Source organism: Rhinolophus ferrumequinum, chromosome 12 (genome assembly GCF_004115265.2).
Source record: "Rhinolophus ferrumequinum isolate MPI-CBG mRhiFer1 chromosome 12, mRhiFer1_v1.p, whole genome shotgun sequence".
NCBI classification, from domain to species: domain Eukaryota; kingdom Metazoa; phylum Chordata; class Mammalia; order Chiroptera; family Rhinolophidae; genus Rhinolophus; species Rhinolophus ferrumequinum.
In genome coordinates, this window is record NC_046295.1 from 77,331,358 (window position 1) to 77,448,190 (window position 116,833).

General features: G+C 47.3%; 3 protein-coding genes across 19 annotated transcripts; 2 read left to right on the forward strand and 1 right to left on the reverse strand.

The window, feature by feature from the left end:
• The first annotated feature begins 1,806 nt into the window (after nucleotides 1–1,806).
• GLE1 (GLE1 RNA export mediator) lies at nucleotides 1,807–24,220 on the forward strand. Its single transcript, XM_033123657.1, has 16 exons — nucleotides 1,807–1,985; nucleotides 5,234–5,455; nucleotides 8,210–8,320; nucleotides 10,162–10,310; nucleotides 10,519–10,579; nucleotides 10,836–11,090; nucleotides 14,411–14,642; nucleotides 15,124–15,236; nucleotides 15,398–15,467; nucleotides 17,995–18,137; nucleotides 18,237–18,427; nucleotides 18,940–19,069; nucleotides 19,965–20,069; nucleotides 21,222–21,304; nucleotides 22,219–22,282; nucleotides 22,990–24,220. The coding sequence occupies exons 1-16, from the start codon at nucleotides 1,887–1,889 to the stop codon at nucleotides 23,056–23,058; spliced, it is 2,097 nt and encodes a 698-aa protein (XP_032979548.1). The 5' UTR covers nucleotides 1,807–1,886; the 3' UTR covers nucleotides 23,059–24,220.
• Nucleotides 24,221–30,381: 6,161 nt separating this feature from the next.
• Nucleotides 30,382–89,360, forward strand: SPTAN1 (spectrin alpha, non-erythrocytic 1). Of its 15 annotated transcripts, none has more exons than XM_033122788.1 (58): nucleotides 30,382–30,540; nucleotides 41,571–41,810; nucleotides 43,446–43,571; nucleotides 47,540–47,680; nucleotides 48,035–48,181; nucleotides 49,459–49,592; nucleotides 49,761–49,905; nucleotides 49,984–50,138; nucleotides 50,759–50,894; nucleotides 51,318–51,419; nucleotides 52,222–52,359; nucleotides 52,934–53,044; nucleotides 53,623–53,700; nucleotides 53,838–53,993; nucleotides 54,182–54,386; nucleotides 54,940–55,121; nucleotides 55,461–55,704; nucleotides 55,890–56,012; nucleotides 56,474–56,691; nucleotides 57,518–57,610; nucleotides 57,952–58,086; nucleotides 59,209–59,357; nucleotides 60,436–60,495; nucleotides 61,633–61,831; nucleotides 62,884–62,988; nucleotides 63,521–63,544; nucleotides 64,057–64,092; nucleotides 65,997–66,044; nucleotides 66,785–66,876; nucleotides 67,189–67,333; nucleotides 67,441–67,622; nucleotides 69,030–69,129; nucleotides 69,293–69,490; nucleotides 69,592–69,738; nucleotides 70,445–70,548; nucleotides 70,652–70,814; nucleotides 71,200–71,214; nucleotides 72,849–72,980; nucleotides 73,224–73,361; nucleotides 74,328–74,432; nucleotides 76,455–76,663; nucleotides 77,476–77,596; nucleotides 77,775–77,896; nucleotides 78,225–78,357; nucleotides 79,972–80,070; nucleotides 81,815–81,974; nucleotides 82,626–82,702; nucleotides 83,099–83,308; nucleotides 83,701–83,997; nucleotides 84,414–84,526; nucleotides 84,926–84,943; nucleotides 86,008–86,070; nucleotides 87,296–87,350; nucleotides 87,779–87,975; nucleotides 88,054–88,107; nucleotides 88,191–88,337; nucleotides 88,417–88,564; nucleotides 88,866–89,357. In XM_033122788.1, exons 2-58 carry the CDS (start codon nucleotides 41,574–41,576, stop codon nucleotides 88,989–88,991), a joined length of 7,497 nt encoding a protein of 2,498 aa, XP_032978679.1. In that variant the 5' UTR covers nucleotides 30,382–30,540; nucleotides 41,571–41,573; the 3' UTR covers nucleotides 88,992–89,357. The 15 variants fall into 15 exon arrangements, with proteins under 15 accessions (XP_032978679.1, XP_032978684.1, XP_032978685.1 ...); XM_033122789.1 differs by having other exon boundaries at nucleotides 30,451–30,649; nucleotides 88,866–89,360; XM_033122784.1 differs by lacking the exon at nucleotides 30,382–30,540 and adding an exon at nucleotides 33,148–33,195 and having other exon boundaries at nucleotides 88,866–89,360.
• Nucleotides 89,361–89,442: 82 nt separating this feature from the next.
• Nucleotides 89,443–104,986, reverse strand: DYNC2I2 (dynein 2 intermediate chain 2). Of its 3 annotated transcripts, none has more exons than XM_033122800.1 (9): nucleotides 104,629–104,982; nucleotides 95,521–95,769; nucleotides 92,779–92,888; nucleotides 92,123–92,280; nucleotides 91,450–91,559; nucleotides 90,841–91,008; nucleotides 90,396–90,628; nucleotides 89,905–90,062; nucleotides 89,443–89,777 (listed from the first exon to the last, which is right to left on the reverse strand). In XM_033122800.1, exons 1-9 carry the CDS (start codon nucleotides 104,941–104,943, stop codon nucleotides 89,467–89,469), a joined length of 1,812 nt encoding a protein of 603 aa, XP_032978691.1. In that variant the 5' UTR covers nucleotides 104,944–104,982; the 3' UTR covers nucleotides 89,443–89,466. The 3 variants fall into 3 exon arrangements, with proteins under 3 accessions (XP_032978691.1, XP_032978693.1, XP_032978694.1); XM_033122802.1 differs by having other exon boundaries at nucleotides 89,443–89,705; nucleotides 104,629–104,976; XM_033122803.1 differs by lacking the exon at nucleotides 95,521–95,769 and having other exon boundaries at nucleotides 104,629–104,986.
• Between the last annotated feature and the right edge of the window lie 11,847 nt (nucleotides 104,987–116,833).

Here is a 116,833-nt window from a genome sequence, read left to right on the forward strand (position 1 = left end):
TTTTCATCAAACTAATGAAAACCTCAGTGCAGGGCACTGTATTTATAATGCTGGTGTGGGAAACACCTCTCTTAAAGTCCACTGCTGGAACTCTCCCAACAACGTTCTGTTTTTCTTTGTCCAGAGAGCTTGTAAGAGATCCAAACAATGAAAAACGTTTATATTGTTTTAAACTCCAGAGAGAAGCCTTCTTACCTCAAATTGATCCCATGAAATGGGCAAAAGAAGGGTAAAAAGTTAAAGGGTCCTAATTTAAAGCTGACTCCTGGGTGAAGGTGAATTATACGAGGTCTGATGATTAAGTTTGCAAACTCATCCTAGAAAAGTGCCACATACCTCACTGCTGAATATCACTATGGTCACCTTCGAAGTACTCCCCTTGGGAAGCTATGCACCAACGCCAGCACTAGTCCACCCTTCAATGCAATTTTGGAACTCTTTTTCTGGAATGGCCATCAGAGCTGTCGTATTACCCACGATGTCCTGAATGTCATCAAAATGTCTTCCTTTCAGTATTTCCTTTATCTTCGGGTAAAGAAAGAAGTCATTGGGGGCCAGAGCAGGTGAGTAGGGAGGGTGTTCCAATACAGTTATTTGTTTACTGGCTAAAAACTCCCTCACAGACAGTGCCGTGTGAGCTGGTGCGTTGTCGTGATGCAAGAGCCATGAATCGGTGAAAAGTTCAGGTCATCTAACTTTTTCACGTAGCCTTTTCAGCACTTCCGAAGGGTAAACTTGGTTAAATGTTTGTCCAGTTGGTACCAATTCACAATGAATAATCCCTCTGATGTCAAAAAAGGCTAGCAACATCATTGCAGTAAGTTCACAAACTTAATTGTCAGCCTTTGTATTTATTTTTCTTGAGATATAATTCACATATCATAAAATTCACCGTTTAAAAGTGTATAATACAGTGGGTTTTAGTATATTCACAAAGTTGTGCAATCATCACCATTATCTAATCTTAGAACATTTTCATCACCCGCCCCCCCAAAGAAAACCATATTCATTAGTTGCCACTCCCCATTCCCCTCGCCTGGGCCCCTGGCAACCACTGTTAAAATCTCCATGTCTCCGGATTTGTCACTCTAGACATTTCACATAAATGAAATTATACAACGTGTAACCTCTTGTGACTGACTGACTTCTTTCACTTACATAACGTTTTCAAGGTTCATCCCTGTCGTAGTATGTATTTGTACTTCATTTTTATGACACACTGTACTTTATTTACCCATTCATCAGCTGGACATTTGGTTTCTACTTTTTGGCTATTGTGAGTAACGATGCCATGAACATTCAACATGTTTTGTGCGGACACGTATTTCTTTTACATAGATACCGTGTTTCCCCGAAAATAAGACCTAGCCAGTCCATCAGTTCTAATGCATCTATCTTTTGGAGGAAACATTAATATGTCTCAGCTAAGACAGGGTCTTATATTAATTTTTGCTCCAAAAGACTCATTAGAGCTGCTGGTCTGGCTAGGTCTTATTTTCAGGGAAACAGGGTACCTAGGCGAATTGCTGGGTCAAACGGCAAGCCGAACCTTTCTGCCGAACTGCCAGACTGTTTTGCACAGCAGCTGCCCCACCAGCAGGGTGGGGGTGGTTGCAGTTTCTTAACACCTTCATCAGTATTACATATGTGACTTTGTGCAATCAGTAGGTTCCAGCTTTCACGAGCTTTAGCAAATGCCCGCGGCAGCAGGCACACCCGCGGTCAGGCGCAGCGCCGGAAGTGGGGCGTGCAGCCGTTGGGCGGTGTTACTCCGCGCCGCTGCATCCGCGCCCCGGAAGCGGAAGCGAGTAGCCGTTTCCAGGTGGCTGATTCGAGGACTTGTTTTGTCACAAGCTGCTGCTCTAGAAACTACTGCAGGTCCGACCATGCCGTCGGAGGGTCGCTGCTGGGAGACCCTGGAGGCGCTGCGCAATTCCGATAAAGGTCGCCTCTGCTACCACCGCGACTGGCTGCTGCGGGGCGAGGTGAGCAGTGGACTCGGAGGGCGCTGTGGCCTTTTCCGTCCCTGCCTCGGGAACCCGTGCGCTCTTTCTAACTACCCGCATTTGTTTCTTGACTCCCGTGTGTGCATCACTCTGTCTTAGGGTGTCTGCCCTCTCCGCCGATTCTAGCCATTGGGGGACCTCCCCTTATTTCACAGGTGCCCTTTCTGAAGGTTTCATTTCTACCCACAGTCGGAGTTGGGTGCTTCCGCCTATGTTGTCAAAGCAAACCTGGCTGCTCAGGGTCAGTTAATGGACTCTGCGTCTCTTGTGCTAGAAGATCCAGATTTAGCAGTAAACAATATGACCTAACCTATTGTTGCCAGTGAAAAGACCAAATTTTTAGATGACATTGGGCGGACCTGGAAAGTTTACTGGGGGCGTGGTCACTGTCCCTGGATTTGCAAAGCCCTGTGTCGGACCGTTGGGGCGGATATAGAGACGGTTAAAGGCTAAGCTCATGTGCCCGAGTTGCTGGTAATCTAGCTAACGTCCTGTCTCGTCAGACTTTTATGTGAAACAGTTCTAAAGCATTTCCCTGTCTTTTATGTCTTTGACAATTTTAAAGAATACATACCTTACCTTCCGTAGGATGAGTCCCAGCATGGGTTTGTGTGGTGTATACTCAGGTTATGCATTCTCGGCAGGAACATCAGAAATGGTGCTGTGTTGGCAGTAACTCACATCGGGAAGCACAGAGGTGCTTCCTCTCACTCCAACACCACGCTAACCTTGATCACCTGGTCACATTGGGATCTGTTGTATATCTCCATTTAAAATTCATCATTTCCCCCTTCTTACCTAATTCGTATTTTGTGGGGAGGTATTCCAAGATTACACTAATATATATCCTTTTTCTCGTCAGAAGTCCACCCTTAGCATTCATTGATGTTTCTGCCTGAATCAGTCACCTGTGTGATGTCGCCAAATGGTGGTGGGGTTTTTTGTTTTTTTTTAAATCCATCATTCCTTCTACATTTGTTAATTGGCATTCTACCATAAGGGAGAGCTTTCTTTTTCTCCCGTTTCATTAATTATTTATATCAGTACAGATTCATGGGTTCTTACTTTATTTAATGAGTTGTAATCCGTTATTTGGAACCTTGTGCATGTGTATTTTCAATTTGTGGGAAGTGTATCTTCAGGATAAACTTGCTGGGTCAAAAGGTAAACGAAGATGTAGTTTTGTTATATATTGCCAAATTCCCAGCCCCCAATGGTGTATCAATTTGCCTTCCAATCAGCAGTGCGGGATTGTCCCCTTTGGCCCACAGCCTTGTCAACAGAATGTATTCTTTTTTTTTTTTTTCATTGGGGAAGGGGAACAGGACTTTATTGGGGAACAGTGTGTACTTCCAGGACTTTTTCCAAGTCAAGTTGTCCTTTCAATCTTAGTTGTGGAGGGTGCAGCTCAGGCTCCAGGTCCAGTTGCCCTTGTTGGTTGGAGAGGGCGCTGCCCACCATCCCTTGTGGGAGTCGAGGAATCTAACTGACATCCTTGTGGTTGAGAGTCCACTGGCCCATGTGGGAATCGAACCCGCAGCCTTTGGTGTTAGGAGCACGGAGCTCCCACCGCCTGAGCCACCGGGCCGGCCCCCAACAGAATGTTTTCTTATACTTTTAATTTTTGCTTATCTGATAGGTATACATAAGGTCTCAGTGTAGTTTTAGGATGCTTTTCACTTTTGATTGAGATTGAACGTCTTTTCATATATTTAAGAGCTAACTTTTTATCTTTATTTGTGAATTACCTGTTTATGTCGTTTGTCCCTTTTTCTGTTGGGGTTTTGGTAGAGTTTTTAACCTCCTATATTTTCTTTTATATATTAGGGATAATAGTAGACCTTTATCTGTGATATGTGTTGCATATGTTTTTTTCTTGTTTGTCAGTTGAATTTTTTTCTCCGTTTATGGTGTTTTTTATATCATGGTTTTTATTTGTTACATTTGAAACCTTGCCCCCAGAATTTATTTTGGTGTATGACTGTGTAATAAGGTGTTGTCTCAACATTATTTCTAATATGTCTTTAAAATGAGCCTCATTACTGTATAAAGTGTGCATATAGCATTTTGCTTCTGTGTCCAGATTGTTCTCCATGGGTTGAATATCTGTTATTGTACGTAGGACGTGTACCTAGGACCTAGATAGGATTTCGTGACCACAGCACTGGTGACATTTTGGGTTAGGTTGGATAATCTTTGTTGTGGGGTGGGGGCTGCTGTTGCTGTCCTGTGCATGGTAGGAAGTTTAGAAGCATCTCTGGCCTCTACCCACTAGGTGCCAGTTGCACCCTCCTAGTTATCTCCAGACTGCCAAATGTCCACTGGGTGGTAAAATTGGCCTTGCTTGAGAACCACTGATCTAGATAAAATAATAGTTTCTAATTTTTGATTATGTGCCAGGTACTGTTCTAAGTCCTTTATTACTCATTTAACACCCCTCCCCCCAATCTTTTGAGGTAGATCCTTTATTCCAGTTTAGAAGTGATGACGCTGAGGCACAGAGAGCTTAGGTAACTTGCCCAAAGTTATACAGATGAGTGAAATGCAGACATGGAATTCAAACCAAGAAAGGCTGGGTGTAAGTTCAGTGCTCTGAATCACTAGTATACTGTGTTCTCCATAAACATGTGAATTTAAACATTTACTACAGAAAATTAGGCCGAGGAGAAGTATGTCACTCATTATTACCCAAGTATAACTTCTTGTATATTTCCTTCATGTTTTTTGGTATAACAGCATTTGTTTTTATTTTATGTAATTGTAGGTATACTGTGTTTATACTCTTGTTTTTTGCACTTAAAATTGAATTTTAAGTATGTTACTGCATAAGAGTCACAATCGTATTTTTTAATGACTAATATTCTACTGTATATACTCTGTTTTACTTCAAAATTCTTCTTGTGTTCCTTTTCTGTTTCAACGGTTTAGATTGCTTTTGCAGATGCTTTAATGACCATCTTTGTGCATTGTTCCTTTTTCTGTAGTTAGGATTATTTAGTCTGATACTCTAAAAGTGTAATAGTCAGGGTCATTATCAAGAAACTACTGTACTTTCTCTTCATCTCTGATTGTTAATCCAATTACTTTGGGTCTTTGTAATGTATGTGTGTATATATGTATGTATGCATGCCTTCTTAGATTTTCAGTAAGGCATATAGTGGGTTATCTTTGATTGCTTAGATCAGTTGACATGCCCGCTGAGCTTAACCAACTCTTCTTCTCTCTAGGATGTTTTAGAAGAATGTACGTCTATTCCCAAACTATCTTCTTACTCCGGATGGGTGGTAGACCATGTCCTACCCCATACACAAGAGAACCCACCTCCCTCTGAGACTTCATCCTCCTCCAGATCTGCTTCAGCCCTAGACCAACCTTCATTTGTGCCCCCATCTCCCGTCGGAAGCATTGCCTTCTCACCAGCTTCCCCAGCAACACCAGATGGAACCAAGGTAAGGCTTTTAATCACCTGAAGACAAAAGACAGTGGTGGCCGCAAAGTTGAATAGTTTAACATTGTCACAGGACAGTGACCTTACCCTGGGGAAAATAATGATTGCTGCTTGTTGTAGCTGTTTGTAGGGACAGTGCTAACTATATCACTTTATAAAGACTGACAGAGAGTAATTCCCCTCCATTTTTAGTACCAAGAATAGTAATTAATGTCATGAGCAATTGGGTTGTTTTTTTCTCATGAACCTTGCTTCTGCTGTTAAAATTTACATACCTTACTTATCATTGGTTCTGTATGAGTTTTCATCATATTTTGGCTCTGTTTTGTCCCTGCCTTTAATAGTTTGTGTATACACGGTAGTCCCTCCTTATCCAAGATTTTACTTTCCGCATTTTCAGTTACCTGTGGTCAACTGCAGTCTGAAAATATTAAATGGAAAATTCTATTTTAGTACATGTGCTGCCGAAGCGAGCACAATGGAAAATTCTAGAAATAAACAATTCATACGTTTTAAATTGCACACTCTTTTGAGTAGTGTGATGAACTCTCACATAGTTCCACTCTGTCCCAACCAGGATGTGAATCATCCCTCTGTCCGGCGTATGTATGCTGCACACACTACCTACCGTGCCCGTTAGTCACTTAGCAGCCAACTCAGTTATCAGATCGACTGTCGCAGTATCGCAGCGCTTGTGTTCAAATGACCCTTATTTTACTTAATAGTGGCCCCAAAGTGCAACAGTAGTGATGTTGGCAATTTGGAGATGCCACGGAGAAGCTGGAAAGTGCTTCCTCTAAGTCAAAAGATGAAAGTTCTCGACTTAATAAGGAAATTGAAACAATTGTATGCTGATATTGCTGAGATCTGTGGTAAGAATGAATCTTCTCTGCATGAAATTCTGAAGATGGAAAAAGCACTTTGTGCTAGTTTTGTACTTCAAACTGCAAAAGTTACGGCCATAGTGCTTAATAAGTGTTTGGGTACAATGAAAAAGACATTCAATTTGTGGGTGGAAAACACAAAGAGAAAATGCGTTTTGATTGATGGCGTCCAGAAAGCATTGAGTCTATATCAAGACAACGGATACAAAGCCAGGGATCCCCTGAAATGAGTGACACCAAGTTATTTACTTCAAGTGAAGGATGGGTACACAGATGCAGGAATAGAGTTGGACTGAAAAATGTAAAAATTACTGGAGAGAGAGAGAGAGACCACATTTACATAACTTTTATTACAGTATATTGTTATAGTTGTTCGATTTTATTATTAGTTATTGCTAAGCTCTTACTGTTTCTAATTTATAAATTAAACTTTATCATACATGTGTATGTATAGGAAAAAACATAATCTATGTGGGGTTTGGTACTATCACGGTTTCAGGCATCCACTGAGGGTCTTGGAATGTATCCCCTTGGATAAGGGGGACGACTGTATACAGAGACAAGTTCTCTTTTCTTTTTTAAACAAAGATGGTAGACTATACTGTTGGGTACCTTGTTTGTTTTCATTTGTTTTGTTTTTGTTTTTTTCACTTTACAATATACCAGACATTTCTCCTAAGACAATATACAGAAGACAAATAAGCACATGAAAATATGTTCAACATCATTAGCCATTAGGGAAGTGCAAATTAAAACCAGAATGAGATAGTACTACACAAGTATCAGAATGGTTAAAATAAAAAGTAGTGACACCAAATGCTGGCAATGATGGGGAGAATCTGGATCTCCTATACATTTGGGGTGGGAAGGAGGATTGTACATACAGCCACTTGGGAACATAGCTTGGCAGTGTCTTAAAAACTAAATATGCACTTAACCAGATGACCTAGCAATTACATTCTTGGGCATTTTTCCTCCAAAAATCAAAACTTACCTTCACATAAGAAGCATCTGTACACCAGTGTTCACAGCAGCTTTATTTATAATATCCCCAAACTGGAAACAATTAAATGTCTTTCAGCAGATGGATGGTTAAACTGTGGTACAGTTTAGCTCATGTTGATTAGTGCCTGTAACCAGGAAGACGAGGTGTGCATTTGGAATCAGTTAGATCTAGACCCTCTGTATATCTCTGCTTGACATTATTTCTGACGTGAGCCAGTGACCTGGACACAGGGCTTTGCTTCTCCATCTCTCAATTCTGCCTGCTGCTTCTTGGTTTCATTTTTCAGATACACTCTATATGGCAGGATGGCCGTTGGTAGCCGTAGACACGTATCTTCTTAGGTTAGCATCCCCAAAAGAAGAGAAGGCCTTCCCAGATAGCCCCATCAGAGAAATCCAAAGGTGGACTATGGCCTAGCGTGTCTCCTAAGCCTCATTGCTGAAGTCGATACTGGCTACAGGGACTAGAGGACTTCGATTGCCAGCTGGTCACATTCTTACCCCTCAGGCAAGGAGGGAGGAAGAATTGGGGCTGTGGGTTGGGGTTGCTCCATCCAAACCAACCTAGCACAAGTGGACCCTTATGAGAAGAAAGGGGGAGAAGTTTGCTGGGTAGATCAAAACAAACAAGAAAGCCGAAAAGAAAAAAAAGAAAAGCAATGCCCCAAATGCAACAAACTTCAGTTTATTAAGGAAAACAATTAGAACAAGGTCGATATCATGAAAAGCATATTTGGTCTAACCTAATTTGTTTTGTGGTTGTTGTTAGATGTTGTTCCTAAGTAGGGATGTGTTCTTTGTCTAAAAGGGATAACACCAACTGTACCTTCTTAAAAGCTCAATTTTGCCATCTTCTGTCTGTGCAGGACAGACCTGAGTCCCAGCATGCAGAGCCTATGGTACTTCAGTCCTCCAGGGGGATCAAAGTGGAAGGCTGCATCCGAATGTATGAGCTGGTGCACAGAATGAAAGGAACAGTAAGTGACCCATGAAGCACGGCAAGCTTGACCCTCGGGAGCCATATTTAAGTGCAGTTCCTCAGGGTTTATGAATGCCCGCTGTATACTCATCGTTGTGTCTCACCGGCTATGAGCTCCCGATTCTTCTGGGGCGATAATATCGTGTAGCAGTCAAGGGAAAACTCTCTGAAGTCAAATCTGGTTTCAAATCCACGCTCTTCCATTTTTCATGTGCTTTGGGAAAATTACTTAGGCTTTCCTGGTTTCCATTTGCTTCTCCAAAATTTGAAGATGATCTGAGGTTGTTAGATAAGGTTATACTGAGAAGATGGACCTTAACAGCCTCTTGGGAAAAGAACAGCACTATTTTAATTAATTTATTTGACTTTATTATTTTTTTATTAGGAAAGCAATGCATGATTTTATAAAATTTTTGAAAAAGTACATGAGTTTATAAAGTAAAAGTCTTCTGGCATCTATCCTCATTCATTTATTTACTGAGCCAATAAATATTTATTGAGCGTTTATGTGCTAGATTCTCTTCTAGGTCTAGATAAAACAGTGGACAGAGTAGACACAAATCCATGTCCTCATAGAACTTACTTGATGGTGGGGAGACACCAAAGTAAACAAGAGAAATAAATAAAATATAGTTAGAAGACTGTTATAATCTGAGTGGAAGATAGGAACACTCATTAAAGCATTTACCTTGGCACTGAAGAAAAAAAAGGTGATGGTTGCTTAGACGAGGGTGGTAGCAGTGGAGGTGGAGAGAGAGAAAGAGAGAGAGAGGGAGAGAGAGACCGACCGACCATCTCCTCGGCTTTCCCCAGCTCCGCTCTGTCAATCACCACTCCTCCGTGGACTACCTTCCAGAAGAAGTATGTAGAAAGTTTTCCCGTGCACATGATATCCCTCATGTGCTCTCTGTTATTGAATGTTTTTTTTTCCTTCCCAGCTCTTATTTAAACAGAGTCTCAGGGGAGATGATATATATGCTTGTGTTAAATTTGTCTTCTTGCACTGGAAGCTTTAAAATAACATTTAAAATATAATAACATAATGTCTTAACAAAACATTTTGACATATCTCCATGTCAGTATATATAGCATCTCATCCTTTTTAAAGGCTGCAGCGTACTGTCTAGTATGGCCTACTGTAATATATTTAATCTTTCCCCGGTTAATTTAAATTATTTCAAGTTTATTGCCATTGTCAACAGGGCTATGGTGAACATCCTTGTACATATATCTTCGCACACATTGCACGTATTTCCTCAGGATACATTCCGAAAGTGGCACTAGAGCCAAAGGACATATACCTAAAATTTGGTAGTTAAAATGTCAAATTGCCCTTAAAAACCATATGAGAGTAGAGTCATGAATAATCAGTAAAATACCTGGTACCTTTAGGTGTAAAGGAAAGGGACTTTCCTAAGTGTGGGTGGGGGGAAGAATCCAGGCAGAGATAATAGCACGGGGAAAGGAGTGAGATGAAAATGTGCACAGCGCGTTTATGGAATTAGAATAAGGATTTCTATAGATTATCCCAAAACCCTCATAAGAATATTCAAAATGAAAGGTTAGAAGTACAAGGCTATTTGATAGACGTTAGTAAATACGTGGCCCTTCCTGGCTTATAACCTCATGGGGCAAACTGGAAGAGCTTTCCAGAACAGCTGAATTTAAAGATCATCCCAGAGGAGAGAGGTGACTGAGCAGAGGTTCTGAGAAACATGCAGGTGGTTCCATGCCCTGGAGTATCTCTGATGGAATTAAGGACTGATGGGAGTGTATCCCACCCGTCGAAATGACCGAGGCGGTCATGGAGTCCAGAGAGCAGGTGCTGATCCTTTTCAGGAGGGCCTAAGGCAGTGGCAGGAGGAGCAGGAGAAGAAGGTTCGAGCCCTGTCCGAGATGGCATGTGAACAACTGAAGCGGTTTGATGAACGGAAGGAACTGAAGCATCATAAAGAATTCCAGGACTTACAGGAAGTGATGGAGAAGAGGTGAGTCTCCCTGAGTCATGGCTGGGAATGTCAGACTGCTCAGTCCTTAAGTTGCAAAAGAGCCGGAGAGGCTCAGAACCCAGAAAACTGACCCACCGTGGAAAGATGGCCAGCGTATCACAAAGAGTGGGAGGCTTCGGGTAGAGGTAAACCAGTGTTAGGAAGCGTCCCTGACTGTCTCCCTGCCATTTATTTATTCCTCTTTCAGTTCCAGAGAAGCCCTGGGGCACCAAGAGAAGCTAAAAGCTGAGCATCGTCACAGAGCCAAGGTCAGAGTCTGGGAGAAGCCGTGGGGGTGTCTCGGTGTCTGGCTGTTACCTGCCAGAAGAGAGGTTCTGGCAGCCAGTCATGGAGGACCTGGCCCATGTCATGCCTCGGTGTGACTGACGCTGGGCATTCCTTTTCCTGCTCTGGCCCATGTGTGAAAATGTGTAGCCCCCTCCGCCCCCCGCCCAGGACTCAGGAATGTAGAAAGAGAGCCCAGGAGCCCATCAGAGAGGAGTAACTTGACAGCCCTCTCCGTAGATTCTCAACCTGAAGCTGCGGGAGGCAGAGCAACAGCGCCTGAGGCAGGTGGAGCTGGCACGGCTCCGGAAGGAGGAGGGCCAGGTCCGCCTGCGTGGCCTCTACGCCCTGCAAGAGGAGATGCTGCACCTCAACCAGCAGCTGGACTCCTTGGAGCAGCCCAGAGACCTGCTCAAGGTGGACCTGTCTGCCTTCCGGACCCGGGCCAACCAGCTGTGTGGCCTCATCTCGGGCATCATTCGGGCCACTTCTGAGGTGAGGGGGTGCCCGGGGGGGCTCCGTCTTCTGTCTTTGACATGGAGAACCTTGAAGGCAAACTTGTTTTCTGAACTAAATATAATCCTGTTTATTATCACTCTTCACCTCTTTACCTAGATAGAAATAACCACTGTTGACACTGTATTTCTTTCTGACAGGGTGTGTGTGTTAGCCCCGTCGCACACTGGACTCATCCAGCTATAGAGTATCTGTAGGTTAAAAAGAAATATTTGTCTCTTCTGATTGTGAAATAACTTTAGTTCGTTCAGTAATATATCCTGAATGCCAGCTATGCTTATCGTAAAAATGAAAACCTTACAGAAATGTATATTGCTTTTTTCAGTTAACATTGTATTTTGAACATGTAATTACTATGATTATTAAAATATTTAAAAGCTGCAAGTATTGCCTTGACACATGGTAGGTAGTCAATAAATACTTGATGAACCGATGAAATTAGATATGTTCAACATATAACCATACCAGAATTTATTGAAAAAAGCATGCTTGTTGTTGAAAACGGCAACTGGACTTGGAGCTGAGCTGTGCGCTCCACAACTAGATTGAAGGACAATGACTTGGAGCTGATGGGCCCTGGAGAAATACACTGTTCCCCAATATTCCCCAATTAAAAAAATAAAAAAGAGCACCGTGCTCTAACCAACTGAGCTAACCGGCCGCCCGACATTTTTGATGTAAAGAAATTTGGTTTTTCCCCTCATTTTTTTTTTTTTCTTTAAGATTTTATTGGGGAAGGGGAACAGGACTTTATTGGGGGAACAGTGTGTACTTCCAGGCCTGTTTTTCCAAGTCAAGTTGTTGTCCTTTCAATCTTAGTTGTGGAGGGTGCCGTTCAGCTCCAAGTTGTTGTCCTTTCAGTCTTAGTTGTGAAGGGCACAGCTCAGCTCCAGGTCCAGTTGCCGTTTTCTAGTTGCAGGGGACGCAGCCCACCATCCCTTGTGGGCGTTGAACTGGCAACCTTGTGGTTGAGAGCCCACTGGCCCATGTGGGAATCGAACCGACAGCCTTCGGAGTTAAGAGCATGGAGCTCCAACCACCTGAGCCACTGGGCCGGCCCCCTCATTTAATCCATCTAAAAGTTATTTGATGATTGGTGTGAGATTATTTTTTTGAATATTCTTACTATTTTGCCACCATGTTTCTCTCCTGATTTATAAATAGCTCGTCACACTAAATACTATCCTAGGAGCTCTTTCTCAATATGCTCTCCTGTTTCCTTGATATGTGTTTTTTATTCTTTTACTAGGATCATCTTATTTTAATCGCTGTAGCTTTATAATACATTTTAATGTCTAAAAGAGAAAACTTATGAATTTCCTGTAGAAAACAACTTTTTTTCTCTTCCACTACCTGGGACGAGATGGATTAAAATGAGAGGCCTCATTGATTTAACAGGCAAAATGATGAAACATGTTTATAGTGCAGACCACAGGGAATGATGCGGAGCTTCTTCTGAATTCATTTTATTTTATAATTCTAATTGTCAAATTCTGACAAAATAGCACAGTAACGTGCATGTCAGAGTGACTTATGTGGAATCTCATTTATGAGCAGAGCTCTAAATAAAAGATAAGGAACTCAAATTTATCAATGCCTCAAAAGAGTAATGCACTATAACCAAAGAGGTATTATTCTAAGAATAATGTAAAGCTGGTTCAATTGTTACGAAATCTATTCATGAAACTCATTTCACTAATAAGTTCAGGGAGTAAAATTATGTTATCAGATGTAAAAATATATGCTAAAATTTGACATCCTTTCCTGATTAAAAAAAAAAAACATAGTAAACTAAGAATAAAAATGCATTCCTTATTAACTTGATAAAAAGTATGCATCCATCCAAGACTACATTTCAGATATGCCATTGAAGTTGGGAAAGAAATAAAAAATGTACCACATTGTCACTGTTCTTCAATATTGTTACAGCCACTACAAGGCAATAAAAACAAAGTCAATATTTAAGTGAAGAAATGTAATTATTGTAATTTGACGACAGTATGATTGTCTACATTGAAATCCAAGAGTAAAAAGCTGGAAAGTATTAGATTTTTTAATGAGACTTTAGTTATGTGGTCAAAATTAGAAATTTTCTGGTAAAAGAGTTAAAAATATGGTGGAATATAAAATACCTAGCCTAATAGAAAATACCTATACTAGCCTGAAATGGATGGGCTTTACATACAGAAAAGTATAAAACTTTATTGAATTTACAAAATGTGGCTTGAGTAAACAGAAGGATTTACCATGTTCCTGAAGCCTCATTAAAGTAGGCTATCAAATTTGCCCTAATCAATACATTTAGTGAAATTCTAATAAAAGATTACGTTGGACTGTTTCAAAAAGAAACCTAATGTTGGGGGGCTTGCATTATCAAATATAAAATCATTTTCTAACACTTCAGTTAAAGCAGGTTCTTCTTGCCTAGGCAGAGATAGGAAAGTTAGTGGAACAGAATAGCAAGCCCAGAAAGAGACCAGGTTTTTTGTAGGTAATTAATATAAAGTTGTCATTTCAAATCAGTGGTGCAAAGATGGATTATTTGGACCATGAAAGTAAAGATTAAATTTGTACCATTCATTCATCTTATTGATTTCATATTTCTTGGATGTTTAAATGTAAAAAAGAAAAGAGACAAACAGGAAGAAGTCATATTCAGTGGGGGAAAAAATGGTGAATATTTGAATTATATAAAGGTATGGATTCCGTGTAGGCAGAGCAACAAAAACAGAAGTCATAGTGGAAAGGTCAGTAGGTATGAGTGCATAAAAGTTAGACACATGACAAGTTAGGAAACATATTTGTAACATATACAGTAGACCAAAATTTAATGTCCTTAATACAGAGAAGAGCTTTTGCAATTTGTGGGAAAAAAATAAGTAAATCACTCTTTTTACCACCATCACACTAATGGAAAAATGAGCAAAGAACAGGATTAAACAGCTTGTAAAAGCACAAATATAATTTTCTAATAAATTCTAAAATAAATTCAAAATCACCATTAATAGGTGGAATGCAAATTAAAACACAGTATCATTTTTGTTTAGCCTATTGTCACAGGCTTTTAAAAAATTATCTAGCCAGTGTTGGTCAGTAGATGTGATGGTAAATTGGTCTTACCATTAAGAGATGGTAACTTGGTATCACCTTGAAGAGAACGGGGAAAGCATAGGAGTCAACATGTTGATGACTGGTACTCCATTGGTGCAAGAATTCCAATTCTGGAAATGTGAGGTATGATTCAGCCTGCAGGGTGCCTGGGGCATAACCACTAAGCCCTGCCTCTGTCACCCTGACAGAACGGCTTTCCCTCGGCAGAGGACCACGCTGCAGCTGAGAGAGCGCTGCAGGAAATGCGGGACCTCCTCGTGAACTTACAGCAGGAGATCGCCAGGGCCTCTGAAGACAAGAGGAGGCAGGATGAAGAGGAGGCCCAGGTCAAGCGACAGGAATCACAGATGCAGCAGGGCCCAGAGGTCCACAAAGAGTCCCTCGTTCCCAGCCAGGGCCCAGGAGGGAAACAGAAGGAAGGTAAGTTTCCATGTGGGTACGATCCTTTAACTTGGGGTAAGTTTCAGAATGTGAAAAGAACAAGAGTGTGTTCTGAATATTATGTTCAGCAACAGGACAATTTGCCAGAACTTTTGCATAATGTAAAAGTCAGTACTTTTACGGAATTACAGTTAGTTTTGGTTGACATGGAGCCTGACTTCAGATTCTAACACTTTCCATGAGGACTTAATATATAAGAGGATCAATATAGCATAATGGCTGAGAACGCTGGCTTTGGAGCCAGATCAGTGGGAATCTCGCTTTTCTGCTTCCTAGCAATGTGACTTCCTCAAATTACTTATCCTTTCCCTGTGTGTTTCCTTGTTTATAAAACGAAGATAATAACAGTATCTCCTTCATGGGGTTATTGTAACAGTGAAAGCAGCTAACACATACAGGAGGTGATTGGAACAGTACCTGGCTCATACCACGTTCAATAAATACAGCTGTTTCTCCTCAGACCTCCAGGTGAAGGTGCAGGACAGTACGATGCAGTGGTACCAGCAGCTGCAGGAGGCCTCCCGCCAGTGTGTACTGGCCTGTGAGGGACTGACCAGCAGCAAAGACAGTCAGGTAGGACGGGGTGTAAGCCGGGAATTGCCTGGGGCTGATGGTGCTCTGAACAGCCTCGCGTCCCAAAGCAATGCAGCTAGCGGGTCACATTCCCTAATCCTAATGGCAGCTACTCGGCTTCTCAGAGCACTGTCTGCCTTCTCACTGTTCTCTTGTGGCAGGCCAAAAAGATAAAGATGGACCTTCAGAAGGCAGCCACCATCCCCGTGAGCCAGATCTCCACCATTGCAGGTTAGTCGGAGGAGTTTAGAACATGGCCCTTCACTTCATTTTATTATCTTTTTAAGAGTCCAGATCTACTTCTCTGTAAGGTTCCTATAAATAGTATGTTCGAACAAGCGTTGACAGGCGGCTCAGTTGTGTGTAAGTTATATGCATCCTAGTTTCCTCTTCAGCACGTAGAAGGTAATCGTTATGTTTGACTCATTTCTTTTAAGATAAGCTATATATTAATAATAAATTATTTAGGATGGCTCTTACCTAAAATTCACAGTTACTGCAGAAAACATCACTAAGGAAACCTAGGATGTGACTTGTATTTGCTTTTGTCCTACATTAGCTGTTTCAGACTCAACAGCCTGCCTTTTCTCCCCAGAGACTGAGATTTAGAAAGTAGGAGCCAGACGGGAAAGACCCTTCTTCCTCTTCTCTAGAAACAGAGGTTCAGTTTTTATAGAGCTCTAGATGTGGGAGCCTCCAAATTACAGACCGCTGCCAGATGGCTGGGAGGCTGCTCTGACGTAGGGGGTCCCAGTTCCCCCCATTAACTTGTTGCCTAAAAAGCACAGGGAAGTTGCAATTTCTGCCTTTGAGAGGCTATATGACAGAACTTACATTGCACTTTGCTGCCTGAAATTCTTTCTGGAATAGGGCAAAGTATAAATAAATAAATACGTATCGCATTCTGGAATTTAAAGTGCCATTTCCTTTGATAGCAACAGCAGCAGTCGGGAGAGGTGACTTGACAGCCATCCCGCTCTCCTCAGGCTTATCCTCAGGCTATACCCCTCAGTTGACCAGAGATAACCTTGCCTCCTCCTTCATCAGGAAATCGAGACCACGTCAGGTGTGAGGTCCTCCGATGTCTGCCCCTTCCACCTGTACACAGCTGTATTTACCTCTTAGTCTCCTGTTTCAAAGGATGAGGTGTCCTGGCCCACGCTTACCCTTCTGCCTCCGCCTTTGTTCCCATCTCCTCCCATCTCCTTCAAAATGTTGCCTCCTCATTTATTGTCTTTCTCTCCTGTCTTCTGTAAAATTACTCCCTTTTACAGGTTCCTTTCCCTTTAAACATGCTTGAGTCACTCGCATCCTAAAATGTTTCCTTTGATTCTACATCTTTTAAGGATTTTCTGGTCTTCCTTGTATTTCCATTTGGTGCCGTTGATCCTTTCTTGTGAAACTCGGCTCCTTTGGCTTCTATGGAGCATTAATTTCCAGGTTCTTCTCCTACCTCTCTTTCACTTTTGTGGGCTCCTACGTCTCCCACCTCTACCTCAATTGTAGGTGTTTCCTAGGGATTTGCTCTCACCCCTCACTTCTCATTCTTCATCCCCCACGGCTTCAAATATTAGCTAAATGCCGATGACTCCCAAATCTATGTCAGGTTCATTCCTCAGATTCTGTAGGTCCAGCTACCTGAGGGACATCTCTGCCTAGATGGCTCTCAGATACTCAAGTTTAATGTGTTCAGATCTGAACGCATCATCTTCCTTATGCTTGCTTTTCATCCGCTTTGCACTAAGTAAGCATAACGCCGTTATCTACTCCGTCACCTTAGCTGGACACCTGGGACTCATCCCCATGACTGCCTCCTCTGTTTCATTCTCCACATCTAATTAGGGTAACATTACTTAGAGTAATGAGGAACTTGGCAGGGTATTTCTAAGCTGGAGACACTGTATTAACTTAAATTTTGATTGAAAGTAATGGAAACTAATTCAGATCTTCTTACACACACACACACACACACACACACACACACACACACACACACAAGCCTTTGTCCCAAAGACAGACATTTCACAGAACGTAATGGCAGGAATGGCGTTAGGTGTCTAGAGCTAGAAACTTTAGGACCCTTTTCTCTCTCGTCTTCCCTCTGTACATCTCCATTCGTAGCTTATAGGCTGTTGTTCTTTGGTGCACGTGGCAATTGCAAGGTCCTACTGCTCACAAGTGTAGGAGTTGCAGGGCCAAGCCACTTCAAGGAAGTGACTCCATCAGGTGGCTGATGGGTGCAGTTAGATTACCCTGATCTACCTGTAACCAATGTGGGGGTGGGGCACACAGGAGCTTTCATGCACATATAGCTTCCGGGAACCCACTTCTGTGTCTCTGAGGATGGAGGAAGGCAGGCCTCAGAAAGCGGGGGAACCATTGTGAGCTGCGGAGATCCTCCAGGAGGTTTTTCCTAGACATGCCAGTGACTCCGTTAGGGACATCATGGGATCTATAACAAGTCAACACTTATTTCCATACTGTTCATCCTTCTGTTTGACGTGTCAATTTCAGAATCAGTTCATTCCCACCTAAGGAATTCCTTTGAAATAGTACCGTGTTCTCACGTACTTTTTGCATCCTTCACAACATGTATTTGATTGTCGTTGAGTTCTCTGCATCAGTATTTTGGTCTTAGACTCTGAACTTCCTGAGGGCCGGACAGCTGGCTATCTGGAGAGTCCTTCTGTATTTATAACAATGGTGAAACTAGATTGATCTGCACTTGTGTCTTCTAAGTTCTCTCTCTCGTGCCCAGGCTCAAAGCTGAAGGAGATCTTTGACAAGATCCACAGCCTGCTCTCTGGAAAACCTGTTCAATCTGGTGGACGCTCTGTATCCGTCACACTGAACCCACACGGCCTGGACTTCGTCCAGTACAAACTGGCGGAGAAATTTGTGGTGAGAAAATCGGTTGCCAGAGGTGTGGGAAGAGGCTGGCGCACAACCCTTCAGCCTTTCTCGAGGAGTGTTCATGTGCCCCCATCTCTGTATTCCCAGAAACAAGGAGAGGAGGAAGTGGCCTCTCATCATGAAGCAGCGTTCCCCATCGCAGTAGTGGCGTCTGGGATCTGGGAGCTGCACCCGAGAGTGGGGGACCTCTTTCTCGCACATCTGCACAAGAAGTGTCCGTACTCCGTTCCGTTCTACCCGGCTTTCAGGGAGGGCATGGCTTTGGAAGACTATCAGAGGTGAAGTCGGTTTTCTCTTCCCTGGCCCTAGGCCAATTCATGAAATAGGAATAGAATTTGTATTCCTCCTTCTCACAGCTTTTCTGTGAATGTTCTATCAGACTTGAATGTTCTATGCAAACTGGACAGCTGTTGGAATTTGACCTTAGGTGCCAATAATCAATAGAGTTTAGTGGAAAGAATACTGGGTCTAGAATCCAGGGGTCTTGGAATTTTCTCCCTGCTTTGTCATTTAATAGTTTCGCACAAATGGGTAATCGTGTCACCTCTTTGAGCATCGTCTTCCTTATTCATGAATGATACGTATGACCCGTGAGTTTACCTCGCAGGGCTTATCTGGTGCACACATTTGATAATGGATATCAGTGTTCTCAACCAAGTATTGTACACATGTAATAACATGTAATGATGTATTAATACTGAGATATTGTTCCTTCTGGCCGTGAAAAGTAATCTCCGATTTGTCACCCTCACTTTGGCCTTGTCCCACTGAAGTTTTTCTTCCCACATAGGATGCTGGGCTACCAAGTGAAGGACTCCAAAGTGGAGCAGCAGGACAACTTCCTAAAACGCATGTCTGGCATGATCCGCCTCTACGCTGCCATCATTCAGCTCCGGTGGCCTTATGGAAAGCAACAAGAGGTAGTAGCAAAGGCTGACTGCCAGCAGTGCGAGGTCAGGCCCTAATGGCATTCTGTCTGCAGGAAGCAGTGCCCTTCTTTCAGAGAGGGCATCTAGTGGCATGACGAGTTAAAGTAGGCTGCTGCTTCATAGGTAGCCTTAGAGAAGCTGGTGGTGATTATTAGGAAGCTTCTGGGTTATCAGAACCATTTGTTCAGTGACCGATGCAGCTGAGGCTTTAAGGAACTGAGTTTATAAAAGAGTCTATCAGATGACGGTCTGTTGTAAGTCAGTCATTGAGGTTAGCAGACTTTAATAGAAGAGCAAGAATTTGTCATATTAGATCTAGTTGGTTGCCTTAGAGGCCATCTAGGTCACATACCTTACTCACAGATGGACAGATGGAGGCTTAGCAAGCTGTAGTGATACACACTTGACAATGGCAGGACCGCGGCTGGGGTCCAGGGCTTTGACCTGCCAGGCCAAGTCTTTCCTCAAGAGATGCAGATTAGCGAAATGGAGACGTTCACGGACTTGGAGACCTAAAGAGAAAGGAATCTGTTGAGTGAATCCACAAAGTTTTTATTGTGCGCCTGCTGTGTCCCAGGTTCTGTGCTGAGGTACCAAGATGATAAATAACTGTCTATTAAGGTAACTGTTGGCCAATAGATTCCCCGAAATTGAAGCTGACAGGTGTGTATTGTAGGGATCCTAGAAAGAATGTGTAGGTTCCACTGTGTTGGAGCATTTAAACGCAGAATTTGCCTGGCTTGTATTGTTTACGCCCTGCGGCATGTGCTTGGGTTACGTGAACTGGGGGTTTACATCCACTTGGTAATGGCTAGATGACAACATTGGGAGTTTAGATCTCTGAGTAAAATGAGATCAAATCATGACCAAGTCTCTCTCCTCCCAGATTCATCCTCATGGCTTAAATCATGGTTGGCGCTGGTTGGCACAGATATTAAACATGGAGCCCTTGTCAGATGTGACAGCCACCCTCCTCTTTGACTTCTTGGAGGTACGTAATGCAGATGTGCCACGAGAGAGCCAGTGGTTGAAGCAGCCTTGGGCCACTGCCTGACACGAGTGGGGAAGCGACAGAATTAGAGGTGTTGGGAAAACAGCATTAGGGTCCAGAACCAGATTCTCTCTTGAGCCCTAAGACAAAGCTAGCTTTGGATTTCTCTTCCCACTTTACTTTTCCTTCTCTGTGTGGGTGTTTGTCTTCTCATTGTAAAGAACAGAACAGTGGACATCCTAGCACAAGTAAAAAGGAGAATTTGTTTTAGGGAGAGAGAAGTGACCCCCAGGATCAAAGGGAGGAGTGCAGTTGAATCTCCTGAGGAGCTACAACCAGGAACTGGGATGTCACCAGGCACCGAGAGTCTCTCTGGGGACACATGGTCTTTCCTATATGCTCTTCCTGAAAGTTGCCCCTTCCTTGCTCTGTAGGCCAACTTCCTCTAGTTCTCTGTGCACGGTGGAGAAGATAAATGCCTGCTCTGGGCTATGTCCCTCAGCCTCAGTGTGGTCACCCAGTGTAGGGGCACTGCTGTCCCACCACTGCAGTTCCTAATTCCCAGGACAGAAAATATGATTAACCAGCGTGGGTCAGGTATCACCCTCGTCCAGAAGGCTCTATACAGTCCTCTCTGCCTATAAGGGACCATCACTATAGGGTAGGGCTAAGGGCTTCTGGGAAAAGGACACACTTCTTAAAGAAAAAGGCACATGCCATAGCAAACCTGGGGCCATTTGGCCTATAGTGCCAATAGTTTCTGGTTACCTGACAGCTCCTGAAGTCACAGTACATGAACAGTGATCCTGAATCACTGAGAACCCAAGTGAGATTCTGAATACTCTGCTAACTAAGGTTGGGAGGTGTGCCAGACCTTCTAAAAGGCTTCCACTCAGTAGAATCAAAGACGAGTTCATTAGGTTTGGTTCACATTTTCTGAAGCACCTGTCTACCTGGCAGGCTGGTTAAAGACAGAGCAGCACTTCAGAAGAAAGTTGGATTTTTCTATTCATTGCCTTGGTTGCTCACTAAGTGGCATTGTGACTGAAATTCTTGATAGGCGTGCAAGGCAGAGAACTGATTGTGCTGCTGGGTCTCTTGTATGAGTGTGAATATTCACTCTTCTCGGACCATGCCTGCCTTTCCCTCTAGGTGTGTGGCAATGCCCTCATGAAACAGTATCAGGCCCAGTTCTGGAAGATGATACTTCTCATCAGAGAGGACTACTTCCCCAGGTACTCGACCTGTTGAGCAGACCCCAGGGATTCGGTGGGGAAAACTCATGACATCAGATACCCCTGGGTGCAGTAACGAGCTGTTTGTGACTTGGTTAAAAACACCTGTATTGGGGCGGCGGTTGACTCAGTTGGTTAGAGCGCAGTGCTCATAACACCAAGGTCGCCGGTTCAATTCCCACATGGGCCAGTGAGCTGCGCCCTCCACAACTAGATTGAAAACAAGGGCTTGACTTGGAGCCGATGGGTCCTGGGAAAACACACTGTTCCCCAATATTCCCCAATTAAAAAAAAAATTTAAAAACCAACAAACAAAAGCACTTGTATTAAGTGTGACGTCTTCTACTCCCGTGCTTCTCCTCTTTGATGTTTGAATAAACACTTTTGAACTTTAATAAGAGGCTCTCTTAAACACTGTTGGCTAAATGAAAAAACAAATTAGGTGGATGTTGGGTTCAGATAACCTGACAGTTTTTTAAACTCTATTCTTTTGCAAACTTCCCCAGATAATCTGGGGTGGTGATTACGTGGAGTTATGAATTAAACCAAGGAGTGAAACCCCCTCGATAAATCAGTTGGAGAAACTGACTTATCAACCAGTTTACTTGACACCGTGTGGCATTCATTTTTACGTACCCTTCTTATTCCTCTCAACTCATTGGCATTTCAAGTGGGGGAGAGGCCTTGGCAACCCCCATCCCACTTGATCACAAAGACCTCAGAAAGGAAGAGTGCTCTCTTCTCCTTTACCCCCTTGTTTGAAAAGAAGGCCGGAAACCTTTGGAGAGCGACAGCATCCTTAGTCTAGAGGATATCTCTGTGAGGCATTTGATCTACTCCTTCCCTCAGATCAACAGTGTACCTAACTGCTTTCCAAAAGATGCAAATCAGAGGTGTGACTTTTCTCCCTATAGGATCGAAGCCATCACGAGCTCAGGACAGATGGGTTCCTTCATACGCCTCAAGCAGTTCTTGGAGGTACGATGCCCTTAGACCAACACGTCCCAAACTGTAGTTGGCCTCACTTGCACCTGTGTCTGGACCTCCAGATTCTCTGACTGTAGTCTCTTCCTCTGGATTTTTCTAAACCCTACCTTTTGGGCCATAATTCCCCTTTAACCTTAAGGGCTGCCATATTTCCTTCCTACATGTCATTGTCCTTTACCCTAAGAGATGAGTAAAACCTCTGTAATGGCTCTTGTCTCACCAGTGCATTTTGGGCAAGTTGGCCACGGTGCCTTTCTCAGTCTCAGGTCTGGGGAACTGTTCTCCATGAGCACAGACGGCACTGTCAGCCAGACTCCTCTCGTGTTTCCCAGTGCCGAAATTTTTACGAGGTTCGTTTTGACAAATAACTCAGAACTCTGTGGTACGTCAGCCAAGACCGCCCACTGACTTGCAATTTCTGGTAGCCCAGTTGGAAAAATAACCACAGTGAAAGATGAGGCCAGGTTGTGGGAGACGAGAGTAGGACAGGCATGAAAATAGCCTAGCTCTTGTCCTCTGCTGCAGGCCTGCACAAGCACAAGTCTTACCCACAACCGTTATTCTCACTCACTTTGTCCTTTGCTGACCCTTGTTCCGTGGAACTTGAACTTGCTGGCCCTCAAAGTTCCTTCCAACTGTTGTGTTAGAAGCAGTGTTATCAGAAAATCATTCTGTTTTCTTCATCTTTCCTTGACCAGAAATGTTTGCAGCGCAAGGAGATTCCTGTCCCCAAGGGTTTTCTGACTTCCTCCTTCTGGCGTTCCTGATGTCACTCCATCGCCCACCGTCACCCTTTTGCTGCAGAGGGGCGAAATAAACAACTGAACGCAGCTGGACTTGGGAGAGTCATGTCCAGATTTAGAAATCTACCAATATGTATTTTTATATAGCTGTACCTTGTGACTAGGAAAGGAGATTTTCATGGGTCACAAAATCTAGGTGGTCTGATGACTTCTTAAAGGGTCCACCTGACAGAGAAAATGGATTTGGCCTTTCTCACTTCTGCAAAAATTATGAGGAAAGCTGTTTAGCCCTCGATCCCATTTTTTGTTTCCTTTGTCTCTAGTAACTTTCAGAAAGTAGGTAACACCTTAAGCATTGCACTCTGAGCTGAAGTGAGCCTACCACTCTGACTCCACGCCCCCGACCCCCACCCCCACGCTGCCCTGTTCCCAGAAAAGAGTAAACATGCATAAAGTCCCTTTTAAAGTGTCGTTTAATAGTCGAGGCGAATCCTTACATGTACGTCTGGGATATATGGTCGCTTTGCCTTCCTCAGCTTGTGAAATAACTAGAAATTCAGAGGAAGTGCCTGATGTGGACGTAGTTCTAAATAGCATCAGGGATAGCTTAGAGTCTGGGATTGGGACTGTTCCCACGTGTTACAGGGAACCGAGAAGCACTGTTTGTCCTCTTCATTTGGGATTCGGCCCTTGCATGAGTAGGGATGTGTGAACCAGGGCAGGCGCCTTCCTTTGTTTTCCAGGTTGACTTCGGAAGGGCTGCGAATATACGTGAGTATATTCGCAGTATATTATACGTGAGTATATTATACGTGAGTGGAGCGTCCATACGCAGGGAGTAATAAAAATGTCAGGGAGGACCTGGAACTGCTGTGTGTTGCTTTACTTGTTCTGACTAGTGAATCATGATGGATTTGCTAGACTAAAGCCACTACAAAAACCCAAAGCTTGGCTTTTCAGAGAAGAGTCGAGATCTGTTGATGAAAAGATTCATTGTCTTAGACTGCCTCGGCAGCGGCCATGGATCTCTTCCTCTATACTAAATGTCGTGTGTGAGATGTGCTTCTGGGAGGTGGTGATCCCCTGATACTCTTGGCTTGAATTGACCTAGTCTATGAATTACTGACTATGGTGCCAAAAAATAAGTAATAAAGCTCGATTTCTAAAAACCCATCGCTGGTATCAAATGCTTCAGTCTGATCAATTTCCTATACCTTGAACCATGTCAATCGTTAGGGGCAAGGTGGTGCCCAAGCCCGGGTAGAGCGTGGTATACATTTTTTCCTTTTTTGTCTTCTAGACCTCCACCTTGGGAAAATTGCTTTTCTCCTGTCCCTCTTTTAGAATTATGTACCAGTAACTGACCCTGTTTTATCTAGCAGAAATGGGAAAGTAAGTAGTCTTTTTAATATGGACACAATGGAATGACCACTGGGAAAGGAGTCAGGAGATTTGGGCTCGATTCACTTTTAGGTTTTATGGCCTTGGGTAGGTCATTCACCCTCTCTGCACCTCAGGGTCCCCACCTGCAAAACACAAGAATTGAACTAGTCAGTAGATCAGCAGTTTTCAAAGTGTGCTCTGTAGCAGAGTCTCGGGGCAGAGCATGTCCCAGTGGGCGGGGCCTGCAGTGAGGGGTGCCCCCAGGGCCAGTTGCCCTTTGCACTTCCGCTCTTTCCCTGTATTTTACAAACGGAATCATTTTCTAAGTAGACCTGGAGCAAGTTGGGAAGCACTGACTTCCCAGTGTTGAGTGTTTGGGGCTCAGCCCTATGGAGTCAGCATATGGAGGCTTTTGTGCAGATTTTCAAAAGGCATCCCTTTCTTCAAGAGAGTACTGCCATCTGCTGGAAATTGTCCTATTCACAACTATGAAAATCTGATATTAGGAGGTGAAGGGTGCCTGCTAGAGTTATGTAGCTCTCGTTTTGCACAACCCCTTAGTGGGCCGTCATGGAGCTCTGGGTCCCTCTCTTGCAGGCTTCCTGCACTGTAAACATTGGGGTTCCGTACAAGGTTATAAATAGAAGAGTTCCTCTGCTGAAAACGAAACGTGAAAAATCACTGGACAAGATGATCCCCAAGGTCCCTGCCACTTTGGATTTGTACCCCTCCACAGAAAATACTTCTTCCAAGGTTGAATATTCTGTCTCTAGATGTGTTGAACAGTCTTCATGTCATTCAATGCTTGGTATTCCTGATGAGTTTTTGATGGTAAACCAAGAAAGGACAGCCCTGGGGAGGCCAGGTTTTTGATACTCTTGGATGGTGCCACCTTCAGAGATAATACTTGCTAGCCGACAGATGCAACTCCTAATATGTATGTCTTAGCATCAGCTTCCTTAGAGTGGAGCACTAAGGACCGCCTTCCATTTTTAAATTCAAGTACTTGCTTGCTTCCTTCCTTTCAGGCTTGACCTCATTTCTCAGGCCGAGTGCCCATATTTTTGTCATATCACTGCCCTACATCATTGTAAAGCAAATTTGATGATGAATTGAAAAGTCCAATAGGAAACCCTATACATCCCTTGAATAGAAAAGTGTAGTTGTTCTGGGATTTCCACCCAGGTGCTGGGAGCTTCCCCCTACTTCTCAAGCTCCCTATGAGGATAGCAGTGACATAATTAGGTTTGGATGTCTTCTATCTCGGTGCCAGGACAAACAAAAGAGCCACAGAGCCTCCCACAGGTGCCTTATCAGGCTTGGAAATTCATTCCCTTAGGTCTGTTCTACCTATTGAATTTGTGATACTGATTTCCTGTGGACCTGCAGAAAGCAGATGGGAGCTCTGGTCTTCCAGCTCTGTGGTGAAGTTACAAAACACCCATTATAAAGGAGCTTATCCTCTAGTTTACGGCCAGTCTCCTCTTTTTTTTTGTTAAAATATCAATTTATATAGATGATGTATTCAAGAAACAATTTTCTTTTGGCTCCTTCAAGGTATTTACACTAAGTGTGTTATGTGATCCTGGATTGGAAACGGGACCAAAAAAAAGATCTTTTTGTGTGTTTGTCTTGTAAAGGACATTGGGACTATGACAAAACTTGAGTCAAGTCTATATGTTACATAATTGTATTAGTCAACATTAATTTCCTTACTTTGATCATTGTACTGTGGTTATAAAAATGAATGTCCTTCAGGAATACACATGAAATACTCGGGGGTAAGTGGGCATGATGGCTGCAATTTATTCTCACATGATTCAAGGGGGAAAAATACATATACACACATCTGTGTATTTGTGTCTGTGTACATATGTAAGTATATACATATATATATACATGGAATAATAAAGCAAATGTGGTCAAATGTTAATAAATTGGGGAAGCTGGGTGTAGGGTCTATGGGATGTCATTTTATCATTTCTGTAACTTTTCTGTAAATCTGAAATTATTTCCAAATTAAACAAGAATCCTTTCCACCCCCCCACAAAACAAATGAAAAGCCATGCTTAAACAGTTTGATGATGTGACAAATCTCTAGGACGTACAATCCTGAGAATAGGACCATGGTGGTGACGAAGGTTACCTTGAAGCCGTCACCCTGTAGAAGGTGGAGAGTTGACTAAACAGGTTTTGCAAGATGCTTCCTACTAAGGGAAACAGGTGACTTGGAGAGTAGAATTCTAATTCAATGGAGAATGTGATTTATGGACTTGGAAGGCTTGATAGTTTGAGCTAAAAGTTGTGGGAGCTCGGAAGACAGATCCATTTCATTTAGGGCAGCTTTTCCCAGAGAGTTTTTCTGCCGGATTCTAAAAAAGAGTTCAGCCATCAAAGAAGTTTGGGAATTCTGTACTATATTAAAGGTCAATGAGGGGAAGTAATAGATAAATTAAGAATGGCAGAGCGTTGATGATTGTTGAAGGTGGGGATGGGTATGTGGAGGTTCATTTTGCCGTTCTATTTACTAGGTTTATCTTTGAAACCTTCCATCTTGAAATGTTTCACTTCTAAAGAAAAGAAAAAAGGACTTTTTCTTGCAGGGCTCTGGTGTGCTTCACTGTGCTGTTTTGAATTGTTCACCTCTGAGAGTCTGCATTGTGTCCCCCGAACTGAACGTGGGACTTCTATTTCCAGCGCTTCTCTTGGGCCTAGCATTTCTGGGAATACACTTTTTGAAATGCTTTACTTGGAGGTTAGGGTCATAAAGAAAGTATCAGCATGCTGGGTGAGGGGAGGTATTTACCTCTTTGCTGTCACCCGCGGTCCTTTTAAGCAAGCCAGTCTGTCAAAGCCATGTTCCCAGCAGCTGGCAGGTCTCTTTACTGTGGCCCCTGATTTCAGAAGCACTCGCTGTGTTTTGCTTGTTTTTAAATTGTGGTAAAATATACGTTAACACAAATTGACCATTTTAACCATTTGTAAGTGTACAGTCCAGTGGCGTTAAGTACACTCACATCGTGTAACCATCCCCACCATCCATCCATCTCCAGAACTTTTTCATCTTCCCAAACTGAAACTCTGTCTCCATTAAACACTAACTCCCCCTTCCCCTTCACCCCCAGATCTCCCTGGCAGCCCCCAGTCTACCTTCTGTCTCTGTGAATTTGACTACTCTAGGGACCTCATGTAAGTGGAACCTACAAAATTGGTCGTTTTGTGTCTGGTTTATTTCATTTGACGGAATATCTTCAGGGTTTTTCCAGTCACTGTTCTGAAGCTCTGTGCTGTTCCTTGTCATCTCTGAGAGTGCAGAATGTCATCTGGTATGAGGTGGGAGGAAAAATAGTGGAAGTGCTGGTGCTTGCTTGTTAACTTGCTCTGTGTGTATGTGTGTGTGTGTGTGTGTGTGTGAGAGAGAGAGAGAGAGAGAGAGAGAGAGAGAGAGAGAGAGAGAGAGAGAGAGAGACTGACTCCCAGCGAGAGTGAGGAAGCAACTTTCCGTGGCTGGAACTTTCCGTGGCTGGACATGTAAACATCATTACAGTTAGTATATTTCCCAATGGTTGACCTCTTGAACAACTTGAAAAGGTCTTGGCACTACCTAGATGCCTAAGCTTTGGGTGCATATCAAACCTTCAGAGAACAGGTGGAATAGAAAAAGAAGCTCAGAATTCAGTCCTTGCCCACATGCTTTTCAGGAGACCTGGAAAGTTGTGACTGAGAGCAAGTTGATTGGTTATTATTTTGATGGTTTTCTTTCTTTTTTCTGAATGAGTGCCTCTCAGAAAACAAAGAGGGCGATTATCAGCTTTGTCATCTCCCTCTCTCCACACCTAGCTGAGTGTTAGGCATATGGTGAAATTGGTGGGAGGTGAGGCAGGCAAACAATAGAACATAAGAGCAGTTTTTTAAATGTCTCATTTCCAGTGTCAAATGCTGAATGGGGTGGGTGAGTGAGTGGGAGGTGGAGAGGCCTGGAATGCTGTTTTTGGTCTTGTCTCAGATCAAAGAATCAAAGAATATGATTTTTGTTGCTGTATCATTACAGAAGCTCTCTCTAAGATCTCCAATCTGTTTTGCATCATGCACAGGCAGCAAAACCCCCGTTTCACTATGAGGCCAGAGTGATTTCAAAGAAAAAGCCTCCCTTTCTGTAGCTCCTGCCCATAGCCTTGAGACTGTTCTTTGCTGGCGCAGGACTTGAAAATTTTGGACAGTTGATTGTGTTAGCCATTTTGTACCCAGAGCCGAGTATTTTAACATCTTGCTGCTACCCTCTGGAGAAGAGGCCGTGGGACGCCATCAGCTGTGCACAGCGCAAACAGGAGTTACCGGCTTTATTTTCTCTCTACATAGAAAATTGCAGGAAATACCTCTTAGCTCCTACGTTTTTCCTCCAGATTCTGTAAAGCTGCTTCTGGGGTGTGGCCACTCCTTTTCTTTCCTCTCCACTCAGATGGAATGAGGGAGGGGGGTGGGTTTCCTTACTATCATGGCTACGGCCTGGGTGGCTTAGAACCCAGATTGCAGATCCCAGGCACAAGGGAAGAAGCCAGACTGCAGAGGACCAGGGAGCTCAGGGCTGGGCCTGGGCCCGGGCCCAAGTTCTGGTGCAGTGCCCAGTGCCTTTATATTTATTTAAAGAGTAGGGCTGCTTGGTAACCAGGAGGCTGACGCCTTCCTGAGCTGCAGAGTTCCTGGTCTGCCTGACTGCACAGGAATGATCTGGGTGTTACTACCAATGGCTGTGGCCCAGCTGTCACCCGAGTGGGGGTGGGGAAAGGGCGTCCTAAGCCAGGGCTCTGGATACTGAGTTTAGAGCCAGGCCCTCAAACTGCTAGGACTGTTGAGAACAGAAATTCCAGAAATCTTATTTTTCTTTTCTCAGCACCCCAGCACCCACCATCACAACGCTTCCCTTTCCTCTAGGAAGGCAGTATAGCATACTGTTTAAGAGAAGGTTCTGACTGCTTGATTCAAATCCTAGCTTTTCTTCTTGCTAGCTGCCTGACCATAGGCAAGACACCTAGCTTCCATGTTAGAATGCTCATCTGTAAAATGGGGAAATAATACGTCATAAAATTATTGCAAAGATTAAAAAAAAAGGTCACACATGAAATGCTTAGCATAGTGCCTGGTACGTGAGGAACATTCAATTAATTGAGACAGGAAGAACCATATCTTGTTTAGAAAATAAAAGTGGTGCATCCTATTTCACTGGCGATTTGTGAGAAAGCTTTTGTTGAGAATATAAGAAATTACCCTCAAAATCCCAGAACGACAGACTTAAATTCCAAATCAGTCGACTTTATTTTTTATGATCGGTTTTGGCCTTTTCCTACCACCTCCTCAAACCCGGAGCCCCCAAATCATCCTCGGTTTCTGACCCCAGCCGCCACCGGCGTAGACTGACTTAGGTCCCTGGCCCCAGCCTTCTCCCAGGGAAAGTGGTCAGAAGGAAGAGAAGCACACGGTGATCTCATTCTTTGAGACTGGGCGTTTTTCCGGCCGGGACGCGCAGCATCCCAGCCGGGCTGCAGCGATGGATCCTGCCCCGCCCTTCGCTGCAGTCCTGGAAGGGCTCCCACGGGCGGAGGGGTGGAGGGGCAGGGTGCAGAAGAGTCAGTGCAGGGCGGGGAGGGGCAGGATTGGAGAATCCGAGCTGCGGGGAGGGCGGGGCGGCTGCAGCAACTCGGCCCGCCCGGGCGGAGGCAGAGACTCCACTGCACCACCGACCCCCATCTCTGGCGCGCGCCCTACTTCCCCATCCCGCGCGGCGCCCCTGCAATCGACCCTTCCCCAGCACCGCCGCTTCGTCTCCGGTCGGGAACGCTCGGCCTTTTTCGCCGTGCGCTCGGGAGGCGAGACGGAGGGAGCTCCGCCCCCTTTGCTCCACCGGCGTTCGCCCCCGCCCCTAGCGCCGCGGGGGGGCACTTCCCCCGCGCTCGCACCCGCCGGCCGCCGGAACGCGCGTGGCCGCCTATAAAAGAGGTGGGGCGCGCGCGTCGCCGCCACTACCCGCTGCGGAGCGAACTGCGAGGAGCGGAGGCCGCGAAGGCGCGTCGGTCCCTCAGCACCCACCCCAGCCCCACATATCACTGCCCTCACCCCCAGGAGCCGGTGAGAGGGAGAGAGGGGGAGCGCGGGCGGAAGCGGGGCCCGAGAGCAGCCGACCCCTGGGCGGGTAGCCGGATCGCCCCCGGGGAGGGGCGGGGCCAGCCGCGGACAGGTGAGCCGGGCGGGCCTCGCCGTTCCCTCCGTCGGGCGGGGAGCCGGGCGAGCCGGTCGCGACCGGCTTATGGCGCGTGGGCTGTGGAGGAGCCGCCGGGCCGGGGCTGGGCGCCGGTGGCTGGAATGTCATTGACTGGGCGGAGGGGGTGGCGAGGCCGCTGGCTCCCCCCCGCCCCCCCGCCCCAGCCTCGCGGCGGCCGCGCCCTGTCCCATCCGATTGCGGCAGGTGGGGCGGGGGCTCCCTTGTCGGGATCGTCACCACCCTCCTCCAAGCTGAGCGCTCCCCCCACCGCCCCCAATCCCTTCCCTTGGTGGGGAGCAACTTTTGCCCCTCCTTTTCCTAAATCCCTACGAGCAATGCCGGCTTAACCCGTGAAGGAGGAAGCGCCGAGAGCTTGGGTAAAGGGCTCTTTGACGTTCATTTCGTCTTGGTTGGCCTTTTCTTGGCCTTCTCTCTAGACAAGGAAAGATCCGAGGCTGGCTGGCCATCTCCTTTGCTTTCCTATAATAAACATTTCTTTCCTACTTAGTCGTGATTTGCTTGTAAATAACAGGTAGCTGCGGCGTTTGTTTTTTGTGAGACCCAAATCAAATAATTTAGTACCTCTTTTTTTCCCCCGAGAACGGATCTTTCCAGTCGAGGACAGTATATTATTTGTCAAAAATTCCACAGCCATGCCGGTGTTGAATGATAGAGCAGCCTTTTGTTTGAAAGCCGTTCGCGAATTTGATTAGATGCTTTCCAGAGAAATTGCTTTTAAAAGTCTCTTTGATGTACTGAGATACAATATATTTTAAATAAAGGGCTTGTTAAGGTTAAGGGTTGAATATGTTTTAAATTAAACGCCTGAATAGACCAGAAAGCTGGGTTGAGATGATGCTTGAACTGCTGCAACACCTTATTACATCTATTTTATATAATAGATTCTGAAATCTGTAGGCCCTTTGTTCTGTCTTCATCATGGTATTTTAGAAAAACTTAATATCATGGCTGTTAGGGAGGAATAGAAGAGAGACCATATGAAATATTTTCATAATGTGTTGAGAAATTGCGTCGTCATAGCAATTGGACTTGACTAAAACAGAATGTATCAAAGATGGCAGGGTGGGGGTGTCTTGCAGCCAAGAAACAAAATTCTTAAGACTAGCAGTGGGAACACTCAGCTGTATGAAACCATTGAGCCAAGGTTCCAACTCCACAAAACTAGTCGTTTCTCTTCCCTTTTGTTACAATTAATGTCTCAGATTTTGAAAGGTTAAATTGAAGTCACAATTTGAAAAATGTGCTGTGTGTGGGGGGAATTGAGCTGCAGTAAGGGCCTCTGTGCAGGAAATTAACAATAAGCCTTTTTTAGTAACTGGGCCAGTAATTACTCAAAGGGACCCTCAAAGTGTGCTAGCTGTTACCCAGGGACCTAGAGGAGAGACACAGACTCCAAAGGAGGATTTGCTCTGTACTGACAGGTGTGAAGCAGTTCTTAGCCTTAACCCTCAGCTCAGTAACATTCTCTGATACGCTGTTGGTCTGTGGCTGTGTGTTGTTTAGTAATCTAATAACTGGGGAAATGTCATCTGTCGACAGGCTCTAATATGAGCACTCCAGGCAATCTGATGAACAGGTTTAGATGGGGAGAGCTGTCTTTTAAGCATATGTTTTGGTTCCCTGGGTTAGAATTTTCTCTCCTTTTCCTTACCTGCCTTCATCTCAAAGGGAGGGGCCCACTGCGGACCCTGAGAAGTGGCTGTTAGGAATAGTGCTGTCATCCCTGAATCTGCACTAAGGACAGTAGGCACGGGACCTGCCTCCTCACTAGTCCTCCCTTGGTGGGCTATGCGAGGACTCCACTAGTTGTGCAGCTGGGTCTGCCGAGGTCTGTCAGCTGTGGTGGGTGTAGGTGGAAGAATGCAGCGCCCTCATGGCAAATGCTGACTCCAGGAATGCAGGAGGAACGCAGCTGCGCTGGTACCTCCCTCCCACCTTTTTTGCATATTCCTCTTGTACTGGTTTTATACAGGAAATGGTATTTTGTAGAGGAAGTGTACCAGTAACCTAGGCCCAAGTCAGATCTTTTGCACCTTGAGTTCTTTCTTGTTTCTGATGATTTCATCACATCATGCTGTTTTATTACTGAAGGGAAGGAGACTTAGGAGTCACCTAGTCCTGGAAATCTCAGTTAATTCATCGAGATGGTTAGTGTTAAAAAGTATATTCAGTATCATTACTTTATTTGAAAAGTGGGGAAACAGACTCAAAGGGAGGGGGGTGACTTGGCGTGGGAGCACATCTAGATCGGAACTGTTAAGACTAGATAACCTCGGTTCTCTTTCCACTTTGTAACGCCCTTGGAAGATTCAGAAGGCACCGGGGACATATGTGAAATTGGATTTTTAGCTGTGTTCATATATTTTTAAGGATCTGCTTTTTTCATTTTGAAGTTCTTTTGTGCCGTGCCCTTAGAAGCTTGTTATCTTGCTCTCCCCCTCCCTCTTTAGACTCCACATTCCTCCATCATGTTGTCATCGTTTCGTAAACGCAGAATCCAGGTATTTATTTGACCAGCATGCAGGAAATGCGATCTTTTCAGTTTTGCCTGGTTTGCGGTGAAGACACCTTTGTGTCCAAGAGGTTGAATGATTCAAAGAGAGGGGGCAAAAAACCTTGCCTGCATGACTTTCCTATTAAGGTTACTGTTAGGGTTTATTTTTTTGTGGTTTTTTTTTTTGTTTGGTTGTTTTTTTTTTTTGGTGTTACATGAACAGAAATCTTAGTCAATTCTAAAATTTCCAAAGCCTCCTGTTTTTTACCTTCCTCTCTTTAAGGCATGGATATATTCATTTCTTACTACGCTACCGGTATTTGCATGTAGTGTTTGCTGATTTTTTTTTTTTTTTGATAGTTACTTGGTTCTTAAGAACCAAGGGAGTAAACAGATTATCTTAGATATTTGGAAAAAATAATTTGAAAACATGCAGTAAAAATAGTACTTTTAAGTTTGACAAATATTGTAAACTTGGGTTTGTTTCCTGTTCCCTTTGACTTAGTTTTTCTGCCACAATCCCTGTGATGAAATGGAGCTTACATTTTTTTTTTTTAAAAAAAGCTCACTATATATCTGTTTTATTTGTGTACAATTTTTGTGTGTTTGCTAAATTGGACCTTCAAAAAGAAAAATGCTTAAAATTAATGTCTTGATATTTCATAAGGAGAAATACAAACTTTGTGAATTCTTAGTGATTATGGGTGATAAATCCAAGGCAGGCCCTTTTATAACTCAGACTGGTTAATTATTTAAAGGAGGTTTATAAAAATGGGCCACTTCATGACTTTCTCGTTTTGACTCTCAGTAACAGTGTTTTGCACTCAAAATACCTCTCATCTGAATTTTACAGGTTGACCGGTAAGTAGCAGCCAGACAGTATTTGGGGGGCTGTGGACGTATGTACGAGCAGCGCCGCTCTGCGTTTCTGAGTTTTGATGCAATGCAGTACAAGACCTCTCTCCAAAGCTAAGTCCCTGCTCACCTCTGCAGAATCCGGCTAACACGTTCAAATGAATTCATCAGTTTGAAGGCTGACATGCAAATCCACAATCCCGATTGGAATGTGGTTTCAGCAAAAAAAAAAAAAAAAGTGTTCATTGTTAAACTGTTACTTGATGTAATATTTACTTCTGCTTACCAGCAGAACTGCCAGGAGAATCTGCAGCTAAGCTGGTTTTGCGTTAATTCATTTGATCTGAGAATCCATTGATATAAAGTTTTTATAGGTGCTGACCAAGTTCTTTGGTGTTTGTTCTGGGGGAGCTTTTCCACATCCATGGATGTACACTTCTCTTGCTTTGGACATGTGAGAGATGGTGATAGGTTGGCTTTCTAAGCCATGGAAGAAAGGCATTTGCCAGTTCTGCACCTTTGGGCTCTGACTAAGCAACAAAAACAAAACTAATGAATAGTTTCTGTGACCTTTTGCTTTGGGTGATGTTTATGAATTTTTCCATAGAGCCAAATGATCTCTGCATCCTGTTACTCTGTAAAATCCCTTTCCTTGCAAAACAATATATCTGGTGTCCTGCCTGCAATCGGAATTCCTTTTGTAGTAGTCCAAATGTCTTCCATATGGCACGTTCAGCCTGTTGAAGTGACAGTGGCCCCAATGCTTTGTTGTAAATAGTCACTCCTTTCATAGTCACTATAATTTTATTCTCTTCCGAGGTCCCGTAGAGAAATTGCTGGATTCTTCCACTCTCCCAGATCAGTGTGAGGGTGTCCTAAGCCACTCACGGCAGGCACTAAGTTTGCAGAGTCCAAAGCATTTGACCTTTGGCTTGAAAATGTTTGTTTCTGCAGTCCTCTCTGTTGCTTAACACAGAGTTCTTCTCACCCACCCGCTGCCTCTTCCTGCCCTCCAAAGGTAGACACAGCCCCTAGCACAGTGGCACATACAGCTTCTGTAGATTAGGTTAAGGTGTTTAAAAATTGCCAAGTACCAAGGGCTGCCTCAAACAGCTATCTCGTGGCATTTGTCGAGAAGACAAAGATACAATTAATGGCTAGCCTCTTTAGTGAGACTCCATTTTCAGTCGGTATTGTGTATGAATGTGTTTTGGATATGACGAGTCATTCGCAGGCATGTTATATCTTTGGATTAAGGTAGAACTTTCTAGCTAAGATTCCTATGTTTGTTTAGACCCCCACGCTTTCTTCCCAGAGATCTAGCAGTATTGTAAGACCTGACAAGTTCCTTTTATTTATTACTGTAGAGGACATGGTGGTGATTCCTGTTTTATCCCCCGAGATCCAGTTCACATGACTTGCTGAATGAGGCAGCCAGCGTTTTGACTGCTGCATTGCAGCGTTTATAACTAGCCTGCATCTTCAGCCTTCTCTGACAGTCTTTGCAAAAATGGGACCTTTTCCTTTGGTTACCTTAAATGGGAAGCTGTCCTTAAACATACAAAGAATACATTCAGCACTTCATTTCCACTCCTTTCTCTGTGTACATAGACTTGACTGGCAAAATCAGAGCTGATCGGCTGCTTTCAGATAAGCAGTCAGTTGATTGCAGTCCCAGGAAGTCAGCTCCTGTGGGTTTCAGGCCGTTAGTGGACTAGACAGATAGGCTGGTTGGAGATTGTTTTTTGGTGGCACTTTTCCCAAAGTACTCCTTTCTAGCTCTTCAAACGTGCTAATCTCATTAAGGCTGGGTACAGCCTGGAACATTCTCTGTGGAGTCTGCCTTATCAGTCAGCTACATATTTCAGGCAGTCATGGAAGAAGGTGGTGCATACAGGCAGGGTCCAAGGGATCCTGCTCACTGTCTCACAGTTTTGGGTGAGAGTTTGGAACACCTTTGGGTGGCAGTTGGTTTTAGTGATATGAGACTTTTTCCTGTGTTTAATGTAGTCTATGGAAATGGCCCTTTTGGGAGCAAAAAGAAACTGGAACTTGTGTAGATAAACTAGAGACAGCTCCATATCAGGTTAAGGGTGGGGGGAGCTCTTTACAGATAATCTTAGGCTCCTGTGAATCATGCAAATGAAAATTCGGGAATGGCGAGGACAGTGGGAGAGCATTGATGACTTTCAGATGCCCGGCTCCCCAGAGACAGCCAGTTGTGGCTTGGCAGAGCTCCCACCTCCTGACGTCAGCTGATCTACTGCAGGAAAGAAAAGTCCATTATTGCCTGACCAAAGCACTTGGTATAGAATTGACTCGTTCTACTTCACTGGGGTGACAAAGAGGGCCTTTTAGGTTGGTTAATTTCAGCAGGGCCTCACTGGACTGTCTCCCTGGATTGGTAGGGCCCAGTCAGCAAGGGGGACTCAAGCTGGGGGACTCGCTCAAGTGGAACCTTTGCAGTATTACGCTGGGGATTCTTTTTATTCATCATTAAAGAGCTGTTTCCCAATGTGATTTCTTAGAAATTTCTGGAGCAGCTAAAGGATTTTAGAAATGCAGGGAATCCTGTGACATGAGGGGGCAGGACAGGCACCATGGGCATTAATCTAAAGACTTTGATATCTCGTAGGAACTCGTGTGCCATGTAGTTGTTTTCATACATAACTGTACCTCCCTTGGAAAGTTTCTTTATAAGAAAATTCTGTAAGCAAGCAGATTAGACACAATTACCTGTTGTTTTGCCATCTTGACTGTTTCCTGAGGGATGAGAACAAAGAAAGTATATAAATTATTCTTGGGGGTGGCCGGTTAGCTCAGTTGGTTAGAGCACAGAGCTCTTAATAAGGTTGCCGGTTCGATCCCCACATGGGCCACTGTGAGCTGCGCCCTCCACAACTAGATTGAAACAACTCCTTGACTTGGAGCTGATGGGTCCTTGAAAAACACAAATAAAAAGTTTAAAAATAAAATTATTCTTAACCCTTACTGTTTACTAACTTAGGAAGACTCAATCTTTTTTTTTTTAATTGATTTTCTTTTTTTTTTTAATTGGGGAATATTGGGGAACAGTGTGTTTCTCCAGGGCCCATCAGCTCCAAGTCGTTGTCCTTCAATCTAGTTGTGAGGACACAGCTCAGCTCCAAGTCCAGTCGCCGTTTTCCATCTTTAGTTGCAGGGGATGCAGCCCTCCATCCCATGCTGGAATTGAACCAGCAACCTTGTTGAGAGCTCACGCTCTAACCGACTGAGCCATCTGGCCCGGCCGCCCCTCTGGGAGCTCAGCGGCAGCTCAGCTCGGTGTGTCCAATCTAGTTGTGGAGGGCACAGCTCACTGGTCCATGTGGGAATTGAACCGGCAACCCTGTTTAGAGCTCGCGCTCTAACCAGCTGAGCCATCCAGCTACCCAGGAAGACTCAATCTTTAAAAAAGAACAAAACAAAAAACTAATTTAGACTTTTTAATGATTAATAATACCCTCTCGGGGCCAGCCCCGTGGCTCAGGTGGTTGGAGCTCCGTGCTCCTAATGCCGAAGGCTGCTGGTTCGATTACCACATGGGCCGGTGGGCTCTCAACCACAAAGTTGCTGGTTCTACTCCAGCAAGGGATGGTGGGCTGCGCCCCCTGCAATTAACAACGGCAACTGGACCTGGAGCTGAGCTGCGTCCTCCACAACTAAGATTGAAAGGACAACAACTTGACTTGGAAAAAGCCCTTGGAAGTACACACTGTTCCCCAATAAAGTTCTTTTGCCCTTCCCCAATAAAATCTTTAAAAAAAAAAAAAAAAGAATAATTATACCCTCTCTCCCTATTTTCCTTCCAAAGTGGAGGATGTAAAAGGTAAAGAGGCAGAGAAAGGAATTAACGAACAACCATCAATAAAAGATATGTCAGTTCTATTCATGTTAAGAATCACTGGTTCTCGCATGCTAGTCTGGGAACCAGAGCATCCCGGGTGACTCTATGACTTGCTTAGTAGGTGACCTTGTGTCTCCTGACTACTTAACAGTGAAGTGACAGCGTTTCTTTATTTCCAAGTTTAGAATGTAACTGACTCTAATATGCGCCGAGTTCTGTTGTTAGAGAATAAGAGTAAGAAAAGGTTTTTTTTATATTAGAGTTCCTGGGGGGACTCTTAATTCCCTAAAGAACGTCTGAAAATGGCAGGGAGTAAAACACTATAATTACGTGGCAGAGTGTGATGGTGCTCAAAGAGGAGCACAGCAGAGGGAGTGAGGATGTCTGCGTAGGACTCCGAGAGGACGAGGTGGTTGCTTTAGACTTGGAGGGGTTTGTGTGGTATGAAATGGTGGAGATGGGAGAGCGAGAGAAGAGAATGTCCCTGCTCAAGGGAACTTTCTGAGCTGGGGCGTGGACCCCACCCAGGATCTGTACTTCGCCTCGGTGATGGAGTTTGACGTGTGAGACAGCTGGAGCAGACAGTGCAGTTGAATGAGAACAGTCGGGTTTCCAGTCAAGTAAGGGTGGCTGCTTTCGGTGTGGCTGGATCCTTGTCAGAAGTCGGCCTTCCCCAGCGGTGCCTGATGCCCTTCGGGCAGCAGGTAAACTGGCAAGGCCTTGTATTAATAGTTCGGTGTTACTGCAGACACTCCGCTCTGAGCCAGACACTTCGTTTTTCAAGGTTACCCGCAGCTTTTGGTTTTAAGGACTCTCCTGAAGCCTGTTCGAAGAATAGAAATTATATTTTTTTGGACACAGTTACCTATTGATGGTACAAAACAGTGACTTCCTGAGCTTGATTTCCCTGCGGTCCCACCCTACCACAGTGAGAAGAGCAGCTAACCTCTCGGATTATCCTGCCATGTGGTCAGGCCAAGATTAGTAATCCAGACTTATTCCTCAGGCTGACACCTACGTAGTTGTATAGCTGCAGTCAGCGCATACTTGGTTTGTAATTCTTGTCACGAATTTTGCTTTCACCTGGATAGAGTTCCGGTTTAACTATAGAAAGTGAGCTTAGGTGGACTATTGAGCTGTCTCCCCACCCTTTACAAATGAAGTCAGGACTGTACATGCTCTCTATCATTACTCAAACATTTCTTAATGACCTCTGTGTGCTAGAAATCAGGATACAAAGATTAGATCGCTCAGTCTAATTACACCATGGGAAGCATGTAGTAGAAGCACTATGTAAATCTGCCGAAAAGCATGATTAAATCTGAAAAGGAAGGAAGGCTAGCTCAGTATGGAGGCAAGATCCTGCAGCTTATTTATTTCAGCTGGGTATTAAGATATAAATAGGATGGGCGGCCGGATGGCTCAGTTGGTTAGAGCGTGAGCTCTTAACAACAAGGTTGCCGGTTCAATTCCCACATGGGCCAGTGAGCTGCGCCCTCCACAACTAGATTGAAAACAACGAGCTGCCACTGAGCTGCTAAGAGGGGCAGCCGGATGGCTCAGTGGGTTAGAGTGCGAGCTCTCAAGAACAAGGTTGCTGGTTCAATTCCCACACAGAATGGTGGGCTGCGCCCCCCCTGCAACTAAGATTGAAAGCGGTGACTGAACTTGGAGCTGATAGGCCCTGGTAAACACACTGTTCCCCAATATTCCCCAATAAAGAATAAAAAAAACCCCAACAAAACATGATGAACTTTAAAGGAAAAAAAGATATAAATAGGAGTTATCCAGACAGTGAGAACACTAGGCAAAGAAAGCCTGTGCAAATGGCTTGGAGTCTAAAGAGAATCGTGTGTTTGGGAGGAAAAAATATGTCTATATGCCAAGAGGTAGGGGGCATGGGTGAGAGATGACACCGGTCAGGTGTGCTGGGCCGCGTCGGAAGGTCCTGCTAGAAAAGGGGGTTCTTTCCTCTCTCAGAAAGGAGCCATAACGGGCTTTAAAGCATGGGCTGGATGTGGCAAAGGATGTTGTTATTTTTTTTACTTAGTTAAATAAGTAAATAAATCAGACTTTGTGGGAGAAAAACCACACAACAAAATAACTGGTTAATGCATGGAGAATAATTTGGAAGAATGGGGATATGGCTAAAATCACCTCGGGGTCTCTTTCCTAGGAAGCTAGCCTCTTCGCAGAAGGGCGGTCCTCAGAGTTGATCAGGTGCACATGATGCTTTCCCACCGCTTCTGGGAGCTGCTTTAATCCCTAAAGAGCTGGAAAGGTGGGACTGGCCCAGATCTCACCAGTGGTGTTTACCTCATAAGTGCACGTGGGGGTGGGGAGCACCGTGACCCACTCTCAGGCCTAATACTGAGCCTGCTTATCATTTCCCAGTGGCTGGGCCAGACCAATCAGGAAGGCTTTTAAGTGTTTCCCGGGTAACACAGCTTTTATGTCTTGTATAAATTACAGAATGAGAGCCGGAGAGACCACAAAGCTGCTCTGGTCTGCTTCTTTACCAAATCTCAGGATCTTCTCTGTAGAACTCCTGTAATTTTAAAATTAGAAGGGTCTTGCGACCATCGCATTTTCACCTGCCATTTTTAGTCATTTGAGGAAACTGAGGCATAGAGAGGGAAGGTGGCTCGTGCAAGGTCATATGTTACAGACAGAGTTAGAAGCTCTTTGTCATTAATCTGTAGCTACTTCCTTCTGTGGTCCTTCCGTGGTTAAACGATAAAATGGCTTATTCCTGATAAGCGCAGGTCGCATGTTCTGCGTTTCTCCCTTAAATAGGTCAAGTTTTTTTCTTTTTTGACATTAAAATTTGGTGATCTAAGGTAATGTTGAGGCAGATTGAATGTAATAGGAAGTACCACTTACCCAGTCAGCCTGCATTTGTGGTGAATGTGAAATTGATGCTAAAGTTATATAGTCTCCTTGCTTCCCAAATAACAGGGACGTGGAAAGTAGGATAAATCTTTAACCCCACACTTTTTTTTTTTTTTTAAGATACACTGTGATTTTCTTTAAATTGTACACATCCAGATGAAACTAAGCCTGTTTATTGCCCAGACTCTCTGGTAGCCTGAAGAAGATTTGTAGGATTGTCGTTTTGGGGTAACTGAGAAATCAGCTACCCTGACTAGGAAAATTCTATTGGTAACTGATGTTAAGGACTCAGTTACTTCTTGATCATTCCCTTTTCTTTAGTGACTAACAGGCTGAGATCTAGAAAGATAGAAAAGCTGACTTACGTAAGAGTAGCTTCTGTCTAACCTCCACATAATGAAATGCACAGACCAGATGAAAGGACTTTGGAATGGATTTCTCAATAATTCCTTGAGTACCAATGTCGGCATTTCCTTTGAATTCTCAAAGCTCTTGTAGAATTGACAGTATAAACCACAGTTCCATTCACATTTTCTGCTGGTTTCATTGCCTTGTTGGTTAGGCATCCTCGGAGGGACCCACGTAAGCAGGTATTTTAATCAAAGGAGTGGGATCCGGGCTTTGTTGTTAGATCTTGAGAAGGGGCTACCTTCTCGATTCATTTGTCTGCTAGCGCTGTCTGATAGTGCTTTCCTTTCCTTCAAAGAGGCTGATTCCATTAAGTCTAATTTGGTGTCTAGTGCTGATCTCCGGGCATTCTGTCTTTTCAGAAAATGGACCCCAGTGGGGTCAAAGTGCTGGAAACAGCAGAGGACATCCAGGAGAGGCGGCAGCAGGTCCTGGACAGGTATCACCGCTTCAAGGAGCTCTCAACCCTGAGGCGCCAGAAGCTTGAAGATTCCTATCGATTCCAGTTTTTCCAAAGAGATGCTGAGGAGCTGGAGAAATGGATTCAGGAGAAACTTCAGATCGCCTCCGATGAGAACTACAAAGACCCAACTAACTTGCAGGTGCGTGTGAGCTCCCTGAGCTGTGTGCCCAAATTCAAGAGCTCAAATGTTTTTGCTCAAAAATTAAGCAAAGAAAGTTATTTGATTATGACCTTGAGCAATTGGGCAGCAAGAAGAATGTAGATAAGACGTAAGGAAGGACGAACTCACTACCCTGCAAAACCCTGAGTGTGTACATTAGTGAGGGTGAACGAGGCATCTTGCGGGTTTTAATTTGTCTTGTCTGGATGCTTTAAGCTGATGGTTCTCAAGCCATTGCCTTGCAGCCGTTGGAATTATGTTTTTTGAGAAAAGTGCTCACAGTGTTATTGCTGGTGAAAAGTCACAGTTAGGAGACTCTTAGCAACTCATTAGTAGGTCTTATCAAACACAAAGCCTTTAAAAATCACTGAGTTGTACACAAGACACCTTAATTTCATGGTGTAGATTATATCTCAGTAAAGCTGTTTAAAATAAAAAAGACAGATACCCCATCGATATTTGGTGAAAGACTTTTTGGCAAATAGAGCAGTAGTTGGGCCCATGGTTCTTGTACTACACATGTCAAAGTCATTTAAGGTGAAAAAATGGTGAACGCTGGTTTAGGCAGACCCCCTCACAGCTCAGTACTTGATTAAAAAGACGGACATACTGAGAAATAGAATGTATCAAATCAAAGAGTGTGGCTTCTAAAGCAAGCTGAAAAATGTATTACCGTATTTTGCCTTGTATAACATGTGCACTTTTTTGCCCAAATTTGTGAGGGAAAAGTAAGCATGCACATCATACATGGGTAGTACTAATTCCGTATCTATATAAATGTTTTTAATTCTTTTACTCATGCCTATGAATTATAAGTGTAACTCTAGAAATCAATAACGATATCTATATGTAAAACGATATCTATATGTAAAACAATACCCTGGAATACGATGATCAGTTTTATTGAATTTACGACAAACTTACAACAACAAAGAGTTCTTGGTCTTCTATGAATCGTAGATACCATAAATTTGTAACCGGTATATAAAATTTCTTGTACCTTGTATCTGTTCTTGTGTTTTGTAATTATTTGTTAACATAAAATTCCTTGTACCATAATATGTTAAAAAATAAATGCCGAAATTCCTTTATAATACAAAAAACAAGTACCTAAATGCAAACAAATAAAAATTTGAACTAAAACACTTAAAATGAAAGATTTTTTTCCCCCTGAAAGTTTGGGCCCAAAATGTGGGTGCGTGTTATCCACGGGAGCACATTATACACAGCAAAGTACCGTATATCATGAGTGAATGCGCGTGGATTATTCAAGGGTAAACTACATGCTGAGAAAACTCAGTGTGGTTCAGTTTTTCTAGAACGGATTGGATGTCCACATAAAGGCTAGTTTCCTGACGGACAGTAACGTTAGGAGATTTTATAGCATCTTGCTGTCTGTAAAGCTGGTGGTCCTCAGTGGCCAAGCTTTCAGAGGGCCAGTGTAGATGCAGTGAGAGTAACTGAACAGGTACGGGGTGGGAGGGATGCCGAGTGCTGTGTCCATAATCAGAGGGAGTGGGATTCAACAGGGGTGAATAATGGGGGGTGTGAGGGGGGACAGAATGATGAGTGCTCAGTGGTTCATCTGTGACTCACTTCATGGTCCACCAACAGGGGAAGCTTCAGAAGCATCAAGCCTTTGAAGCTGAAGTGCAGGCCAACTCAGGAGCCATTGTTAAGCTGGATGAAACTGGAAACCTGATGATCTCAGAAGGGCATTTTGCATCTGAAACCATAAGGGTGAGTAAGAATAGTGCCTGGTATGGATGGATGGCCTGCATCTGGTTGGTAGAGGAAAGTGGATTAATGCTTACATGCAAACGTGGGTTCCTAAAAAAGAGTTCTAGCTTTTTAAAAGAATTTGTGAAGTCTCCTAAAGCAGTTACCCACATCCTGCCTTTGTAATATGATAGTTCAGTATGAATATAAACAAGTGTTTGTACGGAGGAAATTAATATCGTGGAAGAACAAATTACAGTGTGATTATACTTGAAAGAAGTTCACGTTTACACATGGTAGTTAGGTGGGAGGGCATATTAGTGAAGTTGAATTTAGGGATTAGGACACAAAGACAAATAGGATAACCACAGTCTCTATAAAGAAGGTTCTCTGTTGGAAAAGTTGCTCTCTGGATCTGGTGGCTTGCCCTCGGAGGGGCTTCGCTGAGCTCTAGTCAGCAAGCCCTTAAAAGTCCCACTGGAAGGGATGATTTGTGGCATCTGTGGGTCAGTGACCAAGTGATAGAACCCACTTTGAAGCAGGAGTCCTCAGGCTCTTTGTCTGACTCGTTTTGGTGCCGGGTCACTAGAGTCGGGGCAATAATTGATTTTTCTCTTCTTTGTTTAACAAGCCTCTTTAGGATGCAGTAATCACTTAGCATGACTGACTTCATGTCTGTCTTCATGTGTTGTTCTTTGTCACCCAAAGTCCCACTCCACTCAGGGACCAGCCTTTCCAGTCCTTTACCTGTCAAGGCAGTCCTAAACATTGAGATGAAAGTGACAGTCTTAGGTAGGCTCCATCTAGGACCGTTTTAACCCCCCCACCATGCCCCCGGTGTCCTGTTGCCCAATGTGGAGGTTTCGTTCCCTTAGGTGCTGGTCTGGTGGTTTTCAACAATAAATACTTGTTGTCTGTCTTGCTGATAACACTCTGCAGTCTCATATCAGAGACTTGCAATCAGCCCTACGCTTACTATTAACTATTACCAGTAATGATTATAAATAGGAAATAAAAGTAAATTTTAAATGTCATAGGACCCACTGTTGGATTACATTTACACCTGACTTACATTTAACCTGTGAGGGTAATGTAATAGGTGTCTCTGCAATTAAATACAAATATTTATCTGCCATCTCCCTACTACTTTGCATACATCCTGTAGTAAATGAAATCAGCATGCCGTATTTCTTTGCTAGAAGTTGTTTTCCCAGAGTGAGTGGGGCTGCTCTGTAGTAGTGTAACCTGGTGACAGAAAGAGAGCATAAGAAATAGATCAAGTGTTTGGCTTTAGTAGTTAATCTGGGAAAGGGGGCGACCCAAAGGTCACTCCATACAGGTCTATTAGTAAGTACCCTCTTCCTGTTTAGAGACCTTAGTAAAGTGACATCTAAAAGTATGATTAGCAGGGCTCACCAGGTGGCTCAGGCAGTTAGAGCTCCACGCTCCTAACTCCGAAGGCTGCCAGTTCGATTCCCACATGGGCCAGTGGGCTCTCAACCACAAGGTTGCCAGTTCAATTCCTTGAGTCCTGCAAGGGATGGTGGGCTCTGCCCCCTGCAACTAAAATTAAACACGGCACCTTGAGCTGAGCTGCCGCTGAGCTCCCGGATGGCTCAGTTGGTTGGAGCGCGTCCTCTCAACCACAAGGTTGCTGGTTCGACGCAAGGGATGGTGGGCTGCGCCCCCTGCAACTAGCAACGGCAACTGTACCTGGAGCTGAGCTGCACCCTCCACAACTAAGACTGAAAGGACAACAACTTGACTTGGAAAAAAAGTCCTGGAAGTACACACTGTTCCCCAATAAAAGTCCTGTTCCCCTTCCCCAGGAAATCTTAAAAAAAAAAAAAAAAAAGTATGATTAGCTACTATTTATGGAGTAGCTATTAGTTATTTATGTGCAAACAACACTTTGCTGGGAATTTCACATACATTATCTGTAATCTTCACAATAAACTTGCAAGCCAGCCATTATTCCCATAGTATAGCAGGATAGAAACTGAAGCACAGAGAAGTTTGAGTAACTTGCCCAAATTCACACAGCTAATGGGTGACAACTGGAATTTCATTCCACTCTTCTGTCGTCACAGCATTTGCTTTATTTTTCCAACCTGTATTTCATTTCTGTTGATCCCTTGATCCATTTCTCCGGTTCCCATCTGTCAGCTGGTTGTACCACTGCAGAGCAGCCCCACTCACTCTGGAAACACAGCTTCTCTGGAAGCTCCGGCTGCTTGTTCATGCCCCTGTTGAGAAATGCACCTGAGTCACAAGCAGGATTTCTCCTCCGCCCTGCCAGCTTCGGTGTGCTTCCGTGCCCCTGCCTCCCTGCCCACTCCCAGTCTCAAACAATAGTGAGCTTGTGAAGCTGGACTCGCTAACCTGCAGTGTTTACAGGATCAAACATAGCAGGAATGGGAAAGTCGTCCATTGCTGGGAGAGGCCTGGCCCTGGTTCTTCACTGCGGGTGTGGAGAGGAAATTTGTGAGAAACCAACAGTCGACTTGAGAACGAGGTTTTCTTTAGCCTTCTGTGGACTTATTTTTAATTTGAGCAAAGAGCTCTCATTTCATCATTATTTCATGCTCATGGTTCCCATGGTGATCCGGGCTTGGTAATTATCGGGCCCCATAACTCAGTGACTTAGTTTGGCAGGCAGGGTTAACATAGAGGAGGTGGGTGGCCTGCGGAAAGTGTCTGTGTCCTGGATAACCTGTCTGTCACTGGTTTAGACTTTCACACCGTACCGGACGGCGTGGCGTCCCATAGTCACCGCCACCCACATCGGGTCCCACATTCGAGTAGGTGGAGTATTGAGTTGCTGTGGTTGCTTTTCCCCCTTGCCTTGGAATGCCTTTCACTTCTTTCCCAGTGGTGGGTTCCAGTTTTAACCATCAGTGGCGGAAGTGATTGTAGTGGTGGAAGTGAATTGTGAGAGCTTTATTTTTCTCCCACTGCTTTCTCCTTTCACATGGAAACGTCCAGCTTGTTTCTAAGCGAATCCACCCATGTTGACTAGCCCATGGCGTTCACGTTTTTAGTTTGCTGAGAGTGGCAGCTCAACGATGGGTGGATCCCAGACGTCTCTTCTGTTAGCGTTTAAACCTTTTGTGTTTGTTTTCCTGGCGTCTGTCAGAGTTACCCAGAAACTCCCAGTATCTTGGGTAGGCATAATTAACGCATTGAGATTGGACTACAATACAAGAGTGCATCACCTAAGCTTGAATCGATGATCAATTCCCCCCCAGTTCTTGACAAGTCCTTACCAGGACTGCTGTGAGAACCCAAAGATGCTGGGACGTGAACATGTTTGGGCCTGTGGCTGCCACTTGGGTGAAGTTTGAAATAAACCTAACCTGAGATGTACCATAAATTCTTTTCACAGAAGCTCCAAAACTTTTTCTGCCAAGAATCCTTTTTGACAGCTGATTACCTTTCAGAACCCCATCTTTTCTACTTTTATACTAAGGTTGTCCTGTTTACTTCTGCCTCTTCACATTTCTTCACATTTCTGGTGTCTTTAGGATCTCTTGTTTTGACTTTTCCCTTTACCTCCATGAATTCAGAATTACCCTTTAGTAATTTCTACTGAAGTGCCATGTTAACTCCTCATCTTTCTTTCCCCAATAGTGTTCTGACCTAGGTATCCCACTTTAGTAAGTTAATAATAACAACCAGTAACATTAAATACAAATAACATAAAACCAATTAATTAATCATTAATAATAAATAATTCCCTTGAAGTAACGGGCTATGAAATCTGCCTATGAAAAGTCAGTTATTTTGTATTCTCAGACCTACCAAATCACCATGAAATACATGCTTTCTCCTGTTCTCACTTAAATTTCCGATTTCCTCTGAGTTTAGGGATTATCTTTTTTAAAGACTTGTTCGGAGCTTCCTGAGGTTTCTGACTCGTCAGAAGTCTCTGGAAGAGCCAGATCCCATTGAAGCGGCTGTAATACTTAGGGTTGAATGTTCACCTCCAGACTCGTTTGCTGGAGCTACACCGCCAGTGGGAATTACTTTTGGAGAAGATGCGAGAGAAAGGAGTCAAACTGCTGCAGGCCCAGAAGCTGGTGCAGTACTTACGGGAATGTGAGGACGTGATGGATTGGATCAATGACAAGGTACGTGTCGATAAGCAAGGTTTGCGGGGTCAGCCTTCCGGGAAGAAACGGGGGAGGTCCGCCGACCTGCACTGGAGAGCCAGTGTTCGCAGGAGTGGCAGCGGGACTGCTGTGTCTCCAGCTGCGCTCTGGTGTGTTCTGTCTGTAACTCGGACACTTGGAATCTCTGGGACCGAAACGCCATCCCCTCAACCTCTTACCTAGGAGAGGAATTAAATCCCCAACCACACAGAAAACCGCACCCATCAAAGCTGACGTGCCCCATCCCAGCGTGCCTATTTCATGCTGAGTTCTGGGAGCCATTGTTACCAAGTGTTGGTCAGTGACTCCGGCTCTGTCACGGTCCCTGAACAGGAAGCAATCGTGACTTCTGAGGAGCTGGGCCAGGACCTGGAGCACGTGGAGGTTTTACAGAAGAAATTTGAAGAGTTTCAAACAGATATGGCTGCCCATGAAGAAAGAGTTAACGAAGTGAACCAGTTTGCTGCCAAACTCATTCAGGTAAGTAGTCACATGCTTAGTGCGTCTCAACAGCATCCTTGTATTCACTGTCTAGTGTTTGCAGAAGAACATTTGGTGATTGGTTCCCTAATTTCTAAGTGAGGAGGTTTTGGTAAGTATGCCTAAGAGTTTTAAAGTTCAGAGGGAAGCAAGGCAGCAATACTGGTTATTCCTAAATTCGAAAGTGCTTTTTAACTTGGGGCCAAGGGCAGGAAGGGCAGAGTTCATCTGATCCATTTCCTCCGCCCACTTTCGAATAGAGCTCCGTTCATCTTTTATTGGGCTGCCGGAGCTGGGTGTCGAGGTTTCTCAGACGAGGGTGTGGTAGCGAACGCTTCTTAGGATTGGCAGGCGTCCACTGGTGGCCTGATTGCTCTTCCCTGGGCTCCCCACTGAGCTGTGGGGCCATTCAGAGGGGAGTGACGCAACCCTTCCCCATTGCCTATGTGTGCAGTCCTGTAAGCTGTTCTCTTATCCTCACCGTCCACCGCAGGGGTCAGAGTGCTCCAAAGGTAGCAGTCAAGTAGGAGGAGCTAGACAGTTGTTGCTTTTAGGGAAATTCGGTTTTGGGGGTACAAATTGGAAATGTGTGGATTTGCATCAGGCCTGCTACTTGCTCCCTTCCTGATTAGTGATGAAGCGAAAGCAGAGCCAATGTCCCTCAGAAACACGTTCCCCCTTCCGGGGACAGATGTGCTACCCCGAGTCTTGGGCCAGCCCACGGTTGTGCTGAGAGCAGCAGGCCGGGCCCATGGTCTCACAACTGGACCCCAGAACTCTGACATACTCCATCCACCTTATTACTTGACACATTACGTGTATTAAAACAAAACAAAACAAAAATGTGGTTGTTGGGGGAGGATGCTTTTAGAGAGCAGCCTCCAGACAAGTCAGGAACAAACCCTGAGAACCGTGTTTATGGGCAGTAATGTGAGTGGCCTTGTGAATTTGGAATACCAAATTTTTGAGCCGCGGGGGCAGAGGTGGGCGCACTGATGACGTGGCTACAAAGTGGCAGCTGAAGTGTTTGTCGACACACAAGTTTGCTCCTGGTGCACACCCTGCTGCATACCCTTGCCCCCTACCTCCGACGGCCAGCTAATGGCTCTTCCTTTTCATATGAAAGGAAATAGGGGCTCTTTTTGAATGAGCTTCATTCAGTCCACACAGAAAAATGCTGTTTCTTTCGAATGATGGGAGGTTTGCCAAAGTGGCTCCTTCGGGGAGCCAACCCCAGGGGTGGTGGGCCAGGGCCAGTCTCGTATTCTCCTGTTCAGGAGCAGCACCCCGAGGAGGAGCTGATCAAGACCAAGCAGGACGAGGTGAACACAGCCTGGCAGCGGCTGAAGGGACTGGCTCTTCAGCGACAGGGGAAGCTCTTTGGGGCGGCTGAGGTTCAGCGCTTTAACAGGTACCAGGCCGGGGGGTGGAGCTCCCACTAATGGGCCGCTGCCTGGAGGGATCAAGTGTGTGGCCTGTGCTTGTGACTGGCTGGAGCTGACTGGGTCTCGGCCCAGTGTGGCGTTCCCAGTTCTAGGCGTTCGTTTTAACTGGGTTCACTGGCGCTTTTATTCTATAGGGATGTGGACGAGACCATCAGCTGGATTAAGGAAAAGGAGCAGTTAATGGCGTCTGATGATTTTGGCCGAGACCTGGCCAGTGTTCAGGCTCTACTTCGGAAACACGAGGGTTTGGAGAGAGATCTGGCTGCGTTAGAGGACAAGGTAGGTTTTGAAAGCAGCCGATTCTGTAAATCAGTTACCAGGGGTCAGGGGAGTGGCTCTGACAGTGTGGGTTTCTAGGTCAAAGCCCTGTGTGCCGAGGCTGACCGCCTGCAGCAGTCACACCCTCTGAGCGCCACTCAGATTCAAGTGAAGCGAGAGGAGCTGATTACAAACTGGGAGCAGATCCGCACTCTGGCCGCAGAGAGACACGCGCGTCTCAACGATTCATACAGGTAGAAATAACCCGGTGCTCAGCATCCTGTGTCGCTGGACTGTTTAGAGAAGAGGAAGGCAGGTTAAGGGTCAGTTCTATATGCTGAGAGCTTCTGGATACTCTGCCAAGTCTCCTTTACCAAGAAAATGCAGACGACTTTTTCCTACCTACGTTGTATTTGTTTGGAGACTGGCACCTTCACAGTATGTACATGTGTGTACACACATAGTGTTTCTAGCTTCATAAATATCTTTCTTTCATCCTATGTCACTGTTGTGACCAGCAGTGCTTAGCGGTGTGAGCACCATGTGGAATATCCTATTAAAATTGAGTAAATCAAGGGTCGAAAAGGGAAGGGATGTCTCTTACTACCCAGGTGTTGAACTTGGGAATGACAAGGAAGTTGAAAGTAAGGGAAAGGACTGGGGAATTACAGTGATGGACAGAACCTAAGTTTCAAAAGATTGACTTTAGCCTTCTTTTGCTTTCCTTTGGATTCCAAGAGTCCACATTTCCCAGGACTAGAGTTTGTGTGGTTTGTTAGACTTTTGAATACACAGAATTTGAAGCTTTAGAGAGGCATTTTCCGTCCTAGGAACTCCACTGGAAACAACCAGTGACTTCTTTGCTTTTCCCTAGGCTTCAGCGCTTCCTTGCTGACTTCCGTGACCTCACCAGCTGGGTGACTGAGATGAAAGCCCTCATCAACGCAGACGAACTTGCCAATGACGTGGCTGGTGCAGAAGCCCTTTTGGATAGGCATCAGGAACACAAGGTAATGTGTCAAGATCTAGAAGTAAAGACGTGAGCGTACAATGCATCCGTGGAGCACTTATAGTCAGAGTGGCTGAAACTTTGTTCACGGGTAGTTCCCATACCAGGTACCAAAATCACAGTAAACAAATCTGTTTGGCGCAAGGAACATAGACCAATGGGAAAGTCAGAGCACTCAGACCCTGTGACTGTATGGAAACTTCCCAGGGTTTGACAGGGGTGGCACGCAAAGCCAGTAGGAAACAGACTTCTTAATAAATCCTGCTCTCGTTTGACGGCCTAGACTGGTTTTAGGAAACCTGGCTAATCTTTCATTCTCTTCTTCATTCTAGATGTGATATTCTGATTTGTAATGATTATTTGAAATTCAACAACTTCTCTTTTATACGATCTGGACATAAACTGTGCCTTTTTCCCCCTGTAGGGTGAAATTGATGCCCATGAAGATAGCTTTAAATCTGCAGATGAATCTGGACAGGCCCTGCTTGCTGCTGGTCATTACGCCTCAGATGAAGTGAGGGAGAAGGTAAGAGAGGAGAAAAGATTCTTTTTACTAAACGTCTCTGAAAACTGTTATCCATCCTTAAATGCCCCGACACTGCATTTACCATAACTTAGGGGTCCACCAGAAGTTAAGGAGCAACTTCTTCAGAGTATGTACAGTATGGCTATGAATGCATTTCCTACTAAAAGGAGACTTTGCAGAAAGCTGAGTCCTGCATTAGAAGTTGGAGCCAAGAGAAAACAAATTTTTATAAAATTAATGAGTATATAAGTTTCAAAGCATCTTTGAGTATAAAGTTGCCTGAGGAACATTAGCTAAGCGTATATTTTGAAGTTACATAGACTAAAGGAGCTATTTCATGACATTGTTGTCATTCACTTTGGAACCTACAGATTATGCTGGGGAATTCGTGAATTGCACGTTTTGTGGCGTTCCCACTCCACGCACGTTTCTCAACTCAGAGTTTCTACGCCATATATACAGCTTCACTTTTAGATAGATGCCCTTTTTCTTCTGCCTAGGAGTTTCCTTAGCATCTTTACCTGAAATCATTTGTGATAAGGCAATAAATGAATTCTAGCTTGACTAGAATTGGGCTGTCCCTCTGTATTCAGCCTAAACACACGAGCTGCTCAGGATTCGTGTGATTTCTTGTGACTTGGCTGACGTGTAAGGGTGGAGGCTATTCCTCCCTTTCTGGATATCAGAAGAGAGACCTGGAGATTAGCACTAGGGTCTGAAATTCTGGGGCAGCCTTTATGGCCGAATGGAGGGCCTCGGGACTGACATTTCCGCCTGCCTTTCTGTTTCCTCTTCTTCCAAGCTGACGGTTCTCTCTGAGGAACGAGCCGCCCTGCTGGAGCTGTGGGAGCTGCGCAGGCAGCAGTACGAGCAGTGCATGGACCTGCAGCTCTTCTACCGTGACACCGAGCAGGTGGACAATTGGATGAGCAAACAAGAGGTAGGTAACTTGTGAGCAGAAACCTAGCCAATAGGGTGAGCAAAAAAAAGTCTTTGTTTCTGTTTCATCTGCTTGTCAGCTGGCTTGTGGAGGGTAGGAAATCATTACTATCTCAGTTCCAGCGAAGAGGGGAAGCTGGGCCAGCCTCTGTTGTCTCTGCCATGTTTCTCCTGCTGCTGAGATCGCAAGGCCGTCAGTTTCAGATGAGGGTGATGATACAAAATTGTTTTTTATTAAAGAGATTGTTTTCCTTAAAACTTTGCATTACGCATAATCTAAATCTAATGGAAGTTAACAAAAGCTGTTTGTAAAAAGTGTCAATAGAATGTGGAACAAGGATTTCATGCTGTTGTTGGAATCAGAAAGGGCTGTAGGCTTTCCAAAAGAGATCTTAGAAGTTTAGTAGCCAAAGAATCACTTTCCTTCTTTTTGTATTTTGGCCAAAATATCCTTTGCTTTCCAGCCTTAAGAGACAAAAGGAAAGAGAGAGAGACAGACAGAGACAGAGAGACAGAGAGAGAGAGAGAGGAAAGGAAGAGAATGTCATTCTGAACACTTTGTTTCTTTTTGTCAGGCTTTCCTGTTGAATGAAGACTTGGGAGATTCCTTAGATAGCGTGGAAGCGCTTCTCAAGAAGCACGAGGACTTTGAGAAATCCCTCAGCGCCCAGGAGGAAAAGATCACAGTAAGACCCCTTCTTGTCATCAGTGCCTTCAGGCAATCCTCAGGCAGCGAGGAGTCTCTGCTTTTCCTGAAAGTTTTCTGAACAGATTTGGTGAGGGATCTGTGTGACAGGGACTCCTGTGGGTGCTGAAACTATGGCGGTGATGCCGTCATGGAAGAGGCAACACAGCTCTGGAGAATGAAAGCACTTTCCTGATACAAACCTCCAAATTGAGATTTACTAGCAGTAGTTCAGAATTACTATAAGGAGAAAAAAAGAATTATCGTAAGAGTGTCTTTCCCATTGGAAACATCTTAGACGTACGCCTTGGAAAGCCCTGTTCCGACCCTGGGCGGATCATGCTGCAGCTGACGACCCTCCGGTCTGGAATGGAACCAGCATAACATTGCTATCTGACCAGTAACATCAAGCCCCAGCTCAGAAGTTCAGGGATAAATGTCTTAGCAAACCTTAGAGTGAAAGCCTTGACCTGTGTTGAAGCGTAGAGTGTTTCGTGACCTGGTCAGCAGTGACTTTTCCCTGGAAGCCCAGCTGTGGAATAGTCTGCTTACCAGTGAAGGACTCTTCTTCCTTCCTAGGCACTAGATGAATTTGCAACCAAGCTAATTCAGAACAACCACTATGCCATGGAAGACGTGGCTACTCGCCGAGACGCCGTAAGTGCCCGTGTTCTTTCTGCGCCTCCCTTCTGTGCATGGGTGTCCCTTCTGAGACATGTTGTGATGTAGCCTCTTGGACTAGAAATCTTTGGGGGAGCAAGGACGGGAGATTCACGTGGCTCCTTGTCTTCCAGCTGCTGAGCCGCCGCAATGCCCTTCACGAGAGAGCCATGTATCGCCGGGCCCAGCTGGCCGATTCCTTCCACTTGCAGCAGTTTTTCCGTGATTCCGATGAGCTCAAGAGTTGGGTCAACGAGAAGATGAAGACCGCCACGGATGAAGCTTATAAAGTAACGTACTGTTAGCATTGCCATGTCGCATTTGGTTAGTGAGCCAAACAGCTCCACAAATGTAGCTAAAGAAAGATGGGGAATTCCAGAACCCACAGAATTTAGCGTAAGCTGACCATTTACCCCCTTATAAAGATGAGTATGAAATTAGTGTGAGGTTACATGCTCAGGTTCTCTTTTATTGGCAGGACCCGTCCAATCTACAGGGCAAAGTCCAGAAGCATCAGGCTTTTGAGGCTGAGCTCTCGGCAAACCAGAGCCGCATTGATGCCCTGGAGAAAGCTGGGCAGAAGCTGATTGACGTCAATCACTACGCCAAGGAGGAAGTGGCGGCACGAATGAATGAGGTCCTCAGTTTGTGGAAGAAGCTGCTAGAGGCCACTGAACTGAAAGGTGAGAGAAAATCCTTCCCTGGGTTGTGATAGGAACGTTCAGGGAGCTAACTGTCCTTCCTGGTTAAGTGTCTTAGGGACGTACGCCACCCAGGAAGGGGAGGTGGATGGCCTTGGGCATTCGGGCTCATTTCCGTGTAGGACTTATTGCCTTGGGTTCTTGGTGCTTTGCTAATTTGGCAAAGGTGAGCATGCCGGTTGGTGGGGGAGCCTGAGTGGGAGGGGGGTGACATGGCCAATGGACCCTGAGTGAGTGGGGCCTCATTGCTAAAAATCGGCTGTGAGCCGAGGGCATTTACCAATTCTCAGTTCTTAGTAATTCTCACGGGCTCTGATTGGGGGGTGGGGATGGGGCTTAGAATGCTTTTTAAGCAATTTCTAAGTCAGATCTAGAAGGTAGAGCAGAGGTTGCGATTCGTTTTCTTGACCTTTGTGAAAGCGGTGAAGCAGGAGCTGGAACCCTGACCCATAGTCCACTAAAATACCAGCACGCATGAGCGGGGTTGGTGGGAGGACATTGGCAAACAGGAAACCCGCCTTGCCTCTCCGACTAGGAATAAAACTCCGTGAGGCCAACCAGCAGCAGCAGTTCAATCGCAACGTGGAGGATATCGAACTGTGGCTCTACGAAGTGGAGGGCCACCTGGCTTCGGACGATTACGGCAAGGACCTCACCAGTGTGCAGAACCTGCAGAAGAAGCACGCCCTGCTGGAGGCGGACGTGGCTGCCCACCAGGTAGGGGGCCAGGCGCTGCTGGGCCAGCGTGCAGAAATGCTCCCGGTGTGGACGGCAAGTAATTTGAGAGCAGACTGGTCTGGGGAGGGCTGAGAGGTGTTGATTTTCTCAGCCAGCCCCCTATGCTGCATATGCAGTGTCTCCCCTCAGAGCTTTCGGAGAGCCCAGCCTGAGGGAAAGGGATGGCAGAAGGAATATCCTCCGGGGTGGGAAAAGAACCCCATTCATTTTTCCTCCTCTGATCAAACCCTACCTGAGGTAGTAAAGCCCCGGGAATGTCCAGGACAGAGTTGCCCAGCCCTGGTCCAAGCTTTCAGGACTGTCCTCTCCCATCCCCAGGATCGAATCGATGGCATCACCATCCAGGCCCGCCAGTTCCAGGATGCTGGCCATTTTGACGCGGAAAACATCAAGAAGAAGCAGGAAGCTCTCGTGGCTCGCTATGAGGCGCTCAAGGAGCCCATGGTCGCCCGGAAGCAGAAGCTGGCCGATTCCCTGCGTTTGCAGCAGCTCTTCCGTGATGTTGAGGATGAGGAGACGTGGATTCGAGAGAAGGAGCCCATTGCTGCGTCCACCAACAGAGGTCAGCCTGCCTCCATCAGAGGTGTCAGGGTGGGGAAGGGCTCTGCGTTACAGCCTAAAGGGGCTGCACGTCTGAGCCGGGTCCAGTTGAAGTTAAACTGGAACCGTGGTGGAAGCTGGGAGTCACAGCGCTGACTTTTCTCTTGATGGCTGGGATGACATGGGGGTGCTTTCTTCCGCTTTCAGGCAAAGATTTGATTGGAGTCCAGAATCTGCTAAAGAAACACCAAGCCCTGCAGGCAGAAATTGCAGGGCACGAACCCCGCATCAAAGCAGTCACTCAGAAGGGGAATGCCATGGTGGAAGAAGGTGAGTGGTTCCCATCCGGGAAAGCGGCTTTGCTTTTGTTCTTCCTGTCTGCCTCCTTTGAAGGTTAAGTGCATGGACTTGAGTCAGACTGGACTGTGGGGTCCGTCCCCATTCCCACCTAACCATATGACCTTAACCTCTCTGAGCCTGACTTTCTTACTTGTGAAATGGGGATAACAGCACCCGACGATGTAAGTCTCAGTGACGTGTAACTATGGGAGTGCTGTCATTTTTATTCCTTCTGCAATGCCAACTTGAGATACCTGATTCTTACAGTTGAGATAGAGCTTATGGTTTGAGGAGGCAAAAAATGAGCAAACCTGTTAGGGGCTGGAACCCGAGCGTGTCATACCATTTGGAAATGTGAAGGCCTGGTCACCACGCTATAGCGATGAAAGTGGCACACACAGGACCGTTTTGTCCTGCAGCATGTCAACGTGCTTTGCCCTGCTTCTTCTCAGGCCATTTTGCTGCAGAGGACGTGAAGGCCAAGCTCAGTGAACTGAACCAGAAGTGGGAGTCGCTCAAAACCAAAGCCTCCCAGCGGCGGCAGGACCTGGAGGACTCGCTACAGGCCCAGCAGTACTTTGCCGACGCCAACGAGGCCGAGTCCTGGATGCGGGAGAAGGAGCCCATCGTGGCCAGCACGGACTACGGGAAGGACGAGGACTCCGCTGAGGTGACCGAGCTTGGGGCGTGTCAAGCTCGCTGGGGAGCCTGCCTGGGGCTCGGGCTGGGAGGCCAGTTAAGAAAATGACCAGGAGTGATCGATTGTTTTTGAAGGGGTTGTAGAGTCCTTTTTACTTATTGTGGAGATTTGGTCGTAGCAAAAGGAGAGAGACTGCCTGTCACCCACCTTCAGCCGTAAGCATTTGATGCTCGTTTCTTCTCTTCCATCCTCCATATGCACAGCTATGTCAACACAGTTTTTGGCTGGTAGTCTGTTTTTTCACTGAAACTCTTAAATTCTATTTGTAAAAGTCAGAGTGTCTCCCTGTGCCTGCCGATTTTCTTGCCAGTCTTCACAAATACCAGAATGAGTTGGGTGTTGACATAAACTATATTTGATTCTCCCAAAAGGGGGGAGAACTGAAAAGCTTTGACAATGGTAGTGGAGAAAGAAGCAGCCCCAAATGTGGCGAGGGAAGGGCCTATCCGCCAGAAGGGCGGTGTACGTGGCCAGCATCAACTTCTCGGGAGTTGATTTCTTCAAATGGGTGGTGGGTTCACTAGTTAGTCTACGCTTTTCTTTATGTCTCCTAATGTAGTTCAAGTATTACATAATTATGTAAAGGAAGGGTGAAAAGATCACATGAGTTGCATTTAGTACTTCCTCTAAATTGTGTATTTAGTAAAAAGGGGGAGAGAAAGTGTAGTGTGGGGGGCCAGCGATCAAATCATCACATGACTGAACAGGATTTAAGAGAAGATGGCGTGTTGGTGAGGCGCCTGGGGCCGGAGGCTCTGGCTCCTTGCTCCGGGTCACCGTGTGCTTTTGGTTACAGGCTCTCCTCAAGAAGCATGAAGCTTTGATGTCGGATCTCAGCGCCTATGGCAGCAGCATTCAGGCTCTGCGGGAACAAGCTCAGTCCTGCCGGGTGAGCGTGGCTTCACTTTATCAGCAGTTTGAGTTATAGGGGGAGGCAGCGGCAGCAGCAGGACCCAGAGCCTGCCAGCAGGTGTCACGGCTGCAGGCGACATTCTTGTGACCTTGCTGTTAAGTCTTAGGACACAAAGGTTTATAGGCTGCTTAAAACAAGAGTTTTAAAGACACCAGACAGTTCCTGAAGCTGACTTGATGGGTAGCATCAGAGAACACTCATCAGTGTGTATCGGGTAAATTGGTACAGCTGTTGAAGTCGGACTCTGTTGTGTGCTTCTGTGACATGTCGTGAACGTCCTTAATTTAACTGAGTTTGCCCTTCCTTTGGATTTTCAGCAACAAGTGGCTCCCATGGATGATGAGACCGGGAAGGAGCTGGTCTTGGCACTCTATGACTATCAGGAGAAGAGTCCCCGAGAGGTCACCATGAAAAAAGGAGATATTCTCACCTTACTCAACAGCACCAACAAGGTAAGGCACAGAAAGTGATGACGTGTTGGTTTGCGTCAGCGCCGGCCAGTGTGCTCGTTGCATCATTGTGTCTTTCCAAAATGACGCTGGTTTCGAATTTGAAGAGGTATTCGAGTTTCCTGGACAATCTCCCTCTTTAAATTGGCTTGTCCTATTTTGCGTGTCATCAAGAAGGCGATCAGTCTGTCATTTTGAATACCTGCAAGTGGTGTAGTGACTCACTCTCCTCGACAGCTGTTCCTCACGGTGGCACACCCCCAGGTGGAACCCTCTCTTTTGAGCCAAAGACCGCTTGTGTATAACTGCACGTCTATACCCTGTACCTGTGGCTTCTTGACCTCGAGTGAACAACTTCAGCTGGTAGAAGACAGCTGTGTCGTCACCCGTAGGCTCTGTTTTCTCAGTGTTAAATTCTGTCTGGTTCCTCAGCCTTTCTTCCGTGACATCTGGTTTGACAGGGACCTTGAATTGAGGTACCTGATGAGTGAGGTACCTCTGCGTGGTATCCTGAGGCCGTTACCTCCCATCTTGGTTAAGGTGGAGATTTGTCCTCAGCCGTTACGAACCTCCTATTCCCACACCCCATTGCCCTTGTCATGAAGGTGTGAGAAAACCTGGGATTCGTATCTTTCTGTTGATGGTAATTTAAACCCTGACTAACCCTCTCGTCTGACTCTTCTTTATTGGGGAGCAGCCTTGTCCAGTAGTACTTTCTGTGATGGTGGAAATTTGCTACGTCTGTGCTGGCCCCATAGTAGCCACTGGCTACATGTGAGTGTTAAATAAGCACTTTACAGGTGACAGGTGCCACAGAGTTCATTGAATTCTAAGTGATTGACATTTACATCGCCACCTGTGGCTAGTGGCTGCAGGAAGGGACAGCACAGTTTGAGGGTCTAAGCAAGAGAAGCAAGTCCTTCATGTTGGCTGTCATCGCTGCTTCACTCCTGACCCTCTCCATGCTTGGCAGGTCACCAAGGGACTTAGACGCTGTCACGAGATTGTCTTATAATTAGAGCCCTCCCTTGTGCGGGCGTGCAAACACACATGCAAGCGCTTCCTTGGTTGCTCCCTTTCTCAGGGAAGGAATTTGCTTTCACTGTTCTCCCTGTGTTTCCTCAGGACTGGTGGAAAGTGGAAGTGAATGATCGCCAGGGGTTCGTGCCAGCCGCGTACGTGAAGAAGCTGGATCCCGCCCAGTCAGCCTCCCGGGAGAACCTTCTGGAGGAGCAGGGCAGCATCTCGCTGCGGCAGGAGCAGATTGATAATCAGTAAGGACCGTGCTGTCGGCCGCAGAGGTCCAGGCGGCACTCGGGCTTAGTCTGCACCCCGTGGGCTGAGGTTTAGGCAGTGTCCTGAGGCGCCCGGAGCGAGCGTTCCTCCAGGGCCCATCCACACTCAGGGACGTTCTCCTCCCGTGTTCCCCATGTCCCTTTTAATCCCCAGTCTCCTGTTTGAACCGCAAGTCCCTGACTGATGCCTTTATTTTCCTTCGTTTTGTTTTCTCCCTGCATTGAATTTCTTTTCCTAAACAGCATTTTTCTGATCATTGCCGCCTGAACCTCTGGTTCAGGAGCAGCCTTCTGAAATCGCGTGTTCAGATGTCCCACACGCGTGCAGCTCTGTCCCTCCTAAATGGCTTTTGAGAGCTTCTCTCCCTACCATGGCTTTGTGTTCCGAGGATGGAGTTTACTTAGAAATGGCGCTGTCCTTGTTGCCAGAGCTAAGCTCCCAGATTGACTGTGTCCCTCTTTTAGGGCACACCTGACTCCGCTAATGGAATCCGTAGCTTTGGACATGTGGGAGATTTCCAGAAAATACATTCGCACTAGAATTTAGAATGCTAGAACTTTTCTGACCCTGATGATGCCTGAAGAGATGAGCTCTTTGTACACTTACAGACTCTTTCTGTTACTGTTACGACAGAGGGAGAGGTTTTGGCCTGGATCGTAAATACGAGAGCAAAAAAGTGGACCAAATATATGAGTAAAGTTGTGTATTAGCTCTCAATAAACGTTTTTCCTCAGGGCCGTCATTTTATTCCCTGGCCATCTCTGTGAAGTTACGGTGTTGCCAGCACAGGAACAGGAAAGCATACTGCCTTAATTAAGTGTGGCAGACTTTTCAGGAAAATGAAGGTGGACTAACCCCTCTGATTGAATTTTCCTGCTGTTTCTTTACTGTGATTTTACTCATGGCCTGGCCTGCTTCCAATAGCTTTTGAATGACTCCTTAATTTTCCCCACTTGGAGCATCCACTGTCCTGGCACCAGTCGGAGCTGCCGCTTTTCTTTGCTGTGGATGAACCCCACTAATCTGTGCATGCTTTTGCTGTGCCCCTCTGTGCAGGACACGCATAACTAAGGAGGCCGGCAGTGTATCCCTGCGTATGAAACAGGTGGAAGAACTGTGAGTAGGCGCAGCCTTGCTGAGCGCCCGCCCGCGTCCATGGCTCTGCCTGCCCATCCCCTGCCGCTTGTCGTGAGGGCTCTTGTTCATCCACAAAGACGAGGTGGTGGGCGGGAGCGCGTCCGTGTAGCAGCTTTCGCTCACACGAGGAGAGGTGTCAGCGAAGCTGTCAGTCGACGCCGCTTATCTCCTTGGTGGCTTCCATGTGCCGCTCTGTGTTCCGTGTTGTTGGTTCCCCTCCTGTTGGCTTCTGTGGTGGAACAGCTACTGTCCGCGGCGAACCTGAGGGACGGTTCTGTCGTGTGCCTTAGTAGGAAGGGAGTGAAACGCCTCTCTTTTAAAGTGCTCTGGTTATTCGGAACTCCTTGCTTGCTGATTTCACTTTGGGAAGCTTAGATTCGATGGTGATTGTAGACTTTTTTTTTGTTTAACTTTTCACTTAGTGTTACCAAGTTTGTCATTTCACATCGCCAAAAATACAGAAGTGCATCCTTTTGTATTTTAGTTTCCAAGGACTGGAATAGTCTTGGATTCTTCTTAAGAAATTTTCCAGTTATTGAATGAAATGGTACAGCTACTCTGTACTCTGGTTTTCCTTCTGAAGTTGCCGAAACTTTCTGAGAAATGATACACCATCTTAGAAATTCCTCCTGTTCCAGAGGTACTAACATTCTGTATGAGGCTATGTAAAGCCCAGTGTACCTTCCCCTCCCGCCTGAGGGCTGCTCAGAGAATGACAGAGAGAAGGAAAACAATACATTACAGCAGACTCATCTCACTTCGGAGCTGTCGTTGCATGAACCCTGTGTTTCTGTGCTAAACGCTGGGTTTCCGTCATTTGTGGTTGTGATGTTGTAAGTGCAAAGTTGGCCCGGGGGTGAGTGTGCCTGGCTGTTGTACCCACCCCATGGTGAACAAAACGTGTGTGCTTATCGCGGAGGTGTAGTGGGGTCCTTAGGCTCTTCATCTTCACCTGCGTCTGGCACTGGGTCACCGGGGCGTCCTCATTCCAAACCCATAGCGTTGGATCCACGTCTCGGAGACGCCTGGTGGTGTCCTTCATGTTAGGAACAGAGCCTCTGTAGGAAGCTAACTGCCTTCCTTGTCCCCTCTTGTCCCTCTCTTGAATGACATCAGATACCATTCTCTGCTGGAACTGGGTGAGAAGCGGAAAGGCATGTTGGAGAAGAGTTGTAAGAAGTTCATGCTGTTCCGGGAGGCGAACGAACTACAGCAATGGATCAACGAGAAGGAAGCAGCGCTGACGAACGAGGAAGTGGGCGCTGACCTGGAGCAGGTCGAAGTACTGCAGAAGAAGTTTGACGACTTCCAGAAGGTGCGGAAGCCTGGCCACTGCCAGGAAATCATTTAAAGATGTGGTCCTCTTGATTTTTCACTGCAGATGACTAGAATGAAAACGACATTAATTATATTCTACCACCTGTGTGGCTGTTTTTAAGTGACTAACTCAAACTTCCCTTGGGTCGGTATAGTTCCAAGGAAATACATGCAGTTTTCTGTACGTGGTGGTTTAGGACTTTTCTAAACCTGAAATACAAAAACACGTCAGAGTATTTTTTTTTAATTGGGGTAAAAGTCACATAACATACAGTTAAGTGTTTTAAAGCATATCATTTAGTACATTCACAGTGTTGTACAATCAAATCACTTCTTTCTAGTTTCAAAACATTTTTTTCACCTCAAAAGGAAACCATGTACCCACTGAGCCGTCACTCCCCCACCCCTCCAGCCCCTGGCAACCCACAGATGTGCATTTTGTCTTTGGATTTACTTATTCTGGACATTTTATATAAATGGAATAATTTGTGATTTTTTCCGACTGACTGCTTTGCCTGAGCGTGTTTCCTGGCTTCGCCCTTGTAGCGTGTATCAGTACTCCGCTGCTAGCGTGTATCAGTACTCCGCTGCTTTTTCTGGCTGATTAATAATCCTTACGTTGTATACATATACCACATTTTGTTTATTCATCCCTCAATTTAAAAATATTCGTAAAACCAATTAAATTGGGTGGGGGGCTTTTTCTCCCATAGTGGCTAGTGTTAAAATTTCATCACATTTTAAACATCACGTCCTCTCTCCCAAGGAAGGTTTAAAAAAATCCCCATTCATTCAGAATAATGGTTCATTAACTACAGTTTATCAAGTAAATTTGGGACAGACTATTTCCAATACCCTGTTACTTTCTTTGATGGTAACAATCAGGATTTCCTGATTTATGTCACTGTTGAGAAATAGGACAACCGACTCATAGGGTACCAGTTGAACAGAAATTTATAGATGCAAACAGTAGTTGATGAATAGCTGTTGGCCTCCTTCTTCCTGAATTGCTCTCGTGGGTCTCACTTACTAATACCTTTTGCTTTAAAGGATCTGAAAGCCAATGAGTCACGGCTGAAGGACATTAACAAGGTGGCTGAAGACCTGGAGTCTGAAGGGCTAATGGCAGAGGAGGTGCAGGCCGTACAGCAACAGGTGGGTGTCTGGGTCCTGCGTCGCGGTTCTGGCCAGAAGGACGCAACTTGGTTCCTTCCTGTGTTCTTCATGGCCTGACGAGCAGTGTTTTTATCCACACAGTTCTGGCCAGGGTGTAGGTCACGTCCTGTGTGAGACCTAAATCATTTTGTTGAACTTCTGTGGGCCAGAGTCCCTTACCTTCATCCAGCAGGGGGAAAGAGCTCCTGTTTTCTCATTATACCCATTCAATATTATGAAAGTTGTTTCATGTTTGTATAGGCCTTAACTGATAATAAACTTACGCACTCCTTAAATTAAAGGTTTTACTGTAAATTTACTAACAATTGTCACCCCAATAAATTAAAAAAAATAAAAAAGCTTTACATGTAAACACTTGGTCTCTCCAGTAGACTTTAAGAAGTTCTGCTGGCCATTTGGGCCATTTTTCGTTTTTTTAATTCTCTCCTGTGTCTCCAGGTTTGACAGTAGTGAGTAATATTGAGAGGTGTATGTTCCCTCTAACAACACTGGTTTCCTTTTTTCCTTGTAGGAGGTGTATGGCATGATGCCCAGGGTAAGTCCCAAGTGCTCCGTGTGAAACTTGAACATGAGAAGGAGTAGACCTTAGGAAGAATAGAAAGTCAGGAACCTCTTAAGGATTTCTGTTCCTGAGCCTCAAAGATGCCTTTTGTGCATGAAAATCTGGAAAAGAAATAGCAGATACTGGTTTCTATTTGCTATTCTCCAAAAGACCAGAAAAGTCTTTATCTCTTCAGTTTTCTTTAAAAAGAAATTGTAAGTAATCTTTTAGGTCCGTTTATTACCCTTTTTCAAAGAAGTCTATGAAAGAAAAGTTAGTCGTTTTCATATCAAATTTCCTCACTTTTCCTACTGCATAAAAAAGGAGAATTTTTCTCTCCTGTTTGTTTGCTTCATTTTCCTCAAGCAGCTTTGCAGTTTGCTACCACCCCAGGATACGCTCTGAGTCACAGACAGGAAGTGCTGTTTGGGTTCATTACGGGAAGGTTGGGTGCTGTGTTGTTTTGCCAGTTTCAGGGCTGCCTAAACTCTTCCTTCTTTGACTAGGATGACACTGATTCCAGGACAGCCTCCCCCTGGAAGGTAAGAGCTCTTCGCCAAATACTTGTTTCCAAAGGTTTTGTAGGAGCAGGATTATCTTATGTCCTCTGGTGCGGCTGTTTCTGAGTATTCAGGCTTATCTTGAGCCTTTGATCATTTCTGGACTTGTTTGGCTGGTTTCTTTCTGACCCTGGCTGTATATTCTTTGAATCTGTTATCTTGAAATGTGATGCTTACTAGACAGCCAAAGTGTTCCTCCCATGCAGACGCTCAGGACGAGTTCAGTGAAATTACATTTATTACCCATAACGCTGCCAGAGTGGACTTTGCAAAGGTGGCGCTGTTTCATCAGGCGTGGTCCCACCAGTAGGATTGCAGTCCAAAAGGACATGACATGAACGAGAAAAGGACTGAGAATGAAAAGTAGAGGAAACTTCATTCATCGTCTGCCTGACTGCTTTCTCCCTTGGCCTAAGAAAGTCTGCATGGAAGACACTGAACCCTGAGGGAGACATGAAGGGGGGAATACAGGTGTTTACCGACCACAGTGGACTTTGTTCCACACAAGTCCTGGGTGGTGCTTGATAGGGGAGAAGCTTTTTTAACTGAAGTGTTTTAACTATGATTATACACCTAGTTGCCTAAGTCCGAGGTTCTTAGCATCTTTCTTCTGACCCAGCTCTTCCGGAATACGTTACATGAGTTGCAGGCAGGCAAGTTAGAGCAGACTTCTACTTTATAAAAGTGCACTTTCCTGAGATATGAAGAAAGCGTGAAAACCTAAAATCAAAAAAGCCTCCCGCCACCAGCCCTCCTAGATGGGTGCTTCTCACCCCATCGGTCTCTTTGAGTGCCCAGGGGTATGGTCTGTTTTTCCAACCTCCTGTTCCTCCAGGCTCTGACTATTCTCAATAAATAGGCTCAAATCTGGGGGTGGGGGTGGGGTTTTTTTTTCTCTAATTCTTTTTTTTTTCCTAATTCTGCTTCCTCCCCTTGTCTCAATCTTAATTTTTCTTAGATAGCAAAATTTGATTATTGGTGACATGAATAGGCAACAGCCTTACCTGTCTGACCTCTGGCAGTTTTTCTGGTGACGAATATTCTTTCGGAAACGTATTTCAGATGGGTTTATAAGTGTAATACATCCTATTTCTGAAAAGGATTGGAGAAAGCGGGTGTCTGCCTTCTGAAACCTATACACATGCACACTATTTGAAAATGTCACCTGGGTGTGCCATAGGAACACCTGATAAGCCTCAGTTCCCTGCATTTAAGCTTACCCTGCCCCCCCTTTTCTTTACATATGTGAAGAGTAAGGGCGTGATAATGTGTGCCAAGTGGAATTTCTTTCAGATAAAACTAGGTGGGCTCTGAGATGCCAAGGGACATTTCATTTTTATAAGAAGTAACTATGTTGATGGGAAGAAAACGAATTCATTGGTTCACTTTCTTTTTCATCTGGTAAGGCTGTTGCCCTTCGATCAAGGGGACACTGTTAAAAAGAAGAGCAGCCCAATAACCATAATTAGAAATGAAATTATTGGTCTACCTGACTGCTGAACAGTCTCAGCTGCCAGCATTTGTTAAATTGAATGTATTTTCTGGACTGTTCTGTGATATGGACAAGAAAAATACTAGTCATTAGCGTTGGAGCTGTTTCTCTGTCCAACCTGCTGTCTTAATGGCAGTTTTCACCATTTCCTTCACTCTTCATCAAGGAAAATTCATTGCTGAATTGTACCTAATTGTGCACTTGGGTTTTTCCAAGACTTTCTAGTGATTGATACTTTTATTAATGCTTCTGCTCAGAATTTTGACAGTATCCCTTTAAGATAATTTTGGTTGATAATTGGGGACTAATTACTGCCACTTGCATCTCAGATTTCTGTCCAGTAATTGGCAGACACTTGATTAGTTTTGCTTTTCTGCTTTCCTCCCCTACGTAGTCTGCTCGCCTGATGGTTCACACCGTGGCCACCTTTAATTCCATCAAGGTAAGAAACCACGGCCAGGCCCCCTGCCTCCCCTGGTCTCCTTCACTGGTTTCCTCCTGTCTTCACAGAGCTCTTGTCCTAATTTGTGTGAGCTGTTGCATGTGTCATTTTCCTGGGCCCAAGGGTGTCCTGAGGAAATGTTAACTCTCTTCGTGCCCAGGGTTGGCTTTTGCAGCCAAGAACTTTCCAGGTCTTAGTACGTTGAGTTAGCCTTCCCTTAGGTTCCAGTAGGGCTGGGAGCTGCAAGGAGCATATTGTCCAGAAGGCAGCGGCTGCCCCTCTTGCTTTCTCACAGGAGAGCTTTGGCCTCTTTGGACCCTAGGGTGGGTTGTCTCCTGCAGTACAAGGTCTGTAGTCTCCTGTGCTTGTCAGGCCTGCTGGTCCTGGTGATGCAGCGGGCCCAGTGTGTGGAGACAGTAGACTTGGGGTTTATGTACTTGGCAGTTCTTTAGTGGTTGCTACAAGGCAGGCGACAGGCCAGGTAGGAGCTGAGAGTGAGGCTGAGTCAGCTGCAATGAAGGTGATTCCAGGTCAGGTGTTGGTGGGCTGTCCCCACGGTCGGATTCGGTGAGCTTTGGCGTGTTCTGACTTTCTGGGCTTTGGCTGAAGCTGCGCACTCATGTTCTCAACTAGGAAGGTTGGAAAGAGGAAATGACCTGTGCCCCAGCTTTCCCTTTCAAGTTAAACCACCAGTGCTCTGGCCCCTCTCCCGGGGTCTGACGCCGTGTGTCCTCCTGCAGGAGCTGAATGAACGGTGGCGGTCCCTGCAGCAGCTGGCCGAGGAGCGGAGCCAGCTCTTGGGTAGCGCCCATGAAGTGCAGAGGTTCCACAGGTGAGCGCCGCCCCGGGGCTGCAAGAGGACAACACTGCGACTGTTGCAGCTACAGCCACAGGCCCCAAACTTGCCAGCTGAGATCTCAGCTTGTTGACATTTGTGCTCTGGGCCCTGGGAACGTGTGACACAGGGCGGCTGCTCAGTGAATACTCCTGAGTGAATGGATGTGTATTTTGGCTTTTTAGAGCTGCCCTTGGTGGAAAGCACTGACAATGTACAGTGCCAGCCAAATGAGACTTTCCTGTTTGTCCTGTAATCGAGGCACCTGGACTCAGCATTTACTAAATTGAATGTCTGTCTCTTCTACAGAGATGCCGACGAAACCAAAGAATGGATTGAAGAGAAGAATCAGGCTCTCAACACAGACAATTATGGCCACGATCTGGCCAGTGTCCAGGCCCTGCAGCGGAAGCACGAGGGCTTTGAGAGGGACCTTGCGGCCCTCGGCGACAAGGTGAGAGGCTGCAAAGTCATCGTACTTGTCTGAGGCAGAGCCAGGTCTCAGGTCCTACGGAGCCGAGCTCCCTTACTTCTTGCTTTCTTGCCACTTTCCAACCCTAGGTCAATTCCCTTGGGGAAACAGCCGAGCGCCTGATCCAGTCCCACCCTGAGTCGGCAGAGGACCTCCAGGAAAAGTGCACCGAGTTAAACCAGGCGTGGAACAGCCTGGGGAAGCGTGCGGACCAGCGCAAGGCCAAGCTGGGTGACTCCCACGACTTGCAGCGCTTCCTCAGTGATTTCCGGTAAAACGCACTGAGCTCTGGAGCTCAGGACCATTCACTGGTCGTTTTCTTTAGGAGAGTAATTCATGCACAGTGTAAAACATTCAAACCACTGAATGCCACAAAGGCAGAAATAATGGCTACTGCTTATCCAAGTGTGTACACGCACGCATACATGTGTACACACACACACACCTCTCCCCTCCTGCCAAATGGTATTCTGTTTTTTTCCTAGATGTAGTTTTCATGTAACATGGATGTACCTTAGTTGTTTCCACAATTACCAGTCCTCGTTGTAGGACAGACAGCGCTTCTGTATAGTTTTGTGCTATCAGTGTTCTCTCTCACGCACTGCTGTGTGTGTGTGTGTGTGTGTGTGTGTGTGTGTGAGAGAGAGAGAGAGAGAGAGATCTGGGGCGTGTCCTCTGGGGTGGGAGCAGGCAGATGATGCTCTTGGCCTTCATGAACCTCTGGTAGGAGGTCCCAGTCGTGGTCGTGGTTTATTTTTTTGAGGTGAAGGCCACAGGTCACACAACAAAATCATTTTAAAGTGTGTAGTTCAGTGGCATTTAGTGTATTCACAGTGTTAACAAAGCCACCACCCCCTCTAGTTCTGAAACTTTCATCACCCTAGAAGACCACTCCACAGCCCACAAGTAGTCACTCCTCAAACCCCTCTCCGCGTTGAATCTGCTTTGTGCCTCTGTGGATTTGCCAGTAGTATATAAAAAGAAGCACATGATATATGGCCTGAAACATTAATTTTTGTGCCCTTGTATGTGGACATCTATAAGAAGCTGGATTAAATGTTTGCATAGGCCTAGGGCTTTTAAGTCTTAATCCTAAAGATAGGTGTTTTCACTTGAAGCTGTAGAAAACGTAACCACAGCTGTTGTCTTTGTTAGACCTGTTGTTCTGTAGGGAGGAAAGATCTTTATTATAAACCTATTCATTTTTTTTCTGAGGAATTCTTGATTTACACACACACACACACACACACACACACACACACACACACACACACACAGAAGGTGCCAGACAATTCTATACACATTTTAAGAAAGAAGAAAAACTATTAAAATTGTAAAACAACGAATGACGCTAGCATTCATTTGATTGAACACCATCTTTTGAGCAAACGTCATACTACACATCGCTACTGTAATTCAATTCAACTTTGAAAAGTAATACATACGTAACATCTCTTAAAATGTGTCCATTTTTGGGCACCCCCGGTATATATATTGATAAAGTGAACAAGAGGCTTTGAAATAATTTGCACAGAGATCTAACCTCATTCACCAGACTGAGCAGATTAACCCCCAGTACTCGTCTGAGACAAGAATTATGGAGTTCTCGCTTCTCCTGGGCAGAAAGCCTGCTTGCCACATAACGTAACAGCTGTCCCTCTGTGGATCTGGTTCCCAGGGACCTCATGTCTTGGATCAATGGAATACGAGGGTTGGTGTCCTCGGATGAGCTAGCCAAGGATGTCACCGGAGCTGAAGCTTTATTGGAACGACACCAGGTGGGTAGAGCCGCCTGCTGAGTAGCAGAAACTTGGTTGCTCTGCCGGCCGGGAAGACCTCGCACCTCCCCCACCTGCACGTTTGTGGGTGAGGTAAGTTGGTGGCTGACATCAGAGTGGGCATCTTCTGCCAGTTATCTAATCCCTTCCCTCCTCTTGGCAGGAACACCGGACAGAAATTGATGCCAGGGCTGGCACTTTCCAGGCATTTGAGCAGTTTGGGCAGCAGCTGTTGGCCCATGGGCACTATGCCAGCCCAGAGATCAAGGAGAAACTAGACATTCTGGACCAGGAGCGGGCCGATCTGGAGAAGGCCTGGGTTCAGCGCAGGATGATGTTGGATCAGTGCCTCGAACTGCAGGTACACGTGCTGGCTGGTGGCTCCCTGTTTGCTGCAGGCTTTCTCTCCAGGTATTTGGTGTCACAGGCTCCATCTTCTCACCTGCCTCGCCCCTCCTTTAGCTGTTTCATCGGGACTGTGAGCAAGCAGAGAACTGGATGGCTGCCCGGGAGGCTTTCTTGAATACCGAAGACAAAGGGGACTCGCTGGACAGTGTGGAGGCCCTGATCAAAAAACATGAGGATTTTGACAAAGCCATTAACGTCCAGGTGAGGCCTCTGACCTTAGAATCTGAACCTGGATTCTTCCCGGGGGATATCCTCTCTCTTTGCTGCCTTAGTCCCCTTTCCTCGCTTAGCGACTAGAATACAAATGGTCTGTTAGCATCGTTGATTCAGCTGGAGAGCTTCGGCAGCTGCTTTAAGTTACAATACTTGAGTCTGACTACATGAAAGAAGCTACGTAGTGACTGCTATGTCACCAAGGCACACCTGAGCAGTTTAGGAAAAACTGATTGTTACATAAGTAACTTTTTAAACTTTATATAAAAATCCTGGTGTTTATGAGGTTTTAATAAGGGGGGGGCAATTTCTTGTGAAAAGGAAGAGAAAGTGGGTAGGTGAGGAAACCCATGAACTTGAACAATTCAGATGTAAAACTCTGGTTTATAAACCCCGTTGTTGAAAATCCGACCACCTTTTTCTGGTTAGACTAACTTTGTATGTGTCTTGTAGCCCCTGTCCCACCCCAGTGTGACCTGGACTCTTCTTGAGTTAAACTCTACTCTAGTAATGATTGAAATCAAACTTTCTTCTGGCTTCTTACACGCTTGCTTCTAAAGTGTCGGTGTATTCCGATCCTGCCACCAGCTACTTCTCAGTCACCCAAAATAACTGCTCTCTCCTCAAGACCTGCAGTCGAGGTGAGGCAGAGCCACCTTGCCCACCTTGAACTGGCGCCCTTGTTTGCCCTCAGGAGGAGAAGATAGCCGCTCTGCAGTCCTTTGCCGACCAGCTCATCGCGGCCGGTCACTACGCCAAAGGCGACATTTCTAGCCGGCGCAACGAGGTTTTGGACAGGTGGGTGTTCCACAGTTGCTGACGCACCCCCACGCCTGTGTGAGAGCCCTGGCCGGTCCTGTTTAATGGACATGCCTGCCCATTTGGCCTCGGTTTCACTCAGGTGGCGACGTCTAAAAGCCCAGATGATTGAGAAAAGGTCAAAGCTGGGAGAATCGCAAACCCTCCAGCAGTTCAGCCGGGACGTGGATGAGATTGAGGCTTGGATCAGTGAAAAATTACAGACTGCGAGCGATGAGTCCTATAAGGATCCCACCAACATCCAGGTGAGATGAGCAGGTTGGCCGTTGTCTTCAGAGTAGCCCGTGGCCTTGAGTAGATTATGTGAAATGCAGCATCTTTGAAAAGGGGGGCACACCTGTGAAACAGCTTCTTTCTGCCCATGGCGAAGCCAGTGAAAGTTCTCTTAATAAGCTGAGCTGGTGAAAAGGTCCCACTAAGTTGTCAGAGTCACTTCAAAACTGTTTTGTCTCTATTGAAACCATCCATGTCTGTCGTAAAAAGTCTATAAAGAGTCCCCTTCTGTTTGCTGTCCCCAAAAGCTGAGCTTCCCAGGGGAAGTATGACAGCAAAATGAGTTTCTGTTTAATAGCCGGTTTGTGTATTCACATCAGTGTACTGAACTCTTGTTATTTTAATCTATTTTTGTAGCTTTCCAAGCTGCTGGTAAGTTGTTCGTTTTTGTTTTTTTTTTTAAGTTTTAGTTACTCGAGCTCCAGTATGTGTGTTCTTCTGTATAGATTCTTGTTGTGGTCACACAGCCTCCTGGTGTTTCTTCATCCATGCTTTTCATTTCTAATCCTTCATTTCTAATCATCCATCACACCCCATTCAAGTGTCCCTGTGGGATGTGGCTTTCTCTGTGGTAGTTAGCCCGCACCCTTCATTGCTCCTCCCCCTCCCAGTGTATGACTTAGGCAACTTCTGTACAATGTTTGATTTGGGGGGCAGTGGTTCAGTGCTTTCTTTCGAGAGGTGCTTTTTAAAAATGAAGCAGCTTTTTCTGTGCAGATGTGGGCTCGTGGCCCTAGTGGGTGTCTAGCGGGCTGTGAGAATTTTGTATTAGTTACAGGAGACGGATGGGCTAGAGATCCACAGAGAGGCACATGATTTGCCCCCAAACCTGAGAGGGGCGGGGTTGGGAGGCTAAGATAAAAGTGGACGTTATCCACAGGGTAGTGGAAGGGTCTCCTGGCCAAAATGTAGCTCAGAAGTTGCTTAAATGGATGGAAGAAATGAAGAACTAGAATAGATGGGATTTGAACCAAAGAGTTCAGAACAGGAGACAGAAGAAGAGGGGGAATCAGGTTTTGTCGGGATTTGTGGGTATCCGAGACCCTTTCTGTTCTTGCTTTGGGGCACAGGACCAGGGTACACTTCAGGGACCCCGGTATGAGTGCTGCGGTCAGCCAGCCAGGTGGCTCCACCCTCTGATAGTCGCTGCCCCTGAAATGAAACATTTGATGCAGAATCCTTCCCCAGCTGTACTGCTTTTTTTCTTTAGTTCTTTTTTCCCCAAATAACACTCTTCCCAAGACCCTGCATTTCTCACCCAGAATTGTGCCACAGCTACGTCCTCGCTCTTGTCTCGTCTTTGTGGATTCTTAAAAATCCTGTCAGTTCCCAGCATCCAGAGCAAGCACCCACCCCCCACCACCCACCCTACCCCCACCCAGGCCCTCTAGTTCCTGGCAAAGAGAAACTCCTACCTAGAGTCCAACCTGGATTTTGACAGTATCCAGGAGTTTTGATAATGACAGCGACCGTGTGAGGTTATAGCCAAAGTCTACAGCAGCTGTGGACCCCTCCTCTGTCACAGAGGGTCAGCCTGACCGTTACATACGCTGCTTTGTCGTGATTGCTTTCTTAGATGATGAGAGATCTGTTTGTGTGTTATTAGAGCTTCTGTCCACTCAGGAAAAAGCCGTGGATGGAAATTAATGTACACGTACATTCAAAACTGCACTTGGCCACTGCCGTCTCCTGCACAATGTTAGAAAGTTCTCCTGCACAATGTTAGAAAGTCCATAATTCCACAACTTCACTCCCACATAGCTGGTCCAGCCGATTTAAGAATTGACTCGATTCACCAACTCCTGAGCTGGTGCATTTCCTTTCTCCTGGCCCAGTCCCTCTGCTGGTCCCTCAGCGGACTGACCCCTAAAACATTCACACAAATTCTGTGGTTGCCTTCTGTAAAAAAATGTTGGCATTTGCCCCCAGATCTTTAAGAATCCCTGCCCCCTGAGAAAATGGAACGGCAGGACCTGGTTTTGAAAGGTGGCTGTTGGTATTTTTAGAGCAAGCACCAGAAGCACCAGGCCTTCGAAGCAGAGCTGCACGCCAATGCTGACCGGATCCGTGGTGTCATCGATACGGGCAACTCCCTGATTGAGCGCGGGGCCTGCGCTGGCAGCGAGGACGCTGTGAAGGTAGGGCCGCCAGCCCCGCCCTGGCCCAGGAGGAGGAGGGGCTGGCTGTGACTGGCAGCTCGATGGCGGCTGTGAGGGCCGGCCTTAGGAAGACGAACAGAGCGGATGACTTTGGGCTGCATGCTGGATGGGAAATGGGAGTGGGAATAGCTCCCTGCGGGTTGCCCCTTCTCCGCTCAGGAGTGTCACATGGGTTTCAGCTGAGTGGCATCACCATGTCTAATGGCTCCTTCTCTTCCCCAGGCCCGGCTGGCCGCCTTGGCTGACCAGTGGCAGTTCCTGGTGCAGAAGTCGGCTGAAAAGAGCCAGAAACTGAAAGAAGCCAACAAGCAACAGAACTTTAACACAGGGATCAAGGACTTTGACTTCTGGCTCTCCGAGGTAACGCCGAGAGGTTTTCCCTTCCCATCGTCAGAGGGCATCAAGTCAGTCGTTTGGGATAATAGGTCAATGAGCCTAAACCCAGGAAAACTCAAGGCTCTCTCGGTGTCTCTTTTAGCGGAAATCTTCCTTATCAGATGTGAACTGTGAGCTGTGGGGAATTCATAAGTAGAGCGCAGGAGTGTTTAGGGAGAGAGCTTATTTTCGGGGGACTTGGACCACAGATCGCTCGTCTCCACAGGCAGTGCGAATAGTAGGAGATTGTGGGGGGGGTGGTGGGCAGCTCTCCTGAGTCTGCCCAAAAGGAACTAAAACAGCCGTGGGTCAGGAAGCCAGAGTTAGCAGTGCATTCTCGATAGAAAAGTTGGAGAATACAGAAAGTGTAAGAACAGGAATTTTTAGAGACCACCACTCTCTGCATATTTCCATGAGTATTTGTATAGCTGTATTTTTACGTATAGTTGGGCTCACGGTGTAATTTTCATCAGTGTGTACTGCGTGTGTTGTCCCAAGTCACTAGAAATTCTTCTCACACGTTTGAGTAACTGCCTAAAGCCGTCACAGAGTCACGCCATCATTTAACATTCCCATGTCCTAGCTCTTTGGTGATACTCATTGTGCTGCAGTGAATGTCTTCGTACATTAATCGTTGCCCATGCTGCTGATTCTTTCCCTGGGGGAGTTTCCTTGAAGTGGGATTGCTGTGCACTTAGCCATCATACCACCGTGAAGCCTCTGGGACCCTGCCCTGAGCTGTAGTGTTTAAATCCACAGGCACTTGAGTCTGTTTGATTGACAGGGAGAGCATCTTAGGCCGCAGGGCTGCTGCTCGCTGAGCAGGAATAACAGTGATTGAGAAGTTTGTTGCTGTCTATACAAAGACCTGGAATTACAGCTCGGCACCTGGATTTCCCGGAACCTAAGTGGGCACCACATAGTAGCCTTTGCCTTGTGTTTCACTGTCAGGTGGAAGCCCTGCTGGCATCGGAGGACTACGGCAAAGATCTGGCTTCTGTGAACAACTTGCTAAAAAAGCATCAACTGCTGGAGGCAGATATATCTGCCCACGAGGTGAGCCGGGGGTGGCCAGGCCAGTGTCTGGGCGCAGCTGTGCATTGACCGCTAAAGACAACCGGTGCATACGGGGAAAGGGAGTGATATCCATCACGTAGAGCCGCGGTTCTCAAACCTCATGATTTGGGGCCATTTTATACTCTGAACTGTTACTGCAGGGCCCCTAGGAGAATTTGTCATTCAGACTTTGTCAGTATTCACCATTATTAAAAGTACATCAATTTAAAAAGAATAGTATCAAAGGGTTATATACTATATGACTTCGTTTTTATATAACATGCTCAATTGACGAATTATGGAGGTGAAGACCAACAAATTAGTGATTGCCAGGAGTTGGGGGCAGGGTGGGCATGCGACTAGAAAGGACCGAGGAAATTCCTTTGTGCTAACAGAACAATGTCTGTGTCTTGATTTTGGTGGTGATTACACAAATCTACACTTGCGATGAAATTGCATAGAACTACACAGTACACTCACAGAGACAAACAAATGAATGCCTGTGAGAAATGGTGAAAACTGAATGGGGTCTGTGCATTGATTATCCCAGTATCAGCTTCCTGGATCTGATACTGTGCTACGAAAGATGTTCTAGCTGCGGGAAGGACACACAGGATGTGTGCAATGTTTGCAACTTCTGTGAGTCTGTAATTATTTCAATATAAAACAACTAAGAGAATGGAGAAAAAAATGTATTGACTCGTTTAAAATAAACCCATTGCAAGTTAACATAAGTCACATTTTTTATGAATAACAGCTATATTTTTCCAAAAACAAACAAGACCGGCATAGGTGATATTTTTGCACATCTCTGTAATGTCCAGCTTAATGGATGACAGCTGGCTTCTCATGGCTGCTTCTGAATTCAGTTTACCGTGGTGCGTCACCGGTGATGACAACCTCACAGATAGGTGGAGAAGGTGGTAGTACAGTGCTACCTCGGTTTTCAAACGTAATCCGTTCGGGAAGACCATTCGAGTTCTGAAACATTCGAAAACCGAGGTACTACTGTAGCTTGATTCAGACAATTAATGTGAATATGTGATACTATACCAAACTCAGTACGTGGTCGTTTCTTAAAGGTTAGTTGCAGAGTGGACTCTGAAACCCTTAGTTTTTCATACTGTTTTCTATTATAATCCACTGGTCCATGTTGGCCTTCCAGTGGATCTTGTACGCATGCGTGAGGTTCCAAAATCATTTGGAAAATGCTGCCCTGCTAAGTTAGGTATGTAGAACTTGGAGATGTTGACATGTGTCGTTACAGCATCACATTAGTTAATAATCACAACCAGTCTCAACAGAAAAATCGTTATCTATTGGAAAGCCGTCAAGTTCATAGCGGTAGATGGAAATGTACCAAAATTCTAATTTTCTCACGAAAATTTGAATTTCCTCACTAGCAACAAAATCAGTTTTCCTTAAAAGTACAGGTTCACTTTTTTCATTCTCGACACACTATTTATCAGATTCCCGTAATCTGAATGACCACAGTTGGTTGGTCTTTCAAGTAAACATGGTGGTCCATGAAAAAGTGGCTCGGGGAGCTTGCGCACGTGCCTGTCCTCGACAGCCATGGAACATGGGTGTGCAGAAGTGCTTGTGTGTGTTTCCCATCTTTTCATACTGGATATTTAACAAAATTAAACAGCTTGTGCTACCTTTTAAAGGGTGTTCGTGAGATAGCATGTTTCCCTGCGAGTGCAGGTCAGGGAAGAATCCATTTCTGTAGTGCAGTTTGCACGGCTTGGAGCTAAGGCCCCAGCAGCACCCTCTTCCCACACACACACACACACACACACTGCTTTTGCACCGTCAGTGCAATGACCATAGTAAAAAAGAAAGATAATGTCTTCGTATCGTAACGAAAGTAGTTCTGACCTCTTAGAACCCCAGGGGTCCACACACCACACTTTGAGAATATCAACACCACACTGAGTGAGAATTCCTGTGCTCTTATGTTCAAGCAGGTATTCGTGGGCACCCAGATTTCTGACCCCTCCCATTGTGTCCCCACCCCAGGATCGCCTGAAGGACCTGAACAGCCAGGCAGACAGCTTGATGACCAGCAGTGCCTTCGACACCTCCCAGGTGAAGGACAAGCGGGACTCCATCAACAGTCGTTTCCAGAAGATCAAGAGCATGGCCGCCTCCCGGCGAGCCAAGCTCAACGAATCCCATCGCCTGCACCAGTTCTTCCGGGACATGGATGATGAGGAGTCCTGGATCAAGTACGTGCTCCTGGGACTTCAGGTTCTGGTCCCTCGAGGACGCCCCTTGAGCCCTTATTGGCTATAGGATGCACGGTTCAGAGCGAGAGTCAGGAGGTCCGGCCACCTGGCCGTGACTGGACAATGGTGATGAGACAGGGAAGTGTAGCAGAAGGGCACGGCCTTGGCAGCCACGCGGGGCTGGGTCCCAGCTCTGTGACACACTCCCCGGGATACCTGTTAGTTCTGTTGTCGTGGTGTGCAGTGATAATAGTCACCAGTAGCCCCGAGTGGTAGTGAAGCCTGGTAGTTACACTGCACCTGCGGTCCCTGAGGAAATGAGTTCCTGCCGAGAAGAGACAGTCAGACCTCCTGGGCAAGATTGATTCCCGAAGGAAGGAGTTTGTTTTTAATCCTCCCTCCCCCCAAAATTTCAGTCTCCCTTTTCCAGTTGATGTAGCATGTAAATAGACCAGTTTTCGGAAAAATCTCTCTTAATTCTTCCCTTTTTTAAAAAATAGACCAATATCTTCATAATTCCGTATATGATGTGTGTATATTCAGTGAAGTAGGGTTGATAGGCCGCTTTCACTGGTGCCTCCTTGTTCTCAGGGCCCCCCAGCCTTCTGCAGGGTCAGCACAGCAGGTCCTCCCACATTCAGACATGGACACTGTTCATTTGGGAAACTGAGGCTTTTGTTTGCCAGAGGCTGGCAAGGATTTTCCTGGAGAGATTGGTGGTTGTAGCTGAAGGGCATCCTAGCTCTTTTGACCAAACATCTCCAGTTGAAAACGTGGAGGTGGAGAGACTGACCGCCCGCCTGTGTCTTCAGGGAGAAGAAGCTGCTGGTGAGCTCCGAGGACTACGGCCGAGATTTAACAGGCGTTCAGAACCTGAGGAAGAAACACAAACGGCTGGAGGCAGAACTGGCTGCCCACGAACCTGCGATTCAGGTGAGGGGGCCTCTGGGCGAAGCAATCCTTTACCCTTGTTCCTGTCCCTGAGGTCTCTGCAGTGTTTGTGGCCCCTCATCCCAAACCGGGAAGAAGCTCTGAACTTGATGCTGAGGCCTTTTCCTGGAAGCATCTAGAAACAGGAGACAGCTGTTGATTGCTCATTCTTGCTTATCAGGGTGTCCTGGACACTGGAAAGAAGCTGTCTGATGACAACACCATCGGGAAGGAGGAGATTCAGCAGCGTCTGGCGCAGTTTGTGGAGCACTGGAAAGAGCTGAAGAAGCTGGCCACGGCTCGGTGAGCAGCCCGACGGCTCGGAGGAGCTTCCGGGCCCTCCTGCCACCTCCTAGTCCCTGGCCTTGAAAGTAGCACTGCCCCAATTGGCTTGCTTCAGAACCGCCTCAAGCAGGCCCTTGCTGAGCTGGTTCTTTTATGTGAATCTGAAAACAGCCTATGGTTCCAGAATTTCCTGTTATATCTTCACCGTGTTCCTTTGTATTATGTAGAAGGCTTAACTGAACCATTTACACCTGACACTTATCATTTATATTTTTAGGCGTATGTTAGCTGTCAGAATCAAAGTTGGAAGAAGTCATGGCTAATTTTTTCTGTCTCCTGTAATAAGGGGCCAGCGGCTAGAAGAGTCCTTGGAATATCAGCAGTTTGTAGCCAATGTAGAAGAGGAGGAAGCCTGGATCAATGAGAAGATGACGCTGGTGGCCAGTGAGGATTATGGAGACACTCTCGCTGCCATCCAGGTCAGAGAAATGGGGCAGCTGCCTGCCTCCCCGCTCAGCACCTGCCTGCTGCTCACCATTGTCCTATTGGCCTGGTCAGTGGCCCTGGTTTTGCAGGGAGGCACAGAGGCAGCAGCCAAGCTCTCGTTGGTTGACTTTTGCCCTCAAGATCTTACGCTAGAGACATTGTCCTCCTGGAGACAAAAGTGGCGTGACTTTGTGAACCCCGGTTCATGCAGCCCTATTGTCAGGCAGGCAGTAACCAGCCACATGTTAGCAACACAGGTTGCTCCCCGAAACTGCTAGGGGAGAACCCTCGCCTCTTCCAGCTCCTGGTGGCCCAGACATTCCATGGCTGTGGCTGTATCACCCCAGTCTCTGCCTCTGGTGTCAGTGGCCGTCTTCTGATGGCATTCTTCTCTGGGTCCATCTGTCCACGTGTCCCTCCTCTTATAAGGACACCAGTCGTATTGGACACCAGCCTGATGACCTCACCTTAACTTGACACCTCTGCAGAGACCTCATTTCCACCTTCATAGGTGCCAGAGGTTGGGACTTCATATCTTTTTGGGCAACACAATACAACCCACAACATACTTTCTAAATACATTGGTTAACTGTTGATCTGTATCAACCTTAAAAACAGCAGTTTCTTATTTCCCATGACTATGAATTGGGGGACATTCCCTCTGCTGCTTTTACGTGGGCTTCCGCACACAGCTGCATGAGGCAGAGGGCAGCTGGGCTGAGATCCATGGTGGTGTCACTCGTGTGGCTGGCAGCCATTCCTGGCTGTTGGCTGGGACGTCTCAGTTCCCCTGCACACAGCCTGTCATCTGCCAGCAAGGAAGCCCAGCTTCTCACGCAGTGTTGAGAGAGGCAGAGGCAGAGTCTGGAAGGAGTCCTAAGCCTGGTGTCAGACGGCACAGCAGTGTCCATCCCCATGCCTTCTGTTGGCAGCCCAGGTCACGGGCGGATGAGCAGACTCCCCTCTGGATAGGAGGAGCTGCACATTACAGTGGAACGTTCCTGGATGCGTGTCACCAGCTCTGGAAGCAGAGTGTGTGTTCCCAAGAATGAGGGTAGCTCGTGAGCCACACCCCGCCAGGGGTCCTGTGCAGCTCGTCAGGGTGATGTGGATAGAATTGAGTTGGACTAAGGGATGTCCCTCCTCAGCATGGTTGCGTTTTCTACAAGCCAACACAAAGGGCGTTGTCTCCAGTGTTTTGGTGGTTCTGAGGAGGAGAAAAAACTGAAAGGCCCCTGAGGAGACGTGCTCGGGTTAAACCTTAGGAGAGGTGTATTGTTCTGCTTGTGTGTCTCCAGCTGTTTCCTGTCATTCTGTGGTCTCCTACAGGGCAAGAGGGACACTGATGGACTAGCAAAACCTTACCCCCTTCAGAAAAGCCTTCCCTGACGTCACTTCCCAAGCCAGCCCCCTGCCTGTTACTCTCGCTGCACCCTGGTTTTACTGCCTTTATACTTATTTCTGTGCCTGTGTGTCACCTTAGTCCCCAGCTATGCTGTGATGCGTGTGAGGGCACGCTCCTTCCAGCTTTGCTCCCCTCTGTCCCCATACCTGGCACACTGACACATGCCAGGCTCTCAGTGTTGGCCTTGCTGCTTCCACTCCAGGGCTTACTGAAGAAACATGAAGCTTTCGAGACAGACTTCACGGTCCACAAGGACCGCGTGAACGACGTCTGCACTAATGGACAAGACCTCATCAAGAAGGTGAGCCTGGCCCGCTGGTACGACCCCAGGTTCCCACGCCGGGTGCCCACATGCTGATGCCACAGATGCCCCACAAAGCTCATCCCCGGGTCTAGTCGCCACGCAGAGGTTTGCACAAGACCAGTAGCAGTTCCATTCCTGTGTTCCTTAAAGAAAAGGAAGATGACGCCATTAGCTGGCTGTGTGCCCCCTTTTGGAAGCCAGTCAGTAAAGGTTCTCTGTGGCACTTGTTTTTCTGCCCCAATTAAGCAGAGAAGTGTCCCCATTGGTCCTCTGTGACCCTGGCACTCCCACGTGGCTGCTCTCTTCCTTTCTCAAGTAATAAAGCTCTTTATAGAGATAGTACGAAATACAAGTAAACAAGTTATGAAACTCACCCATCGAGCTGTCACTGGAGACCACTGGTAAGGTCTTTGTGCCCGACCTTCCAGACTTTCTCCCCACGTGTGCAGCTAACCACGTGGTGAAATAGATGCCTGTCTGATTGGATTACATCGCTCCAGAAAATTATCTAAAACCTGGCTGCTATACAGGATGTTTTAGAAATGAATCTGGTAAAATCACAACATTTATTTTGCTCAACAGCCGTTTGGGGAGAAAGCAAAAAATAAAGGGAAAAAGGTTCTTAGTGCTCTCAGCACCATGAAGTTGAGTCACTGTCACGGTGAGGTTCCAGATGACGTGTAGTGTCCCCATTGGTCACGAAGGAATCATCTCCTGTCACTTAGGTGCAGTGATGAACATTCAGCTCTGGAAGACAAACAACTTTTTTAACAGTTACAATTTCCTGTCACAAATACATGATGAGTAAATAAGATTTCTCATCACAGAATGTGCATTTTTCAGGCCTTGAGACTAGAGATTTGGTCCAGAGGAGGTAACAATCAGGTGAAAATCCACTCCAGCTTTGTTTCCTTCCCCTCAGGGACAAACTAACATGAAACTTACTTCATTCACTCACAGACCATGTACAGGTGTAGGTGAGGCCAGTGTACAACTCACTACACACACACACCACACACACCATACACACACCACCACCACCACCACCACCACCACACACACACACACACACCACACACACCATACACACCCCACCACCACACACGCACACACACACACCTGACAGTGCTCTCTGCTCTTGAAACTTGTGACATGACTGGTTGGTGAATATACTCCAGCTTCTGGCAAAGGGTCCAGTGCTTTGTTCTCAGCAACAATCTCTGTTTCCTTCCTGAGTTTCTCTCTAAACTTTGTGCTGACTTATGGAGTATGTTTTGAAATACAGATTTAACCAAGACTGAATCAGAGGTTAGGGACTTCATAATTTTCAGTCTCCAGTGTCAGAACATTTTTTGAACCATTGTTTTTATTGCATATGTATAATGGCCATTCTTTGGATGTATAGTATTTTATTTAAGTAATTATTATTTAGGCTTTTTCCAGTTTTTTGCTGTCAAAAATAATGCTGATGAATCCATCATTGTGACTTAACATTTCAGTACATTCCTCATTATTTCTTTAGAATTAATTCCTTTATGTGGAATTTCCAGTATTCGTCTCCGTAAGGCTTTTACTCTGCGTGGCTCCCAGAACCTTGCCCGCTCTTCTTCCCCCGGCGGTGGATGAGGCACCCGTGGCCCCTCTGCCAGAGATTGAGACCCCCAGGCAGAGAGGGTGCAGGTCAGGGAACTGCAGTGGGTGCTGAGGCTGACCAGGCGCGTGCCCTCTCTCCTTGGCCTAGAACAACCACCACGAGGAGAACATCTCTTCAAAGATGAAGGGCTTGAATGGGAAAGTCTCTGACTTGGAGAGAGCTGCCGCCCAGAGGAAGGCAAAGCTGGATGAGAACTCGGCCTTCCTTCAGTTCAACTGGAAAGCTGACGTGGTGGAGTCCTGGATCGGTGAGCACAGTCTCGTGAGGCCCCAGGTTTCTTACCCGCCCAGGCCGGGACGATTGTTCCAGAGCCCCAGCTCGTCTGCTCCTTGTGCAGTGGGTTTTCTTCTGCAGAGAAGAAACTAATCAAACGTGGGCATTTCAGCAAACGCGCCACCAGGGCAGACCACTGGAGGCAGCCAGAAGGAGCCAGTGTGGTCTGGCTCTGACCCAGAGAGCCGGGGCCTCAGCACTGGGCCAACACGGGTTACCAAAACAGGCCTTGGGATGATGAAAGCAGCAGAGGATGGCACAACACGAACAAAATGGGCCCAGCGGCGGGCACCAAGCTGCATCAGCACCGCCCGTTGGCTACAGGGGTCCAGGGTGCCCTCAACTCTCGGGGGAGGAGTTACTAGACTGATTTTGGGACCCACATGACCTGGGTAGTTGCTGTCACATAAGTAGTGACTGAACCACATCTCTTCATGGCACAGATGGAGAATGGGGGTCTGGGGTGCAGGGAGCAGCCAGCTAATGTGGGTTCAGAGACTGCTGTTAGTAATACTGAAATTTAAGTGTACACAGTCACAGTGGCCTCGGTTTTGTTTTGTTTTGTTTTTAACTTAATTTCACTTCACTAGAAGGAGAGGTGTATTTCCCATGCTTGGTTTTCTAGGTGAAAAGGAGAACAGCTTGAAGACAGATGATTATGGCCGAGATCTATCTTCTGTCCAAACTCTCCTTACCAAACAGGTCAGTTGTGGCCACTTTGTTGATTGATTGAAATTTATTCAAATAGTATTTCCCGGGAGCTGAGTGTCAGCATCTTTCGTTGAGACGTTTGACTAGTTTACGTTAGGCCCTCGGGGCTCAGCAGCAAACGAGACCCAGTCCTGGCCGTCAGGGAGCTTCCAGACCAGGCTTGTGTGCTGTGGCCTTAACACTCAAGAGGTGTCTGACCTCAGTCTGCCTGAGGCTGAAAGCGGGGGACGGGGAGGCTGCTGTGGTAATCTGCAGCCTGAGGGACATGCGAAAAAGTGGCAGGTGTGACCGAGGGGCAGAAGGTGGGGACTCTGGGCTGACAGTCTGGCTGAGGCCTCCGGAAGGAGCAAGTTCCCGTCTCACTGCGGTCACTGCACGTTGTTCCAGGAAACCTTTGATGCTGGCCTGCAGGCCTTCCAGCAGGAGGGCATTGCCAACATCACTGCCCTCAAAGACCAGCTCTTGGCTGCCAAGCACATTCAGTCAAAGGCCATCGAGGCCCGGCACGCCTCCCTCATGAAAAGATGGAGCCAGCTTCTGGCCAACTCTGCCACCCGGAAGAAGAAGCTGCTGGAGGCTCAGGCCCATTTCCGCAAGGTAAGGGTGGCTGGGCCCAATTCAGCCAGCCTAACGCCCGGGGGGTTTGGGCAACCCATCTTCCATTCGCCATGCTCTGCCGTCCGCTTGGCACCGAGGCTCTGCACAGGGAGTCAGCTAAACCAAGGCAAAGGTGCCCTTGCCCTCATGAGGCTGCCATTCGGACGGACTGAATTGACACATACCAAGGGGGACGGGTAGCCAGGGAAGAAAGACGCAGGGCTTTCACAAGTGGAAGTGGGGAAAAGGAGCCAAGCCAGCGCGTGCCGTCTGGACCCCGACACCCCGGAACTGCCCCTGCCTTTCCTGCCCCACACCCCGCTGCTCACCCTGCCCAAGGATGGCACATCCAGCCCTGGCCAGTGTCTTAACTCGGCGTCCTCTGCTTTCAGGTGGAGGACCTCTTCCTGACCTTTGCCAAAAAGGCTTCTGCCTTCAACAGCTGGTTCGAAAATGCAGAGGAGGATCTGACAGACCCAGTGCGCTGCAACTCCCTGGAAGAAATCAAAGCCTTGCGTGAGGCCCACGACGCCTTCCGCTCCTCGCTCAGCTCAGCCCAGGCCGACTTCAACCAGCTGGCCGAGCTGGACCGTCAGATCAAGAGCTTCCGCGTGGCCTCCAACCCCTACACCTGGTTCACCATGGAGGCCTTGGAGGAGACCTGGCGGAACCTGCAGAAGATCATCAAGGTGCCCTGCCCGCTGCTCCCTGCCCTCCTGCCCAGGCTGCCGGCCTGGGATTCCCGGGCGGACGAAGCGTGGTGCTTTTTATCAGACATGACCACGTGCGTCAGTCGAGCCGCCCTAGAAGAAATCACTAGTCACTTCCACGGCACATCATGCCAGAGTTCTGGGGGTTTGCGAGCAGCCAGAGACTTGTGAGCTCACTCAGTGTCTCCCAGACTCCTTCCCCACTGTCTTTAAGTTGACATCCAGTCCTCCCTGACCCCGGAACAATTGTTTCTTGTGTTCTGGCTTCAGAAAACAACTTCCTGCCCCTCTCAAATGTTAAGGCCGTTCCCGCGGGCAGAGCCGTCTCCATCCTGAGCCTGTCCGTGTAGGAAGGGCCAGGGCTGACGTGGCCTCTGCCTCCCTGTGATCCTTAGGAAAGGGAGCTAGAGCTGCAGAAGGAACAGCGCCGGCAGGAGGAGAACGACAAGCTGCGCCAGGAGTTCGCCCAGCACGCCAACGCGTTCCACCAGTGGATCCAGGAGACCAGGTGCCAGCCCTGCCCTCGTGCTTAGCCCTGGGAGCACTCTGGTCCCCAGGCTCAGTGCCCAGGCCTCCAGCTCCAGGGAGGGGGGTAGCATTGCATGAAGGCAGAAGGCATGCTGGTAATTACGGGAGGGAGGGTTAGGAGCACGGGAGGCAGAGGAAGGGTGGTACTTTTCCCAAAGATCAAGTTGCTAGATGTCCCGGGTTGGGTGGGACCGGGCATAGCCCCTGGTCGCCCTGAGCAGCAACTCAGTGACGACCGGTCCGGGGTTGAGTGCAGTGTGGGCACTGACGCTGTTGGTTTTGTTTTTCTTCTTTGTTGCCTCCGTGTGTCCGCCGCCTCCTGACTGCTGCTGTCTGGACACCACCTTGTTTTGCGGCTGCTTGGATCTCATCTCCACAGAACATATCTCCTCGATGGGTTAATATTGTCTTCTTTCTCCGGGCTCATGGTGTGGTGTCTCGTGTGCTTGTCCCTCTGCCCTCTGTCCCCCTGTGGCCTGGCTTTCGGAGAATCCAGGCTGCACTTCCCCTGCCCCGTCCCTGTCACCTTACAAGGAATGTGTGCGTTACCCCACAGCCCGCTGTCCCTGACACCCTGCGGTCTGGGGAGGGGAGCCACTCCCATCTTCCTGTTCAGATTCCAAGGGCTTCTGGGTAAAGGATGTGAGCAAGCCAGGAGGCCAGAGCCTCTGGGAATCCCCGTGCTGGTTCAGCCATGGGATGATACTGGACTTCTTGTCTGCTGCTTCCCCGTGTTTCCAGTGGGACCATATTTAGTCCTTAGGAGGTCATGGGCGTAAAGCAGGATGAGGTGTAGGGGACTCAGGCTGGTGCAGTAAGTCCCCAGCGGGGCATTGACCTCGCCCCCAGCACCCCCGGGTTTCCGGGGAGAGACAGACAGGTGTCATCTGCCCCAATAGAAGGCAGAAGTGCCATCCCACCCAGTCCCAGTAGGGGCCTCTTCTCAAGGCCTTGGCTTCCGCCTGGGTCCGTCACCTGTGCACTTTCCCAGGCCCGCTGCCAAGGACAGGGTTGGTGGGACCACAGTGTCTTAGCCCAGTGCTCCTAAGGCCCTGCAGACAGGTAAATCGGACAACGGGAGAAGTAGGCCCACACTGATCCCACCCCACGTGCTGAAGGCGGAATGGGTCAGAACTTGGCCCGTTTCTAGCTGGAGCTCGTAAGCCACCCTGGCATCTGCTCTCCTCCTGGGCCCCTGGGCCTGTGTCTGCTGGCCTTGGTCTTGTCTCTGTAAGGTGCCATGCTCCCCGTACCGTGTGGTTCCTCCCCAGCCCTGTCCCGTCCCGTCTTGTCCTTTCCCAGTGCCAGCTGCCTCGAGGCTGCCTGCCTGGCCCTCGGCCCTCCCTCCACCAGGTTCCTGCCTGTGCACTGCCAGCTTGGGCCGTGTGGTGTGTGTCTGTCTCGGTGTGCTCGCCGCCTCCTTCCTTCGGTGTATTCATTTGGTTTCTTTTCTTTGAATAGCATAGCGTATCGTCGGGTCATTCGTGTCTATCAGTATGAAGTTGGGGATGATCTGTCTGGAAGGTTTTTCTCCTCTTATTTCTCTTCTTACTTCACTGTGGTTTTACCAATGCACTCTTGACTTCCCCAGGCGGCTCCGCTTTCTGACTAACCCACCGCCCTCGGCCGCTTGGGATGGAGGGGTCTGTCCTCCTCCCACTGCACCGGCACCCAGCTTCCTGCCCCCAGTCCTGGGGGTGTGCTTTGCCCTGGGGGACATGGCGTGATTATGAGTCTGACCTGCTAGATTAGGAGGAAGCCTGGTGCCTTGCCTTGCTAGACACTTTGAAGTTGGGGAGATTTCAGAGCTAACCCTGGCTCGCTAGGTGTTCAAAGGGTTGGTTGGAGCAAATGTGGGTACAGGGGAGGCTGGGCTAAAATCCCACCAAGAACACGCGCACAGTGTGACTTGTCCCTGCATGCGACCTCCACCTATTTGTCATCTTTGTTCACTGATAGCCTTCTGTGACCTCGCAGCATGTTACGTCAGGAAGGTGAAGGCTCCCCAGTCCCCTGCTCTTCAGAACCTGACCCTGGAAGGAGCTCCTGGCTCTGACCTCAGTCTGGGGCTTAGTCACGGCCACCTCCCTCCTTTGCGCAGAATTAGAACCATTTCAAAACCTAAATCTGGTCATGATCTCTTAGCACTATTTCCCCGTCTGAGGGCTCATCTGACGGCATCTCCCCCCACTCCTGTCCCTCACTCTAGAATGTGGCTCCCCTCTTCAGGAACCTGCAGGAGACTCCAGGGGTTCCTGGGGGGTGTTTACCAGCTTGTCAGCCTCCCCTCCTCCCTAGGGTCTCCCTGTGGTCAGGGGGCGGGGTTGCACCGGGCATCTCTCCCCTATGGCTGCAGGGGGTGTGCCCTGTCAGGCCTGCAGCCCCTCTCCATTCTGGGGTACCCCTCGAAGGCCTAGTTTGGGTTAGTCACCATGCCACACAGCTTGGCTGGGTCTGAGGAGCCACAAGAAAGGGCCCTGGCCTGGGAGCAGGGAGCAGGCTGGGTGGGGCTCAGGCCTGGCCCACCAGTTGGTCCTGGGCAGGTGGCACGTCACATCAAGCTGCAGCTTCTCGGAAACGGGAAAAATACTACCTGCCCTCCGCGGCTCCCAGGCCACTTAGGAAGATAGCCAGCAGCGGATAGGTTGTTTCCTTAATAAAATTCAAGATGCAGACCTGTTTCACCTGAGGATTGTTGACTTCAAGCTTGTAGTAAGGACCCCTTGCCTCACTGTGCTTCTGTGTTTAGGTCCTGCATGGTGGAAGAATCCGGGACGCTTGAATCCCAGCTTGAAGCTACCAAAGTAAGTGCCCCGAGGGCTCCCAGCCCAGCTGAGACCCTTCCGCCGTCCACCCAGCAGGCCTTCCTGCTTTCAAGTTGGGCACAGGGTGAGCTGGTTGGGTGCCTCTTTCCCTACACTTTAAGCAGCCTGGCCCCCATCGTTTTAAATAGTCTGTATTTGACGGTTGCTCCCTGGAGCCCTGCTTAGAAAGGGAGAGGCACCTCTGGTCCTCAGTGTGGACTCTTTCACAGCCAGGTCTGCCCACGGGTTTGTGATGCTCACGCTAAAACTCATCCCTCTGCGGAGGCTGCTGGCTGTCTGTACTTTACCCCACCTTGCCCATCACAGACACCCTGCAGGCCTCAGGCTGGGAGAGCTGCTACACGGGCTCTTGGGCATGGGATGGGCGAGAGCCCGTCCCCTGCATCTTTGCTCCCTCACCCCTACAGCGCAAGCACCAGGAGATTCGAGCCATGAGAAGTCAGCTGAAGAAGATCGAGGACCTGGGGGCAGCCATGGAGGAAGCCCTGATCCTGGACAACAAGTACACAGAGCACAGCACGGTGGGCCTGGCCCAGCAGTGGGACCAGCTGGACCAGCTGGGCATGCGCATGCAGCACAACCTGGAGCAGCAGATCCAGGCCAGGTACCTGCGCCCAGCGCCAGGATAAGATGCCTGCTGTGCGGCAAAGGGCCCGGGCCCTAATTCTGTTCTTTCTTCCAGGAACACAACAGGCGTGACCGAGGAGGCCCTCAAAGAGTTCAGCATGATGTTTAAGTGAGTACCTGTGCCTCCCTGGCTGGGGGCGGTGGGCTCAGCAGCAGGGCCTGTGCTGAGCCGCCCTCGGCTTTGTGCTGCAGACACTTTGACAAGGACAAATCCGGCCGCCTGAACCACCAGGAGTTCAAATCCTGCCTGCGCTCTCTGGGCTACGACCTGCCCATGGTGGAGGAAGGGGAACCCGACCCTGAGTTCGAAGCAATTCTGGACACTGTGGATCCAAACCGGTAAGCTGGGGAGGCAGTGGAAGCAGCTCTGCCCACAGCACCTGCTGCCCCCCTGCTCACTGCACTTGCCCCTCCCTAGGGACGGCCATGTCTCCCTGCAAGAATACATGGCTTTCATGATCAGCCGTGAAACGGAGAACGTCAAGTCCAGCGAGGAGATCGAGAGCGCCTTCCGGGCCCTGAGCTCTGAGGGAAAGCCTTACGTGACCAAGGAGGAGCTGTACCAGGTCCTGCCCTCGGCCCTGGGGAGGGGGGTTGAGAGTCCTTTGAAAAGTAAAGCTGGAGGCTGCCCCCTGGGTCGCAGCAGCCTAGCTGAGTCTGCAGTAAGACCCAGTTGTGCACCCTCCCCTGCTGGGTACAGGTGTGCCATCCCCACCTACAAACAGACCAGGCCCAAGGTCCTAATCAGCTCACACACCCGGCCTCGGACTCGGGGCATAGCGTGGGCTTTGACTGTCTGGAAATCCACCCGCCTATGTCTGCCTGGCTAGTGGTGGCTTGACTGACAGGTGCCCTCTTCTCCTCCAGAACCTGACTCGGGAACAAGCCGACTACTGCGTCTCCCACATGAAGCCCTATGTGGATGGCAAGGGCCGTGAACTCCCCACCGCTTTTGACTACGTCGAGTTTACCCGCTCGCTCTTCGTGAACTGACCCTCCGCTCCTAGGTTAGCCTGGCCCCCGCTGCTTGCCCTGCCGTCCCCTTGCTGCATGTCAACTCATCTCTGTGCTCAGAAGAAAAATATTCCAGACAGTGTTACCTTCCAATGTAACCTTAACCCTGCTTAGCTTGGGATAAGACTTCGTAGAAAACGGTGCTTCAGTAAACCGCCTCTGGTCCAGTCGCAATCGCCATGTTGCTGTGGGGACCCAGATTCCTGTCTTGCAGCCAGCTGCGCCATTCCGACTTCAGAAAAATCTAAGCGGCTGGCTAGCTACCCTCTTGTTCTTTCTCCACCCCCCAGCCCCCCAATTTTGTTTTCATGTAAAAGACAAATAAATGACTTCACTTTCCCCAAAAAACTTGTCTGTCTTCATTCAGCTTCCACCAGAAATACACAGCACAGATGTAGCCTCACCCCGCTGGCCTCAGTATTGAGGGACCCTCCCCACCCTGGCTTTGTTGTCCTCAGATGGCCACCTCCGCTGCCAGCTGGTCCAAGTCCTCTGTTTCGCGGGGTCCCTGCTCAGTGAACTCGGTGCTCAGCTGCCACACCTTCACCGTGCCCTTGGCATCACCAGCAGCCAGGAGCTGAGTCTGCTGGCAATTAAATTCAAGACAGTAGACAGGGCTTTCATCCTGGGTTTGCTTGATTAGAACTGTGGGTTTCTGGGAGCTTTTCTGGAGATCAAACAGCTGTACATCACCTTCAGGGAGAGAGAGTGGCGGGTAAGAGGCCCAGAGCAGTGGCCTCAGCCGCTTCAAAGTTCTCTGTGCACCTGGGAAGAAACGCCAGAGGCCACAGCACAAAATAACGTTGCCCAGGTCAGCTGTCCTTCCAGAATTCCAGGTACATGCCAGCCCACGTCACGGAAATGGATCCAAACCTGCTGTCCCATTTCTTACCTTCGCCAGAAGCTGCCGCGAACACCAGGGGGCGCACTGGGGACCAGCGCACGGCAAACAGGTACTTGTGGGACAGCTGCAGCGAGGTCAGGGGCTGGGCCTGCAGCATGGAGTACAGGTGCACGTGGCCATCGGTCCCTGCGCTCAGGAAGAGATTCCTGGATGGGATGCAGGACAGAAAGGCAAAGGGATGAGTGCTGGGTGTCCGGGTGTACGGCTAGGGCCTTCCTGCCAGACCCCTCCTGGGCTCTTAGGTTCTGAAAAGCCTCCCTGGACCCCTAAACTGGGGGGGGGGGGTCCTCAGTAGGAAGGAACCGAGAACCAGAGCGCTCTGGACACTGGGGCGCAAATGGGGAAGACCCGGGCCCAGGCCAGACTTCAGGTCCTTGGAGCTGTCCCACGGTGGGGCCTGGTAGGACTCCCTTGCCCTCCCTGTGCCAGAAGCCCTGTGGCTGGCGGGGAGGACGACTCCCAGGCTGGGCCTTTCCTACCTGTGGAAAGGGGAACAGCTCACTGAGTAGACAGGCCCGCCGTGGGGAGAGAAGGTGAACTGTGCCGGGGCCCGCAGGGGCACCGAGGCCGGCATCCGTGTGAGGGCGGCCTCTTCCGCTGCCAGGGAACACTTCAGTGGGAAGCCGCCTTCCGTGCCCAGAACGAAAAGGCTGGGGTCAAAGCTGGAGAAAGCCACTGCTGTGGCACCCACCTCGGTCTCCCCCCGGTGAGGCTACAGAGAAACAAAGCAGGGCAGAGCCAAGGGAATCGGTCAGTGTCCCATATAAGTGGGCTGCTGTGGCCTGAAGAGGTCACGTCCCAGCTCAGCTGGTAGCACTGGGGCCTATGCCCACCCGGCCCCGAGGCTCACCCCCTCGGAGGCCCCAGAGGCCGGAGCTGCTTCCCGGGCTGTGTGTGGGGCTAGCGGCCTAGGCCACCACGTACCTTCCTTAGCTTGGTGTTCCGTGGCAGCTGCTGCATGACCAGCGCGAAGCCCCGCGTGAGCTGCAGCTGGCCCGCCCCGACCCCCTGCCAGAGCAGCACCTTCCCATCAGTGGCCACACTCAGCACCTGGAAGCGGTGGCTGTGGCGGCGCTCGGGTAGCCAGACAACCTGGAACAGCAGGGTGGGGAAAGGGATGCTTGACGCCCGGCCACCCCCTCCTCCAGGCAAGACCAGATGGCATCCTCCACCCAACCCTAATTGTCCAGAAAAAACAAAATCTAAGCAGAGGCCTGGGAGCCGCCTCACCCACAGGGGCAGGTATGGAGGGTTCCAAGGCCCCTCCCCAGCTCCCGCAGAAAGCCAGGACAGCCGGGAGCCCCCAGTGCACTTGCGGGGAGGAAGCTGGGTCGGGCCCTGGCCCTGGGGTGTGACTCATGCCTGACAGCGCCAAGAATGCCAAAGGCAGCTGTCCCACTGCCAACCCCCTGGTGACCTTCCTTGGCTGTGCCAGGCGGGCACCCTCTTCCCTGTCGCTGCCCGCGACAGCAAGGGCCGGCTGAGAGAGGAGAAGGAGCCTCCCTGACCCGGCCCACAGCCCGCTGTTCTGACCTGGTACACAGGGTCTGTGTGTGTGTCATCTGTCAGGCCTGTCCGCCACAGCAGTGGGTCCTCAGGACGGCTCAGGTCCCACACCAGCACCTCACCACTGTACAGCCCACCTGGGGGACCAAGCGGGCCTGGGCAGGAGCTGACCCACCACCGCCCAGCAGCCCGGCTTCCTGGCTAAGCACCCGCCCCTCCACCCACTGATCCAGAATGTGGAGCTACTTCCCCGAAAACCATCCTGAGGAGGAAAAGTCCTGGTCCCCCAAGCCTCACGCCGTCCTGCTGTGCCCCACCCAAGACGCATCTGCTGCCGGCCTGACTTCCCCTGCCCAGCACTGCAACTGCCTCCAACAGGACCTCCTTTCCTAGAACGCTCAGCTCCTGTCACCACTGCCAGCTGCCGAGGACGCCTGCTTCTTCCTGCCTCTTCTCCTGACCAGGCTGCACCTCTGCGTGGCCCACACCCCACAACTTGTCTAAGGACCTGCCTCCTCTTTCAGCTCCACGCCCACCCAGCATCCTCACCGGAGCCCAGGGCTCAGCGTGCCCCACGGTCTCTGCCTCCCCGTAGTCCTGCCTTGGCCGTGCCCAGGGGCTGAGGGCCCCGATGGAGAGCTCCCCCTTGGCCGCCGTCTGCAGGGTGGGAAGCAGGCGTGACGCTGGCTGGGCGGCTCACCTGCGATATGGGACGGCTGTGTGGGGTGGAAGGCCAGGGACATGACAGCACTGGGCACCTCCACCACCACTGACGGCTGCCGGGGGTTCAGGCTCCGCCGGTCCAGGTTCCAGGCGCACACGAAGGACCTCAGCGTGCTCCAGTCCCCGTCATCCAGCCTGCACAGGGACGAGCCTGAGCTGGCTCTGCCCCTAGGCCAGGGGCTTCATCCCAACCCCCCAACCCCACCTTGCTCCTGTCACCTGACCCACCTCTCCCCCCAAACAGATTAACCTGTGCCCCCATCATACCCAGACACTGGGTATCAAAGTGGCTCCTCCATGGCACCCTGAAAGCATAACTTTCTCTGCAAAAGGGTCCCTGGGAACTAAGGACGGGTCCACACAATGGCGGGGTGTGGAGAGCTCATGGAGAAGGCAAGGCAGGCCCAGAGCTCACTGCCCGGTGCTGGCCGGTGGGCACTGAGTCCTGGGGCTCTAAGCCCCTCCCTCCCCTGCTCTTTTCCTGCCACCTTGTTGCCCAGGCAACCTTGAGAAGAATAACTTCTAGAATGACCAAACTCTGGGCAACCCTTCACTGTGCAGCTGGGGGCACAGCGGCTCGGCTGAGGGTCGGAGGGCCTCCCACTGCCCACACCCGCCCCGGCTGCCACTCACCGGCCATATGCACAGGCCACCACAGAGCCAGTGGTGTTCCAGGAGACACCGGTCACATGCAGCCCCTGCCCTTGGGCTGGAGGGTAACCCAGCGTGTGCAGGCAGGTCACCTGCAAGAGACAGACCGTCCTCAACCCTGAGCCGAATGCCACATAGCAGGTAGCCTCGATATGACCTCACTGAAACCACACACAGGCTTGGACCTCCCCAAGTTCACTACCCAGCCCTGGAGAAAATGTGGAGCCGTCATCCCGACATCTCCCCTAACAGGATGCTTCCAGAAACCCAGAAGGAAGGGCCTTGTGAACCAAGACAGACGCCAGGCCCCGGATCAGAGCTGGACCCTTTCTCACATCTGTTTTATGTACAATTTCAGAAGCTTTGGCTTCTGCCCCCGGAGGGTGGTGATGGCTGCACGATGACATCAATGTACTCGATGCCACAGGACTGCACACCAACAAATGGTTCGAATGTGAGCTTCATGTTGTGCATTTTGCCACACACACACACAAGTACGTTTTCAAAGCTCTGGCATCTTGTTTCTCAGCCCAGAGCAGGCAGGCGGCAGCAAAAGGAGGAGGGCAATGCCAGCCACAGTGAGGGCTCGGCACAAACCCAGGACGGATTTGCACCAAATCAAAATCCTGTGAAGAGTTTCCCACTCCCTGACCTCATGACCCCACATAAAGAAACTACCCCACGAAAGAATCCAAGATCTGTGGAAAGCCATGCGGGGCAGAAACCCTTACACACTGCTAGCGAGAATGTAGGCAGGTACAGCTGTGGGCAAGAGTCAGGCGGCTAGCGCTAAGCTTAGTCACCAGGCCCCCTGCAGTTCCACTCCTAGCTATGTACCACCCCCCACCCCACCCCGAGAACTGTAAACACACGGTCACAGAAAGACTTGTGCACAAATGTTCACAGCATTATTCATAAGAGCCAAAATGCCCATCCGCTGATGGACAAACGTGACATACCCTACAATGGAGTATTATTCAGCCATATAAGGCAGGAAGTACCTAGATGCTACAACATGAAGAAGCCAGTCACAAAAGACCATTTCTTATATGATTCCATTTATATGAAATGTTCAGAATACACAAATCTGAAGAGATAGAAAGTAGATAGATTAGTGATTGCCAGCGGGTTTGCGGTTTCTTTTTGGGGTGGTGAAAATGCTCTAAACTTGACTGTGGCGATGGCTGCACAGCTCTGGGAATGGATTAAGGGGACTCAGATAAAGGCTGGGGTGTCTGTGCAGGGGGACACGTCGCGGCTGCTGGAAGGACTGGAGCACCATTACAGGAACCGACTTGGAAAGCTCCGCTTTGTTTGAGAAAGGTCGCAAACAAAGCGTACAGTACTTTGTGTGTGTGTTTAAGCTGTCCTGCAGGACGAGAGCAGTGACCACCGTGCTCGGGTCTGTCCCGCACTCTGAAGGCGGCGAACCGGTGTTCCCTGTGTCTGCAGGTCACGTGTTCCGGGGCTCTTCTGTGATGACCGAAGTCATTATAATGAACATGTACTGTTTTCATAATCAAATGTGGAAAAACCCTAAGAACAAAGACCAAAGGCTTAACCTCTCTGACTGCAACTGTAAACCGGGGCATCACGATGCCCAAAGGAAGGGAAAAGGGAGGAAGAGAGGGAGGGAGAGGCAGGAAGGAGGAGGGAGGGAGCGCGAGCACGCTGCGACTTTAGCTGCAACTTCAGCCTTCCTGACACCTGCTCCTTGTGCTTGAAAAGCTATGATGACTCCACGCTTTGCTGTGGCCTTGGCAACTGCTTTTTAGAGCGACTCCCAGGATTTCTCTCACTTAAATCGACTTTCCCGTCCCTACCAGTGACTTGGCAGGAACAGGGCAGCTACGTATCCCTGAGAATAGACGGAGGGAAGGCATAGGAGGAAGGGCGAGAGAAGGGCTGACCACCTCTGAATATACAATTACTCATCTCAGTTTCCAAAGGGAGAAAACACTGTATAAAAAAAGTCTGAACCAGAAGCCAAAAGTGCCCGGCGCTCAGTGTGCAGCCTATCGGCCGGCAACGCGCCGGGGAGAATGAGGCCCGGCCCAGCCGGGAGCAAAGGCCAAGAGCCCCTCATTATCTCAGAGGCTCCCAGGTCTCAAAGCCTAGGCCGGCCGTCCAGCTGGATGGCTCTGAGCTGTGCCTCGAGAGCTGAAAGACTAGGAGATGCTGAAGTCACTAGAGCACAGCAGTGAAACCAGACAGACCAGGGCTCAAACTCCAGCTCGGCCAGGTATAGCTGTGTGACCTTGGGCAAGACACTTGGCCTCTCTGAGCGTCATCGATAAAACGGAAATCATAACAGTACTCACACAGTTGTCCTGAAGAGTAAATGAGACGGCGGCACAGAGAAAGCCCTCAGCTCAGTGCCTGGGGAGACACAGCTGAGCGTGGAGAGAATAAGATGCTGTCAGACTGGCCAGGTGCCAGCTCTGCCCCTACTGCTTACTAGTGCAGTTCTGCGAAAGTCACTGCAACTCTGAGTCTCCATTTTCCCAACTGTAAAATGGAGATAATGATGGCACCTGCTTCAAGAGAAGGCCCAATGACTTATTCTTATAAAACAGCTCCGCACCTGGCAGAGCAAGAGCTCGGCGAAGACTGTCACTACGATTGGTATTATTATCTGGACAGTGCAATGGACGGACTTAGAAGGGGGTAGAGGCTTGACCTGAGGCAGAGGAGGAGGGCCCCCCAGGCCCTCCCGTTCCCTACCGTCTGCTGCTGCTCGGTCCAGTTCACCTCGAAGCCATCAAAGGCGTGGCTTTGCCAGTTCTTGTTCAGCTCTCGGATAACGATGGCCTCCACTCTCCGAAGAAAGGCTGCGAGCCGGGGGCTGTCGTGCTGGGACGCAGGCAGCACGCCGGCCGGCACAGGGGCCTCGGTCTGCACCTCAGCATCAGCATGCTTCTGGGTCTGGGCGCACGCTTCGGCAGTGGCGATGCTGGCCGTCTGGCAACCTTTCTGGAGAAGGAGAACCAAAGCTGGCAGTCACCAGCCAGCTTACTGCCAGCGTCACCTGCCCAGGACACTCAGCCTCCCTCTGTGGAACAACTCACCTTCCCTGTGGCTGCTTATCCTCAGGCTCCTGGACCTCTGCTCACTCTGTCTGCCCAAAGTCTGTCCCTTCCCTCAGGTAACTACACCATCTGTGTGGTGTGGGTGGAGAGGACCCCTCAACCCTGCTACGCAACACTGAGGGCGGATACATGACCTCCGGTTAGCCGATCAGAGCTCTGGGTCCCTCCTCCAGCCACAGTGATTGCTTCAGAGGACCCAGTAAGAGCCTGCCCCAGGACTTTCGGTGACACTACTTGGTGAGGACTCAGGAGTGCCTTTTTTTTTTTTTAATTTTATTGGGGAATATTGGGGGACAGTATGTTTCTCCAGGGCCCATCAGCTCCAAGTCGTTGTCCTTCAATCTAGTTGTGGAGGGCGCAGCTCAGCTCCAAGTCCAGTCGCCTCTTTCAATCTTTAGTTGCAGGGGGCACAGCCCACCATCCCATGTGGGAATCGAACCGGCAACCTTGTTGTTAAGAGCTCGCGCTCTAACCCACTGAGCCATCATGTACAGTAAGTCCTGATATAATATCGTCAATAGGTTCTGTGACTTTAAGCGATGTATAAGGAAAACAATTTTACCATAAGTTAATTGACATAAACAAGAATTAAGTTACTATAGCATCTCATCAACGTGGTAACTGGCTGTAATCTTAGAGCCAACAGTGGCCGTCTTAGGCAGCGCACGATAGAACCTCAGACGTGGCCACCAGCAGAACTCCCCTCTCACTCCCCTGGCAGGAAGCCCTCTCAGGTGGAGTACCTTCCAAGGTATCCCCACGCTCAAACGAAGCATGTGTGACCGTGATGAGGTAGTGGGTAGGAGGCAGGCTACTCCCCAGCTGTCCCTTTTCTCCACCCTGCCATCTGTCTCAAATTCCTTGTCCCTTGTTTAGCTGGGCACAGGGACAGACATCAGATCAGGGAAGGAGCTGCCTGCTGGCCTCCCTTTCTTACGGTCACGACCAATCTTTACCACAGGAGGGGGCCTATATCCCTGAGACTGTCATCTACAAGAGGCTCTGCCCACAGTCGTTCACCAGGCACCTGTACCCACAGGGCAAGGAAAGGCCCACACCCCCAGGCTCCCCGGCTCAGGTTTGGGAGACAGGGCCGGGCACCAGACCAGAGTTAGTGAGCTGGCAAGAAGGGGGCTGGGCCCACACAAGGCTGCTCTCATTAGAACACGGAGCAGTCAGCACTTATCCCCACATTCTACTAAATCCTCTCTCTGCTTGTCCATCTCCCATTAAACTGGGAATTATTCCTGCATAAGAACCCTGCCTGTTCTATCTTTATATCCTCAGCACTTTGTGTGGTATTTGGCACATAGGGCAAGTTCATTTATACTACACATGCATGTGTACATATATGTACATACACACATTTATTAAGCATCTACTTGCCAAGCACTGTCTGGGTACCACGGATATAGAAGAAAACAAAATGTGCAAGATTCCTCTGCCCCAAGGAGCACACACAGAGCTTGGGGTGGACAAGTGAACAAGCGCACAAACAAAACCCCACTGAATACCAGTGCTGCTAAGTGCGGCAGAGGTGTGGGACAGAATTGGGTGGCATGGCAAAGATGGCCTCTCAGAGAGATGGCATGTGAGCTGAGAGGTGAGGAACAAGGAGCTGGCAGAGCGAAAAGCTGCAGGAAAGGGAGCGGGCAGGGCAGGGGGAAGACCGGAACAAACCTTTCTGCACAAAAGGTCTCGTGCTGTGTGCTGGGGTGTGGCGAAGGCGCAGGCCCTCCTGGAGGAGTCTGAGAGCCATGACCCAGAGTTGAGATTCCTCTCCCTGCGTAAGCAGAGCCGTGATGTGAAACCGGGACAGGCCTCTCTGGCTGCTCAGGGAGAAGTGGGGGATGGGGGCCGGTGCACCGGCTTAGAGGACTGATGAAATGTTGAGGGCAAATTCTGGGAGGAGAGAACATGGCAGCAGTTCTATGGGATCGGCTTGAGACACGCACACAGAGCGGTCACAAGGCATGAGGCTCTGGAAAGCATCTGATCAGAGATGTGACCTGAAGCCACAGGACTGGAGGAGACCCCGAGGGAACACGCACACTGAGGAATTCATGACTGGGCACTCAGAGCAGAAAGCATACATGCTAAGGCAAAATTTTAAGAAACTGTGAGTAAATTTCAAACTTCCTGGAAGCTACGATGGTAACAGTGTCAGTTATTAAGTGCTAATTCAGGCACTATCCCCAGGGTTTTACCTGTATCATGTTATTCATCCTCACAATCACCCAAGAAGTAAATCCTATTTTTGCATTACTAATGTTGGCACTGAGGCCCAGAGAAGTTAAGCAATATACCCAAGGTCACACAGCAAAGAGGTGATCACATTGGAGCTTAAACCCAGGAAGCCTGATCCATGACACTAAATTGTCTCCATCTTGGTGTTCTCTCCCAGTCTAAAATCCTGGCCAGTAATCATATCAGATGAATTCAGAACAATGTTTCCAAGAGAATGTGATACGAATATCTTAATGTAAAGCAATGTAAAATCACCACCACAAGCAAAAATATCCACAGAGATGGCAAGCTCTTAACTTTTCAGGTATTTCTACTAATATTCCCTTGCTGCTCGCTTATTCGGGCCAGTAACCAATGCCAAAACACTAAGGAAAATTTATGAAGAAAAAAAATGAAACGCTTAAAACCAATGGCATTGCACCTACAATTATCTTCTATGAATTGGTAGGAAACCACCATTGTTCCCTCTTTGCTCTGGGACACCTAAGTTGGCTCCCATGGTTCAAAATCCAAGTATCTGGCCCGACCCGTCCCTGTGTGGGGATGACAGAAGGGCCTGCTCAAGGCCACCCCATACAGGGTGGTACCTTCCATGCCAGGCCGGCTGTGGCTGGGCCGGGGGCAAGGCTCCCATAACAAGGCCTCAGATAAGTCAGAGGAAGAGCAGGGGTGAGTGGGGCCCTTGCTTCCTGGGTCTCGGCAGTGCTGGGAAGGAGAGTTGGGGATGCTGGGCCTACAGCCTGTGTCTCACACCTCGGAGGCGGGCGCTGCAGGGGCAACGGGAGGCCTGGGGCCAGATTTTAATCACACCAGGAGGTAAGGCCCCGGGAAACGGAAGAACAATTCCCAGACCAAGATCACCAGGCTCTGTGCTCTGGTCGGAACCCCCAGCGGCCTTCAGTGACGTGGGAAGGTGGCGGGACTCAGGGAGCAGGGCCTGGGCGGGAGGCCAGCTCTCCCAACCCTGCAGGCACCTGGCATGTCACGACTCCTGTGTCTTACCGGTGAGGGAAACCATCCTAGAGGCAAGGAGGTAGCTTCTGGAAAATGTGCCTGGTCCACAAGGACCCGTTTCTCAGAAAACCTCCTGCCCAAGCCACAGGCTGGGCCCCAACACCAGGGTTGTGGCTGCCAACTGGATGAGAAGTGGACACTAACCCAGGCTGACCCAATCACGTTCCCTCAGGGAAATTCGGAACTGAGACAGATATTCAACAAGATGGACGGCACATGCCTCGAAGTGAAACACGGAAACTTGGGAGCCAACAAGGAGCCAGTGCCACAGTACAGACAGGTGTGCAGACAGGCCTCCCTCGGGGGCTGCGTAGCCACAGCAGCCCAAGAGGGCCCCCACAGCCTTCTCGATTCCTCAGGACCAGCTGCACCTCCAGGCCGAGATCCAGGAGACGCCGTGTACCCTAGTGTCTAACGGCAGCTAGTTTGGGCTGGTTTCTGTTCACTGTTATCAGAGTCCTGAACCGACACCCAAGAGGGTTCCCCGACTCCCAGACCACCCTCCACGGCCTCACTTCTGAAACAACGGCCGGCCCGCCTCTAGGACTGGCCGGTCCATTTCAGGAACACGGAGGACATGGCCCCGCTGGGTCAGGTGACCGGACACCTGCCTGCAGGCAGCACAACAGTGGCCACAGGCGTGTGCTATGAGGAGAGGACGGGGCTCTTCCCCTCCAGCCTCCAAGGTTCAGTGATGCCAGCGTCAGCGACACCCACACAGGAGCCAGTCCTTCTGCAACTGTCCAGCCGGGGAAACCCATTCAGGGGCCGTCGATGTGGGGTGTGAGGTGGACAAACTTTAAGGTCGCGAGTCGATACGGTCACTTTCTTATGGAAAACACACATTCTACATCTCCTTCACTATTGGTTTTAAAACATACCAATTATTTAGTAATAGCTCTTCGGGAGAAGCTATATTAAATATACATATCAGTTGTGAGACACACTCACATGTTGAAATATGATGAAAACACAGCACCACAGAGGATGGGTGTGAGTCTGGGACGATGTACAGCTGAAGGCCCTGCCCCCATCACAAAAACACTGAGCACACAGCTCTTCTCAACCTCCCTACCAGCCTCAGCGGGCACACCTGACTCCAGGGTGGAAAGGAACCTCAGGGACCATTCTAGACCAGCGTTCTCAACAAGCAGGCCCCAGAATCAGCTGGAGGCTTGCCAAGACACAAAGGACTGCCTCCTCCCTCCTCCCCCACACCCAGATTCTGGTTCAGTAGGTCAGGGGCGGGGCGGTTTGCTTTGCTAACCAGCGTCCAGGTGACGGGGACACTGCAGATGCAGGTGGGGAAGACACGCAGGCTCCAGATGTGAGCCTTTGGTCCCCACATCTGTATGCTTGCCATGGCCACCCAGCCTCCCTCACCCAGTGCACATATCACCCCCCTTTCTGACTGCCTCCCCCATTCTGGGGGCCTGGGTTTCACCTGGGGTGGAGGGCAGGGTTCCTCCCCAGCGACTGAGGGAAGTGGCTGAAGGAGAACCCACCAAAGGGACACTCCCTGGCCTGCGTGGTAGGCCACTGCGTGGGCGCTTCCCTCGCCACTTCCGTGCAGGCCCACCTGCGCTCCTCCTTCCCAGAATTTCCTCAGGTCCCCTTCACTCCCAAAGCCTCCCTTCCATCAGCTTTCCCTTCAGAGTCCCGCACACAGCCGGATGAGTACTCAGGCTGAGAGGCGCCGAGACGACTCCCCACCTAATTCAGCAGCTCTTTAACCACACACGGCGATGCCCGAGTGCCCACACTACCAACATTTGACCCAGTGTGAAGTACGACTGTCTTGGCTACAAAGCTGAGCTGAGGGGTTTGGGGATGTCACATGGACAATTAAATGGTCTGGAGTGAGACCTCCCGGGTGTGGAGTAACTAAACCCCCACCGTCAAGCTAAGGTCTCCTGTGTACTCCAACTTGCCTCTTAAGTGTATCAGGGCAGCAAACAGCTCCTCAAAGGATGACCAGGAGCCGAGTCAACCGACGGAAGAGGCAACAACTGACGTTTTCCTAGAAGTGGGAAGACGCTCTGATGTCACACCACTTTTGAGTTGTAATTATTGCAGACTATTTGGGTGTTGTCTTAGTCTTTTAATCCCTTCTTATGTTCCTTGGGGAAAAAATAAGAAAAAAAAAAGTCTGGTTATCAAAAACTGCCTCGCAGGCCGGCCCGGTGGCTCAGGTGGTTGGAGCACATCCTCTCAACCACAAGGTTGCCGGTTCAACTCCCGCAAGGGATGGTGGGCTGTGCCCCCTGCAACTAGCGACGGCAACTGGACCTGGAGCTGAGCTGTGCCCTCCACAACTAAGACTGAAAGGACAACAACTTGACTTGGAAAAAGCTCTGGAAGTACAAACTGTTCTCCAATAAAGTCCTGTTCCCCTTTCCAATATTAAAACAACAACTGCCTCACAAACTCCAAAAAGTGAGAACAACGGATTGAATTCCTGTAAAGCAGAAAGAGGCCAGACTCCAGGTTAAAAACAAACACCCTCCAGCAGGGGGTGCCATGTGCTACAGAACCCACCAGGCAGTAGCAGGGCCAAGAAGAGTGAGGAGCTGACAGGTAGGCAGTTAAATTTCACTCAAAGCAGGAGGGGAGAGATATAGCACAAGCCTGCCATGGATGACAGATCACCTGGGTTCTGTCAATTCAGCATTACCTGGGTACCTTTAGGGAGATGCAAAAGTACACAAGACCCACTCCTTGCCCTCTGGGAGCTCACAGTCCAAAGGAGACAGACCTGAATGTCCAAAACGCATCCCACCCATGAAAAAATTCTAGAACTAGACAGTGGTGGTACCTACCGATTGTGACTGCATTTGATACCACTGAATTGTACACTTTAAAATGGTAAAAGGTATATCATATGTATCATTTTTATACATATGTATGCATTTTTTAAAAACGCACCCCCATTCTGATAGGATCAGAATTGGCTTCAGAAAGGTAACTGCTAGAAAGCAGAATGGGTTGAATCAGTGGTACTCAAATGTGGCTACGCATTCAAAAGACTTGGGAGCTTTAATAAAACCAGATTCATAGGTCACACCACATACTAATTAAGCCAGAATAGTTGAAGGGAGGACCCAGACATCCTCACTTTTCAGTCTCCAGGGCATTCCAGTGTCGGCCAAGTTTACGAAACAGCAGAGGAGCGAGGAGTGATTAGGAGCTGTCTATCTCAGGAGGCTAGACTGGTCAGGAACAGCACTGGGCTTTCAAACTTGATCAGGAACCTCATTTAATCCCACAGGAAGAATTCTAACAAGACCCACTGCTCAGAAGACATCATGTGACCGGTCCAGGGTCAAGCCCCTAAAGAGTCTATGAACCTAAGTCTCAAACCAAAGTCCAGGACCCGGTCCCTCTGTGCAGATCAGGATATGACAAGAAAAGTCATGTCAGGCCAAAGACCATTAATAAAAAAAAAAAAATCCATCACTGTAATGTAGACGTACATTTCACTATTGCACTGCAACATGGACCAAGCAAAGACCAATGTTCAACTTTTTCAAAGAAATTTACAAAAAAATTAAGAAGCTGCATAAAAATGTACCTGAAACACTCATCACAGAGTTTATTGATATGAGAAAAATTGGAAAGAGCCTAACAAGGGACCAGTTAAACAAAATGAAGTTATATATTTTTTTTTAACATGGAAGGATGTTCAGGGTATATAAAGTGAAAAAGTGTTGTACACAGTGTGATTCCATTTTTATAAAAAAGAAAAATGTGGAGAAAACAGACAAAACAGAGATGGGACAGGTACGAACCAAATGGCTAGGGAATGAGATCGTGGGGTGATTTTTCACTTCTACTTTTTTTTTTTTGCTTATCCAGATTTTTTCTAAATTTTGGACATAATAACATTTAAAAAGAGTAAAAAAAGTTAATTTGGAAAAGGCAATTTACCACTTTATTCTGACACTTACAACATTCTTACATCTTAACAATCTCCTTCAGTAAGACAGGAAGCTGATTCAAATAAATCACCCTCACTGATGAAAGTCTTTACACCTCAAGTATTAGAATCAGTTCTTAGAATCCTACAGTTTAAAACTTTCTACAAGAAAATTAACAAGCCTCAATCTCATTCTGTTAAAAAAGAGAGACAGAGAAAGAGGGAGACAGAGAGAGAGAGAGAGAGAGAGAGACTGAATCAGTGCTTCCCAATCTGGACTCTTCTGAAATCGGAATCTTCAGCAAGCAAGAGCTATTTCAAATATTTACTTTTTCACAAGCCAGTAAATGTGAATTATACATTTACCTGCGATAAAGATGGACAGATATAACCAAAATCTCCACTGCCTTTGCTTCTAACTAGGACTAGTTCCCATGCAGCATGAAGTGGGAGTGTAGATCAAATCCTGGCTTGAGACCTGTAGACTGTTGGCCTAAGGCTAGAAGCCTGGTGAGGACCTGAGCTCTGCAGGTTTGACACCTGTGTGGCAAGCTAAACCTCGGTTTTCTCTTCTGTGAAGTGTGCAGGACCGTGCAATGCTCATTTTCACTGACTAAAAGCCAACATCCTTACAATGACCTGAAAGGCCCGACTTGACCTGCCTCTGCTTACCCTCTGACCTCACCTGGGACCATTCTCCCCTTCCCTCATTCCTCTCCAGCCCCACCTGCCTCCTCAAACACATCATATAAGGCCCAACCCCACAGCCTTTGCACGTGCCATTTGCTCTGCTCAGATCCTTCCACGTAGAGGTATCCACTTAGCTAACGTTCACTCCAAGTCTTTGCTTAAATGTCACCCTCTCAAATGAGGCCCACCCTGCAACTCACCCTCTGACTCTCGCACCCATCTCTCTCATCTCTCACCCATCTTCTTGTCCATGGCACTATTCATCTTCTGACACACGATATCATTTACTTATCACATACGTTATTTTTTATCCCCTGCAAATAACCACCCTATGTAAGCTCAAGGAAGAAGCTCACTCACTGATCACTCCCCAAAGCCAGAAGAGCTCTTGGCAGCCTGCATGTGGTCGAAGTCTGCACTCAGACCCCTCAGAAGACCTGCCACCAGTAGCCCTGCCCCTCATCTCATCAAAGCACCTTTTTGAGGGCTTTTGATTAAACCACTAGAACCGGCTTATCTAGACCTTAAGATGAAGTCTGGTCACTTTTTATGTGTTTCTTTTTTTTTTTCTTTTTTTCCTGATCATTTTTTAAAAGGATAGTTTGAAATGCCTAAAAACTGCAATTCACACAAAATCCTTCAAAACGTGGGATCTTTGGAGATTTCCTTAAAAACAAAACACACACACAAAAAAAACCCCACCTTTTTGTTGTTGTTCAAAGACTGGGGAAACTGGGACGAGAATATCCCAAGGGTTAGTTCCTCTGGACTAAAATATAAAAATAAAACAGTGGGACGCGAAAACCTGGCCCGGCGGCCTCGCGTGGCCCCCCGCCCTGCCGCCCGCGTCGCCCCCAGCCGGGCCCGCGCCCTCACCGTCTTCCCGCGGATGCCCTGGACGCCCCTCCACTGCGAAGGCACAGATGCCACGCCCAGGGTCTCGTCCTGCAGCTGCCCGGGCCGCCCCGGCCCCTCGGCGCTCGCCGCCCCGCTGGTCGCCAGGGCCACAGCACCCGCGCTTCCCGCAGAGCAGAGCTGCCAGGGCCGCGCGCGGGTCGCCATGGCGACGGCTCCGCCCTCTCGCGCCGTCGCACTCCAACGCGACCTTCGCCCTTGTGCCTCCAGAGCGGAAGACTGGGGACGTGAGGCTATTGGCGCCGTTTTTGAATTGGTCAGAGACCTCCAAGACATGGAAAATGGAGATCAATTATTCTTTTCAGCCGGTGCTACAAGCATGACCAGTTTTGGACACACCATCCCCAGATGTGGAACGCTTGGGGCATGCGCGGCTACTCCTGGAGGGGGGGTGAAGTGCGGAAATGGGCATCCGCGCCAGGCTCAAAGATGGCGCTGAGCGGCCACGCGCAGAGGCGAGGACGGCAGGCGGAGGCCGCGGCGGCCTGGCGAGTTATAGGACCTGGGGGCGCAGGACCCGCTAGGCACCCGGGACCTCCCAGCAGCCCCGAGAACTGGGTAGCTCACGGCGCAGTCCTCATTAAAACCCTGTTTCAACCGTGGCCTTGAGGACCAATTAGATAAGAAACGATGCTATAAATTAAGTGCTATAGAAATTTCTTCCTAGAAAGTAGAACCAGACAAAATTCTCCTTGTGAGGCCCTCTTGACACTGGAAGAATTTACAAACCACCAAGGATTCCAAAAATCACAGTCAGAAAGAAGCTCATGGCCGTGTGTGTCGGGAGGCCTAACCAGGGCTATGTCCTCTTAGGCATGGTTCCTCTCTGGGCCTTCAGGTTCTAGTTGTAAAATGAGACTAGTAGTAAGACTGGACCTGCTTTACCTGACCAAGGAAGAAAATATTTCAAGAAGAGAGGGTGTTGGTGAAGTCCAAGATATTAAATGCCCCAAACAGGTCACTAAAGACGAGGCCAGAAAAACAGATCGATTACTGAAATTGGCATTTTAGATGATACCTGTTGGCTTTGGCAAGAACAATTTCAGCAGAGTAGTGGGGACAAAAGCCAGCCTGCAAACAGCCTAAACAGGAATGAAAGGAGGAAGTAGAGAAAGTAATTAACATTATTGGGAAGCTAAACACAGGAAATGGGTGTGAGTGTAAATTGGTGAAACCTAATTGGAGGGTAATTTGACCTTAACGTATACCTCCTCTTTAATCTAAAAATCCCACTTCTGGGAATTTTTCTTGAGTCACCAGTTACGGATTTGCACAGACGTTGAGCCCCAAGGATATTCAGCAACGTATCATTTATAATAGTGTTACAATAATAGTGACTGATCCTGCAATCAGCCTAAATTTCCAAGCAAAGTTGCAGCACACATCAGGTGTTCATTAAATATTTGGAAAAAAAATGGACAGTAGGCCTTTTTTTGGTTGAGTATTTCTGACACATGGTATAGAATCTCAGATGGCCATTAACACTGTCGTTATATAGATGGTTATATGTGGCAAAATGTTGGCAGCATGTTAAAGTTTTTATAAAATGCAATTTACATACAGTATCTCCTGATTTTATAACAATGTATGTTTCTAACAAAACCTAGAAGTAAAGATCCAAAATATTAATAGTGGTTACCTCAGGGTAATTTAAGTTTTATTTTTCTCTTTGTAGTATACAACTTTTATGGGGCGAATATGTGAAAAGAAAGGAGTGAATGAATGAATGAATAAACACATGAATGCTTCGCTGTGCTGGAATATTATACCTTGGGTGGGCAAGACAACTGGGGAAACATTTCCAGGGTGAGAAAGTTTTGAGCTGGCACAGCGCGTGTCCCAGAGAGGCAGAGGCCGGAAGAGAAAGTAGGGCTCACCAGAGGAGGAGGGAGAAGAAAAGAGGGAGGAGCAGGAGGGCAGCAGGGGCCCTGGGGTGTTTCTTCAGCCCTCATTCTCCCAACAAGAAACAACAGGCCCTCTGGCCCATCCCAGGTTACCCTCCCAGACAGCAATTCAAACTCCTCCACCCAGCCTCTGGCCTCTATGCCCCCTCCCTCCACCTGGGAAGCTCCTCCCTATCTTTCTGAACTACAGGCTTCCTTGAAAGTGTGACTTCTGCGGGGGACCAGATCCCAAGGCCCTGTTGTTGGCTCTCAGGGGACTGAGTTTCTTTCCTCTGGAGCATTCCTCAAAATTTTAATTGAGTAACAAGGTAGTAATGCCTGTCTTTGCCCCAGTGGGTCAGTTCCACCAACATGGGGACCACAGCTGTCCCCAGAGCCCAGCACTGTGCCTGGCATACAGTAAAGACTAATTAAATGAATATGTGGCAATCAGTAAGTTCAGTTTCTTGCCTTACAAGCAAGGCAGAACCCCTTTAAAACACAACGGGGCCTCACCCTGCCTATCAGGCCATTCCCAGGAAGCCTCCTGCTTCCTACCTCTACTTCTCACTGCACAAAACGTTCAATGTGTATTCAATGAATGTTCAATTGCATTTAAGGAGGCTCTTGCAAAGAGTCAAAAAAGAAGCCATCCCCATTTTTTTTCCAGCCTTTCTTTCTTTCTTTTAATTATAATTGACATTCAATATTATATTAGTTTCAAGTATGTAGCGTAGTGGTTAGACATTTATATAACTTAGGAAATGATCGGCTGTAAGTCTGGCATCATACATAGTTATTACAATATTATTGACTATATTCCCTAGAAGGCATCCCCATTTTAAAACCCTGGCAGCAATTATTTTATGAGCATTCAATTCTATTTAGTAAACAACTCAACTTTTGAATGTTTATACCCCCAAAGATGAAAAAAGTAACCGTAATATATTGTAACACTTTCTGGAGTATGGAGTTCTCAGCATGTGCTAAGCTCTTTGCATGAATCCCCACCAACCCACAGTTCACAGATGTAGAAAAGAATGAAGACTCGGAGCCCTTTCATTTCTTGCCCCACTCTGTGCATAGCTGGTGAGTGGTGGAGGTTAGATTACAACCCAGAACTGCCAGATTCAAAAACCCACACTCCTTTCTTTCAATCACTCTGTGCCTCAATTTTCTTGTCTGCAAAATTAGGGTACTAAGGCCTATCTCATCGGGTTGAAATATGACTGAATGAGCTACCCCTTGAAGAGCAAGCATACAGAGCAGCACTGGGTACCTTGTCAGTACTTAATAGTCTTCATTATTAACCTTGTTACTAGCACCAGGGTGTCAGGGAGACCACACAAAGGGAGACTGGGCCTTAAAAGATGAGAAAGATTGGTCCTGAGTAACACCATGCGTTAGGGTAGGTTCTAACACACACACACACACACACACACACACAATGGTTGGCCATCGACATAAGTGCTGCCTTCCCCAAGTTGCCACCAATTATGAGCCAGGCACTATGCTAGGTTCTGGGGACTGTGATGGTTTCTGCCTTTAATGAGCTTACAGCTGCACCAGAGAGCCAGTTACAATACCCTGTGAGTCAGCTGTGGTGATGGACAGGGATGTGGAGCCAACAGACAGCCCTCGTGCGTGCAGTTGGGGATCAGGAGGGACGGAACGGCTTCTAGGCTGAGGTCTGAAGAAAATCAGCCTGGCAAGGACAACCTCAAGGCAAATATAGGAGTGGGAAGAGAGGGGAGAGTCTTCCAGTTAGAAGGAACAGCACCATGAAGAAGTCCCCAAGGCGAGAGAGAACCTGGTGCCTGATGCAGCAAGCGGACAGGGCCAGATCACACAGGTACTAAAGGGACAAGGAGTTTGGACTTTATCACCGGGGCACCAGGAAACCGCTGATGGGTTTTCAGTTGGGGAGTGACTTAATTGGATTTCCATATTTAGAAGATGCCTGGACAGTGAGCTGGGACTAGTATCAAGATTCCATTAGCCCAGGACAGCACAACTCACTCATTATCTCTAAGGTGGGCTCCGGGATTGCCCTGGCCATCTCTTTGTGCTCTGAAGTTTAAGACCCACTTAAGAATTCCAGAACTATTTAGAGTAAAGGCAGTACCAGTGAAATACGAGCTGCTCGGAAGGGAAAATCCCATGCAGTTCTGGGCAGGAGGCATTACCTCAAAGTCAAGCAGGCAGGCTTTCCAGCTCAGCCCTCATTCATTCATGCATTTATTCATTCACTCATCCATTCATTTATTCACTCACCCAGCAAATGATTGTCCTGCACCTCCTGTGGGTCAGACGTTGTGCTTGGAAGCAGGGAACGCCACCAAGCAATCCTGCTTTCTTAGAATTTACACTCTGAGCATTGATACTGTACACATAATTACAGGGTAAAAAGTACTTGTAAGATGCTTGGTTGTTACAACAAGGATGTGGTCACCACTGGGGAGAGCAGGGTGGGAAGGAAGGGGAGTTAAAAAGCCCAACCCCCTGCCTTTCACATAGAAAGGCACAAATATCTGTTTTATTCAACAAATATTGAGTGCCTACTATGAGCCAAGGACCGGAAGAAAAATAAAGCAGGGGACGGGGTACTCTAGGAAGAGGTAACATTTGAGAGGTGAATTCAATCCCTCCAGGCCCCAAGATTCTCTGCCTACCCGCCCACCCTGTGCCCCTGGGCCTGTGCCTCCGCCCAGCTCAGGCCTTAACCCACCCCCACCCGGAAAGGCCCCAGCTCCAAGGTGGACTGAAGACAAAGGAGCCTTAACGAACTCTTTGAAACAGTTTTGTCAGAGCTGGAATTAGAGAGCGGGAAGGAAGGGAAGGACAATGGGATGAAACTCCCGCCCCCTTTCCCAGCTGGAGCCCAGGATGATAAATCCTTCTCCAGTACTCACAAGCCTGGCTGTAGGTTGAACGCCAGTCTTGGGCAGCCATCTCTCCAACCAGGATCAAGCAAGAGCGGTTTTTCTTAGGACCAGCTGTGTGTGAGCCCCACACTAGGGCAATTAATGACTGCTTATTAGAATGTCGTGGAGGGGATTTTGGCATCTGGCATTAGGGTTTCAAATCTTGGCTCTCCTGTACAGTCGCTGTGTGACCTCAGGCCCTTCCTGCCCCTCTCTGTGCCTCAGTTCCCTCCGCTTGGAATACTTGTCTCAGCTCTGCGGGGCATAAGCTCCTTTTTATTGTTTAAGCCTGAGATTGAGTCTTCTTAGACCGACCTTCTCAGAAGTCCTGATTTAAAAAAAGAGGCCGTCCTCGTTATTCTCCTTTACAACCCTGGTTGGCTGCCTTCTTGACTGCTTTCTCAACTCATTATTACACATTCACTGTTTCCTGCTTTGTGGTGTATTTCCCACGCTGCCATGCACTGGTTCCATTGTTTCCTTGGCCTCAAGTTGATTTGTGCCAGTTCTTACCCAGGGTAGGTCATCGATAAATGTGTACCCACCTCAAACGAATATACAGAAAATGGGGTGATAGCAATACGTCTTGCACCTGGTCATTGTGACAATTAAGTGCATCTGACACCAGAAAGAACTTAATAAACAGTAGCCATGGTTAAAATGCCTGCTCTGCACACACTTTTTGTGCTTGGGGCTGGTGAGACCCTACAGATGGATAGTGGAGATAAAGCAAGGGGGTATTCAGGATTATGGGATGTAGGTGTTACAGTGCCCATTATACAGATAACAACTGACGTTCGGAAGGGAAGACTGATTTGCCACGCAGCTAAGCATATACATTCATTTTGTGTTTAAGAAGCAAACCAGAACTTACACAGGAAGTGCCCTTCAATCAGTTACCGTGTAAGGTTATGATATATTTATTCTGGGACTACAGTGTAACTCTGTGTGATAACTTATGGAATTATTATTTTTTTTAATCTGATAGCCCTTAAAAATAAAAATATCTTCTTCTGTCCCTTGAAGATGGATTTGATTTTTAGAATCAAGATTTATCCAGAGACAAAATACAGTCATGCGCCAGCCACATAAGGACGTTTAAATCAATGATGGGGATGCTTGTGTAAACAAAGCTACTGTGCTGCTGGTTCTATAAAAATATAGCACATACACTTATGTGCAGTACATAAGACGATAGTGATAATAAACGACGGTGTTACTGGTTTATGTATTTCCTACACTATACTTTTAATCATTATTTTAGGGTGTACTCTTTCTACTTATTAAAAAAAAAGGTTTCTAAATCAGTGCACCGTGTTAATGCCGACAGTCATATACATCTCGTGTTTATGTGTCTTGATTGCATAATTTTCTCTTGCGCTTGATTTAATCACATGTTGTTTTATAGATTTAGTGTAGCCTAAGAGTACAGTGTTCATAAAGTCTACAGTAGGGACCAGTGGCATCCTAGGCCCACTCACTGACTCACCCAGAGCAACTTCCAGTCCTATGAGCTCCACTTGTGGTTAAGTGCCCCATACAATACAGGTGGACCATTTTTTATCTTTTATACCATATTTTTACTGTACCTTTTCTATGTTTAGATATGATTAGATACATAAATACTTACCATTGTGTTACAATTACCTATACTGTTCAGTACAGTAACATGCTTGTACAGGCTTGTAGCCAAGGAAAGATAGGCTGTACCATACAGCCGAGGTGTGTGGCAGGCTGTACCATCTAGGTTTGCACTCTGTGATGTTCACACAACAAAATCGCCTAATGACGCCTTTCTCAGAACGTAGCCCTGTCGTTGAGCGGCGCATGGCTATAAATGATTATGTTGGGACTTAGCGGGGTGATCTCTTTCGATCTATAAAATGGGTTGTGAACATGACTTTTGTTCCAGTTAAGTTGGAAGAATAAACTCATAAGAATGCCCAATAAATTTCCTGGAATTGAAGAATGATGAAAGAAGCCAGGTTCCACTATATATTAAGACATAGATAAAGTAAAGCCAGATGTAAAAGATGACATGCATGATTCTATTTATATGGAATGTCCAGAAAAGGCAAATTTATAGAGACAAAAAGTAGATGAGTGGTTGTCTGGGGCTGGCAGTAGGAATGAGCATGAGGTTTTTTTGGGGGGGTGATGGAATGTTCTAAAATCAGATTGTGGTGATGATTGTACAGCTTTGTAAATTTACTAACAACCATTGAATTGTACATTTAAGATGAGTGAAATATATAGCATGTGAATTATACCTACATGAAAATGTTAAAAGAGAGAGAGAGAGAGAGAGAGAGAGAGAGAGAGAGAGAGAGAGAGAAAGAGGAGTAGTCCAAGTAAAATAATATAAAGAATGTGGAACTGATACTGAAATAGTCATAGATATTAATCCAACTGCATAGTAAGTACAGAAACAAACTTAAGTATGTGTTTATTTTGTTTTTGTTTTTTTAAATTAAAGTTTATTGGGGTGACAATTTTTAGTAAAGATACATAGATTTCAGGTGTACAATTCTGTATTACATCATCTATAGATCCCACTGTGTGTTCACCACCCAGAGTCAGTTCTCCTTCCATCACCATATATTTGATAAGTATGTGTTTTAATATATGTCAAAGGTGATAATTCAGCGTAGAATAGAATAAATTGTTAAATAAATGGTGTTGCCTTCGTATCCCTGTAAGCACACACACTCCACTAGTCTATGAGATTTGAATGAAGGGCATATCATTTTCATTTTTGTAATCCTAAAACCTAGCTCAGTGCCTGGTAACACAGAGTATCCACTCCATAAGAGGCTAAGCTGTCAATTCCTTTCAATTTTCAAAGTCTCAGAACAAGGGAATTCTCATCTCTTAAAGAGAAAATTCCTCACAAATACTCCTTCCTGACCAATACTTCCTTGTATCTAAAATGTACATCCATTCTACTTGGGACGCCAACTTATTCTCTCTTTCTTTTTATTTAACTCTAACAACTTACTTGAGATATACTTTATGTCCCATATCATTCAGCTATTTAAAATATACAATTCAATGGTTTTTAGTGTATTCACAGAATTGTGCAACCGGTACCACAATCAATTTTAGAACATTTTCATCACCCCCAAAAGAAATCCCAGACCACTTATTCATTCTAACTGACCTAGCTTCAACTTCACCTCCTCTGATTTCTGCCAATGGATTTATTTGTTCTGTTTTCTCTAGTCCTATTGAATTTTGTCCACACCTATTACAGTTTTTGCCATGGACTATGATATCATTCAGGACATGGGCATATTTTAATCAGTTTTGAATTTTGTATGACCATCGTAGAAAAGTCTAGACCCTATCATAGCCCGAAGGTCCTGCAAGACCTGAGCCTCCAACACTCTCTGAGCTCCTCTCCAATTATTATTATTATTATTTTCTTTTTAGATTTTTTTTTACTGAAATACAGCTAACATACAATATTATGATGTACACTTAAAGTGTACATCATAGTTATTCAACAATACCCACCTAGCACTATACAGAGTTATTCTCACATTATTGACTTTATTCCCTATGCTAAAGAAGCGATCACCATGATAAGTCCAACAACTCTCTCCAATTATTTATTTACCCCATTGTAACAAAAGTACCTGGACAATTGGGCAGCATGTTAAAAACACTTATTACTTTACATACTTTTTTTTTTACCTCCTTGCTTCCCTTAAAACATGCTTCTGCCTAAGGACTTTGACCTTCCTGTTTCTCTGTCTAGAATGTTCTTCCCCTGATGGTCACAATGCCTTCCACCCCCCCACTTCCTGAAGGTCTCTGCCCGAATGCCAGCTTATTAGGGAGACCTTACCTTGTCTGTATTTTGTTCAAAGAACTTGTAATCATCACTGCTGTCTGGCATATATTAAACACTCAATAGATCTTGACTGATTGAATATGGTTGTATGTAAACAAATTTTCTTTTAAATATGTCAACTCCAGTATTTCTTTTGTCAGTGTTATGAATTGCAGCACCAGTTCTATTCTGAAAAAAAAAAAAAAAAAACACGTGATATATAAGCAGTTATTTGGGTAAAATTAAACCTTATGAACCACAAAGTTATTCAATGAGAGATGGCTCATGTTCCACCCATGCTTACATTTGCCATCACTTTTTAAATTTTTTTTAAAGATTTTATTGGGGAAGGGGAACAGGACTTTATTGGGGAACAGTGCGTACTTCCAGGATTTTTCCCAAGTCCAGTTGTTGTACTTTCAATCGTAGTTGTGGAGGGCAGAGTTCAGCTCCAGGTCCAGTTGCCATTGTTAGTTGCAGGGGGCACAGCCCACCACCCCTTGTGGGAGTCAAACCGGCAACCTTGTGGTTGAGAGCCCACTGGCCCATGTGGGAATCGAACCAGCAGCCTTCGGCATTAGGAGCACGGAGCTCCAACTGCCTGAGCCACCGGGTCGGCCCTTGCCATCACTTTTAACTGGAAATTTCACACGAAGACTTAATATGTATTGAATCAAAAAGTTTGTTGAATCAACTGACCAATCATTTGGAAAAAAAAGTCTTATTTTATCCCTGCCTCACATCACACTCCAGAATGAATTCAGATAGGTTATAACTCGTAATGTTAAAAAGGAAGATATATCAATACTAGAAGAAAAAAAGGCATGAGTATTTACACCATCTTGGGATGGAGGAGTTCTCTGTAAGCAGCACCAAAGGCAGAAAACATAAATTTGAAAAAGAAAAAGAAAAAAGAAAGAAAAAACAAAAGATCAAGGGCAACTACATAATAATAAAAATAAAATACTTTAGTGAGTCTCTTCCAAAATTAAAATATCACTAAAAAGACCATGAGACGCAAATAACAACCTAGGGAAAAATGTTTTGCAATATATAAGAGAGACAGCTTATATGTTTAATATGTAAAATACACTGATAAACTGACAAAGAAAAGAGAAACATCTCAATAAGAAATAGGGCAAATTGACAGAAATGGGCAATTTGCAAAAGAATGAATACCATCAGACAAGAAGCACATGAAAAACGTTTTATCTCACTAGTAATACCAACTCCAATATAAAATTTTCCACCTACCAAGTAGGAAGTTCTGAGAATGAGGCGAGGTTCAGTGAAATACACAAACATGGCAGAAAAGCACCTGGACAATTGGGCAACATGTTAAAAACACTTATTACTTTTCATACTTTTTTTCCCTCAACACTTGTGGTTCTAGGAATGTATTCTAAGGCAATAGTCATGTATGTGTGCCAAGCTTTAGTTGCTGAGATGTTCATCACAACTTGCTTCTAATGATGAACTAGTAGGAACATCTTAAATTGCCATTGTCGAGGTTTAGTTAAATTATAACACATTTACCCAACAGAAAACAGCACAGCAATGAAAAATGTCATGGGAGACTATCTAATAGCATGAAAAGATATTGAAAGAAAGTTGTTAATGGGAAAAAGTATAGTACAAACCGGTTTTGTACTATAATCCCCGTGTTTTAAATGTGCATGAATGCATGTTCTATGATACACAGCTTACATTACGTCGGTCATGTAGGTAGGTTATATTAGTACTTGCTTTTCTTTCTTTCTTTTTTTTTTTTTAACTTTTATTTTAAGTGTGTTTTTACAGGACCCATCAGCTCCAAGTCAAGTAGTTGTTTTAATCTGGTTGTGGAGGGCACAGCTCACAGTGGCCCATGTGGGGATCGAACCAGGAACCTTGTTGTTAAGAGCACCGTGCTCTAACCAACTGAGCTAACCGGCTACCCTAGTACTTTCTATTTCATGATGGTGGGATACCTGTATAACCTTTTTTGCCTTATTTTAATTTTCTAAGTTTTAATTAAAATATGATATTATAACTTTGTAATGACCACTAAGGAACCAGAGCACAGTGTGGGGGCAATGAAAAAGGAACCGAGTGACCTTAGGGATCTGGCACCCAATTAAGACAAAGGTTGTCTTAATCCTAGTACTTCCTCTGTGCTGAGAAGTGTAGAAGAAATCTACCAGGAGCTGGCCAGAGGCAATCTCCTGGGGTTCTAGAAGACGCAGAGACAAGTGTTGGTGTGTTCTGGGCTCACCTGGCAGTCAGGTACTAGGTAGGAACCCTTCTGTATCACATTAAGGCCACAAGTGGTGCAGGGGAGTCAGAAAGGCACAGGTTCAAATCCCGACTCTTCTATCCTTTGAGTTTGGGGCAAGATTCTTTGAGTATCGATTCTTCATTTGGTTCGATTCTCCCAACTGTAAAATAAGAACATAATACTATCCTGAAAAGGTTGATGGGTGGGATCAAAAGAATAATGCTCAGTGAATGTGTCTCATGCAGCTAATGCTCAATAAATGCTAGCTATTTATAGCTGTACGGCAGTACACACAGATAACTAAATAATACGGTGCTTTGGATGTTTTGGAAACTTCTGGTTCCCAGAGGGAGCCTGGCCTCAGGATTACAGAACATCCTGAGCCTGTCAACTTTTGGGTGGGGTGGAGGGAGGCATTTGCCTTGCCCCCACCTTGCTTGCAGCAGGTTCTGGAATGGAGCAGAGTTGCACAGTTGCCTAGTAACACCTCTGGGAATCCAGGAAGTTAAAATTTTGGAAACTGTAGAGGAAAGGAAAGGTGGGGTCTGGTATGTTTGAATTTAAGCTGACATGTGCCAAGTGGGTGTTGTACTTAGGTGAGCTACGTGATTCTAAGTACTGGAGCTCAGGTAATTTTGTTTTTGAATGTAATATACCCATAAGGTTCAAAACTCAAAATGTACAACTGGGTAAAGAGTGAAACACCTCCCTGGAATCGTTATCCTCTCGTTTCTCATCACCCAGTCCTCTCCCCAGGGATGGCCGAGTTATCACTTTTATGGAGTCCTTCTGTTAAGTCCTGTGTTCTAGGTATACAGGCAAATAAGTGAATGTGTATTTTTTCTAACCCCACCCCCTTCATACAAATGGTAACATACTAAGTACTTGGTTTAGGACTTTGATTTTTTTTCCCCTTTACTTCACCATAGCTCTGGTTCCCTACTTGTTTTGTTGGTTGCAGAGTAATCCAGAAACCTAAAGAAGGTGTTAAGTTGTTACCAATCTTTTGCTTTTACAATGTTGCAATGAATTGCATTGTACAGGTACCATTTCACAGTGTAGCAACTAATCGGTAGGATACATTCCTATTAGGAGAACTTCTGGGTCAAGGGTATGTGTTTTTGTACTTTTGATGGATATTCTTATGGCTAAATTGCCCTCCAACACGGTTGTATCCATTTACGCTGTAGGGAGGACCTTTCCTCACTTCCTCTCCCAGGTCCGGTGTTTCCAAACTTTTGGATCTCAGGTTGGTGAGTTAAAAAAA

Bases quoted from the DNA above. Each gene is read 5' to 3' on its own strand.
- GLE1 (XM_033123657.1), top strand. From the start codon at position 1,887: ATGCCGTCGGAGGGTCGCTGCTGGGAGACCCTGGAGGCGCTGCGCAAT. The intron at 10,580-10,835 runs GTCAGAGTCTGG...CCCTCTCCGTAG, and splicing joins AGCATCGTCACAGAGCCAAG to ATTCTCAACCTGAAGCTGCG. The intron at 15,468-17,994 runs GTTAGTCGGAGG...TCTCGTGCCCAG, and splicing joins CCAGATCTCCACCATTGCAG to GCTCAAAGCTGAAGGAGATC.
- SPTAN1 (XM_033122784.1), top strand. From the start codon at position 33,163: ATGTTGTCATCGTTTCGTAAACGCAGAATCCAG. The intron at 72,981-73,223 runs GTAGGGCCGCCA...TCTCTTCCCCAG, and splicing joins GCAGCGAGGACGCTGTGAAG to GCCCGGCTGGCCGCCTTGGC. The intron at 88,338-88,416 runs GTAAGCTGGGGA...GCCCCTCCCTAG, and splicing joins GACACTGTGGATCCAAACCG to GGACGGCCATGTCTCCCTGC.
- DYNC2I2 (XM_033122800.1), bottom strand. From the start codon at position 104,943: ATGTCTTGGAGGTCTCTGACCAATTCAAAAACGGCGCCAATAGCCTCA. The intron at 91,009-91,449 runs GTCAGAACAGCG...CTGCTGTTCCAG, and splicing joins ACACAGACCCTGTGTACCAG to GTTGTCTGGCTACCCGAGCG. The intron at 89,778-89,904 runs GTAAGAAATGGG...GTTTCTTCCCAG, and splicing joins CGCGGCAGCTTCTGGCGAAG to GTGCACAGAGAACTTTGAAG.